This window comes from Jaculus jaculus, chromosome 2 (assembly GCF_020740685.1).
Source record: "Jaculus jaculus isolate mJacJac1 chromosome 2, mJacJac1.mat.Y.cur, whole genome shotgun sequence".
NCBI lineage: Eukaryota > Metazoa > Chordata > Mammalia > Rodentia > Dipodidae > Jaculus > Jaculus jaculus.
In genome coordinates this window covers 77012646-77156824 of record NC_059103.1, presented here as the reverse complement: position 1 = coordinate 77156824, position 144179 = coordinate 77012646, and the positions used below count along the sequence as shown (strand labels likewise).

General features: G+C 37.6%; 1 protein-coding gene across 1 annotated transcript; it reads right to left on the bottom strand.

Moving 5' to 3' along the window:
* Positions 1 to 61684: 61684 nt before the first annotated feature.
* Positions 61685 to 142528, bottom strand: Mmrn1 (multimerin 1). Its single transcript, XM_004665413.2, has 8 exons — positions 141957 to 142528; positions 121586 to 121705; positions 119245 to 119351; positions 80364 to 80471; positions 78278 to 78451; positions 73208 to 75181; positions 63401 to 63553; positions 61685 to 62194 (listed from the first exon to the last, which is right to left on the bottom strand). The coding sequence occupies exons 1-8, from the start codon at positions 142526 to 142528 to the stop codon at positions 61773 to 61775; spliced, it is 3630 nt and encodes a 1209-aa protein (XP_004665470.2). The 3' UTR covers positions 61685 to 61772.
* Between the last annotated feature and the right edge of the window lie 1651 nt (positions 142529 to 144179).

Genomic DNA, 144179 nt, shown 5'->3' with positions numbered 1-144179 from the left:
TATGTGAAAGTTCAGGTTCATCTCCTGGAACTGAACTGAGCTAACTCAGCTGTTGCCTCCCCATACTAAATCACTGGGCATAGCCAGGGTATTCTTGGGATAACTACAGATCACAAATAAGGCACAGAGATCATCTGAACTCACTCAGACCAGAACTGTGCAAGGAACATATAGGTCCATGAGAAATAATAAAAGTCTGAGGGTTTATATCACTAAATCTAAATTCTACATAATTTCTCATATATTCAAATTTAATTGATATTCCATTGTAATTCTAGTCCTTTGCAAGTTGCCTGGCATCCAAGATTACCAATGAATAGTTAGGGATGTCTGGATCTTTAATGGCCTTATAATATCATATGTTTGGATTAATATTTCAAAATTGTTGTATCATGCACACAAAAACCAAACCAAGTTGTGAAGAAATGTGAATATGTCTCAAAGGATGGCATCCTACCCAGACTTAAAAAGCTTCTCTAAGCTGGGCGTGGTGGTGCACGCCTTTAATCCCAGCACTCAGGAGGCAGAGGTAGGAGTATCTCCATGAGTTCAAGGCTACCCTGAGACTACAAAGTTAATTCCAGGTCAGCCTGGACCAGAGTGAGACCCTACCTCCTTGAAAAACCAAAAAAAAAAAAAAAAAAAAAAAAAAGCTTCTCTAATCAGCTGAGCCGTTATGCTGTGACTCATTGGAAGTTTCTCATCTTCTCTTTCTCTCCTCTACAGCATTGACGGTCTTCTTTTAGTTTTTCAAGCATGGGAGAAATGTTCACCTCAGGGCTTTTGTCTTTGCTAATCCTGATATGTATATACTTTTCTTGAATATATATATGACTGAATTCCTAGTTTCTCATTTTGATTGTTTCTATTTTCTTTAGTTCCTTATTCTACCTTCCCACCTTATGTATTTTACTTTCTTAATTTTTGTTTTTCTCATACAGTAGACCTTAAATAAAATTATGGTGTGGGTTTCTTTCTTTTGTTATTAAATTTCATTTTTATAAATGATTATATTCAATCCCTTATGCCCTGCCCCCATTCCACTGAGGGCCCTCCTCAGTGGGGTTATTAGTACTCATTGTGGGAACCTGAGGGCCTCTGTCAATCTCTATTTGGGGAACCATATCTCAGGCTAACCCTATCTACCCTGTGTCTCTTACAATCTTTCTGCCCCTTCTCCCTCAGTGTTCCCTGAGCCTTGGTGGGAATTTAGTGCTGAATTCTATGTAGGCTTTGGCTTTCTGTTCTGATGAGTATTGAGGGACCACAGTGTTTATAACCATTTCTCTGGATCTTGTGGTCAGGCTACCAGTGAGAACAGTGCTCATAACACTGCTTTCTCTCCAATGTCTCCCAGGCCCCTGTAGATGTGGTAGAGGTGACTGTTTTGTGGTAGACATTTGATTATCATTTCTTCTCATTCTGATGGATCTTGGATCTCCCCAGTATTCTCTACTGTCTATGAAATGAACATATTTTTTGAACCAAAGGCAAGAGCAACTTGGATTAAAAGGGATAAACATAAATATTTGAGAGAGATTTTAAAAATATTTTTTATGAGAGAGAAAGAGATAATGTGCATGCCAGGGCTTCCAGCCATTGCAAACGAACTCCAAACACATATTCCACCTTGTGCATCTGGCTTATGTGGGTTCTGGGGAATCAAACCAAGGTCTTTTGGCTTTACAAACACCTTAACCACTAAGCAATCTCTCCAGCCCTTGAGAAACTTTTTCATGCTGTATATCTACTTTTCTTAGCCAAAGAGAAGTGGAGGTTATATCTGGAATCTATGAGTTTCTAATCAATGGGCTTCTGTCTTGGCTCCCAGTACCAGGTATGAGTTCTTTCCCATGGAGTGAGGTCTCATGACCATTCTAACATTTAGTTACCCATGTAGGCTGAGTGGCACTATTGCATAGTTATGTACTTCTTATCTGGCTGGTTGATTTCATAGCTTGCAGGATCTCTTGCTTACTCATGTTGTTGGTGACCATTATTCCCCAAAAGCTCCTATAGCACTTTCCAGTGCTATTAAGGCTAGCTAGTAGGAGTTGGTTTTCCTCTCATTTAAGGACAATCACTTAATGTCCAGTGACTTCAGCATGTGGTGTCTTCAGCAATAGAGTCTTATTGTTTAGGTCTGACAGGTATTCAAGTTTTTTGGCAATGGCCTGTATTGTTTAGGGGATCTCATGAGTCTTTCTGACCAATATCTGGAAGTGATTTTTCATTTGTTTGGTTTACAACTCTATTTTCAATGCCAATTAGAGTTAATAACACTAGTATGTGTTTAATTGACAAATGCAATACAAAACAGATACAGGAATTCTCATTTCTAACTATCTTAGGGTTCCTGCAAACTAACTTGAAATTGTGTGGACCTTTGGTAAAAATATAGAGGTAACATTAGTTTATTTGGAAGAAGCCCATGACTTTTATCATATTCCAATGTATAACAGATACCAGACCCAAAATTCTACAAAGACTGATGTAAAGAATGTAAAATATTGTTTGAAATCGAGGGTTTGCAGTAGAATGACTGCGAGCATAATGTGGTACTGAAGATCCAGAAGGCAGCATGATGGATTCACAAAAGAAAGAGATTAAAGGCAAAGACACCAGACATAAAGTTATTGTAGTAAAAGAAGCAGTAACGAGGTCGTGAACTGAAAGGTGCTGGAAAATGAAAGAACTATGGCTGCTCATTATGTGCAAACGCTGTCAGCCTGGCAGCTTGCTGCAATGTGAAAACATGGCTGAAACGGAAATCACATATCAAATTAAGGAAGGCATGTTCCTATTTCAAACCAAACAAAACGGCATGTGGTGAGATATTGTGGGCTGAATTAAACTCACTATACTCCGAAGACAAGGTTTTCTTACCACCATGCCCCAATCACTGTCTTCATCCCAAAGCCATGTTTTCTCTCTCCCTACCACTGCTACCCATAGCACATCTGGGCATGAGCAGGACGGTAGGACAGTACCAGCTGAATAATTAAATATAGTGGAATAAAAGAAAAATGATACATTATTTATGTGTTCTTCTAACATGATTAATCAGGAATGTATTGGAATATTTTATTTTTCAGGTAACATGTTAAAAGAGTTTATTGCTTAGAAGAATGTCATATTTGAAAGGTTCACTGATATATTCCCCATAGAACAAAGGAGTATGGATTATTAAAACTGACCTTTTGCATTATACCAATCCTCACTGTCGGTTGCATGCACGTTCTCATCAATAATTTACCTGTGTGATTTATTTCCTTTTGTTATGTTCCTAGGACCTTGTATATGTCAGGCAAATGCTCAACACTAAGCTGTCTCCTCAGTGCAATTTTGACAAAAAAATAAAACTATTACTATTCATTAAAAGACTTCCAGTATTGATGCCTTCTTATAAAAAACAACAAGATTTTGCACAGTGAATTTTGGAGGAAATGGCCTTATGAAGAATGATTTCTATTTTCTTGGTATTCAAAAATAATCTCAACAAGAATAAATAATTGTAGTCATCATTTTCAAATTAAATAAGAGAAATGCTGGCTGCTATAATCTGAGAAGTTCTTGGCACAGCAATGCCACCATGCCCTTGGGAAAGAGGTGTACTTTGCTCTGATTTCTCTGTATAGGATACTGGGTTGATGCCTTCACCCTGCTGAGCTTCCACGGGCTCTACTAGGGAGCCCTTTCTCTTACCCAAAAATGTTTCACATTCCATTTTTTCTTGTTAAAATTGTTTTTTGTTTATTTTTATTTATTTATTTGAGAGTGACAGACAAAGAGAGAAAGAGGCAGAGAGAGAGAGAGAGAGAGAGAGAGAGAGAGAGAGAAAGAGAGAGAGGGAGAGGAGAGTGGGCGCTCCAGGGCTTCTAGCCACTGCAAACTAACTTCAGATGTGTGTGCCCCTTGTGCATCTGGCTAACGTGGGTCCTGGGGAATTGAGCCTTGAACCGGGGCCCTTAGGCTTCACAGGCAAGCGCTTAACCGCTAAGCCATCTCTCCAGCCTAACATTCTATTTTGACCCTTGAATTTACCTGTTCTGTTTCCAATCCATTTAATCTGTTTAAATTCAATTAACTATGACCTTTATTTTTCAACCAAATTATTATTATTTTTTTTTCCCTTTTTATCTAGCAAGTAGGATTGATCCTAACTGCTTTCTTAACTCTCCACATTCAAATCCAGTGTACTCATGCAGGTCCCTCCATACTCTGGTTTCTTTCTAACACTTCATACCCATGTTGTTTTTTTTTTTTTTAATCATTTCCCCAGAACAGCTGCTGTTTCCACTACCTGTTCACATTCATTCCCCAGGCCATCTTCAATGACAGTTTCTCTTCCTAGGCACTGCCGTCCGTGTCCATTTTTCAGGACTTCGCATGTTTTATTTTTATTTATTTATTTATTTTTTTAAATTCATCTTTATTTATTTATTTGAGAGTGACAGAGAGAAAGAGGCAGAGAGAGAGAGAGAGAGAGAGAGAGAGAGAGAGAGAGAGAGAGGGAGAGAATGGGCATGCCAGGGCTTTCAGCCACTGCAAACGAACTCCAGATGCATGTGCCTCCTTGTGCATCTGGCTAACGTGGGTCCTGGGGGATCAAGCCTCGAACCGGGGTCCTTAGGCTTCACAGGCAAGCACTTAACCACTAAGCCATCTCTCCAGCCCCCGCATGTTTTATTTTTAAACACTACCCTGTCACAGAAAAATGGTAGAGCACTTCCTTTGTCATCCTGTTTTACCTATAGTACCTGGCATCATAGCCAGCATGTAATTTGCTTTTGCAGAGATAAACACTCTCAAATAGTGCTTATGATAATGGAGACTCCAGGTTGCATGTGTGAGAAGGGAAAGAAAACAAATGACTTCTGTTGTGCAAGTGGCGCCATTTGATGTTTACAGCAGCCTCTCTGCCAGCTGTTCAATCACTGCCTCTGGCAAACCTCAATCAGCCCTTGGCTCATTGACTTTCTGGGTTCTGGTTTTCACAATGAGGCCATGTGCACCTCATCTAGAAATGAGAGAAAATAGAGCAAAGTTGTTCAGAATGAATCCAGGAAAGCACAACTTGGCTTCTATCACTTTATGCATAAAGCTGGCTTCTGGAACCACAGACAGCTGGGCAAGAAACACATTGGCTCTCAAAGGAGGAAGACACATGCCAATCCAATGATTTTCATCTTGGCATCCAGGTAAAATAGCAAAACAACACTAGCTGCAAAAGCCTGCAACAAAGGAGATCCATGGCTCCTCCACACCAAGAAAAAGCAGCAGCCAAGACACCTGACTTCATTCAGCCATTGCTGGTTAGACAATAAAGTTTGGCCATCCCAGGAACCATGCAGCCTGACAGGTCAGGCTCAGCGTGTTAGCTCTGCCCCACTAACCACCTCTAAGTGGAACCTTCCTTTAGGGATGACAGTCACACAGACTGGTATAACAGCCCTGCCCCGAACCTGGGTTCCTTATCTTAACTGTGGAAGGATTTGGTATGTGTGTGTCAGTGGGTCTTCACTACCAGGCATGTGCATCAGCAGGTCTTTATTAACAGATACTTGTATCAGGGACCTTCACTATTAGACACACAGTTTATATTGAATTTCTTCAGCTAAAGGGTCAAGTTCCATTAAAAATGAAAAAAAAAATTCTACCCTTAAAGTAACAGTTAATACAATAACATGTTTAAACATATTTCCTCTAGTTGTGAATCAAAGCAAACTTAAAAGTCTCATTCATAATACATTTCCAAATCAATTTTAACATGTTTATATTATTAATTTTTATTAATATTTTATTGATATTCCAGTGGCATGCCTATATGACCTATATTTCCATGCTTTATAGTAAAAATATTAATAGAGTCATTCCAATAAGAGTTATACTGTCCTCCTTTTTCTACAATCTCATGAGAATTGGGGTCATTGTGAAAATCTGTATGGACATGCAAGGATTCAGGACAGGCTGCTTGTGTTAAGTTGGTGGGCCCCCATGAGTCTCTCTCTCTCTCTCTCTCTCTCTCTCTCTCTCTCTCTCTCTCTCTCTCTATATATATATATATATATATATATATATATATATCGCATTTACATATGACCTATGAACATTCTCTTGAACACATGGAACCATCTTCAAACTACTTGTCAATCCCAATATAGTGTAAATATCAGGCAAACATTTGTGTTTAGTGATTAGTTAAAATCCAAAAGGTTTTGTGCATATACATCACATACATTGATTGTACCAGGTATTTTCCAAACAAACTTGTAAATAGTGGAATGTAGGACCTGTGGTAAGAAAGTCTGTCAATTTCAGTGATTTCCTTTCCTCTTTCATTTCCAGTGTTTCACTACTGATCATAGCTGCAATCTACTTCATATAAAATTCTATTAAAAAATAAGAGGAGCTAACATGATTAGTTATTGTAGATATAACTGTTATTTTACCTTGACATTTTGCCTCAAGTGTGTTTCATGGGCTGGAGCAGCATGCTGCTTGCGCTAAATCTGTGGATCCTCATGCTGTGTATATATATATATATATATCTGCCTCAAGGCATTTGAGAGTAAGAAAGAGAACAAGGGACCAGGATCCCAGTATTCCTGACTTAAAGATATGCTTCAAATGACTTCTCTTACCTCCCAAACCTGCACCTACTAAGGGTTGTGCTGCCCCAAATAGTGCCAAAAGCTATTGCAAAACAGACATTCAACATACGGCCTTTGGGTTATATTCAGGTCTAACTTATAACACAAAGTATAAATCCATTCTTCTCCTTCTTTTTTTAAACTATATTTTATTTATTTCTTTATTTGAGAGAGTGAAAGACGGAGAGAGAGAGACAGAGAAAGAGGGAGAGAGAGAGAGAGAGTGAGAATGTTCATGCCATGGCCTCCAGCCACTGCAAATGAATTCCAGATACATGTGACTCCTTGTGCATCTGGCTTACATGGGTCCTGGAGAGTCGAACTGTGATCCTTTGGCTTTGCAGGCAAATGTCTTAACTGTTAAGCCATCTCTCCATACCTGTTTTCTCGTTCTTTAAAGGTTTACATAATAGCTATACATTTATCAATGGAAAAACAAAACTTCTCTTTTGCCCAAGAGAAATTATTTCTTCTGATTAAAATTTAAGTTTTACTCTAAAGTGGTGAACTGGTAAGAAAATCTCACTTGTCCATTTCAACATTGGAGAGTTTTACAGTAACAAAGCAATTTCCTTTGAACTTCCCAGTGACTTCTATGAGAGTGGGTATAGGAAGCTTGGAACTAGCTCCTAGAGAACCTGGCCATATTTCAAAAGCATCTTATAATTGACACTCCTCCCAATAACCTTTTCAGAGTCATGGGGTTACGTGGAAATAGAGGCCAAGAGAAGCACTCAGAAGGTGATTCCTTGAACTCAGTTGATGCCTCTTTCCAACTATTTCTTTTTATTTTGTGATTGTTTTTCATAACCTAACCAGGAGCTTTGCCTAGAGTCTGTTAATCTAAAACTGTTCATTAATAGGAACATATATCACAGTGAATCCATGTGCTAAACATTTATTTCCTATGTTGTGTATAGTCTCTGAAATGACATGAAAAATATTGTCAGTCTGGACACAGAAATGCCAATTTGTCAAGTCTTTCATGGTCTACTACAGAATGGTAGAGGTGGGGGCTGAATGCAAAACTCTATAGGAACATGTTTTTCCAGTCCTGATAAAATACAAATGGTATGAAAACAATAAGGCTGACTAGGGACCATTCTGTTCCTCAGGACTTGGTAATTAGTGGACTATACCACACTAAATTATTGGTGGCATTTGGAGGGTCCCCTCTTCTTTCCTTAATATTAGAAGCACAGGGAGGGATGAATTGCTCCTGCTTCCAGGCCATTGTGTTTTGCCATCTGGATGGCTGCTAACTGCTGGAAATGGCCCCTTCTTCCTAGGGCAGGGGATGCTTCTAAGCATTTTTATGCCCATTTAAACATCAATTTCTGACTATGTACAGATGGTCCAGCCACCCCTCCCCCATTCCCTCCCTCCCTCCCAATAACCTGTCAAGGAGAAAGAAGTTTACATCTACTAGTTCCCCATTATGATCCCCAGTGTGGTGCCTTTAATAGTCTTCTTTCTGAGTGGGCCTAATTGGGCAATATGTGGTGCTTTTTGTTGATGCCTCACAGCCACCACAGAGTTCAATACACTTATATGGATGTAATTTATCACGTGGAGGTCACTTTCTTCACCCTTATTGTTCTGCTGTTTAAATTGTTATTCAATGTGAATTTCCATGTAATTAACTGGTTTGGTGGCAATTTCAAACACTTCAGAAAGACAAAGGGAAAATTGAACAGTGCCACACTAGTGAATTGGTTTACATTCAGAAGCGCTGCTTGTCATTCCCCTGGACTACCAGACGTTAGCCTAAATTGAAGAATAGTGAAGGAATTGTGCATCATAAAGCTTCTGTGGAGTGTGCCAGATGGAGTTTCACAGAGCACTGCAGGAAGGACCAGCCAGCAGTACTTACAATTCAGTGTTAGCAATAGCACCAGTGACACTGTGGCATTTTGGATTATGGGACTTAATTGTATCATACATCACTGATAGCTTAATTTATGAGGATTGATTTTGTTAATTCCAGCAGTTCAAAAGTCACTGTTAAAGCTTTAGTCCATTAATGGTGGCTGACTTGAGCTTTACCCAGGCTATGGGAAGACAAATGGCTGCACAGCAGTGATACATTCTTATTTTTTCTGCTGTTTGTCCATTTATTTCTACATATGTCATTTACTGTGATTTACATCTCAATGAGCACTATTAGATATGCGAACCAGATTTTTGTTTGGCTTTCAGCTGAGCTCAAGTAAATGCAAATGTTTAACTATGGTAAAAAATGTGTCACTTTGGATTTCATAACAATTGGAATTCAGCAACCATAAAATGTTTAGATTTTCCCCTAAAATGTTACCAACCTGTTTAAAACAAAAGATTGTAGATATCATTATTTTTCAAGACTAAAGGGCTGTGTATTGAAGAAATCTAACAGAAGATATCTGCAAGATTTTCATTAATGTATGCAGCATTAAACATGTAGGGAAATTCCATTAACACATCCATTAAGAGAAGCAGTCAGACATACAATTAGAATGATTTTACTTATCCCTGTCTTTTGAATTTATCATAGGGAGATGAATAATATATTAGTTCGAATAACAAAGGATTGAGTTAGAGAGAGAGAGAGAGAGAAGAGGGAAAGAATGTTTCCATTCAGTTGTTTGTTCAGGATTTAATCTTGTGCTAGCTAGCTTTCTTGACTGATTTAACAATGACACTTGATATTTCTACATATCTCTTTGGTTCCTCCTTGAATTTTTGGCCCTGACATTTATTTCAACTTCACCAGCTAAGTACTTATCTTTTTTTTTTTTAACCCGAAAACCAAATTCCCATTGGAGCCAATGCTAATGATAATAAAACCTCACATTTGCTTATCATTCTGAGACTAAAAGATCGTAAAATACTCTACAGACATGATTTGATTAACCTCTTAATAAAGTCTTTTTTGATATTGTGCATGTGAATTTCAAAGAGTTTGAAAGACTATGTCTGCACATGGCATCAGAATCAATCACAGTTCACATGCTAGTTTCACATCCTAACCTTAGTTTAAAATTAGATAAATAAGAAAGAGGAACAAAATAAAAACCATCCTTTATTCAGTTATTTGATCTTATGTAATAATAAGGTACTATAGTGACTTTGAAAAATGAAATCTGAAGCTCCAGATATGATTGTATCCTACACTGTCCTACTATTTATTGAATCTCAAATACCTGATTTTATTCCCATTTTTCCTTCTAAAATACTGCAATAACCTAGAAGCTTGTTAATCACTTGTTCAGAACACAGGGTTTGTATTAATTCAAATAAATAAATTGATGCTAATATGAAAAGTCAGACTAAACTTATTTTTGTTGAATATAACCCAAATTGAAATTAAGCAAAGGAAAAGTACATTTTATATCTGTGTTTTTAGAAATAGATATAAAAACCCAACAGAATATGTAATGTAAACTTATTATATCCATAGGTGTAGATATGATATAATGTGCCCGATTTTTACAGGTATAAAGATTAAATTTGAATATATACTTTCAGGAATATAAATAAAAGCATGTACCACACATGGAAGCTTTATTTTGTTTATTCTTTGCTGCCCCCTTCCAAAGGGGTTTATGAAGTATTTGGTTTCATCTGTCCCTGATTGTGATCTACACAGTCTCAAATTAAAAAGGAAAAAGAAGGGAAGGAAAGAAGGGAAAGAAGGAAGGAACATCTGACAACAAAAGCATCTCATTGTAGAAGCTACATTGAAGATAGAGGTATTGGGGTCACTCTGCATTCTAAGTAATTATTTAGCTCAAAGACAGCCTTGAGCATTTCCCCAAGGTCTGTTAACCTACATCTCTACACAGCCTCAAAGCAAATGAGTGTGTGGGTTATAAGAGCATTTCATACCCCATGCAGTCCAGAGGTCTCCCAGACTTGCCATTAGGGAAAGGTATGGTTTTCTCCAGATCAAGTTCATATCCACCAATGCCTTTTTGTCACCTTCCTTTTTCTGTCTATTCTTTCAGCCAGGCAAAATGCTTTTTTAACTGTCTTTCATCTCCCCTGCTCTCTGCTCCTTCCCATTACACATTTTTGAATATGCAACCTGCAGTTTTCTTTTTTATCTTTGCACATTCACAGACATTCCAAAAGCATCTGCCCTGCAAAGAGGACTCCATCTGAGTTACTCCTTCACAGATGTCAGGTGCAGGACCAATAGAGACGTGGAGTGGCTGGTATTTTATCAGAGCAACACGAGTGTGCTAGAAGTACCAGAAAAGAGGACTCTTCACTTCTTCCAGCAGGTGAAAACAGGGTGGGGCAAAAACCAGCAAAGCCACCTCAAACCACTTTAGGATGCCTTCATGAGATTATTTTGAAAACTTATTCGACATAGCAAAAGTACATATATGTAAAAATGTAAAGCATCTTAAGTGCTAACCTGATAATAGTTTTTGGAGGAAATGACAAATCTTAACCTTGAATTTAACTTTTTCTAGTTTAGCTAATAAACACTCTTTTAGAATGCATTCATTGGTGTAACCTGATCAGCATTTGATAAACCCTATGTTACCAGTAGTCTCTTGGTATTTGCAAGTTCTTATTCAAAGAACTAGAAAAAGTACACACAAAAAAGTAAAGCATCAGGAAATTTTATTAGAAAGGAGCTGTGTGGTTTAATTCAGGTGTCCCCCATAAACTTAGGTGTCCTGAATGCTAGGTTCCCAGCTGATGGAGATTTGGAAACTAAAAGCTCCTGAAGGTAGTGTATTGTTGGGGACAGGCTTATGAGTGTTACAGCCAGTTTCTTCTTGCCAGTGTTTGGCACACTCTCCTATTGCTGTGGTTCATCTGGTTTGGCCAGGAGGTTGATGTCCATCCTCTGCTCATGCCCATATAGTTGAACGGGCAGAAGTTTCAGCCCAAAAATTTCTTTCTGTGGCATATCCTTCTGCTCACATCAGTGTATTTCTACACAAAGCAACCCTGCACAAAATTTCAGGACATGGACATAATAGCAAGCCTTTCACACAAACTGCTTCTATCCTAGTCCAAGCAAAGCTCTTTTTCACCCTTATAAGCCAAACCTCACAGTTCATAGTTCTTACTGCATTTCAGGTCTCAGTTTGAACAGACTAGCCTATCAATGTGTCCTTATAACACTGCAAGGCATCTCTTAGCCCAAGGCTTCAAATCCTTCCACATTCCTCTTGAAAATCAACTCTAAAAGGCCAAAGCCACACAGTCATGTGTCTAGCAACAAATTATACCACTCCAACATTACTGTTGCAGTCAGGTTCACATTGCTGGCAGAAATTATCCAACCAAGGGTAACTTGTGGGGGAATAAAGGCTTATTTTGGCTTACAGACTTGAGGGGGGAAGCTCTATGATGGTAGGGGGAAATAGTGGTGTAAGCAGAGGGTGGACATCACCTCCTGGCCCACATAAGGTGGACAAGAGCAACAGGAGATTGTGCCCAACACTGACATAGGGAAACTGGCTATAACATCCTGAAGCCCACTGCTAACAACACACTGCCTCCAGGAGGCAGTTTCCAACTGCCATTAGCTGGGGAGACTAGCACTCAGAATACCTATGTTTATGAGGGACACCTGAATCAAACCACCACAGGGGGCCAGGGTTAGAATGTGGTAATTTGATTCAGGTGTCCCCCATAAACTTAGGTGTTCTGAATACTAGGTTCCCAGCTGATGGAGATTTGGGAAAGTTTTTCTTTCACCATCTATTATAAAGGATACTTTTGCTGGGTAGAGTAGTTTGGGTTGGGAGCTATAAGTTCTTAGACTTTTCAGTGTTCCATTCCAACTCCTTCTGGCTTTCAGGGTTTCCATTGTGAAGTCTGAAGTAATTCTTATGGGATTACCTTTATATGTAATGTGTTGTTTTTCCCTAGCTGCTTTTAGGACTTTCTGTTTGTTATTGATGTTTAGAGTTTACTGATAATATGTCTTGGAGCATTTCTCCTTTGGTCCAGTTTGTTTGGAGTTCTGTTAGGTTCTTGTAACTTGACAGGCATTTATTTTGAGAGAGTGGGAAAGTTTTTGAACTTACTGAAACTTTTTGATTCATAGACTTGTTTATGGCTGAGAGCCTCTATAGAGTTTTGGACTTATTCAATTTGGTTTTATTTTCTACTGCTTTTTTCTGTATAGTTTCCATTCCTCTGTCAAGTTCTCTTTTCACATCATGTTCTGGTTTTCTTAAATATTTTTATTTATTTATTTGAGGAATGGAAAGAGGAAGAGAGAGAGAGAGAGAGGGAGAGAGAGAATGAGAATGGGCATGCCAGGGCTTCCAGCTACCTTGTGCATCTGGCTTACGTGGGTCCTGGGGAATTGAACTGAGGTCCTTTAGCTTTGTAGGCAAGTGCCTTACTTGCTAAGCCATCTCTCCAGCCCCTGATTTTCTTAATGTTTCTTGGAATTCATCCTTGTATTTCTCTATGCCTTCATTAAGCTTAGCCAGCTGGTTATTGAGGTCCCCTTTTTTTTTTTTTTCCTCTCCTTCAGATCACTTAACTGTCTCTGGAACCCTTTATGGTTCTTTTCCATTATGTCTAATCTAGTGAGGACAGCATACATACATTTATTGGCCACTTGTTGATTTTCTGCAAGTTCTGCTATATCCTTGGTCAGGGTTGCATAGCTTGTATCTTCATTTTGGAGTTCTGATCTTATTATCTTCTATGCTTTGATTGGAGCCATCCATTCTGGGACTGGGCAATCTTGTTGGATTTACTTGCATTTTATTTTTCATGCTATTCCTTTTGCACTATGGTCTGCCCATCACAGTATAGGAATCTTATTTAATTTAGGAGGAAGCTGTAGTCTACCTTTGAAGTATCTTCAGTAATTATTCCCTGTTATGTTTGCTTCCACTAGGCTTCTGATATCAATAGAGCCTGCCTGCTCAGAGGGTAGGAACCTGTGAGTCTTTGGTGGGGGCCCAGGGACCTGATGTAGGGGCTTGTTGTTCTGTGGTTCAGGGTATGGGTCTGTGTGGTCAGGTGGCACAAGGGGACAGGGGGTAGGGCGGAATGGGACAAAGTAGACTTGTGTTGTGGCTGGGCTGCAGGGGGTTATGGGAATTCATGGTGGTTCCTGATGCTGATGGGTGAGGGGATGGGACCGTGGATCCATTGGAACCATGTAGCAGGGGGTGGTTGATCCTGGTGGGTCCTGTGACAAGGCAGGGTGGGGATATGGTTATATCATGGGAGGGCCCCAGTGGGAACACTAGCCTGCTGGCCTGGGCCCATGCACGGGGGGTGGGGGGGTGGATGGCAGTGATAACTGGGACAGCATTTAAGCCTGCTGTCATGGGTCCATTCACAGGGGTGGAGGGCAGTTGCCGCGGACTGACTCTCGGGGAGATCAGGACCGAGGGAGAACAAGGGCGAAGGCTCAAGGAGAACTTGGGATTCGGTGAGGAAATGACAGACAGACACACTCTAGGTTGAATATGCTGTTGCAATTTACTGAAGGTTTCATGAAGGTTTTATATAGATTGAACAAGGAAACTTAGCAAGCTAACAAGTGATCTCAGAAATCATTAATCTAAACAATCTTAAGTATTGTTTTATTGTAAGCATACATGTAATATTTATCAGGCAGGAACGTACCCATTTTTTAAGAAGGACGTCTTGCACCATTGACCACAGCTTTACATGAATAGAAGCTTGGGGTAAGGGATGTAAGGTGAACAATAGGTTATTTATTTTTTATAAACCGAGCAGAGAGCCATCTCTTTTTATTTATTAGATTATTTATATAATCCTCATATTCATTATAAAAGTGTTTCTATCCAAAAGACCACCAATATTTTAAGGCTGGTTTAATGTTTTCCAGGAATTCTTTTCTTTCTTATCTAGAGTATAAGCACCAAGGCTTATGTGTCCTTGCTAAGTATTTCATAAATGGAAGAGAATGCCATAGCCTTCTTTTTTCTTTATAATTTATTCATCTATTACCGAATTCATCATATCTTCCCTCATAGGGGAGTGGATCTAGGTAGTTCCCAGCTCTGGGAGTCTACTATCAGCCCTTGATCAAGTACTGAACATACCCCCCAGGAAGTTTCCTGGTGGGAAAGCCTAAGTTTTACAACTCCTTATCTGTAGAACTGTCATACTTCTAATGAACATTACTGATTAACATTTCTACTTTCACTTTCTCAGGATCAGTATTGTTCTAAAACATCATAAGCTGTTTCTACTCTACACCATCTAAAAACTGTTCTAGAGTTAATTTTTTATTCCTAGTAGAGTTATACATTTCCTCCATTGCCCTAATCATAGGAGGGGCACATTCAATACTCAAATTGTTTTTTGTACTCTGATTGCGTGCAAGATTAATAGTAAGTGTAGCGTAGAAACTAGCTGTTCTTTGACAAACAACTAGAAGGAAGCAGGAGAGAAACAGAGCACAGAAAACAGCTCATTGGCGCCAGCAATTAGGACGTCGTGACTTCATGGGCAGCAGGAACCTTTACAGTAACCAACTGCCAAGGGGTCACCGGGGGCATCCCTCCGAAGAGTGCTGGCCCTCTGTCCTCAGCTCTCATCCAGTACAGAAGCATCTCTGCTTGCTACACAGGCGAGGTCGCCATGGACGTAGCAGTTCCCCCTTTTTTGTTTTTAAAATGAAGCTCAAAGACTTCCTGTTTTACGGCAGCCACAGCGCTGAAAAGGCATTTAAGAAGAACAGGAAACAGAAAGACCACTAAAAGTATTAATAAAAGTAGTACACCAATCAAAACAAAGTATTGAATCCAATCTAGAGGATTAAGAGAACAAACTTGTTGTTCCAAATCCCTAGCTAGAGTTTTTAAGTCTCCCATTTGTAGATGAGACTGACTAATGGCAGAAATATCTTTTTGTAATTGATCTATATCATGAGTAACATCATTATCCTTCCATACTCCTTGCAAATGAGCCTTTACCTTATCCCATGTCTCTGATGAATTATATGGAAGAGGTGTAACACAAATTGACTGAAAACCAGCATGACACCTAGTAGATAATGTAGTTTTTAAATTAGCTAGGTCTTGTCCCAGAGCCAGAACCACCTCCTCAAGAATATTTATTTTTGTTTTTAATTTAGTATCTATGGTAGCCTGTTCCATCAGGGCGGAAGTAATGTTTTTATTTAAAGCATTAACATAATGAGCTGTATGAATTTCTTCTACTAATGCTGTAGTAGCAATAGCGAAAGTGGTGAGTATTGAAATTAAAGCTGTAATACCAAGAATCAAAGCAGCGACAAATCTCTTTGGCCGCAACAACGCATTAAAATTTTTTAGCACTTGAAGAGCAGAATTATCATACCAGGGGTCAGCACCTAATTCTACTGGCAACATTACATAAGGAGGTTGTCTAACAATGAGCACTACTTCTAATTTTTTTGTGTCACCTGAGGAAATACAATTGGTAAGCTTTAATCCCAATATTGATCCTTATCTCTATACTTCAATATACAGGATGGCAAAGGCAATTCTGTAACTTGCTGATATGTCTCATTATAACCAGGAAAACCTAAAGTCTGTAGTTGTAGAACCCACATCCATCTCTTACTGCTATCTGTTCTATCTGGAGCGTCCGTCAGGAATGTCCGATAGCTGGTGCTCAAACAGTCCACTGGTACCCCTCGTCCTTGAAGCACAAAGCAGATTGGCAAAGAATCTGCTTTACCCTCAAAATTAATAAAAGAGGAGGTACTCAGTCTGACTTCAGAATCCTGAGCTCCGCCTATGCGCACAGAATCATTGGTTAAAATCTTTATAGGCTCCTGATCCAACCAACCCACAGGCTGTAACAACGGGGGGGGGGGGGGGTTAGGAACATATGCCCAATAGGGAATTCCCTGAACTTTAGTCGGTGCGGAGAGCAGAGACAAAAATGTCACAAAATACATGCAAACAGTCAGGGGTTTTCCCTGGCTGATTATTAATTTTCTTGCTTCTCGAGTGAAAGTTCTTATCTTCGTCCACGTCAAATCATGTCCCTGTGTCGTTTTCAGTTTCAGTTTCTCTATCTGTCGGAGCAGCTGTTTGTTGTTCCTCTTTAGCCGTCTCCTGCGCCTGCGTAAAGTGTGGCCGGACGAGCCTGTCAGGGATCCAGATGGGAGAATCTGCATCCTGTGGGAAAACACAAGCATACCCTCGTCCCGAGGTTATTAAGACATCCGGTCCTTTCCAGGAACCGGTCAGCAAGTCTTTCCAAAGTACTTTTGGTAATGGAGCCGAAGGCTCTTGAGACCAATGTAACATTGCTGGAGTTTTCTTTTGCTCATTTGTATTTAAATGATTTATAACAAACAGGCTGTGGGAAAGAATATGATGAGGAGAAAAATATTTATTAGCAGCTTGCAGCCTTTCGATTTGTAATTTCAAAATTTGGTGAGCTCTCTCAATTATAGCTTGTCCTTGAGGATTATAAGGAATTCCTGTAGTATGAACAATTTTCCACTGCAAGCAAAAATCATTAAAAGCTTTTGATGTGTATGCTGGGCCATTGTCTGTTTTTATTTGTGAAGGAATTCCCATTACCTGAAAACATTGGGTTAAATGTTGTATTACATCCTTTACTGCTTCTCCTGTTCTTGCAGTAGCAAAAATAAAATGAGAGAAAGTATCTATAGTCACATGTACATAGCCCATTTTTCCGAAAGATTGTAAGTTCGTAACATCCATTTGGCATAAAACATTGGGCTTTAATCCCCTGGGATTAACTCCAAATTTTTGTGGGTGGTGGACAGGGGGACAATGTCCACATTATTTAACTATTTGCCTAGCTTGTTCCCTAGTAATATTAAACATTCTCTTTAAAGCTAAGGCATTCTGATGATGAATTCTATGACTTTCTTGTGCTTCTACCACTGTACAGATAGCTGGCCTAGTCAGCATATCTGCCATAGCATTCCCATAAGCCAGAGGTCCTGGCAAGTTTGAATGGCCCCTAATGTGGTCAATATAGAACTTTTCTTTTCTTGAATGGATTAAGTTCTGTAAGTCTTTTAACAAAGGTAAAATTGTGGAGTTCCCCGCTAAAAGGGCAGTCTCTACTGCTGGAAATAAATTCACTACGTACTTTGAATCTGAGTACAAATTAAAAGGTTGAGAGAAATTTTTAAATGTTAAAATTACTGCTCTAATTTCTGCCTGTTGAGCAGATGTCTGGCCTGTTTCCTCTACCAAAGGCTCACTTTCAGGTACATAAACCACGGCTCTCCCTGTTGAAAACCCATCTGTAAAAACAACCAAAGCCTGCTCAAGTGGCTCTAAAGAGCAAAAGCGAGGGAAGATAAATTCTACAGATTTTGTAAATTCTATAATAGGATGTTTTGGATAATGATACATAATTTGTCCTGTATAACCCTGTAAAGCCAAAATCCAATCTTCATTATTTTGCATTAACTGTTCTACCTGACTCTTATTATATGGGGTAATGAGAATTTGTGGCTCTTTTCCAAATAACTCTCTGGATCTTTGCCTGCCTTTAACAATTAACAAAGAACACATAAATGGGTAGTCTGCAAGCATTTTTGTTTGTGCATGTGGTAAATGCAACCATTCTAATACCCCCTGCTGCCATAAGCAAGCAGTGGGTGTATAAGGAGTAGCAAAAATGAGCAAATGCCAAACTAAATTATAAGATATTTGTTTCACCTTGACAGCAGTAAGAGCTTCCTCCACTAACTCCAATGCTTTTAATGCTTCTGGAGTTAGAGACCTTGGTGACTTTGGATCAGGATCCCCATGTGAAGTGTTAAAAAGAGGGCTTAAAGCTCTGGTGGTTATTTTCAAATGTGGATGAATCCAATTAATGTCTCCCAATAATTTTTGAAAATCATTTAAAGTTTTTAACTTATCTCTTCTGATGGTAACTTTCTGTGTTTGAATATAATCATTATGAATCCATTGTCCTAAATAAATTAATGGCTTATTTCTTTGTATTTTTTCAGGAGCTATAATTAAACCATGAGCAGTTAACTGTGCTATGGTATCTTCAAGTAAATTTTCTAATGTCTCCCTATTGGGGTGTGCTAACAAAATATCATCCATATAATGTATTATATAAGCTGTAGAATATTTTTTCTAACTAATTTCAATGCTTGATCCACAAATTTTTGGCATAAAGTGGGGGTATTCTTCATACCTTGAGGCAGTGTTTTCCACTGATATCTCTTATAAGGCCTCTGAAAATTTGGTGATGGCACACTAAATGCAAAACATGGGCTGTCTGCAGGATTTAGCTGTATAGTAAAGAAGCAATCTTATAAATCTATGATAATTATTTGCCAGCCATCTGGAATTGCTACCGGAGAAGGGAGGCCTGGCTGTAATGCCCCCTCTGCCATCTCTGCTTGCTACACAGGCGAGGTCGCCGTGGACGTAGCAGGCAGTGGAGAGTAGGATGGCATTTATGTGTGGAGATACCCTGGAGGAATGGTAGCCTGCTGGCCTGGGTCTACTTACAAAGAGGGGCGAGCTCTACAATGGTGGGAACGCCTACGGCTGGGGAGGAGGGGCATGCTAGCCTGCTGGCCTGGGTCTGTGCATGGGGGTGTGGGACGGCAGAAAGTGGGATGGCGGGTGTGCGTGGAGCTATGCTAGCCTGATGGTCTGGGCCCACTTAGCTTGTGGTTCATGCAGGAGGAACCTGGGGCTGGGACTGCAGCTAGGATTGCCGCTTGAGGGCATTGGGGGACTGGTGGGCTACCTGAAAACATCTTCAGATTCCCTACTTTTCTGCCATTGGCTAAATGCCTGCTGTGCTCTGGCCGTGTGCAAGTTGACTCTGAGGCTTTAACAACTCTGAGTGGTAGTAAATCACTTGCCTTTGAAGAAGCCAACAATCAGAGTTTTATGGCACTTGCATGAGGCCCAAAACTAAATCACAAACTATGGCTCTCTGTCCATGTTTGCTCAATTACAGAAAACTTTATCAGTGAAGATACAAGGAAATGATCACTTTAACAAATTCAATCAAAAATCTATGTAGCATATAAATGATCATAAAATATAGAAGGAGATGAAATGACAAAAGATACTTGCAGAGCCATTGGTCAAATGGGTACAGCTGTTGTTGGTATCTTTGAGGGTGTGGTGGTATGCATGTAATGACCCTCCCTCGCACCACTCCAGACTCATATGCCTGAAAGTATTGTCCCCAACAAAGTGACACTATCTGAGAAAGTTGTGGAACCTTTAGGAGGTGGAGCCTTGCTGGAAGAAATGTGTTACTGGAGGAGAGTTGAGGTATTACAGCCTCACCCTGCTTGCTGTTCTCACTCTCCTCACTTCCTCCCTGGGGAGTTGCTCCACTCCCCCATGATAAACTCTAACATCTGGAACAGGAGGAGAAACAAACTCTTGATTCCAACAAAGAGAAAGTAATGAATTTATTATAAATGACTTACTGTATTTACTGAATGAAAAATTGTTTATAGTGTTTCATTATTGTTAATAGTCTTTGTTGACCTTAAGAGAGATATCACTTCTTTAATAATATTTATAATCTACAAAATATACAGCATTTAGAACTTGAAAACTCAAAATTTAGTGTCTTACTAGATGATGTCTGGTTCCAGTGTTTCTGCCTATTGGCTCTACGTTAAATTTATACATGCCAAAAATCTTCTCTATGTCTTAGATTTGTAGATATTTTAAAGAAATACTATAAGTTATAATAAAATGTATATGAAAATCCAGTCTTGCTATATTTACAATACTCATATTTAAACTGACTTTTTGAAAACAAATGTATTTGTCATATAAACTTAAACTCACATTTAAAGGTTGTTTGGCATGCACAAGGCCCTGGGTTCAATCCTCAGTGCTTCAAATCACAAACAGAAAGCCACTTAAAGGGCTGGAGAGATAACTTAGTCATTAAGGCACTTGCCTGCAAAGCCAAAGGACCCAGGTTCCATTCCTTAGTACCAATGTAAAGCCAGATGCACAAAGTGGTACATGCATCTGGAGTCCATTTGCAGTGGCTAGAGGCCCTGGTGCATGCATTCTCTCCATCTGCCTCTCTCTCTCTCTCTCTCTCAAATAGATAATAAATGAAAAGGTTGTATCTTTAAAAAAAAATCCAAGTGATAAGGAATTAATAGTGGAGTTTCCACAATTAGAGGATGCACACTTTAAAAAAATTATTTATTTGCAAAGGAACTCCAGATGCATGTACCACCATCATCCCCCTCCTCCACTGTCTCCACTCCATTAAGAAACCCTCATAGTGGGATTGTTGATATTCACCATGGTGTTGTATGTTATGAGTTGTGAGAGCAGAAGTCATTCCTTGTGGGGTGGGGAACAATGCCTCTGGCTATTCCTTTCTACCCTGTGGCACTTAAATTCTTTCCACACCCACTTCCTTGAAATTCCCTGAGCCTTGGTGGGTGTGCGTTAAGTCTACTTTAGTGTTAAGTTCTCAGAAGTTCTGGATTTCTCCTTTGGTGAGTTTTGAATATCTTCAGTGTCTGTCTCCATCATCCTGGCTCAGGTTGTCAGGCTCCCCATAAAAGCAGTGCTTTTGTCACCTTGCCATTCCTTTGTGTTTTCACCTGGTTCACCCGCTGACATGCTGTCAGTGATCCTGTCCTGTTGAAAGATTTTGGTTGGACTTGGATTTTGCTGCTTTCTGAAAAAGAAAAGCAGATTCTTCAAGAGAAAGTGACTTCAAGATACATTAAGGGTTTAAGCATCGTTAATTTAGAGAGATTCTAATGGGTATAGCCTCACTTTTTGCCAAATACTAGTGAAAACCTCTCATTGGAGTCCATAATCTTGTTCTCCATAGGATTTTGGCTTAGTTCTCTATTCCAGCTATAGTTTCCTTTCCACTGTGTAGATCTCTTAGCCAATAAGAAATCCATTGGTTCACTTTACAGCTTCATTCAGTTTCACAGTTTCTCCCAGGGACTTTGACCCTGCATCTAATTTCTTAGTCTCAGTGACTCTCCAGAAATGTTCTGTGACCTCCCTCCATCTTGCATCTTTAATTCCTCTAAAATGAATACTGATATAGGATTTTAGGGTTCAGGAGGGGTGACCCAAAATATAAACCTCAATTTTTGGGTCATTGTCCTTTCTTTTAACAAAGAATTGATAAAAACAGTCTTGAGAAGGACAAATTATGAATTATTGAGTTTTTAGGGAGAAATCATAAATAATGAGATTTATTAGGAGAAATTAGTGTCTAAGAAAAAGAACTGGAGCTCATAGTATGGAAGACAGGACCTAGAATTCTCTTCAAATAAGACTATAAAGAATCAAGAAGTAGTTAAGGGCTCAGAGATTAAAAAAAAAAATGCATGCAATCAAAGTGAAAAAGAACTCAAAAGCATGACACAGATAGAAAGCAAGAAGAAAAACATTCAAGTTAAGTAATCTCCCCTTCCCAGCCACACTGGGAAGGACAGACAGACTTACTTGTGTGTTCAGGCAAGGTCTCAGGGCAAAAGGAAAAAGAGGGAGTGGCCCAACCTTTTAAAAATAGTTCAGACGTCCAATGAGAATGAGCCTTGTCACGTGACTCATGTGTATAAGCAGAGACATGCTTGGTTCATGGACTCAAAGGGTTGACCCAGAGAAGCTGAGCTGAGGACAAGCAGAAAGATTTTGCAGGACCTGTCGCTGAGAGCCACCTTGGATGAGATAGGCTCAAATGCAAGTTTCAGTTTTTCCAGAATGGACATAATGGTATCACCTTCTTCCCTCTTTGGGCTTCTGTCCCTAGCTGCTGCACACACACACACACACACACATATATATATATATTTATTTATTTATATTTATATATTATACATGGTACCTTATTACTGTTTCTCATTCAGTAATATTTAGGTGATATTGTCAAGTTCTGCTACCACCTTGGGATGAAGCTTGGTACCCAAGGAACAGAGCTATAGCCTTTGTATGTGGATCCTGAGGAATACTGACCTCCATCAGCATTTCCCCCTTATACTTTTTTCTTTCAAATAATTCCCACACTTAGTAGGTAGAGCCTTAACTAGGCTGGGTCTTGCCCTTAGGGTCTTTCTTATTGTTCCAGTGCAAAGCAGGAGGCTAGTCCTTTTTTTTTTTTTTTTTTTTACTGTGATATTTTTTCAACAGTGTGGATAATCTTCATGGTGGTAATGTAGCAATTAAAGCTAAATCAGTTAACATTTCTTTTTGTGCCTGAGAGTTTAAATTTGTTCACTTTTCTGTACCAAACTATATTTTTTCATTTATTTCAACTTTGCATTTTGCATTCTTTCAGTATAGTTGAAAATCAAGGCAGCCAGAACAAAAATCCATACCACATATTCATTATTATTTTGACTTCAAATTTCTTCCATCAATCACTATTTTTAAATTCAATTTTGGTTAAGTCCTCAGGACATGGGAAGAATATAGCCTTTTTATTTTATTTTATTTATTTTTTTGCCAAGGACATCACATGAATTACTTCTAGCCCAGTTCTCAGTCCTTTTCACGGGTCAAGACTTTATTGTCTGAAATTCTTTCTGTCTCCTGTCATTTAAAATTCCCACTAGAATGACCCATTAAGTTATTCTTACAGAAATGTAAGATTTTTCTAGTCCACAATTCCAAATCCTTTCACAGACAGAGAGAGACTAAGATACCACATGGTCAGGTTTATTGCAGCAACAGCTCACTAATCTTCCATTATTTATTTTTGAGAGAGACAGAAAGAAGGAGAGGGGGAGAAAGAAAGAGAGAGAGAGAAAAAATGGGCATGCCAGGGCCTTTCAGTCACTCTGAATGACTTGTTTTGCATTTTTGGTACTCAGCTAGTGGTGCTGTTTGATAAGCTTGTTGAAGTGGCTTCTTGCTGCAAGAAATGTGTCACTGGGGTCATTACCTGAGGTTTTACAGTCCAGCTACATGCATTCTGCTTCTTATTTCTCTGCTACCTCCCTGCTGGTATGACCATGACATGTATTTTTGGTGATCCTGCCATGCTTTCTCCACCTTAGCCCTCTGGAACTGTAAGCTCTTTCCTACTCCAAGTTGTTTTTGGTCAGATATTTTTTCACAACAATGAGAAACTAACTAATACACCAGGCTAGCTATCTGGGGGTGGCCTTGAACTCCTGATCCTCCTTCTTCTGCCTCCTTAGTGTACAATCATGCTCAGTTCTCTGATTAAACACAATTAATAGCTTCATAGTGCCATTATACAATGTTGTTTTGTACACTTATTCCCACCAACTTTTAAAAATTTTATTTATTTTTTTAATTATTATTAGTTATGTACACAGTATGTATGCAGACATGTTGGTACCATCACTAGTCTCCTCCATGTCTTTCCTCCTCTTCAAGGACTCTTCTTATTGGGGAATGTGGGTCATGCATTTTGGGGTTAGCCATCAATTATGGCAAAGAGGCAATGTCTCTGTGCCTAACGTCCCAACATGTTGCTCTAGCAATCTTTCCACCCTCTTTTCCACAAATTTTCCTGAGTCATGTTGTGTTGTTTTAGGTCTACATTAGTGATGAGGTGTTGGGAACCTCTGTGTCTCTGGATCTCCAATTTGGTAGGAGTTAAGTGTTCTCTGTGTCTATCTCCTTTACCCTTGTGCTGGTACCAGATTAACCAAGAAAGCAGCACTCTTGCTCATTTACCCAGTTCCTCTATGGTTTCAGCTGGGGCCCTGGTGAAATGCAATGGCCTGATTCTCTCCTCAGGGTCTGCCTCCATATGAAAAAGAGAAGCAAACTCTCCAATGGAGAGTGAGTCAGCACTAGGTAAATCGGATAACCATGATTATTTTAGAGAGAATTTTATAGGTGCAGACCCTTTGGTAGCTCAAGGTTGGTGGGAGGTTGGTGGGCTTGTTTTTTTTTTTTTTTTTTTTTTTTTTTTTTTTTTCTCAGTTCCAGCTATGGGTTCCTGTTCCACTGAGCAGATCTGTTAGCCAAATCAAGAGCATTTTGTTACCCACCATAGCTGTGTACCACTATGGCACTTGTGTATCACATCCAGTTGTTTGCTGCTGAGTAGTTTAGACCACAAGTTGCTTGGACAGATGTTGGTCATTTTCCCCTATTTGCTCATGTAGCACCTCTTGGCACTAGATGAGTTAACAGTCTGGGGACTGAATCTCTTCCATATTCCAGCAGGGTCACACCTTGCTCCATACCAACAGCATGTAGCGTATTCAGCAATAGGGTCTTACACTAACCTTTCATCCCACCAACTTCTAAAGAACTTTCCAAATTTCCATTTTTCTCTTGCACACATTTTCCTCATTATGGCCTTATTTACAATATTCCATGCTAAAATTCAAAAAATTAGGTCAATGACCTGACAATCTCAGGAAGATCTTGAAATCTGCAGGCTCACAAGACTCATCCCTGAGGTTATATACAGGGTAAACATCTTCTTGGGAAGGACTCTCTGACAATCCCAACTACCTGAAAGTTGTACAGTGAAATCCAGTGATGCAGGTTCTGTGAGTCATCAACTAGGCTGGGGTGGACTTTTTTTTTTTTTTTGTGAGGCAGCTGCCTTTGAGTTGTCCATGCTATGGAAACAACCAATGCTTTTTAAGTAACCTCAGGAAACACCCTGGTTCATAAAAATTGGTTTTGGCACAACATGCTTTGTGCTTTGGTCTGTTTTTGTTCCCTATTTTGAGTAAACAGAAGTGTGATTTTGTCTCCTTAGATAATAAATTTAATATAACAATAGGACTAAAATTCCAAGCCCTGTACTTGGGAAGTGTGTGGAGTAATATAAACTGATTATATATTTTAGCAATTCCTGCTCTGTGTGCATGCACATACATGGACATGCATGACATTTGCATCAGGTTTTAAGTCTTCTAGCCACTCAATTTAATTTGCAGTGTTTGTTATACACTGCCATCTTTCAAATATTTCTTTCTAATTCTGAGGGCCATCTGTATAATTGTTTTCCATCTTGTGTCCATTTTTTTTGTAAATAATTTTCAATACTCTTAATTTTTAAAGATTTTATCCTATTGAAGCAGGCTACAGTTAACAGGGCCCAAGAAAATTAACTACAGATGCCTGTAAGGAAATAAATGTCCTGGATCCTGTTACAGAGAATACTGTGAGTCCTTACAGCCTCCACCTGGATGAAGGACAAAAATGTTAGAAGAATGATTTACCCTTTTACTACCTCGTTATCCTTAAAGGAATACTCAGTTTCCTAGAAATCTGGCCAAGTGCTATACGAAGGCTAGACTGACCCACTCGTCTCCTGTCTTTTACATTTCTGTACAAGATTCCATTAAAAAATACCAGCAATGGTCTCTCATTTCTGGGATTCCCTTCTGCTTCAGAGCTGAGCTCTTTCTTTCCTTTGAATAAGCTCTTTCTAAGCTTCACTCTCTGTGGTCTTAGGTTTCATTCTTCAATTTCATGAGACAAGAACTCAGAGGCCACTGACTCAGTAGAAATCTACCTTAACTCCTGAGTTACAGCCTAAGCAAGACCTGTGAAAGACTCCAATACTTTCAAAGACACCCCCATACTCCATGTCACTATATTTGGTTACTTGTACCTTTAATTCCTGTTTTCAATTTTTATTTTCAGGTTCTAATCCTAGACTTTGATTCCATAGAGTTAGTGCTGGGAGCAGCTTGCCAAAATATTTACTAGGCAGTAAGTTATGATGCTTGATAGGTAGCAATGTGACTGATCTATGTTTGCATAGAAATGTATTAAACTGACACATCACATTATAATATCCTCGGTAGCCTATTCCAGAGGACAGCACAGCCATGGAATTGAAGCATGAGGCTATAAAGAGAACCAGGCAAAATTACATGAGCTCATGCAAAGCAATATTGTCATATATGTAGATGACTCTAAATAGCTACATTCCATTATTTTTGTATCTAAAGTTTTATGCCATAATTTGCTACATATGTGAAACAGAAGATGATATGTATTTAACTTCATATGAAATTGAAATTTTAAAGCAGACAAATGTGGAGCTGATTAATTTGAAGCTGCTTCTATTTTGACCTTCTGCAAGTGGCCTCTCACCTTGGCACACAGTTTGAAAACCACAGCATTAGGGATATCTACATATTTAATGACATGACTAGTTATGCCTGCCTATATTTTTGGTTAGGCTTACTACACAAGTTTACATTGCTAATTATCAGTGCTACTTGATTTCAGCGTGTCTTTCAGAATAGATTTAGCAAATTACTTCTCACAAAATAAAATTATGTTTGTGACTTGAAAGATATGAACTTAAGAAGGAAAGAAGAAAAGCTATGTCTCCTTCAATTCTTTTTGTTAGGTTCTGGGAAGTTATGTATAGTTTAGGCTTTTATTTTTTTTTTTGGTGGTTTTTTTTTTCTGAACTTTGATAAGATATTGAGTACGTCAAGTGAAAGTTACGCCTTTATTAGCACCCATGATCACATTGACATACTCAGATTATTTTTATTAATAAGATAGTGCTTACATTGTAATTACATGGCTTAAACCATTAAGAAATTACATGTCTTTTTTTGCCTTTTAACTATTTTATTCAAAAGTTTCTTATGTATCGATAATACATTTTGATCATAATCCCCTCCCATAACTTTCATTTGTCTCCGTTCCTTTATCTACCTTCCACTAAACATGTTTTTTCCAACTAGTCTCTCTTCTATTTTGATGTCAGTTTCTGTTTTTCCTTTGTCCATCACCCATATTTACAGGAAAAATATTATGCAGGTCTTGTGCAGGTAATGACAGTTGCTCTGAGGTCATGAATGCATCCACCATTTTGTATCTAGAAGACAGTTTTACATATCAGTTCTTCCCATCTTTCAGCCCATATACTCTCTTCACTACCTCTTCCACAATGGTCTCTGATCCTCGGAGGGTGTGATGTAGATGTCTCAGTGATGAACACTCAACTGTCATTTCTTCTCAGTGCATTGAACACACCAGGAACCACAATTTCTCTTGTCTGTCCCTCTTTTGTTTTAAAATATACAACTTTGGGAGCTTGTTGGAAGCTGCAGAGCTCTCCTGTAAAGGCTTGATTTGGGAAGGCATTCCTACCAGGTTTACTGCAGCAGGATGGGCCTCCTTCTATGTCGAACCTTGTAGTCCCAGAGTAGATAATGGCGCTGAGATACACGAATTTCAAAATTAGAGCAATAAAACACATTTCTTTCCCTCAGCTTGCAATTGCCTCTTAATTGGACCATGAATAGCAATTATGCCATAAAGTCTAGCAGGAATTTGTGGGTGATTAGAGCACATCTTGGGCAGTGGGTCTTGATGGAAGAACCCAGCTAATCATTGAGCAACTTTCACCATCCACCAAGTGATAAAAATCATCAGGAAAGGTAGGGTCACACTCTAGCTCAGGCTGACCTGGAATTCACTATGTAGTCTCAGTGTGGCCTGAAACTCACTGCAATCTTTCTACCTTTGCCTCCTAAATGCTGGGATTTAAGGCGTGCACCACCACACCTGGCTCAGTTTGGGCATTTTAAAGAAAATATTTATTTATTTATTTGTAAGAAGGAAAAGAGAGAATGTGTGTGCCAGAGCCTCTTGCCACTGCACTCCATATAAAATCCAGATCCATGCACCATTTTGTGTGTTTTTCTTTACATAGTTACTGGGAAATTGAACCACAGCCAGCAAGCTTTGCAAGCAAGTAGGTCGTTTGGACTTTTGGGTGTGATTTGGTTAATTCCCAACAGTGGTCACTTGCCCAATCCTCTCTATTTCTACAGCCTTCCTGTTAACCTCACATATCAACTACTTTTCTTGCATCCAAATACATGTGACTTCTAAATTTGTTTTGGAGAAATGACCAGACAACAGCCAGGTGATCACAACATCAGCAAAGACAGAGAGACTGCATTTGCTGAATATTAGGGGAATATTTTTTTTTTTTTTTTTTAGTTAGATTCACTTCTTTAGGGGCTGGAAAAAAACAAAAAATTGAAATATTCATGGCACTTTGATGATATATTAAGGTATCATGCCAATGCCATTATATACTGATAAGAAATGTACAACTAATGAATACTGGTTCTTTTCATCGAAATTTATCTTCTGTAATCCCCAGAGACTGCCATTCTTTCTAACACTTGGCAGAAGCCAGGAAATTACAAATGATATTAGCTATTGCCCATCTGTGCTGTGGTTTAGCCATAAATCAAATAATTCAATATAGGATGTGTAATTTGGGGAGCTCTAAGTCCCTGTACTGTCATTTTTTTTTCTCAGATCCTTACCAACAGCTTACTACAGTAACCAACCATTCTTGAAGATGTTGTGCACATGACAGCCCACAATGTCTCTTCTGTAGGCCACATTTTATTCTTGTCCACAGTCCTAATCACCTTATCTTATTACCTTTCTGTTGCAGCCATTTTGAAAAATGATACACATTGATCAATATAATCAGACTTTCTTTTTCTCAGACTTCCATACATTGTATTAAGATTTGTATCTTAAATGGTTTACAAAGACTCAGTTGTTACAAGGATTGGTTGCAAGACTGGGGTAGTATTGGGTGGTCATGCAGCCTTTAGGAGCTGGGAAGTTACTGCACGTGAGTTAAGTCATTGTGGCCCTTGAGAGGATATGGCTTCCATCCCTTTCTTGCTCTCTTGGCTTCCTGGCTGGCACATGGTGTGTAGCATCTCTGGTGGTAGTTTTCTACCAACATACACTATGCTGCCATAGGCCCGAAGCAAGCTAGCCAAGTGGCCATGCATTGAAACCTGGGAAACTCTGAGCAAAACAAAACTTTCCTCCTTTCAGCTGATTATCATGAATAATGAAAAGCTGATTGGTACTATAGCAAGCTTGTGGTATCCACTCAATAGAACAAATTTCCATTACTAGTCATTCTGTTTCATTTTATAAATATTGGCTAAGTCTCTGCTATGTAACAGAAAGTAACACTCATGATGTAGCTGCAATGTAAAACCAAGGGGAATTCTTTCTTATTGTGATGGTTCATACATTGTCAACAGGAATCACCCATGAGGGATTACTTAGTTGAGGATTGTGGATATACTTGTGATGGATTATTTCTAGTAGGTTAATTAAATTAGGAAGACCCACCTTAACTCTGCAGCAGCACCATCCCATGGCAGAGTGAGGTTGAACTCTATAAAAAGATTTCTGGCTGAGTAGCAGCATTCATTATTCTTTTCTTCTTCCTCATTGTTAGACTTAAGGTAACTAGCTGCATCAGGCTTCTTCCCTGCCATGATGAATGGTAACCTGAAACTGTAAGCTGAAATATAACTTTTCTTCCCTTAAACTGATTTTTATAAGGCATTTGGTCTCAGCAGTGTGAAGGTGATTGATACACTCATGATACATTTACATTTCAGAGGCATAACATAAAATGTGAGCCAATAAATTGTTTGGTTATTGTTCATTGAAATAAGCAAAGAAAAGAAGGCAAGGTGATGGAAACATACAGAGATATGGCTTAAGTCATAGTCAGGGAAGGACTTCCTGTTAGTAAATTGAGTAAACCTGCAAAGCAAATAACACAGGTCAGGCATCTTAAGAGCAAAGACTCAGCCGGGCGTAGTGGCGCACACCTTTAATCCCAGCACTCGGGAGGCAGAGGTAGGTGGATTGCCGTGAGTTCGAGGCCACCCTGAGACTCCATAGTGAATTCTAGGTCAGCCTGGGCTAGAGTGAGACCCTACCTCGAAAAACAAAACAAATAAAAAACCCACAAAAAAACAGCAGCAACAACAACAACAAAAAGAGCAAAGACTACAATGAAATAGGGCTTGAAAGACTAGAAATTGAAAGTGGCTGGCTTAGACAGGTGTATGTATGAGTTCAGTGGGTGTATCCATGTTACAGACCTGTGATTAATGAAATGAATCTTGAAAGGTTTGTACTAGGATGTTGCCTTGATAAAGAAAGAAGATACAGATAAAAAAATATGAATGGTACTGGATTTGAATCATTGTCTGTAAGTGCAAATTAAAATATATGCAAATAGATCAACATAGAAATACAGGTATAGACTTCTGATTAAGATGGCAGCATAGGAACCATGCCACATCAGCTTAGGGGAGAAAAAGCCAAAAACAACAACAACAAAAAACCCCAGCAAAATACACTCCTATTAAAAAGTGAGGTAAATAAGACATTACCAACTGCAGCAGAGAAGTAGAGACCCAGAGTGTCTAGAGCCCACATAGGCAGGCAGAAGCTGCTCTAGCAGCAGCAGCAGCACTAGGTCCATGTGTCTACAGCCATAAGGCTTAGCCTGAGCTGCAGGAAAGCCAGGTGAGGAGACTCTCCACCACACTGGAAGCTCCTCACAAACTCAAGAAGTGTGAAGGAAGAACATCAGGGAAGAACAGAGGAGCAGCTTGTGAGGAAGACAACTGCGAAGAGCAGTGGGAAAACATCAGCAACCATCCACAACCTCCCCTCCCCCACCACCAGCATAAGTGCTAGCAAGTGCCAGAGACCTGGTGAAGGGAGCTCACCAACACAGCACCCAACAGATGATCAGAGCAGTGATCAAGCAATCTAGCCAGCCTACCTGAATCCCAGCACAACAAAGAGGAACCCAAGCAGGAGTGCAACATAATTGAGACTGAAATCATCCCAAAAGGTAACTAGGATTACATCAGCGAAGGGTCTCACATGGTCACAAGCTGACTTGGAACCCTCAACACACCAGGAAACTTAGCCTCCTAGTTGACAGGATTAAGGGAGTTGGGCATCACATATCCTAAGGGACTGTGACTTTGAGTATCTTCTAGACAGAACACCTACTTTGACATAAATACTCTGTGCTGTTCTTCATTGAATGCATATATTGTTTAGATAAATTTTAGAATCTGCCTATATTTTGTTCTACTTAGCCTTCAATACTCTCATATCAGGCAAACCCAACATCCAGGGTCACTTTTGTAGTTACTCTTAGAGTATTAAGAGCTATACCTAGAACCTTAAACTCCTACCCTGAGGATATGTAACATCAGATTGATTGATACATCTAATAATAGTGCAACTAATTAGAAAATCCAAGCATTAAATTATTCCAAGATGCAAAAGTATGTACATTATAACACAAGAAACACAAAATATCAAGACAATATAAATCCACCAAAAAGTATTAATGCATCAGAAATGACCTCTAGTGAGACTGATTTAGAGGAAATGCCTGAGAAGGATTTCAAAAGAATGACTATAAATATTTTTAAAGAAATCAGGGAGGAAATCAAAGGAATGAAAGATGAAATCCAAGGAATCAAAGAAGACACAAGAAACAAATTTAATGAAATGAGGAGGTTAATACAAGACATAAATAAGGAAATGGAAATAATAAAGAAAAACCTATCAAAATCACTAGCAATGAAGAACACAGTCAATGAAATTAAAAGAAAACACAAGAAAACAACTCTGTAGAAAATCTCACCAGCAGAATGGATGAAGGAGGAAACAGAATATCTAAACTAGAAGATCAGATGACAGATATAATACAGTCCAACAAAGAGAAAGACAAACTGATAGGAAAGTATGAATGGGAACTTTAAAACATTGGAGACACTATGAAAAGATAAAACATAAGAATTCAGGGTATAGTAGAAGGAGACGAATTTTACTCCAAAGGCATAGTAGGTGTCAACAAAATCATAGAAGGAAACTTCCCCCAAATGGGGAAAGAGATGTCAATGCAGACACAAGAAGCCTTTAGGATACCAAAAAGACAAAACCTGGAAAGAACTTCTCCTCACCATATTGTAATTAAACGACCAAACATACAAACCAAAGAAAACATATTGAAAGCAGTTAGAGAGAAAAATCAAGTCACATACAAAAGCAAGCCCACACAAACTTTCAAAGTCAGAAGGGCTTGGGATGATATATTCCAAGTTCTAAAAGATAATAACTGTCAACCTGCAAAGCTATCTGTTCAGATAGATGGAGAAATTAGGACATTCCACAACAAAAGCAGACTAATGGAACATTTGAAGACAAAACCAGCTCTACAGAAAATACTTGAAAGGATCCTCCATGCTGAAGAGAAAGAAAAACACACATATAAGGAACCTGGAAAATACAAACAATACTCAAATATTAGTTAAGACAAGAAAGAAAAGATAAAACCAGAACTGCAAAACAAGAAAAATGGCAAAAATAAGTACATACCATTCAATAATAATATTTGATATCAAGTGCCTCAATGCCTTAACCAAAAGACATAGGTTTGCAGACTGGGTTAAACAGCAGGACCCTTCAATTTGTTGCCTCCAAGAAACTCACCTTTCTACAAAGGATGAACACTATCTTAGGGTGAAAGGCAGGAAAATGGTGTTTTAAGCAAATGGGCCTAGAAAACAGGCCGGTTTGCTATCCTAATATCTGATAAGGTAGACTTCAGTCCAACATTAGTTAGGAAAGATAAGTAAGGTCACTTTGTATTGATGAAAGGTACACTCCAACAGGAGGATATTACAATCCTAAATATATATGCACCAAACACGGGGGCTCCCAAATTCATTAAACAAATGCTATTAGAACTTAGGTCACAGATAACACAAAACAAAGTTGTAGTGGGTGACTTCAGCACCACACTCTCATCAACTGACACTTCATCCTGGCAAAAAATAAACAGAGAGGCATCTGGATTAAATGAGATCACAGAACAAATGGACCTAACACATATCTACAGGACATTTAATCCAAATGCTGCAGAATACACATTCTTTTCAGCAGCACGTGGAATATTCTCTAAAATAGAGCATATATTAAGACACAAAACAAACTCAACAAATACAGGAAAATTAAAATAATTCCTTGTACTCTATCTAAACACTATGGGATCAAACTACAAATCAATAGCAAGAAAAGCTATTGACCATACACAAAATCATGGAAACTAAACAATACATACTAAATGATCAATGGGTCAATGAAGAAATCCAGAAGGAAATCAAAAAAATTCATAGAAACAAATGATAATGAAAACACAACATACCAAAACCTTTGGGAGACAATGAAGGAAGTCCTAAGAGAGAAATTTATAGCTTTAAGTGCCTATATTAAGAAGTAGAAATGTCACAAGCAAATAACTTAATGTTTCACTTAAAGCTTGGGAAAAAGAAGAATAAGGCAAACTGAAAATTAGTAGAGAGGAAGAAATAAAAAAGATTAGGGCAGAAATTAATGAAATAGAAACCAAAAAAAAAAAAAAAAATCCAAAGAATTAATGAAACAAAGAGTTAGTTCTTTGAAAGGATAAACAAGATTGATAAAGCCTTAGCATATCTGACCAAAAGAAAGAGAGAAGAGACAGAAATTAATAAAATTAGAGATGAAAAAGGCAGCATCACAACAGATACTAGAGAAATTTAAAAAATTATAAGGACTTAGTAAAAGAACATATTTTCCACTAAGTTTGAAAATCTGAAAGAAATGGATGATTTCCTTGATTTAACGACTTAAAGAGACCTATAACAAGTATTGAGATACAAGTGGTTATCAAAACATCTCCCAACTAAAAAAGGTCCAGGCCCAGATGGGTTCACTGGTGAATTTTACCAGACCTTCAGGAAGAACTAACACCAATGTTTCTTAAACTTTACCATAAAATACAAAAAAAGAATCCTACCAAACTCCAAATACAAAGCCAGCATCACCCTGATACCCAAACCAAGCAAAGTTAGAATAAAAAATGAAAATTACAGACCAATCTCCCTCATGAACATAGATGCGAACATTCTCAACACAACATTGGCAAAAAGAATACAAGAATATATCAGAAAGATCACTCACCCCAACTAAGTAGGCTTTATCCCAGAGATGAGGGGATAGTTCAACATACACGAATCAATAAATGTAATACATCATATAAATGGACTGAAGGAGAAAAACCACATGATCATCTCATGAGATGTAAAAAAAGCATTTGACAAAATCCAACATCTCTTTATGATAAAAGTACTATAGAGACTGGGAATAGAAGGAACATATCTCAACATAATAAAGGCTATTTATGGCAAGCCTACAGCTAAAATAATACTAAATGGAGAAAAACTTGAAGCTTTTCCACTAAAACATCAGGAACAAGACAAGGGTGTCCACTGTCCCCACTTTTATTTAATATAGTACTGGAAGTCTTAGTCATAGCAATAAGGCAAGAGATGTACATAAAAGGGATACAAATTGGAAAGGAAGAGATGATGTTATCATTATTTGCAGATGACATGATTCTATACATAAAGGACCCACCCTAACGACTCTATCAGCAAACTGTTAGAGCTGATAAAAACCTATAGCCATGTAGCAGGATACAAAATATACACACAGAAATCAGTAGCCTTCCTATATGCTAACAACAAACACAGATAATGAAATCAGTGAACTCCCATTCACAATGGCATAAAAGAAAAAATAAAGTACTTTGGAATAAACTTAACCAAGGAAATGAAGGATCTCTACAATGAAAACTTTAGAACACTCAAGTGAGAAATTGCAGAAGACACTAAATACCCTCAACAGCTCATGGTGAAGAGCCTGTGTGATAATTGATCTTCTCTTCCTGTAGAACAGGGGAGAGATAGCATGATAGCACCTTATCTGGTTTATCCAAGAGGGACTCTTTTGTCTGTTCAGCTTCAAAATGACTGAACTAAAAGGGGTCATGACAGAGCCAAATATACAAAACTGATGTTTGATATCTGCTTTACAAACTCTACATAGATACCGAGCACATCTATTTGAAAGGTGTAAATGCTTGCAACCTGTTTCTGGAACTTTGGGGCCCTCTGTTAACCCTATAAATAAATAAATGAGTCCCTTTTTATATACAAGAACAATAATAGACTTCTTAATAGGCACTCTTATTGGCCACAGAAGATGAGTAACTTCCAAAACCTGGTGGCCCTTAGTTGAAGTCTTTGTTTAACTTAGTATTGCCAATCCAGGTTTAAATATACCTGTTCTTAATCTTATCTGCTTTTTTCATTGAGTTTTAATAACATTGGATAAAAATAAATACACATCCTGATACACAGTGAAAATTCAGAGCATTGTAAATGAAGAGAAATTTCCATAAGCTTCCAGGTAGAGGGAACAATAACTAACACATTAAAAGGGGCTTAAATGATTTTGAATTTCTCTATAACCACATTGGAAGCTCAGAGAATCATGAAATATGGTGTTGTGATTGCTGAATAAAATAATTTTAAGTGTAGAATTAGAAATAAATCCAACTTAATCAAAGAAAATAATAAAGATATCTTAGCAATGTGTCAGCAAAGAATTACTGTAACCTCACTAAGATGAGTAACTAAAAGAAGAGGGAACATAGAATGGGTTCATTCTGGAAGGACATGCAAAGATCCTCATCATAAAAGCAAATCATTACTGACCAACAGAGTGTACCAGATCCCCAAAAGCAATGGACCAAGAATGGAGGAATATATAGCTGAGGAGATATTTTCCAAAAACTGAAATCAATAGATGATTCATAATCTGATTAGGTGATTTAGACAATTTGCAAAGGGCTTGGGATCAAATTAATGCTGAGGGCAAAGAAATTTTTTAAAAAAGCAAATAAAAAAGAGGATTATGGGGCTAGAGAGATGGCTTAGCGGTTAAGCGCTTGCCTGTGAAACCTAAGGACCCCGGTTCGAGGCTCAATTCCTCAGGACCCACGTTAGCCAGATGCACAAGGGGGCGCATGCATCTGGAGTTTGTTTGCAGTGGCTGAAAGCCCTGGCACACCCATTCTCCTCTCTCTCTCTCTGCCTCTTTCTCTCTGTAACTCTCAAATAAATAAATAAAAAATTAAAAAAAGAGGATTAAGAATCCAGAGGAAATTAATCTGTGATTAGCATTTGCATAATCATCATAATGTGTAAATATAAAATATCAGCCTTGGGCTGGGGAGATTGCTCAGTGGTTAAATCTAAAGTTTATATACACATATATCAGGGAGTCACATATATGCACAGATGTCAATGCTGCTGGTGAATAAAGTTGAGAAAACAGAAATGTGGGACTGGAGAGATGGTTTATTAATTAAGGTGTTTGCCTGCAAAGCAAAAGGATCCAGATTCAACTCCCCAGGACTCATGCAAGCCAGACGTACAAGGTGGCACATGTGTCTAGAATTTGTTTGCAGTCGCTGCAGGCCCTGATGTGCCCCTTGTCTTGCTATCTGCCCCTTTCTCTTTCCCCTTCTTTCTCTCAAGTAAATAAATAAAAAATAAAGTATTTAAAAAGAGCAACCAAAAATGTGTCCCTTGCATTTAATAGTATTGAGGACATTAGTGACCTTAAAAAAAAGAGTTTCATTTGAATGTTAGTGGCAAGAACTACAGCTGAGCATATTGAGGAGTTAGAGAAAGCAAAAGAATTAAAGACAATCATGAAACATTTGCTCAGTGACTTGAATATCCAAACAACCTACTATCAGTCAAGTGAGAGAATGTTCACCAGGGCAAAACTAAGCAGAAAAGAATGACCATGGCTAGGAAGGCCCATATCATAGGGGTTTCTAGTCAAAGCCTCATAAATTAAATGTTATATCTGTTATACACTAGTAACAGGTGACTACTTTTGAGCAAAAAAATTCATTCACATGCACGGTGGTACATGTCTGTAAGCTCAGCACTCATGAAGGATCATGAGTTTGAAAGCAACATGTTACGAAGTGAAATCCTGTGTCAACAAATAAGGAAGAGGAAAAGAAGGAAGAGGAGGAGGAAGAGGAAACTGAGAAGAAAGCATTCATATCACAGCCAGTCTCCCACCAATCAGTTACCGACATAAAGTAGTACAATGGGGCTGGAGAGATGGCTTAGCGGTTAAGCGCTTGCCTGTGAAGCATAAGGACGCCGGTTCGAGGCTCGGTTCCCCAGGTCCCACGTTAGCCAGATGCACAAGAGGGCGCACGCGTCTGGAGTTCGTTTGCAGAGGCTGGAAGCCCTGGCGCGCCCATTCTCTCTCTCTCTCCCTCTATCTGTCTTTCTCTCTGTGTCTGTCACTCTCAAATAAATAAATAAAAATTAAAAAAAAAAATAAAGTACAATGAGCTGGGTATAGTGGTGTGTGTCTTTAATCCCAGCACTAGGGGGAGGCAGAGGTAGGAGGATCACTGTGAGTTCAAGGCCACTCTAATACTTCATAGTGAATTCCAGGTCAGCGTGAAACCCTACCTTGAAAAACTGAAAAAAAAAAAAAGTACAATGACCTTAGCATAGTTACTTGTTTTTTTTTTTTTTCAGGGTAGAGTCTCACTCTTGGCCAGGCTGACCTGGAATTTACTATGTAGTCTCAGGGTGGCCTCGAACTCACAGTGATCCTCCTACCTCTGCCTCCCGAGTGCTAGGCGTGTGCCACCATGCCTGGCATAGTTACCTTTTGTAACTTTAATTAGTAATACTAAATTCTTCCAAAATCTGTCAATTTGTTTTCCCACCTATACTATTCTATATCTAGAAGAATCCTGCCTCAGTTTCTGTGGCCGTGTCATAAATTACTATAAATAGTGACTCAAACAAGAGAACTTTAGCCTTTCACAGTTCTTAAAGTGAGAAGTACAATATGAGCATCGCTGGGACACAACAAAGCTATTATAGCCCCTTTGGAGGCTCTAGGGAAGCATCTGTTCCTTGCTTCTTCCGGATTCTGGTGTCTTCTGGTATTCCTTAGCTAGTGGCAGCATTACTCCATGGTCACACTGTTTTCCGTTCTGTATGTTATATTTAGAATCAACTCTCATGTGACCAAGATTCTCCCTGTTAAGAGACCAGGGAATATCTACAGGGTTTACTTTCTTTTGGAATCATTTTTATAATAGATTCATTACATACTTTTGCCATTTTGTTTAAACTCAATACATAAATATTGCTAAGACAAAGGATGAAAAACTTAGAAACACTGTCTTTGGTGATCAAATCCAACACACTAGAACCTGACAGGGTGAAACTGCTGTTGTCAGATATTACTTCAAACATTTCTGCCACATCAGCCTTCCGTGAAAAATCAAACAATTACAAAAAAATACATTTGAACGCAAACTGATTATTCTATAGTCACTGGAATCTATGACAGAGGAGGATGAAGGGATAATATTAATACATCATGAAAATAATTGGGGAACACTTAATATTGTTTTGGACTCTCACATGAGAAACCCGTGAAAGAATGTCTCCAAATATTGCTTAATTCAGCCCTCTGCACCTTGTTTGATAGATAGACTTTAGCATATGCTATATTCTGACTCTGATTTCTACACTAAGCAATATTCTTAGCTCTATTATTCTATATCCTTATAATACTTGCTACTTTCAATCATTTTGTCTTTAATAATTCTGTGGTGTGTGCATATGTGTCCTTGTGCTTCTTGTACACATTGGCCAAGGCTGCGCCCCTCTTCTGTCCATTTGGACATCCGGCTGCTGAGTCTCTGTGTGAGTCTACATAATTATTTCAAAATATCTAGCTGATTGAATAAAATCAGTCTTCAAGTAATGAATCAGAACACACTCACAATTCTTTGAGAATTTATCAGTATAATAGTAAGAAAGAGTGGATACTGGCAGCAGACATGCTTTATATTCTTTTGAAACATAGTTATAATTACTGAATAATATAATTCATGACTTTTAAGTAAATTCTTCTGGAAAGTGGATGTCATATTGCCTCCTTGTTAGGCTCTTAATGCAATATTGTTTGTTAAATGATAATATAACATTATTGTCAGTTTATTTTTGTATTTAAAAATACATAAAGTACTAAATCATTTTATGTTAAATTCTAGTCAATTTTCCTACTACCTCTAAATAAATGATTCAAACATCCCTACACCTATGGCATGAATACAACACGTGAAGGCAAGATCACCAATACTTTCAGATGATGGAAGGATGCTCAGGATTTTACTTTATAAGTGATACCCAGGTACTCAATCAACTCTTAAATTTCTCTTGAGAGATGATAAATGAGGTCCTGCATCATTAAATAACAAAGTCAACTGAAAAAATACTTTAGAATGCACAGCTTGATGGACACATAGCTTAGTTTCAAAAATTCCAAAGCTGCCTCTATTCAGGAGCTCAATCTTATGTATTATAATGGCAAGTGGGAAAATATTTTGTAATGTTAATGATAAAGCTATAAATATTTCTCAACAGAGAGAGAGAGAGAGAGAGAGAGAGAGAGAGAGAGAGAGGGAGAGAGAGAGAGAGAGAGAGGGAGTTAGCAAAGCAAAGAACAGGCCCTATTTAAGGCAATCACATGATCATGTGTGCTATTTAAAAATACAAAGCTAAGTGCAATAGCAGCTCAACGTTACACATGCTGGCAGCACACTGTGACCATCACACATGATGTAGTGACTGGCCTGACCTCTGAAAAAATCAGCCATTAGGCTGTGGGGAGATGAAACAGATAAGAATCTTCTTATTAAGATGGTTAGGATGAAGACAATTGTGTAAATGTGTCGTGAGCATTCTTTTAAGATGCTCTTAACTCCAAAAGGCAAACTGATAGGAAAGTGGTATTGCTACATCCTCCACAAACTATCCATGAGTAATCATGTCTGTATTCTATTATTTAATTCATATGTAACATTTTCCAGCATAACTTTTGAAATGTTCATGCTGGCATATATGTCTTTCAGGGGAGTTCATAGTGTTGGGAAGGTATATTAAAATGAGCCAAATGTTAAATGTTAAATTTATATATATATATATATATATATGTGTGTGTGTGTATATACATATATATATATGGACTTCCATACCAAATGACATAGAGTAGATACCTTAAACAACAGAAGTTTATATTTTCACAATTTTGGACAAAATCCAAGATCACATTGTCAGTGCGTCTAGATTTTTCTGAGGTCTTTCTCTCCTAGGCACTAGGCTTGCAGATGTTCCCTTTCTCTCTGTACTGCCACCTTACATTTCATGCCCTTCTTATCCCAAGAAGAGAAGACAGACTTCAGGGTCTATCATAAACATTTGATTTTATCTTATTCAAATGTGGAGTTTTACTGAGATACTACTGGTTTACAAGTTTGGCATCTAGTTGATGGAAGTCACATGATATAGTCCATTACAAAATATTATTTATTTATTATTTACTATTACATATAATTTTCTGAATTCATGCATTCATTCTGAAAGCAAATTAGAATTTTAAATTTAAGTTTTTAACTTGGCACACAAAGAGATAGGTTTCATTAGGCATTGTGGTGGTTGGATTCAGATGTCCCCCCATAAACTTAGATGCTCTGAATGTGAAGTTTCCAACTGATGGAAATTTGGGAATTGACACCTCCAGGATGCAGTATATTATTAGGGGTGGGCTTACGGGTGTTATAGCTAGCTCATCCTTGCTAGTGTTTGACATACTCTCCTGTTGCTATGGTCCACCTTATGTTGGCCAGGAGGTGATGTTAACCCTTTTATCATGTCTTTGTTTTCCCTGCCATCATGGAGCTTCCCCTCAACCCTATAAACCAAAATAAAACCTCTTTTTTCCCACCAGCTGCTCTTGGTTGGGTGATTTCTACCAGCAATGAGAACCTGACTGCAACAGTAAAGTGGTACCAGGAATGGGATTGTGCCTAGGCACCTGACTGTGTGTCTTTGGCCTTTTCCAGCTGATTTTCAAGAGGAATGTGGAAGGATTTGAAACCTTGGCCTAAGAGATGCCTTGCAGTGCTCTGTATACAGCTTGATGGACTATTCTGGCCAGAGTTGAAAGACCTGAGTGCAATAAGAATTATGGACTGTGACATTTGGCTTATAAGGATAAGAAAGAGCTTTGCTTGGACTGGGCTAGAAGCAGTTTGAGAGCCTTGCTGTTTTGGCTATGTCCTGAGAAGTTGTGCAGGGTTGCATTACATAGAAATGGGCTGGTGTGGGCAGAAGGATATAGCACAGGAAAAATGAAATCTTTGGAACTATACTGCTTCCCATTCACCTGCAAATTGTTTGACAGATTACAACCATTGAGATTGGGCCATCTGGCCTACACTGGTGCAACAGAAAGAATGCAGACTCTTTTGAAGGGGCTAAGTGCTCAAGGAAAGTACTGTTCTTCAAAGTCTACTTTATTGCCCCCTGTATTAACAAAATGGAATCCTACCTGGTATTGTGAAGTATAAGAAGTGCAGGAAAGAGAGGGTCATTGAGTTTGCAACATGGTCTTGTGTTCTGGAAATGGCCATGGGCAATGTGAAATAGGTATGCTGGATACCTGCATGGAGACCCAATGGAGCCTTGAGGATGGATCATGGGTAGCAGTAGACAGCCAGTGGAGATATCAGGACCACAAAATTGCTGCCAAGGAGAGATACCAGGCCCAGATGAAGTTTTCCAGGACTGTGAGTAGCCTAGCTAGAGGGGTGGAATTGAAACTCTAGAGACGTGTTGCTGGTTAGAATTATCAGGCTTGGAGACTTGTCACTGGCTAGAGTTGTTGAACTTGAAGCTATAGAGTTTGGTATTTGCCCTGTTTAAATCATGTATTGCTTTAGTATTTTTTTTGTTATTCTCAATGCCATATTTTGGAGTATGAATGATTATTCTGTGCCATTATGGGTTTTTTGACCTTATTTTTTGGTATTATGGCTCAGTTAAAATATCTTGGACTATGGAGACTTTTAAAGTTGGATGAATGCATTGCATTTTACATCATGTGTGGTTATCACTTTATGGGGGCCAGGGGCAGAATGTGGTGGTTTGATTCAGATGTCCCTCATAAACTTAGGTTTCTGAATGTTAGGTTTCCAGCTGATGGAGATTTGGGAATTAACACCTCCAGGAGGCAATGTCTTGTTGGGGGCAGGCTTATGGGTGTTATAGCCAGCTCCCCCTTGCTAGGGTTTGGCACACTTTCCTGTTGCTATGGTGTAATTTATGTTGGCCAGCAGATGTCCATCCCCCTGCTCATGTCAACATTTTCCCTGCCATCATGGAACTTCCCCGTCAAGCCTGTAAGCCAAAATAAGCCTCTTTTTTTCTCACAACCTGCTCTTGGTTGGGTGATTTCTACCAGTAATGTGAACCTGACTGCATTTTCATACATTTATGTCATTTCCTTATTTATCCTATTTTACACTGCTATAATCCCATGCTTCCTGGGCTCTCTTGCTGAAATTCTTCCTCCCCACAAATAATTCTCCCTTCTACTATTTTGTCATGTGAATTTTATTACTCTCTTTTCCACCACTCCCTTAATATACCTTCCTCCCAGCTCATACTCCACTTTCTACTTTCATGACTTACATACAGAAGGAGAGAGAAAGAGAGAGAGAGAATTAGAGATTAAATCTAGAATTCCATAAATACAAGAAATCCTGTGCTATTTGTCTTTCTGATTCTTTCTTGATGTTAGCTATTCTGACTTGGGGAGATGCAATATCAAAGCAGTCTTAATTTGCATTTTCCTGATGGCTAAAATTGTTAAAAATATTTACAGTCAATTTACATTTCTTTTTTTAAAGATTGTCTACCCTATTTACTACTTCATTTGTAAAATGGATGAATTATTTTTCTGGTATTTAAATTTTTGCATCTTTATATATTATAGATGCTATTTTTCTGTTAATACAAAGAGTCTTTTTATCCTGCTAAATGCTATCTCTTCATTTTGGTGATTGTTTCCTTTACTGAGGAGTTTAATAAAATTTATCAATTCCTGGTATTATTTTCTGTGCTGTTGGAATCTTTCTTCAGTGAGTTTGCTCCTTCCCCTATATCTTGAAGTGTTTTGTTTATGTTTTCCTACAACACTCTCCAAGTTTCAAATCATATAAGAAAATCTTTGATCCTTTTTACATTTAAAATATCATTTTGTGTTTGTACTCATGAGTGTGAGTGCAGGCATGTACATGGCATAGCACTGTGTAGAAGACACAGGAAAAATGTCAGGTTAGTCCCTGAATTCCGCCTCTCTTGAGGCATGAGTTATTGTCTTTGCCTCTCCGTTCATGAGCTTCTGGAACATTCTCCAGTTTTACTTCTGGTCTCACCATAAGTGTAGTGGGATTATAGAAGCAGCAACGTCTGGCTTTTATATCAAGTGTGGGGATCTGAACTCAGATATTCAGAGTTACCTGGCAAGCACTTTGACCCTATGCCATGTCTCCAACCCCAATTTTAATTTTTGTATAGGGTGAAAGATATGGATCTCATTTAATTATCCTACAAATGGATATTCAATTTTCCAGCACCCTTTGTTGACTAGGCTGCCTTTTCTCCAAAGTAAAATTTTAACATTTTTGTCAAAATTAGATAGATATAGCTATTTGGATTTGGTTTTGATTGATTTGATTCTGTTTGATTGGTCTATACTTCACGGAGCTGCCCACCACATGGTATGTTTCTCTTACTCCACTGTTTTTTCTTTTTTCTTTTTGTTTTTTCAAGGTAGGGTCTCACTGTAGCTCAGGCTGACCTGGAATTTACTATGTAGTCTCAGACTGGCCTCAAATTCATGGTGATCCACCTACCTCTCTCTTCATGTGCTGGAATTAAAGGCATGCACTATGACACCTGACTCTCTTACTTCATTATTGATCTGATCAGATTGACAATAGAAATTAATTATCACAGTTATACTTTATTCATATATTTACATTTCAAGTCATGCATTCAGCAAAAATAATTCTTCCTCTATGTTGACTGTGTAAATAACATGAACAATATAAAATTCCAACATTAAGTGCCTGTGATGCACATGTAATAAAAACAACCAGAAAAATATTATGAACTTATCGAGTAACAGATTATGTAAGTCTTTATATTAGTAGGTATAGCCAAATGGGAATATTAAATGCTAGTATTTCTTCATACAGAAAACAATATATAGGAGTTCAGAAATCTTTTTAACTTTTAGTCATTTTAAATGTAGGTTGGTTATTTAGAGGTCTATAAATTGTCTTTCATTCAAATGTCTATAATTTTAATCATGTCATTATAATTGCAATAGGTTGTAAATTTGTAGTAAAATAACAAAACGGGAAGCTGTAACAGATGTTCTGTCATCATGTTGATTTCACCAGAGACACTCTAGCATTCATCGTGCTTAATCTTCATCAACTGAAATGGACTGTTTCACAATAACATGAGCTTTGTGCATTCAAAAGGCTTCTAATTCTTAGTAAGGGAATTTTTTTTGAACAAGACATTTTTTTTTTTTACAGTGAGTAATTTACTCCATGAATTTCTTTAGTCTTGGTTATGACTTTAGTTAGCTGTGTTATTTTAAATTATGTGATTGTAAGTGTGACTTTCTTTTAAATAGATAATAATGTCTTTTCTCCTTTTGGTTATTTGTGTTTCTTTGCAGATGAAGAAATATTTACCTAAATAAGTAAGATGTCATCTGTGAAGGAGCTGAGATTTATTAAAGAAACCACATGTGTAAGTAATGGTGTGTCATTTCTTTAAAAATATGCTACTTGGGTGGTAGTTTAATACACTTATTTAGATAGCTATAGAATCCTATGGTAAAAGTACCCTCATTTTTAAAAGTAAAATATAATTTAGTCATATTTTTACAATATGTACACTGAAACCAATTTTACCATTACTATAGTATTTTCTAGCAAATACAGAGCAAAAATAAGAGAAAAATTACTGGCAGGATTGTATAATCTGTCCATTTCTTTTATGAAAATGTGTGCAAGGGAAAGAGAGTGGGAAGGAGGAAAAATGATAAGGGAACAGCAAAAGACAATGTGGATGAGCAATGCAGACATGAGAAAGAACCGACAGTGAGAGAGCCCAATACAGGAAAGTGAGGAGGAAGATGAGAAGGACAAAGAGGGAGAAGAGGGGAGAAAAAAGGGGAAGGGGGGCAATGCTGAGGAACATACAGGGGAAGAACCAAGCCCTTCCTTTCTACCTCCAGAAGGACTTGATTGCCTGCTGGTACTTGCAGGGCCACTGGAGGATCAAGGTGCTGGGTGAGAGAATTGGGTATCATAGCAACCCTCATTTGGAGTTGCTTTTATAGAAAAGAAGCCAGTGTGCAAAGGAGATGAATAAAAGTCACCATCAGAGAGATCTGAGCACAAGCAACCAGGTCTTTCCCAGTTCTCAGCACTGTATGCCAGTTGCTAGGTAAGCAACAGCTGTAGAGGCTCCAAGGAAATGCCAGGATTACACAGAAAGCAAAGTGGGCATGTGGTTGCCATGTTAAGATATAACACGCATGCACGCACGCATGCACACATGCACACACACGACAACAGGAATCAAGTTTCCCTTATTATTATTATTTTTTTTATCTTTTCCCATGAAAGGATTGGAAAATGGCTTTGGAATGTTTCCACTCTCCAAACACTACTAGTGTTTCCCAGTTAGGCTGACAGGAAATGTTTTGGAAAGGGGGATCAGGAGGATGTGCTTCAGCTGTCTGCCCTGAGGTTTCATACCCACCCTCCTTTTCTGGACCCCTACCCCATGACTTTGCTCATGTAGCCATTCTCATGAGCATTCTCGCCATTTTCCAGAGCAAACAGTCTGACATCAGTGAACCTTTTCTGTAGGTAGACATTTATTCTCTGTTATCTTTTCAGAGCATTTTTCTGGAAGACAGAAGCATACATTATTACAGATTATTTTCTGATCAGTTCTGATTTTATAAACCATACTTTGTATTAAAGGTAAACCAAACTCAATGAAGCTGAGAATTCTTTAAACCTGTCCCCACTGAAATCATTTTCTCACAGGTTATGTGTCCACTGGTGTGAAGAAGTTATATTGTGTGGAAAACACTGTATCAGAATATTAAGGATCCAGCTAACATGTAGAAGTCATTAGAACCCAAAATAAAAACATATCAAAACAATTTGATGCCTCTTTATAATAGGCCTAATATCTCTATTCAATGATGATGACATTAATCAAAGATAGATAACATATTTACCTCTGCAGATTAGAAAAAAGTCAGTATATGTTAAGATTAGTGATCACAAATTCTATCAGAGTAAGTGAATAGAATGATTTTTTACTAGGAAAACTGATAAGTTTTATAAACTTCCAAACATTTTCTTACAAATTTCTACAGTTTTTTGTGAATTTATGATATTTAATTCACTTCTCAGCATTTTCTGTGTGATAATTCATGCCAGTATTTTTCTCTTAGATATAGGACCAGAAATTTATCAGTGACCTCATGCAACTCCATACTGTTCTATGTATAAGTTGGTTACTTATTTTTCAACTTTAATTGTTTAATCAGTGTTCAGAGAGCAGTACTGCCCTATAGACACCCGAAGCATGTTTCCTTTTTAAATTTTTATTTATTTATTTGAGAGAGAGAATGGGCATGCTAGGGCCTCTTATCCACTGCAAATGAACTCCAGACACATGTGCCACCTTGTGCATTTGGCTTACATGAGTACTGGGGAATCAAACCTGGGTTCTTTGACTTTGCAAACAAGCACCTTAATAACTAAGCAATCCTTCTAACCTTGTGTTTCTTAAATCTAATAGGATAGGTTGTTGGTGCTGCCCCAAAATATCTTTAGTACACAATAGGAGTATTGTTCATGATGTTTTTACTTCTTGAACAGATGTTCTGCATTGAGTGTATCCCATGGGAAGAAAAAAAAGCCGCAGTTACACAGAAATGAAGTAATTACCTTTGTTTAGCACTTGTTTTTATTTCATGTAATAGAGTTTTTTGTTTGCTCTGTGATAGGGTAAAAGTCAACAATAATTCATCCTGTGCTGACTCTTTAAAGGAGTTAGAATTAGTGCTTATGAAACAGCATCATGATTTAAAGCATTTAATAGCAAGATTCAGAAGAGTCAATGAAAGTCACATGAATGAGACATGAAATCTCTAGGGAGTTTTTCAGTTTCTGCAGAATAATTTCCATACTCAACAGTAGGAATAAAGACTTGTAAACATGTTTGTTAAATAGCAAATCTATAGAGAGGTGGAAATAGAGGACAGTTTGGAAGTGAAGGATGTGGAAGGAATCTTTGTAACACATTTTATTGTAACAGAAAGATTACTCTTTCAAATCATGAAAGTTTAGGCATATGAATATACTTAAGAAATCAGGATATGAAAAGCACATGTGTTAAGTATAATTTAGCTACCTTAAATAATTTTTAGATATGTCTAGGTAGTAGAAATAAATATATTGCTTTACATATGTTTTCTGAAAAATATTTATCACCCTTAATCCACAAATATGTAGAGAAAAAAACATATATAAGCAATCCTCTTTATACACATTATATGCAATTAAATGTATTGATCCTGATGATGGTAACTGCAGAGATAAATGAAAAATAAATTACAAAAAAAGAAAACTGTGAATTATTTGTACTGACCTGTATTTTATATAGATAAACTTTTTGCTTAGTAGCTAAAGTAAACAAAGTGTGAGAGTGTCTATGACACCTGCCCCAGAGTTGTATAATGTGGTATTTTCTCTGTAGACCTTCTATAAATTTCAGATTAGGTAAATCTAAGATGGGAAGTCAAAGTAACAACATCTAAGTAATACATGGAAGCAATAACCAAGTCCTAGATTATTTTGCACAGGATTTTCAGTATTCTCTTGGGTAGATCTGATATATGAATTTAAATAAACCCAAGTACTAGGAAACCATGTTACAAATAGAGTGTAATGTAGACTAATATCTTAAAACTTTAAAGTTTAAAATTCTACATGTACTACATTCAATCCTTAGTCTTAAGGATGAGATGTCTGTGACCCCTCAGAACATTTTTGCTAAAGCTCTAACTCCTGATGTGATTAGGAGATAAAGACTTGTGGATAAACTTAGGTTTAAAATGAGACCATAAATATGGGATCCAAATGATGTAGAGTATCCTTTTATGGGGAGGTGAAACAGGATCTCACTATGTAGTTTTGGTTGTCCTGGCACACCCTGTGCAGCCCAGACTGACTACAGTCTTCCAAGTATTCAAATTACATGTATGCACGATCATAATTGTCTGGGATGAATGCCCTTCTAAAAGGAAACTTCTACAGTTCTTCACTCCTCCACTTTCTCCACTTGAAGATAACCTAAAGGTTTCTACAAGCTAAAGAACCAAGAACCAAGTCACCTGACACTTTATTCTTGAACTTTAAGGCTCCAGGAGTAGGAAGAGTGTCTGTGGTTTAAGCCACCTAGACAATGGTCTTTCACTGTGGCAGTCTATACTAAGACACTTGGTATCTAGAAAATATTTTAAATATTTTATTAAAATCCAGGCTTTACGGCTGGGTGCAGTGTCACATGCCTATAATCCTAGGGCATGGGAGGCTATAGTATGAAGACAGAAAATTTGAGACCAGTATGATATAGTGAGACCCAGCCACAATCAAACAACGCATTCAAAAAGCCAAAACAAGCACTTGGTTTTTACAACTTGTGAGGCAATCCATGTGTAAGTATTGAAAACTCTAATATTTGGACTTTCCCCAGAGTTTTGGAGCAGTCAATTAGGATGCCAGCCCTAGTAAATGAATGCTACTTTACTGTTTTTGTAAACAGAAACATAGTAGAGCTCATTGAGAATTCACACTGAACTGTGGTAAAGCACTCAACAGCAGGTGCTTAATAGCTTGTGCAGCTTACTGGCGAGAGCTAGATACAAAGCCACAGGACAGCAAATGCCACTGCCTTGCATGTCAAGAGACACCCAACTAAAACTGTGTATTCTGGCAAAGATGGATCTGAGTTTCATCTCAATGTGTCCTATAAGCACCCTGCAACAATATTTTATAGGTGAACACTTTCCATTAGTGGTGATGACTTTGGTACATTTGAAACTACCTTCGATTAAAACAAAGAATATGAAGCTATTTTTTCATATGTCAAAAATCTTAAAACTAAATTTTTTTTTAAAGGGACCAAATTGTCTACACATTTTCTTCAAACTTAGATGTCAAGTGTATGATAAATCTTAGTATTTTCTTTTCATAGAGATCCTTAACATGTTAGTCCTTTCTTATTTTTTTATTAATTAGTTTTGTATTCAGCAAACACAGTCAGTTTGTACCATTATTAGGCTCATCTATGACCTACCCCCTCCCCATTGACCCCTCCTTGTTGAGATATATGGGCCGTGCACTGTGGAGTTAGCCCACATTATGGGTAAGATAAATGTCTCCGCATATAATGACCCAACATGTGGCTCTGACATTCTTTCTGCCCCCTCTTCTGCAAAATTTCCCTGAGCCATGTTGGGTTCATTTTTGGTCTGCTTCAGTGATGAGGTGTTGGGGGCCTCTGAGGGTCTGGATGTCTGATTTGGTAGGAGTTGATTTTTCTCTGTGTTGATCCCCTTCCCCCTTGTGCTGGTATCTGGTTCATCAGGAAAACAGCACCCTTGCTTTCTTAGTTTCAGCTGGGGCCCTTTTGAGGTATGATGGGGTGGCTCTCTCCTTAGGATCTGCATCTATCTGAAAAAGAAAAGCAGATTCTCCAACAGAGAGTAAATTAGCACCAGGACAAATGAGATAACCCTTTCTTTTATTTTTTTATAGAGAACTTAATAGGTGTAGGCCCTCTTGTAGCCCATGACTGATGCTTGATATTGGAGAGTGGGCTTATGTTTGGATATGGTTCTGACTTGTTTCCCAGCTCCAGCTATGGGTACCATACCACTGAGGTGATCAGTTAGCCAAATCAAGATCAATTGGTTTCCCACCATGGCTGTGTGCCACTATTGCACTTGTGTGAGCATCACGACAGGTTATTTGCTGCTAAGAAGGTTAGACTATGAGTTGCTTGGACAGATATTGGTCACTTTCCCCCAGGCAACCATGTAGCACCTTCTGGCACTAGAAGCGCTGACTGTCTGGGGACTGATTCTCTTCTAGCTGTCAGCCATGTCATTCCATTTTACGTGTCAACTGCATATGGTCTCTTCAGCAGTAGGGTCTTACCACTAACATTTGGTGGGACATCAAGTACTCTGACAGAAATCTGTCTGTCTTTTAGGAAACCCTGTAGGTCTCCCTGATCAAAGCTCATTGTGGATGATAGACCCATGCTGGTTCTGGGAGTTACAGGTCAGTGCCCACTAAAAAAATTGAGGAAAAAGATAACTAATATACAAGAGTTAGAAATAAGAGAGAGAGAGAGACAGAGGGAGAGGGAGAGGGATGGAGGGAAAATGTAGAAGATTTAGGTTAGCCTTGATCCTACCTTCTCCAGTATCTTGTGGTTCAGGTGTTCCCTATAAAAGCATGATGAAGGTTCAGCTATTTGGTCTGCCTTTTAGGAAGTAGAATATTATGGTTCCATTGCTGTTTGGGTCTAGATTTGTGATTCATATCCCTTGGATGCCCTGCCCTCCCACCCCATCCATCCTAGTGTCTAGTCCACGAGATGCTTGCTGGGTATTTAAGGTATCTTGGATAGATTCAGGTTAGGTGCTGTAGATGAGTGAGACTATGTGGCGATTTTTTTTTTTTTTTCTGTGATTGGGTAAGTTCACTGAGAATTATCTGTTCCAGGTTCAACCATTTTTCCTCAAATTTCATTGTGTCATTTTTTTTCTTATTGCTGTATAGAATTCCATTGTATAGATATACCACATCTTAGTTATCCATTCTTCTAGTGATAGACATGTGGGTTGATTCCAGCTCTTAGCTATTATGAATTGAGCCACTACAAACATGGTTGGGCAAATCTCTCTGGCCTGTGGTTTGAAGGTTTTAGTGTAGATGTGTAGTAAGGGAATAACTGGGTCTGTTGGTATCTTTATGGTCAGCTTTTTCAGGAGTCTCCATATTGCTTTCCTAAGTGGTTGTACCATCCTACATTCCCACCAACAGTGGATGAGTATTCCTACTTCTCCACGTCTTCACCAGCATTTATTTTCATTTGATTTTTTGATGTTTTATATCCTTATGGTGGTAAGGTAGAATCTCATAGTTGTCTTAATTTGCATTTCTCTGATGATTAGGGATAATGAAATTTTCTTAAGTGTGTGTTTGACATTTGTATTTCTTCATCTGTGAACTGCCTGTTCAGCTCTTTGCCCCATTTTGTGACTGGGGTGTTTGACTTCTTACTGTTTAGATGTTTGAGTTCTTTGTAGATTCTAGAGATTAGTCCTCTATCAGTTGGATATTCTGCAAATATTTTCTCCCATTCTGTGGGTAATCTATCGGTTTTGCTTATTGCATGCTTGTCTGTAAAGAAACTCTTCAGCTTCATGTGATCCCATTGGTTGAGTGACTGTTTAAGATTGTGAGCTACTGGGGTTTTGTTCAGGAAGTCTTTTTCCATTCCTATATCATGGAAAGTACTTCCTAAATTTTCTTCCTGTAGTATTAGAGTTTCTGGTCTTATATTGAGGTCTTTGATCCATTTGTATTTGAGTGTAGTGCATGGTGAAATGTGTGGATCAAGTTTCAGTTTCTTTTTTTTTTTTTTTGGTTTTTCGAGGTAGGGTCTCACTCTGGTCCAGGCTGACCTGGAATTAACTCTGTAGTCTCAGGGTGGCCTTGAACTCTCGGCGATCCTCCTACCTCTGCCTCCCGAGTGCTGGGATTAAAGGCGTGCGCCACCACGCCCGGCAAGTTTCAGTTTCTTGCATGTGGTTATCCAGTTTGTCCAGCACCATTTGTTGAAGATGCTATCTTTTTTCCAGCCTATATTGTTAGGGCCTTTGTCGAATATCAAGTAGCTATAGTTGCTTTACCCAAAGTGTGGGTCCTCAAGTCTATTCCATTGGTCTATACTCCTGTTTTCATGCTAGTACCATGCTGTTTTCATTACTATGACTTTGTAATGTAGCTTTAGATCAGGTATGGTGATGCCTTCAGAGGTATTTCTTTTCTGAGGATATGTTTGGATATGTGAGGCCTTCTGCCTTTCCATATGAAATTTGAGATCATTTTTTCTATCTCTGTGAAGAACACTGTAGGTATTTTAATTGGAATTGCATTAAATCTGTATATTGCCTTTGGTAGGATTGTCATCTTCACAATGTTAATTCTGCCCATCCAGGAGCATGGGAGGTCTTTCAATTTTCTCAAGTCCTCCTCAATTTCTTTTTAAGTGTGTTTATGTTTTCATTGTATAGATCTTTCACTTCTGTGGTTACCGTTATTCCAAGGTATTTTTTTGTTGTTGCTATTGAAAATGGGACTATATCCCTTATTTCTTTCTCTCTATCTTTGTCATTTGCATATAGAAAGTCTACTGATTTTTGTGCATTGATTTTGTATCCTGCTACTTTGCTATAGGAGTTAATCACCTTCAGGAGTTTTGGGATGGAGTCTCTCAGGTCTCTTACCTATATAATCATGTCATCAGTGAATAGAGCTAACTTGACTTCTTCCTTTTATTATATACCTTTTATTTCCTTCTCCTGTCTTATTGCTTGAGCTAGGACTTCCAGTACTATATTAAAAAGCAGAGGTGAAAGTGGATAACCCTTTCTTGTTCCTGATCTCAGTGGGAATTCCTCCCGTCTCTTTCCATTAAGTATTATTTGGGCCTTCAGAGTTTTATATATTGCCTTTATTAGGTTATGATATGAGCCAGCCATGCCAATTCTCTCCAGTTTTTTGATCATGAAGTGATGTTGTATCTTGTCAAAGGCCTTTTCTTCATCTATCAAAATGATCATGTGGTTTGTATGTTTAACCTTGTTTATGTTGTGTATTACATTGACAGATTTCCGTATGTTGAACCACCCCTTAAGTATTTTTGTTGTTATTGTTGTTTTTTGAGGCAAGGTCTTATTCTAGACCATGCTGACCTTGGGTTCACTCTGTATTCTCAGTGTGGCCTCAAACTCATGGTGTTCCTCTGACCTTTCAAGTGCTGGGATTAAAGAAATGCATTACCACATCTCTTTCCTCTCTTAAACTCCATCAGAATAGTCCTATAAATTCTGTTTACAGCAAAGCTTCTCTATTCCAAATTTGTAAATCCTTTGATATTTCTCCCTCAATCTAGTTCCAAAAGACTAATCACCACATGGGCAGGCTTATCACAGTAATGACTTGACTTGTAATACTAATTTTCTATTGCAGTTACCTTCTAGTTGCTGGAACAAAAACCTCACCAGCAGCACCATATGGAAGGAAATGGTTTATTTTTGCTTAACACCTGAGCCTGGGCATTATATCTACTATAGCAGATGGGCAGTAGCAGCAAGAGTGAGCGAGCTCTGGCAAGAGGGGCTTGGGCCATAACACCTCACCAACATCTCCAAGTGACATACCTCCTTCAGCAGGGCTTACCTCCCACATTTCCACCAGCTGTGGATTGAGGATTAATTACAAACACATGAGGCTGTGGGGGACATTTTATACTTAAACTTCCACAGCATGCTTCTTTCTATATTGCTCCCACAGATCCATGAAGATGTTGCAGTAAACCCTTATGAATGAACACTTAGGCTACCTGGCATTTTTAAATTATATTGTGGCAGTGGACATCCTTAAAAATACATTCCACTCATATTTGACAAAGAATTTCATAAAAATAGATTCTTATGAGTAGTAGTAATAATAATAATAAAAAATCTTGGAATATCCAACATTTTTCATGAATTAATTTATTTAAGTCACTATAACCTATAAATTATGTATCAACCTGTGAAATACATGTTATATATTATCATGCTATTTTTGCCCTTGACACCTAATAACAAATAAATATTGAGTATTTTTTAAAATATAGCTAATAATAGAGAATATCTGTAACAAAAGGTAAGTGTATTTTTATTTTAATAAGTTATATATAGGTGCCTTAAAAGTATTTCTACCTATCTATAGTCCCATTAGTAGAAAAGGAACATTGCTTCTGACTGTCACATTTGTATCAAAACTAATAAATTTTCAGGAAGTTCCCAATCTTTTAAGTGAAAACTATATTCATGTAGCATAAAATTGAAATAAAAATCAAATATAAGTTAAAATCTAAAATCCCTACAAATAATTTTACCTAAATGTTCATAGTAACACTATTTCAAAGCTGGAAGTCACCTAAATGTTCAACACCCATAAACAGCAATGCAAACTTTCATTCATACATGGAGTACAATACCAACCAACAAAAGGGATGAACACATTTCAACAAATTTCAAATGTCAGAACTATGTACAAGAGCATTTTAAGTGACAACCAATTCCACAAGTGAAGTTTGACTATTTGGAGAGACATATGTGGACATGATGTTTCAGGGCCTTGGCCTTACAAGTACACAGGCCTGCAGAGAAAAGGGCAGACTTGGGAAAAACTCACTAAAGGGGAAAATGTGGGCTACATGTACATAAAATAAAAAAGAGTGTATTCTAGAAGTAAGCACTGTAAGCAAGTAGGTGGGCTGTACTTGAACACTGAAGGGAGAGTGTAGGCCGCACTCAAACGTTCCAGAGGTGAGTAGGAGTAAACTTTACGATGGCTGGGGAGTATAGATAAAGGGAAGTGGTAAGCTAAGAGTAAATACTACATAACACAGTGTGGGTTAGGAGAAAGATTTGACTATTTCGACTCATGTAAATGAATTGTTAAGAACATTTGGGTTTAAAAAATAATGATTCATTTATATGTTGGCAAGTTTATATAAGTACAAAATGTATTTTGATCGTATTTGCCTCCTATTACCCTCACGTATCCCCCTTCACCTCCCACTGAAGCCGACCTACTTCTGAATTCCCCTTCTGCTTTCATGTTTTTTGTTTGTGTGTTGGTTTGGCACCCCACTGAATCTAATGATGGTTACTTGCATAAGCATGGACTCATGTCTATTTATTTGAACAAAATGACCACTTTGCTATTTAGTTCTCTTAGGATTTTTTCAATTATTGGTTTTAAAATATAAACATTCTATACAAGTTTTAGATACTCAGTTAAATTATATCAACATATACTTTATGTTTTATGTACTGCATTGTATATAAAGTAAAATTTTATATATTATATGGGCTAATTTTAGTTACATTCTATATTATATATTATTCATATATATAACTATATAAATTATATAAATTTATATTTATATTGTTAAATTATATATATGGACATATACATATAAAACAAGATCTGCTAGTTGAAAGCAGTGTTCTGTCCATGTCCTGAGAACTTGAGAAAAGTTGAAATTAAAAGTTATGCACAGTGTTCAGACAGATAATTTAAACTTACTGCTGAGTAGAATTACATTAAAGATGTGTACTATATCTTCAACAACCATTCATTTTTTGATGGGTGTGGTGGTTTGAATCAGGTGTCCCCCATAAACTTAGGTGTTCTGAATGCTAGGTTCCCAGCTGATGGATATTTGGGAATTAATGCCTCCTGGAGGGAGTGTATTGCTGGGGGCAGGCTTATGGGTATTAAAGCCAGTTTCCCTTGCCAGTGTTTGGCACACCCTCCTGTTGCTGTGTTCCACCTTATGTTGGCCAGGGGGTGATGTCCACCCTCTGCTCATGCCATCGTTTTCCCCTGCCATCGTGGAGCTTCCCCTCGAGCCTATAAGCCAAATAAACCTCTTTTTCCCAGAAGCTGCTCTTGGTTGGGTGATTTCTACCAGCAATGCAAACCGGACTGCAACAGTAAAGTGGTACCGAGGAGTGGGATTGCTGCTAGACACCTGACTGTGGCTTCAGCCTTTTGTAGCTGATTTTCAAGAGGAATGTGGAAGGAGTTGAAACCTTGGCCTAAGAGATGCCTTGCAGTGCTGTACGTACATCTTGATGGTCTATCCTGGTCAGAGCTGAAAGACCTGAAGGCAGTAAGAACTATGGACTGTGAGGTTTGGCTTATGAGGGTGAGAAAGAGCTTTGCCTGGACTGGGCTAGCAGTTTGTGTGAGAAGCTTGCTCTTGTGCCCATGTCTTGAGAAGTTGTGCAGGGTTGCTTTGCGTAGAAATGAACTGGTGTGTGCAGAGGGATATGGCACAGAAAGAAAAATCTTTGAGTGAACTGTTGCCCGTTCAGCTGCAACTGAGAGATTACAACCTTTGAGACTGGGCTAGCTGACCTGCGCTGGGGCAACAAGAAGAATGTCAACTCTTTTGAAGGGGTCTGAGTGCTCAAGGAGTGTCCTGTTCTTCAAAGTCTGCTTTAATCCCCCCTGGATTAACAAATTGGCACCCTACCTGGTATTGTGGAGTATAAGAAATGCTGGAAAGAGGGTCATTGAGTTTGCAACACGGTCTTGTGGTTTGGAAATGGCCAAGGGCAGTGTGAAGCAGGTTTGCTGGTTGCCTGCATAGAGACCCCATGGGGCCATGAAGATGAACCGTGGCTTGCAGTGGAGACCCAGTGGAGATGCCGGGACCATGAGATGGCTGCCGAGGAGCTGCCGGCCCCGGTGGTTTTCCAGGACTGTGAGTAGCCTAGCTGGAGGGGTGGAATTGGAATGCCAGAGACTTGTTGCTGGTTAGAATTATTGGACTTGAAGATTTGTCACTGGTTTGAGTTGCTGTACTTGAAGCTACAGAGTTTGATGTTTGCCCTGGTTGTTTTAAATCTTGCGTTGACTGAATGATTCTTTGCTATGCCCAATGCCACCTTCTGCAGTGTGAATGTTTATTCTGTGCCATTATGGGTTTTTTGAGGTTAATTTTTGGTATTATGGCTCAGTTAAAAGATCTTGGACTATGGAGATGTATGAACATCATTTGAATTGATAAAAACTATGGGGATTTTTAAAGTCAGACTGAAAGCATTCTATTTTACATCATGTATGGATATCAGTTTATGGGGGCCAGGGGCGGAATGTGGTGGTTTGAATCAGGTGTCCCCCATAAACTTAGGTGTTCTGAATGCTAGGTTCCCAGCTGATGGATATTTGGGAATTAATGCCTCCTGGAGGGAGTGTATTGCTGGGGGCAGGCTTATGGGTATTAAAGCCAGTTTCCCTTGCCAGTGTTTGGCACACCCTCCTGTTGCTGTGTTCCACCTTATGTTGGCCAGGGGGTGATGTCCACCCTCTGCTCATGCCATCGTTTTCCCCTGCCATCGTGGAGCTTCCCCTCGAGCCTGTAAGCCAAATAAACCTCTTTTTCCCAGAAGCTGCTCTTGGTTGGGTGATTTCTACCAGCAATGCAAACCGGACTGCAACAATGGGCTTCTGGGTAATTCTAGTTCCTGGCTATTGAGAACATAGCAGTGATTAAAAAAGGGTTGAGCACATGTCTTTGTAGTAAATAATAAAATAGTTAGTGTATATGCCAGAAAGGGTATAGCTGGATTTGATGATAATTCTGTATTCATCACATTGAGGAATTTCCATACTCATTTCCATAGTGGCTCTACAAGTTTGCAAGCCCACCAGCAGTGGATGAAGCTTTTTCCCCTGACATACCTGCCAACATGTGCTTTTGATTTTTTTTTTTTTTTTTTTTTTTTTTTTTGTCATTCGAGTTTTGATGGTTGCCAGTATTAATGGGGAAGTCATTGCAGTGGAGGTGGTGACACAAACACTGTTTTCATCACAGCCTGAAAACCAGTTCCAGTGAGATGGTGACAGAGACAGATACTGTGTTCACTCAGAGTTCTGGAGAGGGTGGGATGGAGCTTAACACTAATACAATTGGTTCTGGTTTATAGCTCCCAGGACCAGAAATCAGTTACAACCCACAGTGAGCTGTTGATTGATGAGACCTATGAGGTTCCCAAAACAAGACAGGCTTCTGTCAAAGCACTTGGTTACCTGGCTGAGGCAGAAGGTAAAACCCTATTTCTGAACACACCATTTGCTGCCAACACAGAACATCGAGGAATCTGGTTGGAATCTGTAAAGAAAGCAGCACTCAAATGGTTAGCCCATATAGTGCTGGAAAGTGCTATGGGAGATGCTCAGGGAAAACAGGCAACAATATTATGAGCAAGCAGAGGACAGTGCTATATGGAAACAACCAGCTTGACAAGATGTATACACATGTGCAATAGTGGAACCTCACTTGGGTGGGTAGCCAATGTCTCTTTGATTGGATAAGTGATCCACTCAATGGATCCATAGCTAGAACTGTAAACCAAGTCAAAATCCTATGGAGACCAGGATTATGGACTCCAACAAGAAGCTCCCATTAGATTTTGGCCAAAATAGAGGCTACACTCATCAAACTCTCTCTAAATTAGCAAAGCTTATTCTCTTTAACCTATCATGATGTCACTCTCTATTGGTGAATCTGTTTTTCTTTTTCAGAAGGCAGTGATAACTAATGGCAACCAAAATCTATTAACAAGACAAAAAAAAAAAAAAGATAGCAGAGTACTGGTAGGAGATGAACTACCCCTCACACATCAGCTAGGGCCCAGTTGAAACCATAGCGGATTTGGAGAGATGAGTAAGTGTGCTGCTTCTGCAGTGAGCCTGACAGCCTGCACCAGAATAATGACAATTGACACCAAGGATACTCAAAGTATGCCTAAGCAGGAATCCAGAAGCTGCTGAGAGTGCAACACTAAAGTAGTCTTAAATCACACCCACTCAGGCTCAAGGAATTTTGTGGAAAAGGAGGTGGAAAGAGTGTAAGAGCCACAGGGTGTAAGGGAGTATCCAGAAGCATTGCTCCTTCCACACAATGACTGACTGCTATTCTCACAACTCATAACCCACAATCCCATGGTGAATACTAGTATTTCCACTGAAGAGGGCCATCAGTGGAATGGGGGCGGGGAGGAAGGAAAGTGATGGGAAGAGGTGACAGAAAAATTGCAAGAGCCTCAGGGTTGGTGGGAGGAGCCTGAGGCACCAAGTGTATCCTCACCTCCAAACATCCATAGACTAACTGACTGATGCTGCATGGTCCCTACAATGAATACCAACACCCCGCTGAGGAATAACCTCCTCACAATTGTGGCAGAAGAGGGGATATGAGTATAGCCTGTTTATAACACATCAATAGATTTAAAAAAAATGGACTGGACTGTTTCACAGAAGAAGATAGAGCAGAAAGATATGGAAAATATAATGTTTGTCACAGCAAGAAATCAAAGATCTGGGCCAGAGACTTCCACCCACCTGTGTTAGCTTCAGTTGTTCAAGAGATTAGTACCATTGACATTGGTCCCACTATTCTGCATTGAGACAGCTGGAGCAGTGCTCATATTCTTGAAAAGGCAGGGACATAAAGAAAGAATGCTTAAGGAGTTTCCTTCTAAAGTTGGCTTTATTTCCCCCTGGATTAATTAGCTTGGTAGTCCACATGATACTGGTTTTGGAAGTATGATACATGCAAGAAATATAGGGTCACTGAGTACAACGGCAGTTCCATGACAGTGTGAAGCACGATTGAGGTCCCTAAAAGGAGGCCTCATGAGACCATTGTATGTAGCTATGAAGAGGAATTATGGGTTGCAGTGTAGACTTCAGGATTTTGAAAATTCCAGAATTATGGGAATGCCACCCAAAGAAAGCTGGTGGCTCTGGCTCAGGGTTGATCTACCTACAAAGCAAAAATCCAAAGCTGAACAAGTATAGTCTGAAGCCCAGAGGACTTGATCACAGGGCCTCAGATGACAGACATGGAGCAGTAGGGTTAGATGTTTGCCCTGCTGATTTTTGATCTTGCATGATCAAATCTTTCATTGCTATGCTTACTTCCTTCTTTTTTGAATGACAATGTCTACTCTGTGCTATTATGTGTTGGAAATATGCAATTTGTGTTTTGACTTTACAGGCTCACCTTTGGATTCTCTTGAATGAGTCTTGGACATTTGAACAGTGTAATTGGTAAAGACTATGGAGACTTTTAAAGTTGGACATAGTGCATTTTTCATCAAGAGGATGGGAATCCGTATAATATGTTAGTTTGAGTATAAATTATCCCACATAGTCTCATCCATTTTGGATTAAGGCTAATCTTCAATCCTCAGATGGCAGAACCTATGAGACATGGAATGATGAGGGAGGTCCTTAAGGCTTATTAACTCAGCTGCAAGCTCAGTATTTTCACTACTTCCACCAAGGTATGTGACAAGATGTGATCTCAGCCTCTGATCTTCCATGCTTTCCATGCCATGAGGGGGTGAAGCTTCCTGTTTAATCTGTAAGCCTGAAATAAAAGCTCTTCTCTGATAAGACGCTCTGGTTTGGTCCTGTGTTCTTGCCATGAGGAGGTAAGGTCCTGGGGATGGCATGGGCTGACCCCAAATCCCACCTCGGTCCTCATGGTTTGTAACATTTGTCCATTCCAAACACTTCTATGTCTTTGTTTTTGTTTATATCTTAAATCATAAGGTGATCCCCACCTTATGAGAGTTATTGTGAGAAACCAATAAGATATTGCCTGCAATTTTTTGGAAATGTATGTACTAAGTATCCCATAATTCAGTGTTATATAAATTTTTATTTACTGTTTTAGCAATAGGGGTAGATCTATAATTACTAGAGTTAATTAAAGAATATTTATTAAAAGGTTTTAATTTTTTCCATATAGATACGTAATGGGAGGCTTATAAAATTTATTTTTGGAATTATATGTAAATGTTCAAACATGTGTCAATTATGCTTTTATCCTCTAATTGTAAGAATAGAATCATATTTAGTTATAGGTTGGGTTTCTTCCTCACTTCCCTGTTTTGAAGAAAAATAAAAATTTTAGTATATAAAATTAATCATCTTTACAGACTAGAGAGATGGCTAATGGTTAAAGGCACTTGCTTGCAAAGCCTGATTGCCTGAGTTCAATTCCCCAGTACCCATGTAAAACCAGATGCTCAAAGTGTTTGCAAATAAATAATTAGAAAACATTTTTTAAAAATTCACCAACTTTAAATTTACAAATGTGTTTTTTTGTATTTGAATTATTTATTTGAGTTTATTGGTCTAGAAAATTGTTGTTTTATATTTATATACACAGAGTATAACAAAATCTCCGTATTTCATTAGAAAGCTACTGTGATTAGCAAAATTGTAGGATTCATATTTCACTTTACATGAAATGACTTACAGTGAGGGAATATCAGTTAGGAATAGTTATGCTAATATATGTTTTTCCTCTAAACTTCCTTAAAAGAAAGAACATATACATACATTTACAGGCTATCCAAATAACTTTATGAAGTAAACATGTAAATTTACTCAAACTTTTAAAACTGATATTTTCATTAGTCTAGATAAACGAAAGCAGAGTGATGTGCATGCAGGATAAGTAATCCATTGTATATTTTTCATCAAAGGCAATAGGCTATCTTTCCTTCTAACTTATGTACGATATAACAAGTAACCACTAAAGGTAGAAACGGGGGGATATTTGACTGGGATTTTTCCTTTTACAAGACGCAACCACACTTCCTGCCCGTAATTTAATTCTAATAAGGCATCCCCAGTCAAAACTCTATCACAGTGTATTTCATTGTTAATATTTTCAGACTCGAAGGTGAGCTTGTCTCTTCCATCAACCACTAAAAACCCAGAGACATGAGCACTGAATGACTCAATGGTATATTTGAATATATACACTCCAAGATACGGAACTCTGAATTTTCCAGTTCTTGGGTTATATGAAGCTCCATAGTTAACATCTAGATTGTTAAACAGGATGGGGCCAGGTGCAGTCATTCCATATGTATGAGATGCAAAAAATGCCACCATTGGAGCATATCTGTAAGATCCTTGAGAAAAATCTGTTAAAGAAAAAAAAAAAACACAAATTACTTTCATGTTTATATTTTGTGTTTCCTCACATAGTTCTGCTAAGTTTAACTCATAAAGCTCAGCGAAAGCAAAAACAGTCTTATCAAATTTAACTATGTCTGGGGTGCTGCCTGTGCTATGGGGCTGCATATCCTCAATGACTGAATTTCTGGAGCCTTGATTGTTTCTCTCCCCTCCCCATTAGGTCAGGATAGAATGGAAACAACATTCATTTGATACCTCCCCCACAGATTATTTGCATGCTGCTTTGATCTCCGCAGAGATAAAGGCTTTCAATGTGTTTCCTGACTGTTATGGTATGCCAGTCTCTTAAAGCTTCTTGCAGGAATTGAAGCTGGTGAGATGTAGAAATGATGGTCCCAGCACTTCATCCAACAGCTTCTAAAGGCTAAGATGGAAAACAGATGGAGCCATGGGCACTGGAGAAGCAGCCACAGGCAACTTCTTGTGTAATTAATGCCAATGTACTTGAAAAGCTGAGGTTTAAAAATGGACTAGAATTTATTGAACATTTTTGTTGTGTCAGTTCGAAATAGTGTTTTGCACTCACTAAAGATAAACTATTTTAAAGCTTGCACACATATTTCTTATATAAAAACCAGCCTCTTAAACACACAGCATCAAAAAGCCTGAAATTAAGTGAAGAAAAATGGCTTTGTTTTGTTAGCTCTCATGAAAGAGACATCTTGCTAAATATGAATAGCTTCCCTTAAAAGATCATATCTGACACGAATTAAAGCTTTTATCCTTAACACTTTTTTTTAAATGGAAAGGTATGTATCAGTTAGATACTCACAGCTGTATTTTTCTAAAAAGCTTAAAAAGTGAGCATGCATCTCAATACAAAACAGGAGTGATGGATCTGACATCCTGTTCTGCTCCAGCCACCACAGTTGAGCCTTCTCACAGCTAGGGCATGGAGCTGCAACATGCATATACCACACCCGCTGCACACACATAGTAAAACAAACGAACAAACAGTTCATTTTTTCAACATACAAACACTAATTTTCCTTGTAGGATTATGGTCCCACTTGTAAATGAGGTACACTATTTAAAATGCCACAAGGAATTAGGGAATTAGACCTAGGAGGCCTACGAGCACCTCCACACATATTCTCCTAACTTGTTATTGTGTATGACACTAAGAGATGCAGGAATGGTGGAGTCTTCACCTGGGCCTGAAGCATGTTCTTCCAGCAGCCTGATAGTGCAGTTGTCACCAGTGAAAGGGTGCCGGCAAGCGCACGTGTAGCGCGAGCTCCCAGTGATGCACGTACCCCCGTTTTCGCAGGGGGACATACTGCAGCCTGAATGTTCTTGGGTTACTGAAAAGAAGATAAGGTGATCATTTTTTTTTTAACTCAAACTATGAGACCTCTTGTAAATCCTTTAGTAGTTGTGACTTCATTTGTGAAATGGGGACAATTTGTAGCCATTCTATGAATTTCTGTGACTATGTTAAAGTTTTGGTTAGCCTTGAAACACAGTATGATTAGATACAGAACTATGTGCATTTGGAACTGATATATGGTAAAGAAAATCTTCAAAATCATTGGAAAACATTTCCTCCTTAAAGTTAAAAATATAATTCTTAGCCAGGCGTGGTGGTGCATGCCTTTAATCCCAGCACTCGGGAGGCAGAGGTAGGAGGATCGCCAAGAGTTCGAGGCCACCCTGAGAATACATAGTGAATTCCAGGTCAGCCTGGGCTAGAGTGAGACCCTACCTTAGAAAACCAAATATGTATGTGTAAATATATATATATGAAATATATATATATTTCTTAGGATTTATTATCTAAGAATAAAATCTAATTTTATCAGTTCAATGGTAAGTGACAAATTAGAGGAAACATTTTAATAAGCAAATCAAACATATTTGTAATTTGGGGCAGTTTGTAATGAATTCAGATGCATAAATGTCTCTTAAAATGGACACCAGCAAATAATATTTGAGCAGTCATTCGCTGAACCAGAGCCACAATAACTCAACTACAAGTTGTATACATTTTCAACATTGCTATAGATTAAGTACTGCTGTTAACGGTAAATTTGGCCACAATAACATCACTTTTATGTCATGTTGCAACATTTAAAACCAAAAAATATTCAGGAACAGAGTGATCTAAAGGAAAAGATAAAGGATCTTACATAACAATGGCTGGAGATTAGGCAGACCCTTTAATAGGACAACTCTGCCAGATTTGTTAGATGTAAAAGAATTATTTTACTGTGCTCTGACTCATAAATTTCTCCTAGGAGAATATGGATACTCTGAAGACCCTTGTCCATGTGCACAATGGTACTCTGTAAAAATGTTCTTTATACTATTATTTTTAGAGAGCGAGTAAGACAGACAAACAGACAGACAGACGGGGTGGGGGGATATGAATAAATGGGCACTCCAGGGCCTCCCACCACTGTAAATAAGCTCTAGATACATGCACCACTCTGTGCATCTGGCTTTATATGGGTACTGCTGGGGAATCAAACCTGAGCAATCAGGCCTTGTTAGCCAGTTCCTTAAACTGACAAGCCATCTCTCCAACCCTCATTAAATTTATAGTGTATACATATAAAACATTTTCTTTATATATCTAGACGAATTCCAAATCTTGGATATTATGAATAATTGCAATAAGCATGGATGTGTAAGTGTCTTTTGGTATTCTGTTTCATTCAGTTTCACACATACCCACACATATATGAAAAAAAATACATATTGTGCTGTGGAAATGGCTCAATGGTTAAATCCACTTGCTTACAAAGCCTGCTGGCCCAGATCTGGCCCAGGGTCAAATCCTCAATGCCCATTATATCCAGATGCACAAAGTGGAACATGCATCTGGAGTGTGTTTGCACTATCAAGAGGATGGTAGTAATCTCTCTCTCTCTCTCTCTCTCTCTCTTTCTCTTGAAAATAAGTGATTTTTTAAAAAATATGTATTACATAAACAAATACTTACAAATATACATGCTCAAACACACACACACATATATGTAGAGGGGTGATGTTTTTATTATTTTTTATTTATTTATTTGAGAGTGACAGACAGAGGGAGAAAGAAAAAGGCAGATAGAGAGAGAAAATGTGAACGCCAGGGCTTCCAGCCACTGCAAAGGAACTCCAGGCGTATGCACCCGCTTGTGCATCTGGCTAATGTGGGTCCAGGGTAATCGAGCCTCACACTGGGGTCCTTAGGCTTCACAGGCAAGCACTTAACTGCTAAGCCATCTCTCCAGCCCCTAGAGGGGTGATTTTTAAAGGTATTCATTACTCATTCATACCAAAAGTTTCCAGAAGAAATGAAGCATGAACAAGGGCAACCAATACAAAGCCTTCATAAAAGATGCATACCAAAAAGTAGTATCCTTGGATCATATAGGAGTTCTAGTTTTAATATTTGGAGAATTTTAAAAGTCAGTGCTGTTTTACTTGATGTTTGTTTCATGTAAACATTATATACACTTTCATATTTGAAGCTCATATAAAATGTGAAAAAAGCTATATATCTGTATCATTAAAGTTTTTGCAAAGAAGATAAAATAATATGGTACTTGGTAACTTTAAGTTAATTTAAATTTTCTTTATTTTTCTCAAATTTTTATTAACATTTTCCATGATTATAAAAAATATCCCATGGTAATACCCTCCCTCTCCCCTCCCCACTTTCCCCTTTGAAATTCTATTCTCCATCATATCCCCTTCCTATCTCAATCATTCTACTTACATATACACAATACCAACCTATTAAGTACCCTCCTCCCTTCTTGATACATTTTTCCATCCAAGTACTAACCATGTGTGACCTTGCAAAGACCAAGATCTGACTTATTTAATTGGATATGTTCAATATGGTATAACCCTAGAATCTTCATGTCTTCTGTGTAGTTTATTCTGTAACTAAGAAAAATATTAAAATTGAACAAGTAATATGTTTTATTTATATGAACATATCATATATACTATATATAACATATATAATCAAATGTTGCAAACTGGCCCATATTTCTTGAGCACCATTTATTTCATATATATGACTAAGTTAAATATCCCTTTCACTTGCAATAATTATTTACATGAAAACACTGGCATCATATATCTCACATTTCCTGAACCAAGCACCATGGTTGACTCATAGGAGACTGCTCATTAATGTGTTTCACTAGGAATAAATTGTGAAATTGAGTTAGATGGAGGCACTGAATTACTTTTGTTTTATCAGCTCTTTAATTTTAATTTTCTCACATGAGAAAAACATTTTTACTTGTATACTCAATCTTTCCATGAATCAGAAAACAAACCTATTCTATAAAGAAAAAAAATTAAGAAATTACAGAAATAATGGATTTTTCTCCACTACTACTAATTCTGTTATGATTCAAGACATAGGCCTTTTCCTTGTATTAAATGTCCAGGATGAGCAATTTCTCTCCTGCTTATGTTCCATACCTCCTGGAATGGGGTCTTGCCTTGCTCTTGAGCTCTTGAAATTTGGAAAAGGTTATCTTATCCTTCATTCTGATCTTTATCTGGGGCCAATCATCATGCAGAGGTGCCCATTTTAGTGTAATTGAGAACTAGAGAATTTTCCCACTGCTGTGGTAGCCTAAACTTCATGTGACCACACTTTACCTGTAAGGACATCGCACCTGACATTTGCTGTGCAGGCTGCCTGCATCCTTGTCTGCATCTTCTTCCACTAATTCAAATATCCATTGTGTTCTTTATATCTTTTTTACTATTTGAAGGTATCTCTAGTAACCCACTCTTTGTGAAAACAACTCACATTTTAGACATGTAGTGTTCATGACACACAGTGCTGACATGCTTCTACTCACTGAGCCTAAGCAGTGCAGACTGCAGTAACTACTGCCACTTATTTCTGCTGATGTGGTTTTGTATCTTTCTATGAAAATCCAGTGTTAGGTGTTATAATCCAGTTATATTTTATCATAACAGATCATCTACATTCTCATGTTACTGAAGTGCTCTGAAATTCCATTATATCCCTTCATTTAAGCATATACTTATGAACATTGATGATAACTAAATGTATCTTATTGTATTTGAATTGCCATCTCTGTCCACAGAAATCATACTTTGTTTTATTTGTATAAAATGTTAACCACCCTTCACAGCATCAAAGCATTTTTTGAGTTTGTGTTTCATCTGTCCATCCAAGTCAGTGATGAAAATACTTTAAGGACCACTGTCAAATACAGAGCTTTATAGACATATATGCTTGGTTGATACCAATTTACTAGTCTATTATGCGGTCTGTTACAAGTCTTCTTTTATATATCTTCTTTCTCATATTTTCTACTTTATTACTATAGCACTTTCAAATGCATAGGTGCTTATTAAGCTTTTTATTCCTGACCTGACAACAAAAATCAAACTCAAAAAACCCATTGTTTTTGACAACCTTCTTCATTGCTTCTGGAGTTAACTATGCTAATTCTTTCAGTTATTGCATATGCTGTAGATACATTCTCTCACTGAGCTCATTATCATATTTAGCTGCAGCTGCTCATGTGTCCTTTTTGACTTTAACTGGAACGTCAACTTTTGTGAGGTCAGAGCTCAGTTTTTTAAAGGTTGAATACTCCTGATTCTCATACTGCATGATATATAAAAGGTACTAAGTCTTTTAAAAGACTAATAACAAATTAATGAAAGATTAGATAACCACATTCTTATTGAACCGTATCTTTGCAGTTTAACAAAAAATCTCATAAATTTTATGTGACATCATTGACTTGTTTCAGTAGAGACACGGAATCATTTCAAGCAAAAATTTCACACATTCTCTCCTGCTTTGAGTTTCAATAACCCAATAAACCCTTTACAGTCCATTTATTTTCTTTGATGGAGATGAGTACAATTAGCTGAGCAGTTCTACCAACTCAACTTTCTCCTGTTTTGTGCAAGTAGCATGACTAATCTTTTGGTGTTAATTCCCCTGGTTTGAACATGACTAAAATTCTTTTTCTGTTGTTTTGCATTATTTCATAAATCTCATCTGTTCTGGCCTTTGCTTCTACACTCTATTATATACTCAAGTAACTCTTTTCTTTTAATCTTACTATCAATTTCACAAATGATCAAGTTAAATTTGGACTTAGTAAAAGAGCTCTTGCCTTTACTAACACTTGCCAGTCTTTATTATAATCACTTTCTTTATGTATGAGCTGCATGAGGAGAGGGACTATGCTAATTTACACTCTATATACTTAACCTTTCTCTCTGCTTAATCAAAAGTTAATGGGAATTTCATGAATGAAAGAAAATATTGTGTGGGTCTTCCACTTTATTCTTAGTTGTATTTATTTTATACATAATATTTATGTAGTATATTAATAATACTATATTAGCTTATGTATTTATTTTACATTAGTATATTGGGGATATATATTTTCATTTTGCTTTATTTATTTGTTAACATTAAGATGTTTTTTCTTTGTTTCTTCATTTAACAGTACGTGGTAAAGGGCAGATAACTCTAACCCCTGCTTAGGACACAATATAGTTTGTTTGTTTGTTTGTTTATTTATTTATTTATTTATTTATTTATTTATTTTTATTTGAGAGAGAGAGAAAGAGATAAATAGATGATGGGTGCACCAGGGCTTCTAGCCACTGAAAATGAACTCCAGATGCATGAACCAATTTGTGCATGTAGAGTTCAGTCAGAGTCCTTAGGCTTCACAGGCAAATGCCTTAACAACTAAGCCATCTCTCCAGCTCCACAATAGAGTTTTGAACAGATTAGTTAGGGTTCTTTTATATTGTCACTGGACAGTTTCTCAATACTCAGACAGAAACATTCTGCAGCTCACTACATAATCTTATCTTCAGTCATATATACACACAACACTTTCACTGTTTTATATTTCATCCTGATTCCAATGTTCTCTAAAATATTTCCATTCTTACATTTATGGATACATTCATAATTTTCAGTAACATTCTGTGTCTCCATATTTCAGACTGGATCCTCAGAACACGCTCCAAGCCAGACACAGTAGCACAAGAATCTATAATTCCTACCTATGATTTCAAAGATCACTGGAGACTAACCTAGACTCTTTATCATGTTTCCAATATTGTGTTTCTGTGTTGGGATGTCCATTTCATTCTCATTAACTTTTATGAGTGACAGTCTTCATATTTCCTCTGTAGATGATAATCCTGTATGTGTGTGTATGTGTGTGTGTGTGTGTGTGTGTGTGTGTACCTGTGCATGCACATGCTTGAGTATGTCAGTGTAAGAACATACATGGCTTGAAACTTATGGAGGTCACAGACAACCTCAAGTAGTGGTTCTCTCCTTCTACTGTGTTTGAAACAGTTTCTTGCTCACCACCGAGTGCACCCACAGCTGCTGAGGATTCTTCTGTCTCTATCCCCCATCTTTTCTTAGAAGCACTAGGATTATATATTCTTGTGCTACTGTGTCTGGCTTGGAGTGTGTTCTGAGGATCCAGTCTGAAGTATTCACACTTGAATGGCAAGTACAACATCCATGGAGCCGTCTTCCTAGCAAGGCTATAGTACTTTTTTTTTTTTAATTTTAGAGAAACTTTATTAGATTAAGAGAAAGAAAAAGGAGGAGAGAGTATAAAGATGTCCTTTCCATGAAAAAGCAAGATGGCCTAAAGCTCCAAAACGGCAATACTTTTAAAATGACTATGCCTTCCTCATACAACCTTGTTTATGCAGTGGAAACACATCTACCAATAAGGACACCATTGTCTATTAGAATCTTACATTATAAAATTTAAAAACTTCAGGGCTGAAGAGATGGCATAGCAGCTAAGGTGCTTGCCTGCAAAGACTGAGGACCCAGGTTGGATTTTCTAGGTCTCATGTAAGCCAGATGCATATGGTGGTGCATGCATCTGGAGTTTAGAGCAGTGGTTAGAGGCCCTGGCACATTCACTCTCTCTCCCTCACTTTGTCTCAAAAATAAATAAATAAATAAAAATAAATCTTAAAAAAATTACAAATTTCAGGGCTGGAGAAATGGCTTAGTGGTTAAGCGCTTGCCTATGAAGCCTAATGAACCCAGTTGGAGGCTCGATTCCCCAGGAACCAAGTTAGCTAGATGCACAAGCATGCATCTGGAGTTCGTTTGCAGTGGCCAGAGTGCCCCAAAAGTTCATATTGTGGGTATTATTCTAAGGAAGTAAAAGTGGAGATGTGCACAAAAATTCTCCATTCATGTAGAATTATCTAAAATAGAAAAAAATAAAAATGACTTAAAAGCTAAAAATATATGTTAAATAAATGTTAGTATTTTTAATGTAATGAAGTCACTATAGCATTTGGAATATGAAGCAAAGTAGACTTCATGAGTTTGAATCCTTGTTCCAATACTCACCTATGAGAAAAACTGCCTAAATAATTATATCATATTATGCACTATCATGAGACAATTCAAAAAATATTCTGTACCTTTATTCTATTGTAACTTAGAAGGTACTTTATAAAATAAAATAAGGCAAATCTGCACTTTGGCATTTTCAAGGATTGTTTTGAAAATAAATAAATTCATTTTTTCCAAGCAATATTCTTGTTATAAATAAATAAACAAACAAAATACACATGGCTTTTATAAGCCATTATTTCCTAGTTGACAACAAATTCACCAAGGTTATGGTAGTTTTTATGGTCTCTCAGTATTATTCAGATTATTTCTCAATGCTATTTGTGAATATGCTTGTGAATATTTTTTATCAGTTCCATTTTATTTTTGCAGGTCTGGAAAGTGTAATAAAATGTTAACATCCATACAAGGTGTGCCCAATTCCATATTTGTTTCTTCTCAGCATTTGTTTCTGCCTTGTGATTCTTGATTCTGATCCTGTCTTCTACCCCTTGCTCACTTGCATTTACATACGGCTTATTATACCACACCCAGAGTTATGAAACAAGATCTTTATGCTATGGCCCCTCAAATCTAAACCTTGATAGAAGTTCAAATTTAATACTCAATGTTATAAAGAATAGAAAGTTCTGGGGCTGGAGATATGGCTCAGTGCTTAAAGGAGCTTACTTGAAAAGCCTATGGCCCAGGTTCAATTCTCCAGTATCCACATACAGGCAAGAAACACAAAGTGAATGTTTCTGGAGTTCATTCCCAGAGACAGGAGGCTCTGGCATTCTTGTACTCATTTTCTCTCTCTCTTTCTCTCCTTTTCAAATAACTAAGTGAAATATTAAAAGCAAAAAAAAAAAAAAAAAATGGGGCTGGAGGGATGGCTTAGAGGATAAGGCATTAGCATGCAAAGTCAAAGGACCCTGGTTTGATTCCCCAGGACCCATGCCAGATGCACAAGGGGGTGCACACGTTTGGAATTCCTTTGCAGTGGCTAAGTCTTGGTGCACCCATTCTCTCTCTCTCTCTTTCTCTGTTAAATAAATAAATAAATAATTAAATAAATAAAATATTTAACAAATTGTTACAGGAGTGTTGACTAACCACAAAATGATTTGATAATCAATGCAACACAAACCAATACTATTGTGCATGATTTTAAATTAATAATGTAATTAGTAATCAGTAGAAAAATTAGTTCATTGTATTTAGTTTATAGCAGTTAGTAACCAACTTTAGTTTTAAGTCTTTAGTGTCAACGTAAGCTTACTGGCAGGAAAGAACCCCTGTGTTTTTTTGTTTTTTGTTTTTTTCTTGAGAAATACCGCCAAGATTGGGTGGCAACTATGCAACTATATCCTAATGTTCTATCTAATTTGGGCTGGAGAGATGGTTTAGTGGTTAAGCACTTGCCTGTGAAGCCTAAGGACCCCGGTTTGAGGGTCGATTCCCCAGGACCCACGTTAGCCAGATGCACAAGGGGGCGCACACATCTGGAGTTTGTTTGCAGTGGCTGGAAGCCCTGGCGTGCCCATTCTCTCTCTTGCTCTCTGCCTCTTTCTCTCTCTCTGTCGCTCTCAAATAAATAAAAATTAAGAAAAAACAAGCAAAAAAAAAAAATTTTTCAACATCAGATCAAATGTTAGAAACTTTGATTTAGAAAAGGCCATTATATACATGGATTTCTATATGCGTCAGATATCCTGGTAAGACAATGAAATGTAGGACGAGGTGCAAAAAAGGCTGTCATATCTACTGGCCTTTCCTCTTCATCTTTCACTGGATTTCCACAGGAAGGGGGAGTGATACATAAGGTGAGGGCATCTTTATTTTTCCCAAGAAGATATTTAATATTCTTTTCAACATTTTTATAGCTTATTGACACTAATTTTGGAAGCTTTTCCCAGTAGACATGCCTCTAACTAATCCTTACACAAAGAATAATTTTGATTGCTGTATGCATTACTAAATATTAGGCCTGAGACTGCTATCTTTAGAAAGGTTTACTTGCATGATTTTGCCTTTGGTTAGCTCATGAGGACATGACTTCCCTCCATTCCTAACTGACAAGCAGCTTTCACTTCTGCATTGCACAAATATTGCTTCTGTTGAAGGTCTCCTTATAAAATTAGATATCGGTGCTTCAGTTTCACTTTCATGGTCTTCTGGGACTTACCTATCTATTCACTTAAGCCAGTATTCAATAGATATTTATTAAGTACTTATTTCATATTCCATATTACGCATGGTAAAGCCAAAATGAATTTCTGATCTTATTTATCAAGAAACTCATTGTGTAATAAAGTAACTTAGTGGAGAGATACTGTATAAGAAAAAATTGGAATTCAGCACTATATTAAGCACAAGTTAAAATATGTTCACAAATGTGTCTACTGGAAGTACTTATTTTGTATTAATACTCAGTTTACATGGGATCAGATTCATATGATGGTTCATTGACCTTTGCATTAATTGTAATCTACTCATGTACAAGTAAGTTCTTTATATACTTATGGCTTTGCTAAATGGCACAGTTATACTAAATATCACTTAAACAAAAAGAGAGGTTCAAAATTATTTTTCAGTACTAGCTTACCAGGATATAAAATGTTTTCTGTGTTTCTTTGAGACCGGCCTATCAGGATGGTAGTAAGATTCACTGCTGGTTTTTTAAGGGTATTAGATTTCTTGTATAATTTTACTTGCTTCTGAGACTTGACATTTTCTGGCCTTTCAGACAATAGTTGCTCAATATATGAAGTTAAATTAGACAGGGCAGCTTGAGTTTGTATTTTAATTATTGATTCCATAGGTGCTCTCAGACTTTTCTGAAAAACCTGGATGTCTGGAAGGGAAGCTTTGATCCACATAGGTATAGTAGCATTCTGTCCAGATGTATTTGTAAAGGTCTGATATGTTGTTAAAAGCTTGTGGACAGTTTTGTTAAGCAAAGAGAAACTCACTGAAAGATGAATGGATTTTGCCTCCAGTGCCTTGAATCTGGAAGTTAGGACTTGCAACTGAAGAGCTGTGTCTCTCTCACTTGTCATCACACTGCCCTTCCTGGGTGAAATATAATAAGGTATGAGTGTTTTGGTCACTTTAGATTCAAGACCTTGCAACTGAGTTTCAAGGTTTTTGGAAATCTTGGTGGTAGAGAGTATATTTGCTTCCAAATGGCTCATGTTTTGCAGACAATTTTTCACTTGAGAAGTGGTCTCATTGAACATGTGATAAATCTTTTGAAAATTGAACTGATTTGTTTTTTCATCTTTAGGAATATCTGCAAGGGCCTTGGCAACTTGTAAAACAAAATTATATTTCTGATTGTCATTGAATAAAGTCTGAATAGAGTCATTTAGACGTTGGAATTGAGGAATAAATGCCAAAATTGTTTCCATATTTTGGTTGCAGTTATGATGAACTTTGGGATTATACTCGGTGTTTAGAGTCTCCTTTAGCATGTAGTTATCTTGAACAAAGTCAATGGCATTATTTATGATAATCATTGTCTTATTTAGGCCATCTTCCATTCCCAAGACACAGTCACTGATGCGTCTTTCAAAGGCCTCACCACGACTTTGCACTTCATTTCTAAGTAAGTTGTGTCTTTTGTTAAGTTCTTTAATAAGAAAATTTAAACTGTTGACAGCACTAGTTAGATTTTCCACTTTTTTTCTTGTGTCTGCAGCTTCCTTTGGCTGCTCCTGTGTAGTTGTTTGTCTGAGTGATGATCCCTGCTCAAGCAAGGGCTGAAGGATCTCCATGTCGTACATCAGATCGTTCAGCTGTTCATTCATTTTGTCCACCTTATCGTCCATGGGAAAGATAACCTCAGCCAATGTTTGGTTTAATACATGCACATTCTCTTGTGCATCCTTAAGTTGAAATGTAAAATCATTTCTGCACTTAGATAGCATTTCTTCCCATTCAGCCCTGACTGATTCTTTCTCCATTGCCAAGCTGATGGTGAGATTGTTAATCTTGTTATCTTGGATATGCAGATCATCAAACATTTTCAACAGCATCAAACCTTGCTTATTTACCTTCTCATGTAGAATAGACATGTGCTTAGTGACATTACTGCTAAGTAATTCAGTAGCTGTAACATTCTTCTGGTCAGATACTTCTGCTGACAAAAGCTGTTCATGTATTTCCTTCATTTTTGAAAGCGTTTGATTGAGGGATTTGTAATACAGAATGCCCCGTGAGCGTTCCTGTTCAAGGGCACTTTCTAAAAGAGCCTGCTTAGTTTCTAGTTCCTTAATAGGTTTTTCACATGTAAAAGTCATTTCTTGTCTGACATTCATGATGTGATTCCTTAGGTTTTCCATGTCAGTTAAAGTGGGCTTAATTTGTTGAACTGAAATAGGCTTTGGCTGGACTGTCACTGAAGCTACTGATTGGTTCACTTGTTGAATCACTTGTCTGGTGTCTTCTAGCTCCTCAGAAAGATGTGACACAGTCTTGAAGAGCTGTGCAACAGTCTCTTGCATGTCATTTTGAAAGACCTTAAGTTGCTTTCTTACTGTGTCCTGTATGAACTCAGTAATGCCTTTGGTTTTTAGACCTAAAGAAAATGAAATAATAAATTTAAAACACATGCTATTATTTAGAAGAGCTGAAACTAAACAGTAATAACATGTATTAATGAAAATAATTCTCCCTGATTTGTATTTGTGACACTGTGAAAATTACTATAATCCTAAACAGACAATGATATTCTTACTTGATAAATATTCAAGAAAAATCAGCATGGGGAGCACACTGTAACTACGTGTTCTATGGACAACAGACATGAAGAGACTTTTATTTTATTTTATTTTTAAATAGGAATTCTAGATCAGCCTTGAATGAAAATGAAAGTTGGATTTTTGATTTAGTAAAGACTATCTACTGTCAGCAGGTTTCTGGCAATTAGGTTCAAAGCTCACATTTTTAACTCATAAAAGCTAATAAACCATGTGGAAGAACTGTAGTGAGTTGAAGAAAAATATGTATATTCTTAAGACTTAGCAATATCAAGTAATGAAATTAAAAATTTGAATATCAAAAAGTGGATGAAGCAAAAATGAATGTGTTTCTGAGAAAAGGATTCAAGATCTGCTTATAATAGGGCATTAAGTTATAATAGAAAGAAAAGAGGCATCCTGCTTCTACTGAACATATAAGAGTGTCCAGTACAATGGACACAAACTGATCACCACCCAAGATTGCAGTAGGCTTGAAAAGTGGTTCAAAAAAGAAAGGAAGGAAGGAAAGTAAAAAGAAAAAATATTTATTTGATTCATTAGATATATTATATCAGAAATAATTGTATGTCCTTTATGTGGTTTTAGAGCCTTTTCATGACATTCAGATAGTTTGTGTGAAGTCAATACATTTAATTTTTAATAATTCCCAGGAATATTGAAAGACTAAGTAGTGTTTTTCACCTTGACAGTGAAGTAAAGGAGAAAATCCCTGGATTTTCTAGGCAAGTGTAGTACTTGGGGGCTGGGATGAGTTTTATTTCTTGAAAGAATAAGTTGTCATCTACAAAACCCCCTAGTTCCCGTAATTAATGATCATGCTCAGGACACAGTTCTCCTTCCTACCAAGTAAGAATTTCATTACTGCTGCTGTATATGCCTTTCCTATGCCAGTGCCCAAATATATCAGTTGGTCACAAAAAATACTCAGAAGCTTCGTTCTCTCAGGTCTTAACCAAAGTTACTAAATAAATCCCACTCAGACGGTTATAGTCAATAACAAATACTGTTTGCATTGATCATTTTTATGTTATCACTTAAGGGGGAAAATGTTTTGTTTTCATTATTGGCATTATTAATATTGGTCATATAGATATGTCAGGCAGATCCTTTCATTTATCAGCTGAGTAGTACCAATTGGGTATGGAAATATCATAATGAAATCCATGATTTTGTATAATGAATATAAACTAATAAAAATCATGGTGTATATTGAAAAGTTCAAGCATTGTACTGGGACACAATATGTCTAATCTTTAGCTATTTATTATTTTAGCTATGAAGCACAATAAAGAAAAACATGAATTGATAGAAATGGGCATATATAAAACATTTTTGTGAATAAAGAAAAATCCATATGACCAATAAATCTGAGATTTGAAAATGTACAAAGGACTCCAGCGAAAGGGGAAAATCTTAGTAACCAGACTCATGGGTAGACTATCCAAGCCCTACCTGCAGCCCCTTTGTCTTGTTAGCTCCTGATCATTCAATAGCTGGCCTGTTTTCTCTTTGTAGAAGCTTTCCCTGTTATTTGAGTTTGCTACAAATCTCAGTGGTCTCATTGTAGCTTGTATATAACACTGTTATAGCAATTACTTGCTCTAAATCATCTTGATGGTAGGCAGAATTATGTGCATATCTCAATTCCCAGTACCAGATTGTTCCATTGCATCATTAAGCTCAAGCATGTTGCGACGAGACTGCTATCCAAGTAGGCCTAGTAGAATGATATGCATGTTTAAAAGTGGAAATGGGAGGCAGAAGAGTGACTAAGGGGAATTAAATACACCAGAGGAAAAATGTAGAGTCCAGAGATGCCTTGACATCTAGAATGTGGCAGTAATGCTATACTTACTGGCTTCAAGTGTGGTGGTTTATACTGATTATCAATTTGACAGGACCTAGATCCTCCTATGAGGGATTATCTTGATTTTATTAGCCTTTGGGCATGCCTGTGAGGGGTTATCTTGACTATGCTAACAGAGGTGAGAACAGCCCACCTTAACTGTGGGCAGGACCATTCCCTATGCAGGTGTCCTGGACTGTATAAAAGGAGAGAGCTGGCTGAGCACCAGCATTCATTGCTCCCTGCTTCTAGAACCTGAAGATGGGTGACCCAGGCTTCCCATTCAGGCCTGTCATGCTTTCCCTGCCTTGATGAAACTTGCCCTCTAAACTGAAAGCTGCAGTAGATCCTTTTCCTTTCTTAAGTTGTGTTTGGTTGAGTATTTTGTCTTAGCAATGAGAAAGCAAGTGATATACTAGGAAAAACAGGACCCTCAGTCTTGCAACTGTAAGAAAATAAATTCTGCCAAAGTTAGAGCACTAAATAGAGCATAATTGTTGAATGGAGTATCCAAAGGAAGCACAGCCTGTTGATAAGTTGCTGTGCGAAGAGCACACAATAGGCAAAGCTTGATCCAATTTATCACGAAATTATTATTTCTGTGAGCTGGGATGTGAGAGGATGTATTTTAATGATGACATGCCATCCAATCAGTATAATTCCTGAAAACAGCCCCCAGATTTATCTTCAGTATCCTTGGTATCTTAACAATACTAAGAAATACAGTTGCCTGAAAATATTCCCTTCACCACAATCTTTATCCTGGAATTGGCTATGACCATGATGGATTTGTGGCTCATCATAGCAATAAATAAATAGAAGTTATGCCATAGCTAGGAACATCATTCCAATCAAACAGGCAAATAGTAAAAGTATGTCAATATGTTGTTGCAAATTGTTTCTAGAGTTGAGTGATATAAAATATTTTCTTCAAAAAGAAGTCCACTATTTCCATGCTACCCAATTTAAAGCAAGCACTTCAAAATAATGGGGAAAAGGTAAATGAGAAAGTTTCTTTGGTCTTAACTGAATGATTTCTTTTTCTTTTTTTCTTTTTCTTTTTTACCTTTCAGAGCAGATTGAAACTCCCTGCTTTTATCTTCACTGATTTTTCCTTCTAGGGAGGAGAACATGGTCTTTATGCCCTCCATGGCCAGAGAGGCATTGTGGAGCTGCTTCTGCAGAAGTTCCAGCCTCGTGGCCTGCTGGCTGACCTGCTCGGTCAGTTTGTGAGTCACAGCTGCATGTAAAAGAGAGAAAGCAGAGTAGTTTAAGTGTATGAGGTATTTGAGGGGAATTCAATCAAACCATAATTAATCACAAGTGTACTAAAGAGTCACTATCAGCAGAAGTATTACAGTACTTTGGATTTCTAACTTTTATTTACTTTTCCTATCATTTATACCTTATTTTAATCTCATAGACAGATATATCATATTCTAAATGAATGAAACTACTGAGGATGGAAAAATAAAATAACTTGCTTAAGAATCTAGAAGCAAAGGTTTCTTTACTGATACAACATCCAGTGGCCACCATTCAAATATATATGACTATACTTTATATGTATATGTAGTTATCTTTTGAGAATTAAATTTTTTATGTGTACATGTGCACATTTTGTGTAGGTGGTGGTGGAGGTGGTTTTTTATGGCCCTGTAGACTCAGGTGTTTTTGACTGAGCCTGGAACTTCAGTCTCCAGTACGCTGAGCCTTGCTAGAGAAGGGGTTTGTAACTGGGGGCAAATCTTGCAGTCCAGCCTGACTAGGTTAATACAGAGAAATTTGAGCCCTAGCTATTCATATTTGCTGGTTGTTGCTGCTTGCTGCTGTTGACATCTGTTTCTCTCTGCTGAGGTTGCTGAAGTGAGCCATCTTCTCTGTCATTGATGGTGTTCCCCTGGATTCTGTAAACCTGAGATAAATCCTTTTGCCCATAAGCTACTTCTGGTCACATGTTTGTCCAGCAATAAGAAGGTAACTGCAACAGGGGCATATATGTTTATGAGATAATTTGTATATATGTGTGTATCAATAGATACCAAAGACAACCTTTTGTGTAGTTCTTCAGTAATGCTGCCCACCTCCCTTGAGAAAAGATCTCTTGGCCACAAACTCACCAGTTGGATTAGACGGGCTGGCCTGGGATCTCTAGGGATACTCTTGTCACAGCCTGCATCTGAAGTGCTAGGATTACAATTACCCACTACTGCCCTTGGTAATTTTACCTAGATACTAGAGATCAAACTGAAGTCTTCACCTTACCATTTGTGCTGTTTCCCCAGCCCTCTTCTGAGAATTTTAATGCTTACTGAGCTACTCCTTAATGACAGATCCCCAATTAAATTAGATTGTTTTATATAGGGATGATACTTTTTAACCTTTTAGAGTGTACCTTAATGACTCAAGGATTTGCCAATATTCTAAAATGTATCAAATCATAATCCCTTAAAGAAATTGGAGGAAAATTCTCCAATGACTACATTGGGAGGCAGGAATCTATTTTCCTTTTGGAAATCTGTTTGGTCTCTTAGAACCTGGACAGCATTTTAATGCCATTGTATTTGCCCACAGAACTTCAGTAAATTTTGGGGTCCTTTCTCTCAACATCCAGCAAAACAGAGGACTAAGAGGTACATTAAGAAACCACCATTCTCCAGGTGTGATGGCACACACCTTTAATCCCAGCACTTGGGAGGCAGAGGTAGGAGGATCACCATGAGTTCAAACCCCCCTGAGACTACACAGTGAATTCCAGGTCAGCCTGAGCTAGTGTGAAACCCTACCTTATTAAAAAAAAAAAAAAAAAAAGGTACCACCCTCACACATTTGATACTCATGTGACTGCTTGTTTGGAGGTCTAAAAAACAATCTTGGGTTGGAGAGATGGCTTAGCGATTAAGGTGCTTGCCTGAGAAGCCTTAGAACTCATGTTCAAATCTCCAGGTCCTTCGTAACATGGTGCACAGTGATATAAACCCCACAATGTTGCACATGTGCACAAGGGAGCACACACATCTGTAGTTTGCTTGCAGCAAGATGAAGGTCCTGGTGGGCCCATTCTCTCCTCTTTCTTTCTCTCTCTCTCTCAGAAAAAAAAAAAAATGTTGACAATTGGATGGTTAGAGATAATAGCGATTACAGTCTATGACCTGGATCACCACAGTCTTGCTGCTGCTGTGACTCCTCTGCTGTTCCTCTGTCTGAAGCTGGGTGACTTTCCACCTGGTTACTGTGCATTAATTGCTGCTGCTCTTGAGCTAAAATGAGGCAAAAGCAAAGAAAAAGTGTTACGCATTAAAGGGCCTGATGTTTTTCCGTCCCCAGAAATGATGTGGCTGACATTCATTTTCCTGTGTACTGAAGCGTGCTGGCCTGGTGTGACAGCAGAATAAGCTGCCCCGCCACCACCCCTGCATACTAGCACCACACGGAGTTTGGAGTGCAGGCTTCTGATTCTACCCAGGAAAAATAAAATTATTAAAATTCCTGTAGGTGAAAATGGATGGAAGTCTTTATTTGGAGGGAGCTGTGTAATGTAGCAGATGTAAACTGCATATAATTAGATGGACTTTAAAGCTCATTGTGTTGAAAGCTACAGCAGCCTTATAATGGACATCCACCAAGTCTAATTGTTTAATGATGTGATTTCCAACTGATGACTAGTGGAATTATTGGGTCCTTCACAAAAACAGTATTTAATTAATAGTTCCATTTACATGGTTTCTTCCCAGAATTTTTAAAAATGCATGGCTTTTAATAGACTAAAACTAAAAGAAGAGTATTAGAGTCATATCTGAAAGGAATCAATCCATAATAAAGGCAGTGACATTTCAGAAAAAATCTTATACCTACTCTTAAGGTAAGTCAAAGATATTTTATATGATAATATGACAGTATAATGTTTCACTGGCAAAAGGAATTTAAAAGAAAAAATATTTAAAATCACAAATAATATATATGTAACTTGTACATTTAATAAAAAATACTTACTAATGTCTGCATGTCAGATGTGCACACATTCATGAATGGTGTCTCTCTAGACTTCTTTCAAACTGTTCCAATGAAACTACATGGATGGACTGGGTTAACCACCCTCCCTAAGGCAGGAGGGGGCTCTGACAATTGCACTGATCTCTCCAACTCCATGGACTATATAGTATTATAGGTTCCGGTTCATCTGCAGAGTGAGTATGAATTCTGCAGTGTCCTTCAATTTATGTATACTGTTTGGAAATGCCCTCCCCTGCAGTATATTAATTCTCATGTACTTATTTAATTACTTAGAGAAAGAAAACAATATACAGCCTGAAGAGAATCACAGTTATTAGATAGCTAGGTTAGGTAGGCAGGGGAATTGTTAATTTGCCAAGTGTTTCCAATAAGGTTATTATAGCCCAAATTCAAATTAATTCATAAACACATCTCTATTAAATGATTACATATTTTTCTATCATTGATCCATTTTGGTATTTTTATTTTATATTGTTGGTAGATTAGATCTCAGTCTATCCAAGAGTGTAAGTTAGGGATGAAACTATGGTTCTCAAATTGACATCTCAAGACTAGCCATACCAACATCCTGGGGAAATTTCAGAACTGCAGCTTCCAGACTCCATCCTAGACCTGCTACTTAAAACACTTTGGGTAGGACAGCTATCTCCTTTACAAGCCCTGTGAGTGAATCTGATGCATGCTGCCATTTGAGAACCACTAGAGTAAAGCAAGTAGGTAACTTCCCCTTAGCAACTCCCATTTCCCCATTTCTCTGAGCAGTAAAGAATGTTCAGCCCACAACTGGAGACGAATTGATAACAGGAAACACGAGTGGGTTTAACAGGATGACAGTGGTCTTTCCAAAGCCGTACTACTTGGTTCTGGAGCTAGATCATAACAACAGAGCTGGTACACTTAAAGGCAGTCGCCTAACTTATTCGGCAGAGCACAGATAGTGTAAGGAGGCACAGCACATTGTAATGACAACAAGGGCTATGCTGGTTTGTGATAGACAATCTACGTTTTGTAAAAATGTATAGCAATTAGACATTTCTTCTACTATGAACTTTTTATACACAGTGTGATTCTTTGTTGATATTGTTTTAACCATTGTGTATGTGGTGTGCATGTATGTATGTGTTCTTATATGTGTGGCACACATACTTGTCATATTGAACATGCACATGTGTTCCCATGCATGTGGAGGCCAGAGGCTGACATGAGATGCTTTCCTCAGTTACTTTATGCCTTCGTATTTTTATTTTATATTGTTGTTTATAATTTTTGTGGCCTATTTTAAAATTTTATTTTCTTTTATTTTTATTTTCTTTGACACTTTCATACATGCATTTTGATCATATTCACTTCCATTACCTCTCATCCCCATACCCACTAACCCATTCTTGTTCCCAACTAACCTTCCTCTTTCCATGTCCCTTGAGTGACCTACTAAGTTAAGCTAGGGCTGCTTACATAAGCATGGGCAGAGGGATAATTTGTTGGCATATAAGCAAGTTATCAGTGACAACGCTACTGAACAATATTATTCCCTCTGCAATAGGAGTCACATATGTCACTAAGCTCTCTATCAATAGTACAATTTCATGAACCCTACTCCACCCACAATGGAATGTTGGCAGGGAGATTTTATGCAGGAAACCATAGCTTCTGTGAGTTCATAAGTGCAATGGCCATAATCTGACAGAAGACAGCATTCCACAGCACTCCTCCCATCCTCCAGCTCCAGCTCTTTCTTTCTGACCCCTCTTCCACCATGTTCCATGAGCTTAGGGGTGATATAGATGTCATTTTTAGTGCTGAACCCACAATAATCACTTATTCTTCGTACTTTAAAAACATTTTATTTGTTATTCATTTGCAAGGAGAGAGGGGGAGAGAAAGAAGGAGAATATGGGTGTGTCAGGACCCCTTGCCACTGCAAGTGAACACCAGATGCATGTACTATTTTGTGCATCTGGATTTATGGGGATAATGGAGACTCAAATCCAGGTCCTGGGGCTTTGCAGGCAGCACCGTTAACTGTTGAGCCATCTTTTCAGCCTCTTCTAAGTACATTTTTTAGAAAATGGTATTTAGGTCTGGAGAGATTGCTTAGTGGTTAAGGCACTTTCTGGGAAGCCTAGGGACCCATGTTTGACTCTCCAGGACCCACATAAGCCAGACACAGATGGTGGTGCAAGCATGCAAAGTTGCACATGTGCACAAGGTGGCACATATGTCTGGAATTCAATTACAGTGGCTTGAGGCCCTGGCATGCCAATTCTATCTCTTGCTCTCTTGCATAAAAAATGGCCACACTGTTGGGCTTCCCTCAAAAATGGTATTTATTATTTATTTACAACACAGACTGGGAGAGGAGAAGCAGTGTGTATTGGCACACCAGGGCCTCTTGCCACTGCAAATGAGCTCCAGATGCATGTGCTAGTTTTTGCATCTATCTTTATGTGGGTACTGGATTTTGAACCTGGAACATTGGGCTTTGCAAGCAAGTGCCTTTAGCCACTAGGTCATCTCTCCAGCTTCTTCTCATTACTTTTGAAAGCTATGTGACTGCATTAACCTTAGGCCACTGCAAAAATAGATGCATTCAGGCTGAAAGCAGCACTAATCTATGGGTACAAACATAAATACTCAAATTGCAGTTTGACAACCTGTTCATTTAGCATAACAACAGTAGGAGGTTCTCCCATAGAGCCATGATTTCCCTAGTCCTACCCTTGTGACCAAGTTGGCAGTAGACATTCAACCCTATGGAGTGAGGAAAGTACAGAGGGAAATGATTAAAAAAAACTAAGAATCTATTAAAAAGTTCTTAAATTAAAAATGTATTAAAATATATTATGTATTTTAACAATACATTTCAAATATTTTACTAAAAATTTATTTAAAAATTATTTTGTAAACTGATTAAAATATAATTTAGAAGCCGGGCGTGGTGGTGCATGCCTTTAATCCAAGCACTGGGGTGGCAGAAGTAGGAGGACAGACCACTGTGAGTTTGAGGCCAGTCTGGAATGACAAAGTGTGTTTCAGGTCGTCCTAGACTATAGAGTGAGACCCTACCTCAAGCCCCCCCCCCAAAAAAAAAAAAAACAAAAAACAGAAAACCTTTAAAAAAATTTTGGATGAAGTTATACTGCATGAGTGGATAAAGCTGCTTCCTTAAGCTGTAAGTTATCAAAAGAAAAGCCTAGTGCCAGGGGATAGAACCCCATGAGTTGTTGGTCAAGGATAAACAGAAGACATAAAAACAAAATAGATTATTGCTATTGCTCTTGATTGCCCATCGCCTGTTGCTACAGATCATATTCTTTGGTTGCAGAACAAAGAAAACTAGAACTGATCTACAAGCCACTTCCCTGCTGATTTCATAGTGACAGAAGGTGTTAAGTAGGCTGCTGGATAAGAAAAGTCATCAACAGTATTACTCAGCAGTGGGCATTGTGTGCTCTACAACAGACCTGCCAGCTAAGAAATGCCCACTGGTTCACTGTTGGCATGGCTATTATGGATGCAACCATCGTAATGTCCCAGGAAGCCTTCTTGTACCACATCCCCTTACTGGCATTCCAGGAACATGCCATCATGCTTTGTGTTCATGCGGGTGCTGGAAACTGAACTCAGGTCCCCACACTTGCACACCAAGCATTTTACAGACTGAGTCATCTCCCTACTCCTATTTTGAATGCTCTTTATAGTGTATACTTTTAGCCACAGGTACAAATAGTGTTCTTATTCTGTCATTTTCCCACTGGAGATTGTGATTCAGAAGCACTAGTCTGATGTATATAGTTATGAAATTTTAATTCTGCAGGTGATTTTGATGTGTAACATTGGTTAAGAATCACCCAGATAGAAAAAAAAATGAAAAAATTTCCAATTCTAACAAGAAAGTTCATCACTCTATGTCCTAAAATACTTGTTATTTTCAAACTAAAATTGCAAGCTAGAAGTCAGTCTTCATAGGTTTTAAACATTTATGCCCATTGATAGCTAGGGCAGACTTTTAAAATGACATGACTTATATATAGTCTAATAAATAAAAAACCTTGTGTCCCCTATCATTCACTAAAGCAGTGGGCTGTTATGAAAAGTGGCATCTATAGAGATGAAGGTGCTGGTCATAGCTTCTCAATTCTCTATGGCACATAGCCCTTAGTCAAGACGTATCAGTGTCATCAACACAAGTGTTAAAATATTGAAATACAAACCATGTCTTCGACAAATACATGTTATACAAAACAATAGGTAATAAAATTGAATTTTTAAATTGTGGCAGTAATATATTCCAAGTTACTGTGGATACATGATAAACATATGTTTTTCTGGATATATGATGAATGGAATTCCTGCTGTATCACCATCTTAGAGCTATTTCTCAGAATGAACGTTTTGTTGGGATTATAACATACTTCGTAGATTCTGTGATATGGTGAGTGTTTCAGTGGAATAGGTTAGTGCTTATACCAACTTACTGGATCGTGTGTCTTTGCTGTTCTGTTTTCACAGTTGTTTCAAATTATAACTCAGGAATTTAAAATATTAAATTGAGACAAGTTAAATATTAATCAAGACAAGTGCTTAAATTGTTAGAGTATGTCTTTCAGATGTAACAAATGTTTTGAAAAAAATAACTATAAAAATTTAATCACTTATGTTATCCCTGTATCATCTCTTGATCCTGTGCAACAGTCACCTTTCAGTATGCACAATATCAAAATAAAAAATATTAAATCAATATAAAAATTGATATAATAGAGGCTGGAGAGTTGCCTCAACAGTTAAAGTGCTGCCTGCAAAGCCTAACAACCTTAATTTGATTCACCATTACCCACATAAAGCTTGATGCACAATATGGTCCATATGTCTGGAGTTCATTTGCAGTGGCTTGAGGTCCTGGAATGCCCTTGATCACCCCCCCACACCATTTGCAAATAAATAAATAAAATATTTTAAAATTGATATAGTAGCAAAAATGCAAAACAAATAAGTTGTATGTCTGCAACAAAAATCTAATTAATTTTCAGTTAAAAATAGATTATCTACTTGTCAAATAGGTGTTGGATTCAAATGTTCCAAATCTAAGTCATTTAAAGTAAAAAATATGTTGCATTTATATTATATAAATGCTTATTTGTAAGCATTAATATGAAGAAATATGGTTATAAAATTTGTTTCATGAAATGCTATTTTAAAATATTTTTAAACTTTAATTTATTTATTATAATTTGAGAAACAGAGAGGCAGATAGAGAAAGAAAAAGAGAATGGGCACACCAGGGCCTCTAGCCACTGCAAACTCCAGACACATGTGCCACCTTGTGCATCTGAATTACATAAATACTAGAGAATCAAACCTGGGTCCTTTGGCTTTGCAGGCAAGCACTTTAACCACAGCCATCTCTCCAGCCCTGGAAACTATTTTTTTAAATAACACAGTATGTCAGTATAAGTATTTTGAAATAATACAAATTTTAAAAATGTTTTATGAAAAAGATATTTTATAAATTTGTCAACGTATTGAAACTTTGAAAAAGTAAATAAATTCTCATGGTAGTGCACACCTGTGGTCCCAGGTCTGGGGAGACTGAGGCAGTAGGATTTGTGAGTTTGAGGTGAGCCTGGATTATAAGGAAGTATCTGTGAAAGAAAAAAAGGAAGGAAGGAGGTAAGGAGGTAAGGAGGAAAAGAGGAAAAGAGGGATGGAAGAAGGAAAGATAGCAAAAGACATAAAATCAGAATTTTAAACATTTCTCAGGTATTTCAAATAATGAAGTATTTCAGAAAAGAAAAATATAGCACATAATATAAAGCTCCTGAAATAGGACTATCACTTAAAATAAGTTTTATGATTTTTTTATAAAATATATTTAAAACCAAGAAAAAATTATTAGAAAACTAAAAGTCAACTAAATAACTGTTTATAATATGAATGAAATAAACTCATTTATACTTTAGTGCATCCATAATTTAGCTAAAATGTAAATTGAAGAACTTGAGGGCATTTATAGTTTTAGCTAAGGAAACTGGTAGATAAACATTTTTAGTACTCCATTACAAATACAGTCCTACATGTGAAAATGTTTCTATGAAAATTGTGAATGTGAAAATGTAGCTGTCATGGTGGTTATACGCCCATAATCCTAGCATGTGGAACAATGAGGTAGGAGGATTACCATGAATTCAAAGTCAGTTTGGGCCACAGTGTGAGACCTGTATCTCAACAGAGAACAAAATAAAAAATACTATTTAAAAAAAAATAGTGCCAAGAGAATTATAGTGTTAAGGCAAATTAGGAGTTACAGGCCAAGTTTTAGAAAAACTTCTAGAGTTTTACAATTCAGGTGCTTTAAGTTACTAAACTCAGATATCTCTGAGTAAGGCAATGATAAACGTGCCGTCAATGAAATTCTTGAGTCTTCTCTAGATGAATGTTATGTTTGCTATCACGTATCAGATAAATAACAGAATATATATAGAGGACAGACAGAAAGAGCTTATGTGAGAGATTAAAACAATAACCACTAGAAAAATGTTAGATCTTCAAATTTGTAATAACAGGGCAAAGAACACTGTAAATTTAACCTTTTTAAACTCCCTTTGGTAAAACTTCATGTATTTACTATGAATATATCTATATTTGAAACATGTATATGATATTTGAAGCAAATATGTTACCTAAGGTATCTCATGAATTATTTGAAGTGACATATAATGTTACATGAAAAAGGAATAGATTTTTCTAACAAATCACATGAAAACCAAATTTATATGACAAAACATAGAAGATAACAATAAATGTTTATTGACTGATGTGGTTTGGCCAAATTATATTTATGAGGCTCTTAGCTTTAGCAAAATATAATTTCTATAAGAGTTTTTATAGTCTAATTCCCAGGAAAGACAATTAGCCTTAAAAAAGCCCAACATTTTTAGATTGGATAAAATAACCATTTTTATTGAAGAGTCTATTGGATAATTAAACAGAATTTCAGTGTCACTTATGTTAACAGAACTTACCATTTTATAGAGACTTCATGTCACCAAATGGCTCTAAATCAAACAGGTAAACTTTTAAAGGGAGTTAAAGTTCTTTCCTACATTAAATCTTTACTCTGCAAGGGACATTATCTACCCAGTGGCATCCACACCAAAAGAAAAAGCATATAATAATTATAAGCTATCCAGGAATTCTTTTAAAATTATTAGAATATGAGAATTTATGTTATATTTTATATAACCTGGCATTTATATAACCTGGTTTTATATTTATAATGGAATCCTATGAAATCAATTTAAGATGTATGTTATTCTTTGATTTATCTATTAATTCATATGCTGAATCAGTGGATACATACTTAAATATAACCCTTGTCCGTTCCCATGGTTATTGTTTTCATGGGTTCAAAATATTTTGTTAAAAGTGTTGTTTAGAAAGTCAAACTGTATTTCACATTTCACCATTGCATTTTAATTAAATCAAGTATCTTCATCAAAGTATTGCATCTTATATTGCAGTTAACAAACTTCTAAGACTGGAGAAACCTTGTGCTAACCCTTCCCGCATAAAACATTTAAACATACATTTCTGAAGGGGAGGAGGCAGTATTTTAAGTCTTTTCCAGCCATTCCCAAGATTTAACTGGGACACTTCATCAGGTAATCATAATTCTCTCCATGCTAACCAGTTTACACAGAAACCTAAATATTCAGAAAGTGAGAACAAGCCCAATGAAGAAAACTGAGAATAGAAACGCATCAAAAAGTGAGCATCCAAGGGTAATTTTCTATTTACCTTTGAGTAAAAACAAATTCATATAAATATCATTCAAGAGATATGAAAAATGATACCATTGCAAATTGGTGCTATATTCTAAACAAAAGGATAGAAAGTTACATGCTAGAGAAAATTAGTAGTATAGAAATAAGGAATTAAAACATAAGAAAAAAACTGGTGCGTTAATGATCAGTGGTGGGTGGGGGGAAGAAAGAATAAAGTTGCCTGAAGAAACATAAGGAAAACTAAAGAGATAAAACAAAACATGGAAGTATGTGAAAGTCTGCAATTATACACAGGCTAATTTTTGAATATAAATTCTTCATTATGTAGAATATGTACTATAGAAAATCAAACATTTTCCATATTATAAATAGGATAAGTTGAAAAAAATTAATTGAAAATTTTCTAAAGTATTGAGTGATAAATATCTAACGCAATTGTACATGTCTGCACCTGAGTGCACTAGAACAGAAAATAGCTCTCTGAATAAAATATCTAATCAACATCACATAAAGATGTTAGAGATTCCATATGAACCTGATTGCTCTGGTCTTTACTTGATGGGGTCTTTGACAAGGCTGTTAAAAATCTTTACATGCCTCTTTTTCAAATTCATTTGTTCAAGTTATCTTTTCCTGGCTGTGTTTGTCAATTGGAGTTCAACCTTCCTTCATTCCAATTTATTGCCCAGAATTTAACCAGTGCTGCAGCTAGCTGAGAGCATCTCTGGCAGCAGTCACTTACTCTCCTGTGATATACAGCCCCCTTGATCGATGTCCTTTTACTGTTTTTCATTGAGCAATCTATCACCACAGATGGATTTTCTACCACAAGAGCTGCCACCCATTCTAGGTTATTCAGCCATCTATTTCTTCGTGTACTTCAGAAGACCTTTGCTAAGTTCTGTAGAGTGTATATTTCTTTTTATTCTTCTTAAGTACAGGTGCAGGAATAGAAAAACATTTATCTAAATCAACTAATTTTAGAGATCTTTGTACATTTTATAATTTTGGGAGGTAATACAGGTTTTAAATTGGACTGATTTTTCTTGCCTGCCATCATATCTGTTTTCCCTGCAAACACTGACCTTAAATCAAGGATTTAAGGAAGCAAATGCAACAGCTTTCTTATGAGGTATTCTTTTTTCTTCTTAATTGCACAGGTTTTATTTGCAAGGTGTTTTTATTTTCTTCCAGGTCTCTGAGCCATATGGAGGAAGATTAACCACAACTGAGTAATGAGAAGGCTTGCTTTCTTCCAAACCTCCCTGTGTGGTTTGACAGGAAGATGCTTGGTTGATCCTCATTGTCAGGTGAGCCTTGTGTAGGAGATGCTCAGGATATCTGTAACATGGACCAGGCAAGTTGAAGCAGGGAGCTAGGTGCAACAAAGACTTTAAGGAACAGTGTCTATTAACTAAGTGTATTATGTTATTGAGAAAGAGGCATACAAAAGATAAAGTTCTTCCTTAAAAAAAAAAAAAAAAAAGAAAAGAAGAAGAAAACACTCCGCAACTCTGGGAAGAACTAAATATGTAAAAATATTAGAAACATGGATACTTTCCTCTTCTACACTTGATGTTACTCAAAAGGTCTTGAAGCAATTATTTCCCTCTTCTAAATAGTGTAAGTTTAATTCATATAATTTTGATCATTTAAAAATAAGTTTATTGTAACAGGGCCTACATACACAAAGCCAGGTACATAGGCCTTCACTAGAAGTGCTATCTCACCTTCCATGTCAGGGCAGGTTATGTGCTAGATTTGATTGTTGTATTCTTGGTTGGCTTTATCATTCTAAAATAAGGTGGATTTTGGTGTTGACTATTGTTGCTTTTGGTGTTTCCTGAATTATTGGGCCTTTGTCTTTTTCTTCTGTCATCATTGGGGTAAGGGTCACACTTGGCCTCAGGCTGACCTGGAACAAACTTCAGTTCAGAAATTTGAGCCTCTCAGTTTATAGAATTAAGAATGTGGAGCAACACATACCCTTAGGGACTTTGGCTTTATTATATTAACTGTTTGTGTTAATTCCTACCCTTGGATAAATACTCTGTGCTGGTTTTTATTGAATGTGTATATTACTCAGTTGAGTTTGGGAATTTGTCAGTAATTTGCTCCACCAAGCCTACTAGAATATTTGCAAAGCAGTCAGATTTACATGTCTAAGAATACTGCTGATAAATAGAAACTCCAAGCATCAAATTAATTCAAAATGCAAAAATCTGTACATTACAAGAAACACAAAATTTCAGACAATATAATTCTACTAAAATTGTAAATACATCAGAAATGCCCTCCAGAAAGACCGATTTAGATGATATGCCTGAGAAAGATTTAAAATAAATGATTATATCTATGTTCAAAGAAATCAAATGAATCAAGAAAGAAAGCAAACTTCTGAAGGAATCCTAAGAGAACACAGGAAACTAACTTAAGGAAATAAAAGAGGTCAATACAAGACATGAGTAAGGAAATAGAAATAATGAAAAAATAACAATCAGAAATACTAGAAAGGCAAAACAGATTAAGTCAAATATCAAACTGTGTAGAAAGTCTCACCTATAGAATGGATCAAGGAGAGAACAGAATATCTAAACTAGAAGACCAGGTGGCAGATGGAATAAAGTCTAACAAAAAGAAAGAGGGTATGATGAAGACTGACCTTAATCTTCTACAGCTTCTCTCTCTCTCTCTTCTCTCTAACTCTCTTATATTAGTTATCTTTTTCTTCCTTTTCTTAGTGGGCATGAAAGGCCCAAGAAACCAGAAGCCCAGAAATACTATCACACTCCAAAAGGAGCTTTAGTGGGCCCCTGCATACCTTAAATTCCAGGCCCTATTCTCTGCTAGGAAGTAAGTAAAAAGTCACTCTTCTCATTGTGTCAGAGCCCACTCCCAATATAAAAGTAGGTAAAAGGGTGTGAAACAGGCCCTCGAGGATGGGAAGTGAGTAATGGAGTAAACTGCTTATTTGGTTTCTGTAAACTGCCCGCACCATAAGCCTTAGTAGCCTGCCTTAAATCACACTTTGTCACCCCCCACCCAAGGGCCCATGCAAATGCTGACCACTGAGGTTATAGGAAACTGATTGGTCCACGGAGCAGGGGCTTGAGTAATTTAAAATAATTGGCTTAGAAACTATGGAGTGGCATAAACTGACTGGCTCCCACTGCACAGGCTCCTGATGCTAAGAAATGATTGATTTTAATGCACAGGCTTTGTTAGAAATCCTATAAAAGCTGCATTCAGGACTCTGCAGTCCTCTACCCCTGTGTGGTGTACAACTGTGGGCCCCAGCACACTTGGAATAAAAATCCTCTTGCTGTTTGCATCAAGACCATTTCTCATGAGTGATTTAGGGTGTTGCCATATCCGGGCAGAGCATGGGGTCCCCATTTTGGGGGTCTTACAAGCACTGACCTATAACTCCCAATACCAGCATGTGGCTATCAACCACAATGAGCTTTTGATCAGAGAGATCTACAAGGTTTCCTTAAAAAAAGACAGATTTCTGTCAGAGTACTTGATAACCCACCAAAGGTTAGTGGTAAGATCCTACTGCTGAAGACACCTTATGCAGTTGACCCGTAAAATGGGATGGCATGGCTGGAAGCTGGAATAGAGTCAGTCCCCAGACAGTCAGCCTGTCTAGTATGAGAAGGTGCTACATGGGCGACTGGGGGAAAATGACCAATATCTGTCCAAGCAACTCATGGTCTAACCTACTTAGCAACAAATAACCTGTTGTGATGCTCACATAAGTGCAATAGTGGCACACAGCCATGGTGGGAAACCAACTGCTCTTGATTTGACTAATTGATCACCTCAGTGGTATGGGACCCATAGCTGGATCTGGGAAACAAGTCAGAACCATATCCAAACATAAGCCCACTCTCCATTATCAAGCTACCACCAAATGTGGGCTACAAGAGGGCCTACACTTATTAAATTCACTATAAAAAAGTAAGGGTTTTCTCATTTGTCTGGTGATAACTTACTCTCCATTGGAGGATCTGCTACTCTTTTTCAGATAGATGCAGATCCTAAGGAAAGAATCACCCCATCATACCTCAAAAGGGCCCCAGCTGAAACTAAGAACAATTGGCGAAACAAGCAAGGGTACTGTTTTCTTCATGAACTGGGTACCAGTACAAGGGTGAAGGAGATCGACAGAGAAAAATCAACTCCTACCAAATCAGATATCCAGAGACCCAGAAGCCCCCAATACCTCATCACTGAACCCAATATGGCTCAGGGAAATTTTGTGGAAGAGGGGGCAGAAAGAATGTCAGAGTCACATGTTGGGTCATTATAGGCAGAGACATTTGCCCTACCCATAACTGTGGGCTAACTCCAAAATACATGACCCATATACGTCAATAAAGAGGGGTCAGGGGGAGGTGGTAGGACATGGATGAGCCTAACAGTGATACCAATTTGACTGTATTCACTGAGTACAAAACTAATTAATTTAAAAAAAGAGAAAGATAAAACTAATAGGAAAACATGAATGGGAATTTCAAGACATTTGGGACACTATGAGGACATCAAACAAAGAATTCAGGATATGGTAGAAGGAAAATAATTTAACTCCAAAGGCATAATAGGTATTTTCAATAAAATCTTAGAAGAAAATTTCTCCCAAATATGGAAAGTGACACAAATATAAATACAGGAATTATTTATAACCCCAAACAGACAAAATCAGGAAATAACCTCTCACTTCCCTGTTACACTTGATCTTAGCCAAAAGAAGAACAAATCAAACAAAAAATCATTACATTGGAATAAATAATAGCAATTAGGGCAGAAATTAATGAAATAGGAACAAAAAATAAAACAGAACAAAGAATCAATAAAACAAAGAGTTGGTTCTTTGAAATTCTAAACAAGAATGATAAACCCTAAGCAAATCAGACCAAAAGAAGAAAAGAGACTCAAATCAATAGAATTATTAGACATGAAAATGATACCATTATAATAGACACCAATGAAATTCAAAAAATCATGAGGACATATTTCAAGAACATGCACTCCACTAAGTTCATAAATCTGCAAGAAATAAATGACTTCCTTGATTTATATGACCTACCAAAATTAAAGCAAGATAAGATAAATCCATGCAGATCAAAATATTTACATAAAAAAATCTCCCAGGTAAAAAATGTCCAGGCCTAGATAGATTCACAAGTGAATTTTACCAGGCCTTCATAGAAGAACTAACACAAATGGTTATTAAAATTTTCCATAAGATAGAAAAGTGAGGAATACTACCAAACTCCTTCTACAAAGCCAGCATTACCTTGACACCAAAATCAGACAAAGACAGAATTAAAAAAAAGTAGAACATTACAGGCCAATTTCCCTCATGAACATAGATGCAAAGTTTCTCAACAAAATATTAGCAAACAGAATGAAAGAATATACCAAAAATATAATTCACCCCAATAAGTAGGCTTTACTCTAGAGATTCAGGGGTGTTTCAACATATGGAAATTGTAAGTGTAATACAGCATATAAATGGACTGAAAGAAAAAAGTCACTTGAGCATTTTGATAGATGCAGAAAAGGCATTTGACAAAATCCAACATCCTTTCATGGTGAAAGTCCTAAAGAAACTAGAAACAAAAAGAACATAGTGCTAGGTCAGGACGGGCTCCCAAAATGAAGTCACAAAGGACAGCAGGATGGCAAATAAAAGCTTTCATTTTTGCCTCAGAATGATTTGCATAGTCTTGGTTACTCTTGAACCTTACATCTGGTGCCCTGACTTAGATAGGAGGCTTCTGTTTGCCCTTTTGGGCAGCCAGACCTCCTCTCCCCTGACCAGACCACTGAGCTGCCATTGACCCTCTAAAGGCTTTCAACAATCTCTGCCTGTTACTGGCTTTCACACCCACCACAATTAGGCCTCACTCTTCTTTCCTTCCTCGTCTTCTTCCTCCTTCTCTGTAAGTGTCCCTCTCACCTTGGCCTGCTTTCAGATTTAATCCCTCCTCATGGAAACCTTACTGGCATGCCAGGATACACCTCAGCCACTTTTGGGCTCCAACCCAGGTTTTGAGAAAGAAGGAAAGCACTCTCGACACCTCAGGTCTCTTGCTCTCTTGTCTACTGTACCCTTAGGGGCACCTTTTGGTTTGGTTGCACCAACTCTCTTCCCCTCTCTCCTCTCCTCCTTTTTCTTGAGGTCTCAACTTCCTCTGCCAGCCACTTTTGCCATTGGGAGCAGTCGCCTGCCTTGCCCACTAATAGGCTAAAAGGCCGGTACTTGCAACCTGTACAAGCCCAGCCCAAGTGAGAGATGCAGGCCCCATTCACCCTAATGGACTAGGAAGTCATATCGGTGTTCTGTGTAGACCCAAGTTAAGCCCTGGTTCCTTCCTCTCACCTTTTTTTTTTTTTTTAAATCTCCTGAGGTCTCATCTTTCACTGCCACCACTTTTGCCATCGGGAGCAGCACAGGCTCCCGCCTTGCCTGCTAACAGGAATGCTGACAGTTGTGACCTGTACAGCCTCTGCCCATGAGGGAGGTGCAGGCCTCATTCATCCTAATGGGCCAGGGGGTCATACTGGTGTCCTGTATAAACCCAGCTTAAGTCCTGGTTTCTTTCTTCCACCCTTGTTATTTTTCTGTCTCCTCTCACTAGCATCTTTACTATACTCTCACATGGTCATGGGCAATAAAACCTCCAAACCAATTTCTACTATGCCCCTGGCCTAGTTCCTTAGGAACTTAAAGCCTGTACTACTCTTGGATGACAATAAATCTCATCATCTGATCTTTCTCTGCAACTCTACCTGGCCATAATATAAGCTGGACAATGGGTCCAAATGGCAAAAACAGCCAGTATGGAGGCAAGAGGTCTGGAATATCCTACATTCAAACATTTTTCACTCTGCATACACAGCCTTCTCTGTGCTCTATCTGCTCTTCTCACCAGATCCTTCTAGCCAAGGTCCCAGGAATGTACTCTAATTCAACCCCACCCCCATACTCATCCTCATACTCTGCTTTTGAGCTGGATGCCATCAATGATTGGGCACCACCCGCATCTATGGCTCCTCCAGCTCCCTCAGCCTCTCCTGACCCCCTGCCTGGTGCCCATACCCCTCTCTTTCCCTTCATCTGTCTCCTGTTCCATCTCCATACCACCCACCACCACCATCTCCTGTCTCCTTTCCTCCTCTATCACCTCCTGCCAGCATACTCGTTCTTGTGGGCCAGAATGTACCCTTTATGTGAGGTCATAGGAATCATTCACGTTCATATTCATTTTTCCATGACTGATTTATCCCAGATTTAAAAATGTTTAGGGTCATTGCCTACTCATCCAACTCGCTATACCAAAGGATTTTGCTACCTCACCCAGCCTATGGCCTAACCTTCCATGATCTCGTTGTAGTTCTTTCCTCCACTCTCACTCCTAATGAACAAGAATGTGTCTGGGTGGCCTCTCAGGCCCATTCTGATGAGGCTCACATAACTGATAACACTTTCCCAGTGTGGATGCTTGCTGTCCCCAGAGAGGACCCTAACTGGGAATACCATGCTCCAACTAAGTCCTCTAGAAGGGTGGCCTATAATAGAATGATTCTTTGCCTCCTGGCTGGCCTCCAAAAGGCTTCCCATAAGTTTGTCAATTTTTAAAAACTCCAGATGCTTACCCAGAGGTCTAATGAAAATTCTGCTGAGTTTATGGGGTGCCTAACTGAGGCATTCACCCAATATGCTTGCCTCAACCTGCTTCTCAAAAGAGAATGATAGTTCTCAATACCCATTTCCTGTCCTAATCAGCCCCTGACATCAGAGAAAAACTTCAATGCTTAGAACAGGGCCCTCAAACACCTCAGGGAGATCTACTTGATCTGGCATTTAAATTTTTTTATAATAGAGAGGACCAGGAATGGACTCAGAGAGTTACGAGAGAAGACAGAAGTTCCAACTCATGGCTGTGGCCCTAAGGTCTCCTCCAAAGAAAACAATGAGGCCACAATACTTATCACCAAAACCCTACTTCAAGTGACTACAATGGTCACTGGGCAAAATTCTGCCACAGCCCACACCTGCTTCCAGGACCCTGTTCTCACTGTGGACTTGCTGGACATTGGAAGGTCGACTGTTATTCTTTGCCTCAACAAGGCCAGCCCTTTCCTCTAGTTCCCCACAAGAACCAATTGCTGATCTTTTGGACTTGGCAACTGAAGATTGATGGTGCCTTGGGACCTTGGCCCCCACCAACCGTCTCTATATCACAATAGAAAAGACCAGGGTCACAGTCCAGCTGGCAGGAAGGCCTGTCTCATTTCTAATCAATATGAGGGCCAGTTGGTCAGTCCTTCCATCCTACTCCAGTAAGACTTTTCCTTCACAGATATCTCTGTTGGATATTGATGGCCTATCCCACTCCCCAGGCATTACTCCCCATTTACCCTGTGTTGTCTGGGATACTCCCCTCTCCCATTCATTTCTCACAATACCCTCTTGTACTGTTCCTCTCCTGGGTCTATATGTTATGCAAAAACTCTCTCAGTCTCTGACTTACCACTCACACCCTGTCTTCCTCCTCATGCCAACCCCCTCCCTCACAAAGGATCCAGGTTCCCCCCTCCCTGTCTCCGAAGTTAGTCCTAGGGTATAGGACACTTCCTCACAGGCACTAGTCTGTCATCACATGCCTGTCATCATCAGACTCAAAGACCCCATGTCCTTTCCCTGCCACCCTCAATACCCAATCTCAGTTAAATATCACCAAGGTCTCAAACCTATTATTTCTCACTTGTTCCAAGCTGGCCTCCTGCACCCCACTCATTTCCCTTTCAATACTCTGATCTTGCCTTTTATCAAACTTGATGGGACCTACCACTTAGTCAATACTGCCATTATGCCCATTCATTCAGTAGTCCCCAACCCCGATACTCTCACATCCCCTCCTCTACTACTTATTTTTCAGTTCTTGACCTCAAAGATGCCTTCTTCTCCATCTCCCTCCTACAATCTCTTCACTTCCACCTGGGAAGACCCTTATACTCATACTGCCTCTCAACTCACCTGGACTGTCTGTCCTCAGGGTTTTAGAGACAGGCCTCATCTATTTGGTTAAGCAATCTCCATTGACCTTTTGTCCCTGGATCTGTTGCTAAGCACATCTTTACAATATGTAGATGATCTTTTGCTCTGCTCACCCTATCTTTCTTTATGTAAACTACATACCAACACACTTCTTAACTTTCTCAGATCTAAGGGATATCTAGAGTCCCTCCCCACAAAGCTCAACTTTCTTTAACTCAAGTGAGGTGTCTGGGCTTTCTCCTTACCCCCACCTCACAGCAACTCACCCCAGACCACAAACAACATCTTCACTCTCTCTCCCTGCCTACCTCTAGAGAAGAAATTCTCTCTTTTCTTGGCTTTGCTGGGTTCCTTAGAATGTGGATCCCAAACTTTGCCCTCATGAACCCCTAGACTCTACGTCAGAAACAGATGCCTTCCCTCACCTGCACAATGCCCTTTTGGCAGCTCCAGCCCTTGCACTACCAGACCTTCAGCAGCTTTTCTTCTTTATGCCACAGACAAAGGAGGCATGGCAGTGAGAGTTCTATGTCAAATGAAGGGCCCATACGTTGCCCCTGTAGCCTATTTTTCTAAACAACTAGAAACCTCTGTTTGGGGCTGGCAGTGATGCCTATACACTCTTGCTGCAGCTGCTCTTCTAGCCCAAGAGGCACAGAAATTCACTTTTGAACAACACACTGTCCTCTACCCCCATACTCTTAAAGATTCACTCTCCAACTCTTGCCTGTCTACTATGACTCCATCTAAAATTCAACTCTTTTATATCATTTTTTTGATAACCCTGACATCACACTTGACTCTTGTCCTCCACTTAACCTCACTACCTTCCTCCTTTTACCAAAACAACTTACACACTCATGCTTAGAACCCTAGAGGAACTCACCTCTCATAATACTAGAATCTCTATATCTCCTATCCCCAACACTGACCACACCTGGTATATAGATGGCAGCTCTTCAACTAACTCACAGGGCTCTTGGATAGCAGGGCATGCTATTGTCTCAGATAATTAGATAACAGAGGCTGGCCCATTGCATAAGGGGAGTACATCCCCAAAGGCTGAGCTGGTAGCTCTCACTAGAGTCCTAACATTGGCACAAGGCAAGACGGTTAACATCTATACTGACCCTAATATGTTTTCCATATTCTGTACTGCTATGTTGCTATCTGGAAGGACAAAGGCTTCCTCTCAGCTAAAGGAGCCTCCATTTCTAACTGGCCTCTTATCCTTCAGCTGCTACATGCCTCCTATATTCCTACAAAGGTGCTCTCATTCACTGTTGGGGACACCAGGCTCTCATTTCACCTATAGCCAAGGGAAACTCTTTCACAGACAGAGTTTCCAGGGAATCCATCCTCCACAGCATGTATTCAGCTTCAGCCTTTTTCCTTGCCCTTTACCTCCTGTACTCCTTCATACACCCCAGGACAGTACAAAACTCTAACAAAACTTGGTGCTATCCTGTGACCACAAGGCTGGCTGCTCTTGGGGGTTCTTTACTGGTGGGCTGGTCTCCAAGCTACTACCATCCTGATTCACCTACAAAATCTCTTTCATGGAAGCCTCACCTCTATAAAGATTCTTGACCCCACTCCTTTTCCATCCTTGCCTCTTCTCTCTAATCTCCTGTGCACAGGTTTGCTCACTGTGTGCTAAGCAGGAGTCCATCCCCCCTCTTTCAAACCCCACCAACACATGGGATCACTTCCCTGGGGTGGACTGGTAGATAGAGTTTACTCACATGCCTCCTCACAAAAAAACTAAACATTTGCTTATCATGGCAGATTCTTTTTTGAGGTGGGTTGAAGATTTTCCTATGACAGGGGAAACTTCAAATATAGTCGCCTCTTATATTCTTGAGTCTATTCTGCCCCTCATTGGCCTTCCTTGAAGATCTGTGTGATCGAACCTTCTTCATCACCCCCTAGATGACCAGGTTTAATTCTTCTCTTTCCTTCCTCAATCAACTCAATCTTACCAATTACACTACCTGCTTCCTGTGCTCTTCCCTTGAGAGGCCTCTCATTTCTGCAGTCCCCCTCTTCTGCTTCAGACAATCCCTGCTTCTGGCGTCCTCTCTCCAAGCTCCCCATGCTCTCAATGCTCATTGGGAACTTTTAGGAATAACTCTATTGTTAAAAACCATACCATACCTAAAGGAATTTACTTTTTGTGTGATTCCATATGTATATTTGCATCTCTACAAGAACACACTTAGGCCCTTGCACCCCAGTCACTTTGGTACCTAGCTTCACCATGTATACACAGGGAGAGCTGGCAGTCCTTCATCCTAAGCAAGCTCATCATTACAAAAGAGCCATCCACTTGCCCATGATGATAGAGGTAAGCCAGGCAGCCCCTGTAGCTGCCACAGGACTGGCTACAGGAGACCTGAGCCATATCCTAATCTCCTATGAAAGGCTTTCTACAGAACTAAACATTGCAGTCCAGGGGTCCACTGAGGCTCTGTGACTGCTAAAAGAACAACTTACTTCTCTGGCCTCGTTGTGGTACAGAACCACTGAGCCCTAGACCTCTTGACAGCCAATAAAGGAGGGACTTGCCTTTTTCTGAATGAGTAATGCTGTTACTATGTCAATGGATCAGGTAAGGTAAAAGTCAAAATCAAAAAACATAAGAAACCTTGCTGACCAGCTTCAAGTATGAACATCAATTCCCTGTGGGTCATGGAACATATTTGGGATGGTCTATTTCTGGATTTTGCCACTCTTAGGGCCTATATCTAGACTATTCTTGTTACTTATCCTGGCCCCCTGCCTTCTGAGATGCATTTAAAAACCAGGTGGACCAATTCACCCATCAAATATTCAACCAACTTTTACTGACCTGTCCCTCCTCTACCTCCTACCAGCCTTTATCCACCAAGGAACCTTCTCCACATCACCAGCCCTGGAGGGAGACACATTGTTGGGCCTTGAGAGGACTGGGCGTGAGGCCTAGTGGAACTTCCTGAGCCTAGCTAAAGTTTGGTGATCTGCCTCGGGCCAGCTATGCTTAATGGCTTCTTGTCTGCTACTTCCGCGTAGGAGTTAGAATTCCCGCGTGTGCACGCTTGGGACCAATCATCTCAAAGTTCATGGTTTACTATTGGCCCTTACCTCTGCCCCCCATCCTAAAATCCCCACCTTTATTCTCAACATTATATAGGCAACCGCCTGTAACAATAAAGTGAGTTCGTGCTTGGACAAGACTCCCGCTTCAGTGTGGTTTTTCTCCAGTGACTATGAGAGGTTCTGAGTCGTCCAACATTCACCATCTTCCTCCTCAACCCATTGGGAGGAACAAGTGGGCCTGGTCCTTCCTCACCACTACCTGCTGGGGAGGAGCCTGGCATCTGGCGCCTAACGTGGGGCTCTGGGAACCCGGCAGACTAGTGCCCCATGTGAAGCATTCTCATGGAGGAGGTCAATTGGTGTACATGTGCGGGTGAGCATACCCTCATAAATTATGAGGCAGTCTTCATATTTAATGTGCTAAACTTTGCTTCTATAACCTGTACTTGTTTGTCAACATCGTTTTGTTCTCTTTCCTTTCACTTTTGGTTCACCAGCAAGCTGTATCTGTGGCTTTTGTATTTCTGAACAGGTCATATGTCCCTAGTGGACACATTGTGTGGCTTTTGACCTTTAGGCTTGTGCCTGCCTCCCTCTCCCTCTCTCTCTCTCTCTCTCTCTCTCTCTCTGTCTCTGCTTGGGCCTATGAAAGTAGGCCAGCTTTTTCTGCTATTACAGAACTTCCCCTGGATCTGTGAGCTTCAATAAATATCCCTTCCTCCATAACTGTACCTGGTCTGGAAGTTTATCTCAGCGAACCTGAAGTGGTCTGATACAGAACTTGGTACTGAGAAGTGGACTGAGATGAACCTGATCATGTGGATGTTGATCTTTTGGAACCTTTGTTTTGGAGGAATAGGCATGGATTTGGTGATTGCAACTGAAGGTGTCTTTTGGAGTGGTAAGCCAAATTTTATGGACTATTCTAATGAAAGTCTTAAAATACTAAGTGCAGACAGCATTGAACTTCAATGCTTGGCTTATGAGCTTTATAAGGGGAAGGAAAGACTACAGAGGACTTAGTTGAAAATGGGCTACTGGCATAAGGGCTGGCTGCATCTTGCTGCCCAGGCCCAAAGAGTTTAAATAAATCCCTATAAAACCCACCATCTGGAAACTCAGGTTGGCTGTGCTCTGCATTTGAGAGTCAGTCCTGGCAGCTTGTGCTTTTCCCAAATAAAAACTTTCATCTTAGTCTCAGAGTTGTCTGTGTGGTATTGGTCAGAATAATAAGAACTATTTATGACAAACCTACAACCAACATAATACTAAATGGTGAAAAATGTGAAAGTTTTTCACTAAAATCAGGAACAAGATAAGGGTGTCCACTATCCCCACTTTTATTTAATATAGCAGTAAGGCAAGAGACATGCACAAAAGGGATAGAGATTGGAAAGAAAGAGATCAAATTATCATTATTTCCAAATGATATGATTCTATATATAAAGGACCCTAAAGACTCTACCAGCAAACTGTTAGACCTCATAAACCCTCTTAACAATGTAGCAGTATACAAAATAAACACACAGAAAAAAATAAAGTACTTTTTAACAAACCTAAGCAAGGAAGTGAAGAATCTCTACAGTGAAAACAGTGAAACACTCAAGAGAGAAATTGCAGAACACACTAGAAAATGGAAAGAATCTCATGTTCTTGGATTGAAAGAATCAATATTGCCGAAATGTCAATCGTACCACAAGCAATCTACACATTTAATGCAATCCCCATTAAAATTCCAGTGACATTCTTCATAGAAATAGAAAAAACAATCATAAAATTCATTTGGAAACACTAAAAAACCTTGAATAGCCAAACAATTTTGAGCAATGTAAATGAGGGTGGTGGTATTGCCATCTCTGATTTTGAGCTATTTTATAGAGCTATAGATGAGAGAGAGAGAGAGAGAGAGAGAGAGAGAGAGGGAATGAGCATGAGCAAGCATGGTACTGGCACACACACACAAATAGAGTCCAACAACTCAGTGGAACAAAATAGAGGATCCAGATATAAGTTGGGGAATCTACAGCCATCTGATTTTTGACAAAATTATTCACTGGAGAAAATACAGCCTCTTTAACAAATGGCGCTCAGAAAACTGGAAGAATGAAATAGATGTAGAAGAATAAAAATAGAACCTCATCTCTCTCCATGCACAAGAACCAGGTCCTAATGGATCAAAAGACCTTAATATCAGTCCTGAAGTGAAACTGCCAGAAAAAATATAGGGGAAATCCTTCAGCATATTGGCATAGGTAAAAACTTACTAGGTATCATCCAAGTTGCTCAGGATATAAAACCTCTAATTGACTACTGGGACCTCATGAAATTGAAAAGCTTTTTTTTTTTTTTTTTCCTGACTTGTTTCCCAGCTCCAGCTATGGGTCCTGACCATTGAGGGGATCAGTTAGCCAAATCAAGAGCAGATGGTTTCCCATCATGGCTGTGTGCCACTATTGCACTTGTGTGAGCATCACAACAGGTTATTTTCTGCTAGGTAGGTTAGACCATGAGTTGCTTGGACAGATATTGGTCATGTTCACCCAATCGCCCATGTAGCACCTTCAGGCCCTAGACATGCTCACTGTCTGGGGAATGACTCTCTTCCATCCATGCCATTACATTTTAGGAGTCAATCGCATATGGTGTCTTCAGCAGTAGAATCTTATCACTAATCTTTGATGGGTCATCAAGTACTCTGACATAAATCTGTCTTTCTTTTAGGAAACCTTGTAGGTCTCTGTGATCAAAAGTTCATTGTGGATGGTAGCCACATGCTGGTATTGGGATTTACAGGTCAGTGCCCACTCAGAAAAGGAAGAAAGAGATAACTAATATAAAAGAGTTAGGAAGAAGAAGGAGGAGGAGGAGGAGGAGGAGGAGAAGGAGAAGAAGCAGCAGCAGCAGCAGAAGCAGCAGCAGCAGAAGAAGAAGATGAAGAGGAGGAGGAGGAAGAGAGAGAGAGAGAGCAGCTGTAGAAGATTAAAGTCAGCATTCATCATACCCTCTCCAGTGTATTGTGGTATTCCTTCTAAGGTCTTTGTGAAGGTTCAACCATTTGTTGTACCTTTTAGGATATAGAATTTTATGGTACGATTGCTGTTTGGCTCTAGATTTGTGTCGTCAACCTCCCTTGCCCTCTCCTCCCTCCCCACCCATCTTATTGTCTAGTCCTTGAGATGCTTGCTGGGTATGTTGGCATCTTGGGTAGATTCAGGTTAGGTGCTGTAGATGAGTGAGACTATGTGGTGATTTCCTTTCTGTGATTGGGTAAGTTCATGGAGAATGATCTGTTCCAGGTTCAAACATTTTCCCTCAAATTTCATTGTGTCACTTTTTCTTACTGCTGTGTAGAATACCATTTTGTAGTTTTATCACATCTTAGTTATCCATTCTTCTATGATGGACATCTGGGTTGATTCCAGCTCTTAGCTATTATGAATTGAGCTGCTATACACATGGTTGAGCAAATCTCTCTGGACTGTGGTTTAAAGGTTTTAGGGTAGATGCCCAGTAAGGAAATAACTGGGTCTGTTGGTATCTCTATAGTTATCTTTTTCAGGAGTCTCCATATTGCTTTCCAAAGTGGTTGTACCATCTTACATTCCTACCAACAGTGGATGAGTGTTCCTACTTGTCCACATCCTATCCAGCATTAATTTTCATTTGATTTTTTGATGTTCACTATCCTTATTAGGGTAAGGTGGTATCTCATAGTTGTTTTAATTTGCATTTCCCTGATGATTAGGGTTGATGAACATTTTCTTAAGAGTGCGCTTACCATTTGTATTTCTTCTCTGTGAACGGCCTGTTCAGCTCTTTGTTCCATTTTGTGAGTGGGTTGTTTGACTTTTTATTATTTAGGTTTTTGTGTTCTTTGTAGATTGTAGAGATTAGGCCTCTGTCAGGTGGATAATCAGCAAATATTTTCTCCCATTCTGTGGGTAGTCTATTGGCTTTTCTTATTGTATGCTTGTCTGTGAAAAAACTCTTCAGTTTCATGTGATCCCATTGGTTGAGTGACTGTTTAAGATCGTGAGCTACTGGGCTTTTGTTCAGGAAGAATTTTTCCATTCCTATATCATGGAAAGTTCTTCCTATATTTTCTTCCAGTAGTAGCCAAGTTTCTCATCTTACATTAAGGTCTTTGATCCATCTGGACTTGAGTGTAGTGCATGGTGAAATGTGTGAATCAAGTTTCAATTTCTTGCATATGGTTATCCAGTTTGTCCAACACCATTTGTTGAAGATGCTGTCTTTTTTCCAGCATATATTGTTAGGGAATTTGTCAAATATCAAGTAGCTGTAGTTGCTTGACCCAAAATTTTTAACACAGTTAAAAATGGGGCTATGGGGGCTGGAGAGATGGCTTAGCGGTTAAGCACTTGCCTGTGAAGCCTAAGGACCCCGGTTCAAGGCTCGGTTCCCCAGGTCCCATGTTAGCCAGATGCACAAGGGGGCGCACGCGTCTGGAATTCGTTTGCAGTGGCTGGAAGCCCTGGCGTGCCCATTATTTCTCTCTCTCTCTCTCTGTCTCTCTCTCCTCCTCCTCTCTGTCACTCTCAAATAAATAAATAAACAAAAAAATTTAAAAAAAATGAGGCTATGGAACTAAATATAGTTCTTAAAGGAAGAAATATGGAAGCCTATAAACATCTACAAAAATATCCTTAGCCTTTAGGGAAGTGCAAATTAAAACTACTTTGACATTCTCTCTCCCTAATGACAATAAATGCTAGCTAGAATGCAGAAAAAAAGGGTAAGCCTTATATACTATGGGAATGTAAACTGGTGCAGCCATTGTGGACATCAGTGTTAAGGTTCTAGAGATAACTAAAAATAGATTTACCATATAACCCAGCTATACCCCTCCTAAGCATAAATCCTAAGGACTTGTCTCACTTCCTTAGAGAGACTTGCACACCCATATTTATTGCCACTCTATTTACAATAGCTAGGAAATGGAACCAGCCTAGATGTCCTTTAACTGCTGAGTGGATAAAGAAGATGTGGTACATTTATACAATGGGGTTTTATTCAGTAGTAAATTAAAGTGAAATTATGAAATTTGAAATTTGCAGGAAAATGAATGGATCTGGAAGGGATTATACTAAGTGAGGTAACCCAGGCCCAGAAAGCCAAACATGCATGTTCTCTCTCATATGTGGATACTAGCTAGAAATGATCAGATTTGTATGTGAATTGGGGTAAAAATCAGTAGCAGAGTCCAGGAAGGTAGAAAGGGGCTATAAGGGAAGGATGAGAGGGGAGGACATAAGGGGATGCATTACATATATTTAAATAAATGAACAGATTACTGAAGGTGGAATGGCCTAATTGAAGTCAGGGGATGAGATTGAGTAAAGGAAGTTTGGGGCAAAAGTTAATCCAAATTTAACAGGGTATGAATAAACCATATGGAAACCTACTTTTTGGACAATAATACACAAAGAAACCATAGGTTATTAGTAGAAAAAATTCAGTGCCAGGGATTGGATACCTTCCAGTGAGTTGTAGGTCATGGAGGTCCCTGATGCACCCCCAAACACTACAGACCATTGCTAAGGTTCTTGGTTTTCCATCAGGAATATATGGTAAGATCCTATTGCTGAAGACTCCCCATTCTTGTGCTTCAAGAGCACTGAGAAATCAAGCTGGAGCTGAGCTGAAAATCTCCTCCCTATAGACCAGCTGACAAAATCTAAAGAAACCTATGCTGCATGCAGCCTTATGGGAGAGAGAAGTCATCAGTGGAGATAAACAGTGGACACTGCAAGCCATAAGTTTGGCTAGACAGTCCAAATGAGCCAATAGGTGCAATAGTGGCATGTCTATTATGGGGGAAACCAAGCACTCACTAATTAGACTGGAGGCCCACTCCATGGGAGGTAACGCATGCCTGGTACTGAAAATCTACAATGGCAGAGGTCATGAACTCTAGGAATGTAACACTGGCTGGTGTTTGGCTAAATGCATATGTTATGCTCACTAAATTACACAATAATCACTTCTCTTAATGTTCATGCTCAATATTAATGCTATTCTCACCTTTGGATTAGAGAAGCTTCTCTTTTCAGATGATGGTGACCTCTGGAATTTCTCAAAATGCATCATATCGATGAGAAGAAGTGACAGAGAAGTGTGCATCACTGAAATACCCCTATTACACCCTGGAACATTTAGGGTCCATTGCAGAAGTGGCAGAAAGAATTTAAGAGCCAAAGGAAGGGTAGCACTGCCTAAAATGCAATCTTTCAGGCATAGAATGACCTGGATATACATGATCTGGCAATGTCTGCTACTACCTACACAGGACCCTCATAATAGGAGGAAAAGATGATGATATCAAAGTAAAAGAGGGACTAATTGAGCGGGTGAGGAAACATGATGGTGAGTGGATTTGTGAAAGGAAAAATAGGAGAGGGGAGACTATTTTCATGGTTTATTGTGTATAGTTGTGGAAGTTTTCCATACAAAGATAAAAATTTAATTTTACTGCAGAAACTGTGTTTAAAAATGTGAGTTTCAGGCTAGAGTGATGGCTTAGCAGTTAAGACACTTGCCTACAAAGCGTAAGGATCAGGTTCAATTTCCCAGTACCCACATAAGTCAGATGCACAAGGTGGCATATGCACCTGTAATTCATTTGCAGTGACTAGAATCCCTGGTATGCCCATGCCCATTCTCTCTCTCTGACTCTTTCTCTCTCTCTCTCTCTCTCTCTCAAGTAAATAATTTAAAAATGTGAATTTCATAAGTGGCTAAATAACCCATGCTGGTAAAAGAAAATATTTGTCACATATCTATAACATATGATGGGTTTGGTTTATTTCAATACCTTCACATGCTCAACTACCTTCCAGTATTCATAATATCTGTGTTAGACTTTATATAGACCTTAATTTTATATAATTCTTCTGTATAGAAAATCTGAGTATAGCAGACCATAAGGTTTAAGAGATTTGCAAAAATTTTTCTTTGTCCTCTCTAATAGAACACAATTTCAACTTAAATTTAGTTCCTTTATGACATTATAACAAACCATAATTTCCTTATTCCACTTCAGAATATTCTAGAGACATCTACTGGAAAGGTACAAAATTGCAAATTTTGTCACATAGACATACTTAATATGTTACTACTAACAATTAAAGAACAACTTCAATCATATGACTTAAAAAAAAGATCTTCACTGAAGGTGAAGCTCTGTGAACCCCTCCCTAAAAGGTATAACAAATATAACATATATCATAATTATTACTTGAGTTTGACCTTAATATTTCTTTAAAAATATTCTATTCAAGGAAACTTACAAAACTTGGTTGCCTTCTGATAATATTACTAATATTTTAGTAGGTAATCTACCACATACAATACCACTATATATATATTTGACAACTTCTATACTTACAAACAATAAACCATGGTATTCCTCTTCCTCCCCCTCCCCTACTTTCCTTTCCTCTTCATAAGTCTGCTTCCTATCATATCCCCACCCTCTCTCCATTAGTCTCTCTTTTAATTTGATGTTATCATCCTTTCCTCCTATTATGAGGGTCTTGTGTGGGTATTGCTAGGCACTGTGAGGTCTTGGATATTGAGGCCAAATTCTGTCTGAAAGTTGTATGTAAGGAATGGTGCCCTTCCTTTGGCTCTTACATTCTTTCTGCCACCTCTTCCAAAATGGACCCTAAGCCTTGGTGTGGTATGAAATGTTTCAGTGCTGAACACTCCTCTGTCACTTCTTCTCAGCACTATGTTGCCTTTTGGGCCATCCCAGTGGTCATTGCCACATGAAAAGAGAAGCTTCTCTAGCCAGAAGTGAGAGTAGCAATAATATATGAGTATGAACATTAATTGTAATCCTTTTAGGGCAATTTGTTGAGAATAATATATGCATTTATCCAGACAAGAGCAGGCTTTATACCCCTAAGGCTCATGACTTCCCCTGCCATAGGCTTTTGATTAGGTTTTCAGAACCATGCACGTATTCTCTCCCATAGAGTGGGTCTTCAGTCCAATTAGACAGCAGTTGGTTTCCATGAGAGCAGACATGACACTATTGCACCTATTCAGCAATTTGGCCTGTCTGGCCAAATATGAGGTTTCCAGTGTCCATTGTTTTCACTGCTGATGATTTCTGTCTCCCATAAAACTGTATACAGTACAGCTTTTTTCCAGCTTTCAGTTGGCTGGCATACAAGGAGAAGGGTCTCTGCTCAGCACTAGCTTGATTTCTCAGTGACTTTGCTGCTCAGCCATGGGAAGTCTTCAGCAATAGGGTCTTACCATCTCTTTATCACAGGAAACCAAAGGCCTTGGCAATAGCCTATAATGTTTTGCAGGTCGCAAGGACCTCCCTGGCCAAAACTCACTGGAAGGTATCCCATCCCTGGCACTGAAAATTTTCTAGTAACAATCTATGGCTTCTGGATATGCCATTATTTCAGAAAATAGATTTTAATATGTCTTACCTTTCTTTTATACAATCTCTTACCCTGAACTTGCTTAGGCCTTTCTGTAATATGTTCTTCTTCTTACATATATGCAATACCATTTCCTTAAAACCTTCTGTCTCCTCCCTTACTTACAGCCTTTTTATAGCTTATGGGCTTCTGCTACTGATTTTTGGTTCCAGATCTCACACAAGTCTATAGATTTGTAGCTAGGATCCATACATGAGAACATATAACATTTGCCATTCTGGGCCTGGGTTACCTCACTTAGTATAATCCTTTCCAGATCCATCCATTTCTCTGAAAATTTCATAGTTTCCTTTTTCTTTACTTATGAATAGAACTCCATTGTGTAGATGTACCACATCCTTATTATCCATTCATCTATGGATGGACATATAGGCTGGTTCCATTTCTTAGCTACTTTGAATGAATAGAGCAGCAATAAACATGGTTGTGCAAGTATCTCTAAGGTAGTGAGAAGAGTCATTAGGATATATGACTAGGAGTGCTATAGCTGGATCATGTGGCAAATCTATTTTTAGCTATCTCAAGAACCTCCACACTGATTTCCACAATGGCTGTACCAGATTACATTTCCACAAACAGTGTAGAAGGGCTCCCCTTTTACCACATCCTCACCAACATTTGTCATTTGTTTTCTTGATGGTAGTCATTCTGATGGGAGAGAGAGGAAATCTCAAGGTAGGTTAATATGCAATTCCTCATTTGCTAAGGAAGTAGAATACTTTTTAAGATGTTTATATGCCATCTGTATTTATTCTAGTGAGAACTCTCTATTTAGTTCTATAGCTCATTTTTTGATTGAGTAGTTTGATTTTTTTATTGTTCTGTTTTTTGAGTTCTTTATATATTATGGATATTAATCCTCTGTCAGATGTGTAGCTGGAAAAGATTTTCTCCCATTCTGTAGGTTGCTTCTTTGCTCTACTCACAGTGTCCTTTTCCATATAAAAGCTTTGTAATTTCATGAGATCCCAGTAGTTGACTAATGGTTTTATTTTCTGAGCATTTTAGGTTATATTCAGAAATTCATTACCTATGCCAATATGTTGAAGAGTTTCCCATATCTTTTCCTCTAGCAATTTCAGAGTTTTAGGTCTGATATTCTGGTCCACTTGGATTTGATTCTTGTGCATGGAGAAAGACAAGGATCTATTTTCATTGTTCTACATATAGATATCCAGTTTTGCCAGCACCACTTGTTGAAGAAGTTGTCTTTTCTCCAATGAATGTTTTTGGTATTTTTGTCAAAAAGCAGATGACTGTGCTGCCTGGATTTACATTTGGGTCCTCTGTTCTGTTCCATTGATATATATGTCTGTTTTTGTTCCAATACCATGCTGTTTTTGTTACTATTGCTTTTTCATATAGCTTAAAATCAGGTATGGTGATTCCAGCAACCTTATTTTTGTTGCTCAAAATTGTTTTGGCTTTTGGAGTTTTTTTATGCTTCCAGATGAAATCAGATGAATTTTAGGATTTTTTTCTATTCCTGTGAAGAATGCCATTGGAATTTTGATGGGGATAGCATTAAATGTGTAGATTGCTTTTGGTAAGACTGACATTTTCACAATTTTGATTCTTCCAATCTAAGAACATAGGATGTCTTTATATTTTCTTGTGTCTTCTGCAATTTTTTGCTTCAGTGCTTTAAAGTTCTCATTGTAGAGATCCTTCACGTTCTTAGTTAAGTTTATTCCAATGTACTTTTTTTTTTTTTGAGGCAATTATGAATGGGAGAGATTCCTTGATTTCTCCACATGCTTGCTAGAAATTTTTGCAGGAAAGCTACTGATTTCTCTGTATTTATTTTGTATCCTGGTACATTGCTAAAATTGTTTATCAGCTCTAACAGTTTGCTGGCAGAGTTTTTAGGGTCTTTTCTGTATAGAATCATATCATCTGCAAATAGTGATAATTTGATCTCTTCCTTTCCAATTTGTATCCCTTTTAGGAGTGTCTTTTGCCTTATTGCTATAGCTAATACTTCCAATACTATCTAAAATAAAAGTGGGAACAGTGGATACCCTTGTTTTATTCCTGAATTTAGTGGAAAAGCCTTGAGTTTTTCACCATTTAGTATTATGTTGGCTGAAGATTTTTCATGAATAGCGTTTATTATGCTGAGATATGTTCCTTCTATTCCCAGTTTCTGTAATTCTTTTACAATGAAAGGATGTTGGATTTTTTTGAATGCCTCTTCTGCATTTATTGAGATGATCATGCGATTTTTGTCCTTCAGGCCATTTATATTATCTATTACATTTATTGATGTTCATGTTTTGAACTATCCCTGCATCCCTGGAATAAAACCAACTTTGTTGGAGTGAATAATCTTTTTGATATATTCTTGTATTCTGTTTTCCAATATTTTGTTCAGAATTTTTTCATCTATGTTCAAGAGGGAGATTGGTCTGTAATTTTTGTTTTGTTGTTCTGTCTTTGTTTGGCTTTGGTATCAGGGTGATGCTGGCTTCATAGAAAGAGTTTGGTAGAATTTCTTCCTTTTACATTTTATGAAAAAGTAGGAGAATCATTGGTATTAGTTCTTCAATGAAGGTCTGGTAAAATTCACCAGATTCACTGGGCCTGGGCTATTTTTAGTTGGGAGAGATTTTATTACTGCTTGGATCTCTGTATTTGTTATAGGTCTATTTAAATGGTTTATCTCATCTTGATTTAATTTTGGTGGGTCATATGAATCAAGGAAGTCATCCATTTCTTTCAGATTTTCAAACTTAGAGGCATATATATTCTTAAAGTATGTTCTTATAATTGTCTGAATTTCTTTGGCATCTGTTGTAATTGTGTCTTTTTCATTTCTAATTTTATTAATTTTTGTCTCTTCTCTCTTTCTTCTGGTCAAATTTGCTAAGGGTTTATCAATCTTGTTAATCCTTTCAAAGAACCAAGTTTTTGTTTCATTGATTCTTTCAATTATTTTTATTATTATTGGTTTCTATTTCATTAATTTCTGCCCCAATCTTCATGATTCTCATCTACTGATGTTTGTTTTGCCTTGTTCTTCTTTTTCGAAGGTTAAGGTGAATCATTAAATTGTTTATTTCTGAACTCTCTAATTTCTCAATATAGGCACTTAGAGCTGTAAATTTCCTTCTTAGGCATGCCTTAATTGTGTATCAAAGCTTTTGGTATGTTGTATTATCATCATCATTTGATCCTATGAACTTATTGATTTCCTTTTTGATTTCTTCAATGACCCATTTATCATTCAATAGTATACTGTTTAGTCTCCATGAAATTCTATATGCTCTGTAGCTTTTCTTGTTGATTTGCAGTTTAATCCCATTGTGGTCAGATAGAATATAAGGGATTATTTCAGTTTTCTTGTGTTTATAAGTATTTTGCTTTGTGTCTTAATATATGGTCTATTTTAGAGAATGTTCCACGTGCTGCTGAGAAAATTGCATATTCTGCAGCATTTGCATGGAATTATCCATGACATCATTTAATTCAGATGTCTCTCTATTTATTTTTTGCCTGGATGACCTGTAAATTGATGAAAGTGGGGTATTGAAGTCTCCCACTACAATTGTGTTTGATGTTACCTGTGGCCTTAAGTCTAATAGTGTTTGTTTGATGAGACTTGGAGCCTGCATGTTAGGTGCATATATGTTTAGAATTGTAAATGTCCTCCTGCTGGAGTGTTCCTTTAATCAGTAAAAAATGACTTTCTTTATCTTTCCTCACTAATGTTGGACTGAAGTCTACCTTGTCAGATATTAAGATAGCAACTCCTGCTTGCTTCCTAGGCCCATTTACTTGAAATGCCATTTTCCATCTTTCCACGCTAAAGTGGTATCTATGTTTTATTGAGAGATGAGTTTCCTAGAGGCAACAAATGGTAGGATCCTGCCTTTTAATCCAGTTCACAAGCCTGTGTCTTTTGGATGTTGCATTGAGGGCACTGATATTAAGAGTTATTATTGAAAGGTATGCATTTAGCCTTACCATTCTTCTTATTTTGTAGTGTTTCCTGTTTTCTCTTTGCTTGTTATTTTTTTTTTAACTGTTATTTGAGTGTGGTTTATTTTTTCCTATTTCCTCCTGTGTGTGTTTTGCTTTCTCTTCAGCATTAAGAATTCCTTCAAGTATTTTCTGTAGAGGTGGTTTAGTTGTGATAAATTCCTTTAGCTTGTTTTTATTGTATAATGTTTTTATTTCTCCATTAATTTGAATGAATAGCTTTGCAGGATACAGTAATCTTGGTTGACAGTTGTTATCTTTCAAATAACATTCTAAGCCCTTCTGGCTTTTAAAGTTTGTATTGAGTAATCTGCAGTTATTCTGATGGGCTTGCTTTTGTAGGTGACTTGCTTTTCCTTTCTAACTGCTTTCAATATATATTCTTGGGTTTGTGTGTTTACTAGTTTAATTGTAACATGGCAAGGAGAGGTTCTTTCCATGTTTTGTTTGTTTTGTGTTCTAAAAACTTCTTGTATCTGTGTTGGCATTTCTTTTCCAAATTGGGGAATATTTTCTTCTATGATTTTGTTGAAAACACCTACTAAGCCTCTGGATTGAAATTCTTCTCCTTCTGTTATACCCTAAATTCTTATGTTGATCTTTCCATAGTGTCTCACATATCTTGAAATTCCCATTCATACCTTGCTGTTAGCTTGTCTTTATCTTTGTTGGACTGTATTACATCTGCCACCTGGTCTTCTAATTTATACATTCTGTTCTTTCCTTCGGGTGAGACTTTCCCCAGAGTTTTTATTTATTTATTTATTTAATTGACTGTATTCTACACAGTTAGGATTTCAGCCCGGTTTTTCTTCAGTATTTCTATTTCCTTATTCATATCTTATAGTGACCTCTTTATTTCATTAATCTGGTTTCCTGTGTTCTCTTTCAGAAGTTAGTTATATTCTTTAATTCCTTTCTTTTCTTCTTTGATTCCCTTTATTTCTTCTCTGATTTCTTTTAGCATAGATACTATCATTTTCTTGAAATCTTTGTCAGGTATTTCATCTAAAACAGTCTTATTGGTGAACATTTTGATTGTTTCTGATGGGACTTTTTTTGGTTTTGGTGGGACTGTTGTCTTTATTCTTTGAGTTTCTTGTTTTATATTGTAGTGACTTTTGCATCCGGAATCAATTTGATGCTTGGGTTTTCTATTTATCTGCAGTATTTCCAGATGTGGCAATCCACCTCTGTATACACTCATGGTATGAGTTCAAGTTGCCAGGTGTAGCTCTTGTACCCCAATCAAGCCACAGAAGTAATCCTAGGTGTTGAGTTTGTTTGCTAAGCAAGTAATCTAGTGGACTGAGTGGAATAATTTACCAGCAAATTCTAAAATTCAACCAAGTAACATATACAATCAATAAAACCAGCACTAAATATGCAATTGTGGGGATCAAAACAAACAGATAGCCATATAAAGCCAAAATTCCTAAGGGTGTGTGTTGTTCTACATCCTAAATCTTGTCAGGTAGGAGGTAGAGATTTCTGTTCTGAATTGGGTTCCAGGTCAGCCTGGATCTGGATCAGACCCTGCCCCCAATAATGACATAAGCAAAAAAACAAATGCACTATATAATATCAACTCATCAAAGGTAACAATACTCAACCCCCAAATACAGGTTATTTAAAAATGGTAAAGCCAACCAAGAATATATACTCCATAACCTGACCTGACAAGGAAAAAGAGATTAGCTCTTGCAGTGTAGGCCCGTGTACTTTTTTTTTTTTTTTTTTGTCCGCCTCTTTACCTTTTAGGGTGGCTTCCAATCTCACCTATGCTGAGTGTCCACCTCGATCCCTCCGTGTTGTGCTAGGCAGCTGTACCTCTGATCAGCTCTAGTGGCTGTGCTGCACTGGGGGCTGAATGCTGGAGGTTCCATGGTTCTGACGATGGGGGATGGGAGAGTTCAGACTTTTGGAGTTGCTCATATTTTCAGTAGCTCTTTAGTCGACAGCTGCTGTCTTTCGTTCAGATTTCTTAGCTTTGCAAGATGGCTGATGGAGTTGAAAAGTCTGTTGTTTGGTCTCTGCTACTGCTGCTGCCTGGTGCGCATCAGGGGTGCAGCTGGGTGGGTGTGGACCCTGAGTGCCTCAGTTGGACTCTAGTCATTTTCCTCCTTTCTTGTCGGGAGCCATAGAGCAAAAGCCTCTCCATTTTGCCTGGGCCTGCTCATAAACTGACTCATTACTCAGAATGCTGGTCCATCCAGCTTTCTGTTAGGTACTTCTGGAACTGGTCAGCAGACTGCTTATAGAATCTTATCTTTTGCAAAAGGCCAGTTTATGGTCAGGATGTGAGGCCTGGTGCAGTCAGGATGTTAAGCCAGTGAGGCAAGATTAGATGAACACCTAATTACATCCCCTCTGGGTTTCCTGACAACTCCTTGCCCTGGCCACGTCCCCTTCCCCCTACAACTCCTTGCCCTGACCATGTCCTCTTCCTCCTACAACCCTATATAAAACTACATGTAAGAATAAACGCTTAATGCCGTGACAAACATCTAGCATGGTCTCCTTCTTGTGTCTATTTGCCTTCTCTCATTCAGGTTATTTTCCCCTCGCTTCTTTGTTAGACTCCCCGCTGACCGGGGCACTTTCTGGTGGATCTTGGTCTCTGAGTCTTCTCCGCTGTGTCTAAGAATAACCTACCTTCCTTCACTTTCCAGAAGAATAGTGTAGTTCGCTGGGGTTTTGCTTAAATCCTTTCCTAGGCTGATTTGCCATGGCTCTTATGCTTCCATCTTACCCAGAAGTCCCCAACTACCAATATTTTGATTATCTGCAGCTAAAATGCATTTATGTCAGCATATTGTGGAATAAGATACCCATGGAAGTACTCCATGAATTCTCATTTTAATAACACATTGAGGTCATTCCTTTAAAAAGAGAAGAAAAAGGAAAGAGGTAGATTAATGCAGGGAAAGAGGAGAGAGTTCAGTTGATTTCATCCCCATTTTCTTCCTAATCATTTTTTTAATCTCATATAGTTAAAAGATTTCTCTTTTGAAATATAAATTTAAGAAAATTCTTGGGTTAAAGAAATGGCTTATTGGTTAAGGTGATTTCCTGAAAAGTGAAAGGTTTCATGTTTGATTCCCCAGGACCCATGTAAGCCACGTGTACAAGGTGGTACATGCATTTGGAGATCATTTGTAGCAGCTGGTTGTCTTGGCACACTCACTCACTCTTTCTCTGTCTTCATTGCTGTCTGTGTCTTTCTCTCTCTCCTTCCCTCTGCCTCTTTCTCTTTCTCAAGTAAATAAATAAAACTAAAATACATTAAAAAAATAAAATTCTTATATTTACATTATAAAATTATTTTTGTCTATGGAGTCAAAACTCTTTGGAAACAGGGTCTATGTAGTATTTTATACATTTTCTATGAATTAAATAAGCTTCTGACATTTTGAGGTACCAGCCCTAAACATAGTCTCCCAAACCCTCCAGGCACAAAAGAATATCAAAGAATAATCAACCAAAATGATTTTATTTGCAGTCTTTAAGGTGCCTATTATGAGACAGCAGGGCATTTCCATCTACCTGAAGCTCCTCACTCCTGCAGGAACAACTTGCTCGACTACATGAAGATGAAAACCAGGTAGCACATTTCTAAAGTGGTAGGAGGAGTAAGGTGAGAGCTGGAGATGTAATTTGGTATGCATTAGTGGAGGCAAGTGTGAAAAAAAAAAAAAAAACAGGATTGAACTTTGAAGTTTGTCAAAGACAATGTGACATAGTTATTCTTGACATAACTTGATCATCAACTGCACAAATAAGAAATACAGTTATTTTTGTACACTGCATTAAAAGCAAGAGATGAATGTCCAGGGATTAAAGTTATATTTGGCATGGCTATGGCAACAAGATATAATGGGCAGACCTTACATGAGAGCATTTACTGACACAAAGGTCCATAAACAGCTTCATCAACCAACATCTCTATTTTGAGTAGTTTTATTTATATGACCATGACAACTTTTCTGACAAGTTTTTGTCAATGTGAATTAAAAAAAACAGTCTGTAACCTAATATTAAAGATAGTTATAGCTTGATCAATTTGCATCTAAGGTGTCATGAACAATAGAAAATAATAGAACAACAGAAAATAATGCACACAAATGTTAATACTTGATAATACTCTTAAAGGATTGATAGCATATAGTTGATATTCAAAATGGTCTCTGTTTCATGTGTGGGTACTTATGATACTGCACTCTATGCTTCTTTTTCCTCCTACATGTATTCAGTCTCCACAAAAGAAAGATTAAAGCCCAATTAACAAGTATAAAGGGCTGATGCATGAAGGCAACACAGTGTTCAGCAGCTGAATCCTAGGACTAACTGACATCTGCTTTTGCTCCCTGCCAGTTGTGCATATTCAGCCCTCTGTGAGTACTGAGTGCAATGATTTCCTGCATTTCTAAAAGGCATTTTGTAGGTATTTGGAAATCATCAGGGGATTAATAGTCCCAAACTATGCTTCTTAGTATAAGAAGAGAAATATAGTCCTTAGTAACCTAATTCCAAACATTGTTTAGTATTTTATATCATTTATAAAATTTGAATAAGAAAAAAACATGTCTTAACACTGTGATTATATTGGTATACCTCATGAAAATTAATCTTTTGAAAGTTAAAATGTAGATCTTTTTAGAATAGGGTCTACCATTTAATTTCTGAATATATTTAGTGTAAATCATGTTTTCACTAAAAGTTTATTTTACTTCATGATAAGGTAAAATATTCATGGTACAGATGAAATGCATTTTTTTTTAATAACATCTCAGGAGATTTTGCCTGCAGATTCTTGCTGAGTGTCTGGTAAAACTATGTATAATATTCCTAAGTAAGCTGCAAGATTCCTAGTGTGCTGGCTTATGATTTTTCTTTCTATTAATGTGAACCATAAATGGTTTCTGCACAGTCACATTAATTTTTAATCACAATCTCCTCCACTGCTGATTTAATTCCCCATCAATGCCATGGGTCTTTCTGGTAATATTCATTAATGTAAGATATGTATAGTGTTGTAATATCTTATTTTTCAAAGAAACCTGTTTAAAGCTATAAGAAAACTAATACTCACATTAATATTAGGTTACAGTGAGTTACCATGTGTTCGATCAGCATTGCTATGAGAAAATCCTTTAAATTACAGTAGAAAATATTGCCTCTGTTACAATGGAAAAAAAGGAATATTCCTGGAATATTTGGTATACTGTTTCACATGAATTTTTACTTATATGTATTTTGTTTCAAATAGTTGAAGTGTAACACACTAAAAGTCTGTCTATTTTTCATGGTGACTTCTCATAGTAGTTCAATATAAAAATTTAGAACTCATGATTTTCAATAAGACTTGTTCAGTGGTTTTTACGTAATAGCAAGTGTGATAGTAAAATCTTCTTTACTCATTAGTTACAACCAATATAAAAATAAGGAGAGAAGTTAAAGTATAACTGATGAAACTAGGATGTTATCAAGTTAGGAGGCTTACAAAAGCCAAAGTTGTAAGACTTGAAAACACATTAATAAATTGTTTTTAAATTGTTTCAATGTATCAATTTATTTTTGTGCTTCTTATTGTTGGTATAAAATTATTACTGGAGTTTACCATTTAGATGACACTGTGGCCCACTATATCCAGGACAGCATCTCCATTCTAATGAGGTAACAATTTTATGTTGCATCCTATAAATGGCATTAGATATCTTCTGAGATCTGAAAAGGAAAAGAATTAGAAAATTGATTATTTTCTTCACAATAAGTAAAAAGATGGAATTATATATGTAAGATATTTTTATTAATGATTAAAATATCAGGAGCCTTTAAAAAGTATTAATATTCTCATAATCATAATAGTATACAATATTTTATTTAAAATGGCTAAACTTGGATTTCTTCAATACTCTACGAAGACCTTTAATGACTTTATTCTTTGGTATTCTAAATTAATACCCATCATTATATTTTCTAAAGATATACTTTTCACTTACATAATTTAATTCTTAGCTAACCTTGATAGAACTGTAATTTTAGCACAGCTGGTGTGAGTTAGCCCCAAGCCCTGATATTTATCACATACAACTTCTGAGTCTCAAATGAACTACCTCCAGTGTGTATGGAATAAATGCATTATAGCAAACCGGGTTTTAGGAGACTCAAGGTTCAATTTCTTATGTAACATAACAGGTAACTCAATATGTTCGTGGTTATTCCTCAATACTACAATATGTGTAAGATTATTTCTATTGATAAAAGCATGCTATATCATTCAGTTACACTTATTTTAAAAAATTTTATTCAATATATAACTTTTGAATAAGATACCATTTCTAGCACAATTGCTAAACTTGGCAAAAAATAAAGAATAAAATGAGTTTGTGGGGTAATCTCCCAACACTTAGGTAGATTATTGAATGTAGTTCAGATGTAATAAAAAAGGGACAAGTATTGTATAAATATTGAAGTAGCAAATGAACAGAGATTTATTCAAAAGTATAAAAAGATGAGTAAAGATAAACTGGTTGGCTTAAAGCAAAGAAAAAGGAATGCAGCAAATATTAAGAAATTTTCACCTTGTACACAGAAAGATAATACATAGGGGTTACTGTGGTAATATTTTTATTAGAAAAGAATTAACAATGTATTCTTTCTATCTTGGTTGGTAAGGGAGTTGTCACAAAGGGAATAAAGCCTAAAAGTAGAGCTGGAATTCAGCTCTCCCAAATCCCTCAGATATACTCAGTTCTCTGGACCATGAATATTAGCCAGTCCTGGAGGGATTATGAAACACCTTGATTTTATGTATTGTTACTGTGCATTGTTCCAGATTGCTGAAGTGTTAAGTTCATTTTCAGAGTTACTGGTATGATAATTTGCATGACATTAATATCATTGCTTGAATAGCAATGTTAGTTTTTACTGCAGCCTCATCAGGAACATATTCATGAGCTACTGAGACTAAGGGAATTCAGAGAATCAATGAAGAACCCAGTCCTATATATTAAGATGATGGAAAAGATTTTTAAATAAAAATGAACTAACATGATCTTCAAAATAGGCACACAATAAAAAAGTCCTGTTTAACTGCTTTACCATGAGTGATCACAGTTAATGACTCTCCAAATTATACAATATAAGTCAACTTATATGTGTATGCTTTTCTTAACCTACGATGGAGAGAAAAATATCAATACATCTTCAAAATTGTTTGTGTTTTTCATCTAAGGTATATAATATTTGATCCTAAGAAAGAATATAATAATGACTATAAATACATGAGAGTGAAATTTTTCTGAACATCCACAACACACCAGAACTTAGACAAAATATGTGACTGTGTTACATTACATAATTCTCAAAACAACCATGCCATGTAGAAAATGTAGATATGTAATCTCTATATTTTAACTTTTTTTTTTTTGGTTTATCGAGGTAGGGTCTCACTCTAGCCCAGGTTGACCTGGAATTCACTATGGAGTCTCAGGGTGGCCTTGAACTTACAGTGATCCTCCTACCTCTGCCTCCCGAGTGCTGGGATTAAAAGCATGCGCCACCACGCCCGGCTATATTTTAACTTTTAAAAAACATTTTTAGAGAGAGGTAATTGTCATGCCAGGGCCTTAGCCACTGCCATCAAACTCTATATGCTTTTTCTACCTAGTGTGCACATAAAATCTTGCACTTGTGTCATTTTTGTGCCTCAGACTCAGGTGAGATCTGGAAAGAGATTGCACAGGGGTCCTTAGGCTTCACAGGCAAGTGCCTTAACCACTAAGTCATCTCGCCAGCCCTCTACCTTTTAACTTAATAAGAACCCTACATCTAATCTATATAAAGACCCTCCCCTAACCATACTATTCATATGTACCTGAGCTGACTAACTCTGTATATTTCCAGCCATAAATGTTTATAATATAAACAGTGATGGATTTTCAGGAAGTGTTACATACCTCTGAGGACAAGATCCACTGCTCCAACCACAGGATCCTCTTCCATTTGGTACATAAGAAACCTGACTGTCCAATATCACAGTTGGCGAAAGCCTGGTATGCACATAAGCACACCAGTTCCTAAGAAAGTAATCATTGTTGTCACATACACAAAAAATCATTGTTAGTATTTTTTCACAAAATATGTCAACAAAATACTTTCAAAACAGATATCAACTAGATCATACTCTCCATAGACAAAAGAAAACTAATATTTGTTCATTGCTGCACTTAAGCACAGTTAAATCAGCACTTCAAGATCAAAATAAAAATAAAAATTAATCAACCTAAACAGAATCTGTAATATTTATCTATATGTCAAGATTCAAGATTACCCTTAAATAGAAATGTAATGTTAGTCCTGACATCAGAGAGTCATATCTGGCACTATTGCTGTGGTTGATCATGTATAATTAGTCATCAGTAAGTAAACTGAAGCATGTCTGAAAAGACAAACGTAAATAACAGTGGAAAGATCAAAAAAGAAGTTTAAATTATTATCTGTAGATGACGATGTGGCTTTAAATAAAGAAAAAAATATTCTAGATTAAAATTATTTTAAGAATCAGCAATAGGGCTGGAGAGAGAAGGTTTAGCAGTTCTGGTGCCTGCCTGCAAGGACCCAGGTTCAATTCCCCAGGACTCATGTAAGCCAGATGCCCAAGGTGGCACATATGTCTGGAGTTCATTTACCATGGTTGCAGGCCCTGACACACCCATTCTCTCTCTCTTTCTTCCTCTTTCCCTCTCTCTTTCTCTCAAATAATTAAATACCAAATAAAAAAGAATCCAGCATTTTAACTAAGTTCAATGTGCAGTTTTTATAAGTGATAAGTTAAATTAATTTTGCAGCAAAGTTATGTTTCTATATATTAAAAACAGATTTTAAAGGATACTATTTTAAATAGGAAGAATAAAGTATTTTAAAATATATAACTAGTCACATAAGATTTATTTATACAGATTTTAGGCAGAGAGTTCAACACCAATTATCTCCAAGAATGTATTCTGAGTAGAACAAGACAGAGCAAAAACAGATTAACTCAGAAAAGTAATGAGCAGTGTTTCAAACACTCCCTTGACACAGATGCTCCAGAAAGACCTGAAAAAGGTACTATGTATAGATGTGTAACTCTCAACACAGAATGGTTGGCATGAAAAACCAAGTCAGCATATATGCCTCAAGAAATACCCATGCCATTGCAAAAGATACTCAAAAGAGCTACTTACAGGAAAGTCCAGAAAAAGAGGTCAAATGAATGATCATAAGTTTATATTTAAAAAAAAGCTCAAGGAAGAACCACATGAACATATGAATGAAATCCTGGAGAAATTCAAAGATAATACAAATAAAGGCCTACATGAATACCAAGAGAACAGAATAAAACAGCTGGATGAAATGAAGTCAAGCCAGAATATGAAAATAGAACTCAATAAAGTGATCCTAATGAAAACCAAAACTAATATGTAGCTAGAAATGAGAACTTCAATAAGTCAAACAAAACCCTCCATAGAAAACTTTACCAACAGACTGAACATACTATAAAACAGATGACCAAGCCTGGAAGACATGGTAGAAGCATTGAATCAATTAGTCAAACCAGTGAAAAGCCTAAAAGAAATATGAAAGGAACATGAGAGATACGGAAAAGTCCAAATGTTTAAATAATGGGTGTAAAGAGAAGAAATTTGAACCAATGGTACAGAAAATATTTTTTATAAAATTATAGAAGAAAAATCCCCAAATTTAAGTGAACAGAAATACATACAGGTATAATATGCACACAGAACACTAAGTGGTTAGCACGAGAAAAGAGATTCCTCATGTCATATTAAAGTCTAAACATTAAATTCATAGAACAAAGAAAAGGTACTAAAAGCTACAAGATAAAAACAAATCACATATAAAGGCAGTCAGTTTTTCAGTGGAAACGTTAAATGCCAAAAAGTCTTGAAATTATATATTCCACATAGTGGCAGAACACAGAGATAAATTAAAACTACTATACTAGCAAACATATCTCTCACAGTAGGAGAAAAATCACTTGCCATGATAAAGGCAGAGAATACTATGCCAAATATTTTGCATCCAGGAGAATGACAAACACATTCAAGAGGCCCCCAGAGGGAAAAATAACAAAACCTCAAAGAGTTATTTAAACAAATGAAGGCTAAGAAAATATCAAATATCATGAAAGTATAAACATGTCAGGGATTAGCACACATATTTCAACAACAATTATGAATATTAGTTGTTTCAATGCCCTGATCAAAAGACAAACTAACAGAGTATGTATCAGAAAGCAGAATCTAGGGGTTGGAGAGATGGCTCAGCAGTTAAGGTGCTTGTCTACAATGCCTAAAAACCCAGTTTGAGTCCCCAGTACCCACATAAATCCAGATGCACAAAGTGGTACATGAATCTGAAGTCCATTTATAGTGATCAGAGACCCTGGCACATCCATATTCATTCTCTTTCTCTGGTCCCCCATCTTTCTTCTCTCTCTCCTTGCAGATAAATAAATTAAATAAAGAAAACTAATCTATCTTTTGCTGTCTTCAAGAAACTCACCTCAATATCAAAGACAGACCAATACTAACATAGGATGAAAGGATAGAAATAGATACTCTAAGCAAGTGGAAGCAAGAAACAAGCAGCTGTTCATATTCTAATATCTGACAAAATAGAGTTCAAACCAAAATTGTCAGAAGAGATAAAGAAGGCCACGTCATACTAAGGGAATATCCACCAAAAGGACACTGCAATTCTAAATATATGCACAGCAAAACCAGATGTACCTAATTTTATAAAACAAATCCTATTAGATATAAGTCCCAGCACAGTAAAAATGTACAATTCCAACACATTGCTCTTATAAATAGAGAAGTCATCTGGACACAAATAAGTACAGAAACATTAGAGTTAAATGGCACTATAGATCAAATGACCCTAAAAGACATTTACAAAACATTCCAATCAAACATTATACTATACATATCTAAAAAAGAGATCACCTTATAGAACACATTGCAAGTCTCAGAGAATTTATGAAATAACTCTTTGTATTTTATCTGACCACTATGCAATGAAATTAGAAATCAAAAGAAAAATATAGAAAATTCACAAATTCCTGGAAATTAAACAATACACTACTGAATAATGAATGTATCATCAAGAAATTAAGAATAAGATCAAAATGCTTTTAGAACCAAATTAAAATGACAACAAACCATAACAAACTTATAGGACACAATAGAAGCAGTTCTAAGAGGAAAATTCATAGTTCTTAGTGCCTATATTACAAAAGAGCAGGGAGATCTCAAAAACAAAACAAAACAAAACAAAAAAAACCTTAATGGCACACTTGAAGGCCTTAGAAAACAAGAGCAAACCAATCCCTAAATTATTAAATGAAGGGAAGTAATTAAGATTAAAGAAGACATCTAAGACAAGAAAAAATTAATGAACCTAAGAATTAATTCTTAAAAAATCATATTCAACAACCTCAGCAAAATTAAGCAAACAAAAATATGATTAGGGATGAAATAGAGATATTACAATGTATATTAATGAAATTAATAGAATCACAAGGACCTACTTTATAAATATATATTCTAACAAATTGGAAAATCTAAAATAAAATGATTTTATAGATGCATACCACCTACCAAAGTTAGACCAAATTGAGATTGATAATTTAAATAACCCTATAATCAGTAATAAGATTGAAGTGGCAATAAAAAATTCTGACAGTCCAAAAGTCCAGATCTAGACAGTTTCACTGAAGAATTCTATCTATCTGGAAGTACATAAACCACAGCTTCTCAACATATTCCACAAAATATGAAAGCACAGACTGCTCCCTAACTCCTTCTATGAAGCCAGAATTTCACTAATACCAAAAAAACAACAAAGTAGTATAAAACAATATTCGTAGTGAACATAAACACAAAAGTTCTCAGTAAAATATTTGCAAAACAAATTCAAAAACATATCAAAAAAGGTCATTCACCTCGACCAAGTCAGCTTTATGTCAGAGATGCAGGGATAGTTTACAAACAAAATTTAATTCATCACATAAATAGACTCAATGACAGGAATTACACAATCATCTTAATTTTGTCATGGTTGAAAAAGTTCAACACTCCTTGATAAAAACACTGGAGAAACAGGGAAGTGGTGGAGAATATCTCAACATAATAGAGGTTATATAAAACCATCCTATAGCTAACATGCTAAATGAAGAAAACTCAAAACATCCCCACTAAGATCTGGAACAAAAAAAAAATAAAGGTCCACTTTCTCCACTGCTGTTTAACATAGTTCTTAAAATCTTAGCTAGTATATTAAGATAAGACAAAAATGTTTACAAATTAGAGAAGTCAAACTATATTTGCAGATAATGACAGAAGAGACCCTAAAGATTCCACCCCCCCCATACCAAAAAATAAACCTCTGTAGCTGGTAAACCTTTTTAGTAAAGTGGAAGAACACAAACTTGACACACAAAAAAACAATAGCCTGCTTATTTACTAAGGAGATATATACTGAAAAGAAATAAAGAAATTATCGCTCTCTCTCACACACATCCATACATACAAATAAAGTCAGAATCTCTCTCACTAAGGAAGTGAAAGACCTCTACAATGAAAAGTTTATAATAATAAAGCATCTGGAAGACATCCGAATATGGAAAGATCACCCATGCTTTTGGATTGCAAGCATTAATTTTGTAAAAATGGCCCCTCTAGCAAAAGCAGTATATAGATTTAATGCAATTTCAATTAACATTCCATGACCATTTCTTCACAGAAATAGAAAAAAAAAATCTTAAAATTCACAGGAAGGCATAAAAGACCCCTAGGTAGCCAAAACCATCATCAGAAAAGGAAAAAAAGAAAAAAACATACCATTACTGGAGGTATCACATACTTGATCTGACTCTATAATACGGAGCCATAATAATAAAAGGAAAAATAATAGCGTGGTACTGGCACTAAAACAGACTTATAGATCGATGGAATGAAATAGATGATCTAGGTATAAATGCATGTAACTATAGCCATAAAATTATTTTTGACAAAGATGCCAGAAACACACACTGGAGAAAAAAATTTCAACAAATGGTGATAGAAAACTGGACATCTACATATAGGATGAATCTAGAACTTTATCTCCTATTCTGCACAACATTCAATTCCAAATGGATCAAGGGCCTTAATAATAGACCTGAAACTTAAATGGCTAGAGAAAAAATTAAGGATAACACTTTAAGACCTAGTTGTTTGAAGGGACTTTCTGAATAGAACCTCGATTGCCCAGGACATGAGGCAAACATTTAACTAATGGGGCCTCATGAAACTAAGAAGCTAACATGCAGCTAAGAAAACTGTCAACTGAGACAAGAGATACCTTCATAATAAGAGAATATCTTTTCTATCTATACATCTGAAAGTGGATTCATATCTAGAATATATAAAAAACTCAAAACACTAAAGAAAGCAAAAATCAAATGACCCCATAAAAATTGGCTATAGAACTAAAACAGTTTTAAGAAAGAAGAAATACAATGGCTAATAAACAACTTTTTTAAGTGTTCAAAGTCTTTACCAATAAAGGGAATGAAAATTAAAACTACTTTGAGATTCTATTTAACTCTAGTCAGAATGAATATTATTAAAATAGTAAATGGCAAATACTGATGAGGGTATGGGGGAAAAGAAACCTCAACTACTGTTAGGTGGAGTACAAACTGGTGTAGTCACAATAGGAATCAGTGTGGAGATTCACACCTTCCTGGTACTGAAAACCTATGGCAGGACTGGGGCGATGGCTTAATGCTTAAGATGCTTGCCTTTGAAGCCTAAGTATCCATGTTCAGTTGTCCAGGGCCCATGTAAGACAGATGCACAAGGTGGCACATGTGTCTGGAGTTCATTTGCAGTGGCTGGAGGCCCTGGCAAACCCATTCTCTTTCTCCTCTCTCCTCTCTCTTTCTCTCTCTCTCTCTCAAATAAGTAAATAAAATATTTGGAAAAGAAAGCCTATGGCAGAAGAGGTCTTGAGCTCTAGGGGTGTAGCAGCAGGCATTACACATATTATGCTCACCAAACTGTCCTGTAAGCACCTTTCTTAAAGTTCGTATTCATGCATTATTGCTACTCTCACTTTTGGTTAGAGAAGCTTCTCTTTTCAGATGGTAATGACCATTTGGATGACACAAAAGGCACCGTAGTGCAGAGAAGAACTGAGAGAGGAGTGTTCATCACTGAAACATCTCTATTAATCCTTCCAAAGCTCAGGATCCATATAGAAGAGATGACAGAAAGAATGTAAGAGCCAAAGGAAGGGTAGAACTGCTGACAACGCAATTTTCCAGACAAAAATTGGCCTTGATATTCATGACATCGCAGTGCCTTGTACTACCTACACCAGTCCCTCATAATAGGAGGGAAAGATGATAACATCAAAACAAAAGACAGACTAATTGAGAGGGGGAGGGGCTATGATGGAAAGTGGAGTTGTGAAAGTGGGGGATCATTGTTTATTTTCTGTAGTTATGGAAGTGGTCAATAAAACATTATAAAGCTAAAAATAGATTTACCAGACAGTCCAGAATTACCTCTCCTATGCATATACCCTAATGACTCCACCACTTTACTATAGAGATACTTTATCTTGCATGTTTATTGCTGCTCTATTCACAATAGCTAGGGAATGGAATCAGCCCAGATGCCCATAAACTGATGAATGGATAACGATGATGTGGTACATATATGCACAATGGAGTTTTATTCATCTATAAATAAAATTGGAATCGTAAAATTCACAGAAGATGAATGGATTGGGAAAATATTATACTGTGAGGTAACAGGATCAGAAAGACAAATGCCACAAGTTTTCTTTCACAAGGGGCTCCTAACTTCAAATTTTTAGATTTTTAGTTAGGTTGGAATAAGAGTCAGTAGCGAATAGAAAGCTAGAAAGGAACTATGAGGGGTATTATAGGGTAGGACTTAAGCTGAGGAGACAGTATATATGTCAGCAGAAGAGCAAAATACATGGGGTGGAAAGTTAATTATTTATTTGAGGGAGAGAAACAGAAAGGGACAGACAGGGAGAGTGTGAGTGTGGGTGTGAGTGTGGATACCCCAGGGCTTCCCACCGCTCTAAATGAACTCTAGATGCAAGAACCACTTTGTGTATGTGACTTTATATAGGTACTGGGGAATTGAACCCAGGCTATCAGACTTTACAAGCAAGCAACTTTAACTGCTGAGCCATGTCTCCAGGCCCCACGGTGAAAAGTTAAAATGAATTCAGTTGAGGGGAGTAGAAGTTGAGGGAGGATTAATCAAAACCTAAGATGCTATGGAAAAGCCATAGCACTTAATCACTACTTTGTTTACTAATTCAAAATATTATTGTGGGGGCTGGAGAGATGGCTTAGTGGTTAAGCGTTTGCCTGTGAAGCTTAAGGACCCTGGTTTGAGGCTTAATTCCCCAGAACCCATGTTAGCCAGATGTACAAGGGGTCACACATGTCTGGAGTTCGTTTGCAGTGTCTGGAGGCCCTGGCCCTCCCATTCTCTCTCTTTCTCTCTCTCTCTTCCTCTTTCTCTCTCTAATAAATAAATTTGTAAAAAACCTTAAAAATATTATTATGAAAACGAAGTGCATCCTTTTAATGCTAGAATGTAGAAAACAGAGGCAGGAGGATTGCTGTGAGTTTGAGGCCACCCTTACACAATGTAGTAAATTCCATGTCAGCCTGGGTTAGAAAGGTCCTACTTTGAAATATCCAGAAAAGAAAGAAAGAGAAAGAAAGAAAGAAAAAAGAAAGAAAGAAAGGAGGAAGGAAGGAAGGAAAGAGGAAAGAGGAAGAGAGAGAAAGATTAACTTATTTAGGTCAGAAATTTCCTATGAGGGTATATAATACTGCTCACAGAAGCCATAGGTTGTTATAGGGAACCCCAGTGCCAGGGTGGTATACCTCTTAGTAGCTGTTGATTATAGAGGCCTCTGAGACCCTTAGAACAAAGCTCCTGGATGCCCAGTGCTATGCAAGCTGCTGGAGGAGAAAAATCAACAGGCTTACCCAACTGGTAAACACCCTTACCTGCTATGTAACTGACCAGCCTGACTGCTTTAGGGACTAACAACAGTTCGCTGACTGGATCTATGAGAAATAATGCATGTCTGGTATTGAAAACCTGTCCGCAAATCTGTGGTTGTGACAGAGACTTTAGAATGCAAGCCAATCCCATTTGTTAAATTGATAGGCTGTGCCCATCAAATTGCCCTCTATTTCCATCATGTTTATAACAATAGATAAGTGTTGATCTCATCTTTTGTCAGAGAAGCTTCTTCTTTGCTGATAGTGGTAACTACTAAGGAGACACAAAACTGACCAAAGTGTTGTGACTAAGTGAAAGCAGAGTGCTTAGTGCTAAATGGGGCATCTATAATATCCCTTTCAAGGCTCAGAAAACATTGTTCAAGAGTATGTGGCAAGAATGAAAGAGCTAGGGAGTGGGAAGGAGCATTTTGGGACACTATCTTTTGAGAACAAAGTGACTGCTACATTATGACCTCTTGGCGGCTGTCTCTACCTCCACAGGACCACTATGAAATTGAGCTTATCAACATTTCTTCAGGAAGAGGGTGAAAAAAGAAGTCATCAAAATACAAGAGGGTCTTGTTGGATAGAAGGATTTCAATGAAAAGGATGAATCAGATTGGGGACAAAACTAGCATTGGTCAAACTAAGATTACATTATCTTCCCATATGAAAATTATACATGTAAGAAATCAAGCACCTCAAAAAATAGGAAAATTAGTATTTTATATAATAGTAATATTACATAAAACAAATTATTGGGCTGGAGAGATGGCTTAGCGGTTAAGCGCTTGCCTGTGAAGCCTAAGGACCCTGGTTCAAGGCTTGGTTCCCCAGGTCCCACGTTAGCCAGATGCACAAGGGGGCGCACGCGTCTGGAGTTCGTTTGCAGAGGCTGGAAGCCCTGGCACGCCCATTCTCTCTCTCTCTCCCTCTATCTGTCTTTCTCTCTGTGTCTGTCGCTCTCAAATAAATAAAAATTTTAAAAAAGAATATTTTAAAACAAATTATTTAAGGAGACTTTCTATTTAATGACCTTATATGTCTGATTTCATATTGCTTTTATACCTTCAATGAATCTGCAGAATAATAGAGATTTACATTTTTAATTAAACAGCAAAATAATAGGTATACTAATTAGTTTGATTTTATTTCCCTTGTCTTGCATGTGAATCATTCATCTAAAGCAGATATATTAAGTACTATAAAAGTCAATGTGTGATGTTCTTTAATAAGTGAATTAATATTTGAGCCCTTTAAAGAGATGAAAAAACATTCACAAATTTTGCAAAGACATGGTAAAACTGAGGCAAAAAATAACTCAAAAATAAAACAAAGAATGGATAAATCAAAATTAATAAAAGTGTGGAAGAGTTAATTAAAATTAAGAAGACCAAATTAAAGTTATCTTTGAAACAACTAAGTAGATTTCTTATGGAAACCCAGTGATAATCAAACCACTTAAAAGAGTCAACTTCTAAAAAGCCAATGAGATTGTCACGGGAACATTTGTCACATGACTATAGAGGGTACAGCAAGGTTTAGAAAACCCATTGCCACCATCTCTACACTTGCAGGTTTCAAAAGAAAACAGTTTTTCTCTGTGATATGAAACAAGTGTGACCTGGAGAGACTTTTCAACATTCTCAGTCGCATATCAATACCACGACCACGGTAGTAGAAGGGGATCATCTCGTGCCTGACAAGCAGTCTTAATCCTGTGTTCGCTGAGAACCATGCACAGAAGAGCCCCTTGTGGAACTCATTCTCAGGCTTAGGCTCCTGATGAAATAACTTCGTTGAGGTGTATTGAAAATGTGACTATAATCTTAAAGCCAATTTTCCAAAAAATAGAGGTTTAAAAATGCAAAATAAAGCAAGGGAAAATTTTGACAGGGAGATTAAATGTAAATGTGATAATTATAGGCTTGTTCTTTGCACAAAAACAGAAAGTCTTTGTACCTGTAGGTGATTATGGTGCTGGAAAATAGTGTCTTTGAAGTGTGAGCTTTCCATGGAGTTATCACACTCCACCTGGGGGATGACTGAGAATTCTCTGTGAAGGTAATGGCCTTGTTGCCTGGCTCAGCAACATGTCCTGAAAATACTTGTACTGATTCTGCGATTTTTCCAGGCAATAGGAAAAAGGTTTTATCTATGGGAAAACAGACATCTTTGGTTATGAATAAAAAGCCTAGCTTTTTAAATACATGAAATGAAAGATGGACTACTCTGGTTTCTCACCAGATCATATAAATCTTTCACCTTTTAAAAATGGAAAAAGGTTTATTATGACTTAAAAACTCAGAGGCTTATGTATAATGAACTGAGAAACAGTATTATAAATAATATACCATGATTTTAATTTGACATCTTTAGAAATTCAATCTTTGAAGGATTTTGTAAAAAGTTTAAATTAAGAAAAACTTCAATAAGTGAGTAAACTATGCCCCAACCCCACATGCTTTTATTCTGATCTGCGCGAGAATGGACAGATAAAGCAAGGATGCCTCTAAACAGGGATTACACAGGAATATTTTCTTTCAGAAAGAACAACGATCTAATAATTAACATGGTACAAATACTTAGAACCTTCATGACAAGTTCTTGCCATGCCATTCCTTGGAGGCAAATTGTTAAACTGTTGTGTTCATGACCTATGGCCTGGGTTGACAAGCTAGTAGGAAAGGGTGTGGTTCTGAGGTGGTTATTAGTAATCAGGGTAAAACAGAAAATTCTCTACTAGAAACTAAGCCAATAGCATATAGTTTTACTCAGATGTTGGAAATTTCTATCTGCAGGGAGACTTCCTGGATTGAATAACTCTTCATTCCTATCATAACATCAACTCAACTATATGCACATGCATACACATTACACACATTTACATAAGTCATCAAATAACATGAATTATACTTTAGTAGGCTCTTTTCCAAAATCAGAGGGAACTGATTTTTTTTCAAAAAAAGAAAAAAACAGAATAAATAAGCATAAAAATCATGAAAAACTGAAGCATATAGCAAGCTACAAAGAAGCTATGAAGATGGCAAGGGGAGGGACGAAATACAAGATTTCTCTTGGAAATATAGTTATCACAAATATGTGCTTTTTCTCCCTCTGTGATCAGAGCTCAAAGGTCATTTCTGATGATGGACTACTTTCTGGGCAAGACTCACTTTTATTTCCCATACTCCACATGTGGAGGTAGATAAAGAAGGGTGGGGCTGGAGAGATGGCTTAGCGGTTAAGCGCTTGCCTGTGAAGCCTAAGGACCCCAGTTCGAGGCTCGGTTCCCCAGGTCCCACGTTAGACAGATGCACAAGGGGGCGCACGCATGTGGAGTTCGTTTGCAGAGGCTGGAAGCCCTGGAGCGCCCATTCTCTCTCTCCCTCTATCTGTCTTTCTCTCTGTGTCTGTCGCTCTCAAATAAATAAATAAATAATTTTTAAAAAAAGAAGGGTGTTCAGTCCTGTAGCAAGTTTGTTTTACTATTGTACTTTTAATAATAAGGAAATACATGGGGGAGACACATGTAAAAGGAAATAAAACAATAAAGAAAAATCTGCCTTGAGTAGAGTGATGTAGTCCAGTATTGATGTGTGACAGAGCATGATGGAGCAGACCTGGATGCTGGAGTTAGGCTATTGCTTTTAAGCTTTGATTTTAAATACTTTTACTCATCATCTTGTCCATTAAATGCAGCTTTCTTAATGTTTTAGTGACTATAGTGATATTATCTACCTCACAATATAGTTGTGAAAGTAAATTATTTCATATATATAAAACTTTGCTGATTATATATACATATACCTATATATGTATGTATATATATATATATATATATATATATATATATATAGAGAGAGAGAGAGAGAGAGAGAGAGAGAGAGTGTTCTTCAAAAATCTCACAAAATCATTTAATATATACATATGTATGTATATGTATATTCAGTTTTTGCCTAATAAAGACACAACTCCTTTCTAATGACTTACTAGATTGCTGTTAACTGTAATTGCTTAAATGTTTCCAGAAAACCAATGTAGATGACTATCATCATCATTTCTGTTCAATTCAAATAATGTAGCTTAACTCTTGGGAAAAATGTAGTATTCAAAATGTCTTTATGCTAAAAATATAGTATTCAAGATTTCATAAGAATACATGGAAACAAATATTTCTAATGTGTTATGAAACCTTTTATAGTGGGATTTTAGTTTACTTCAATAGAACTAAATTTATGAATTTTAAAGACTAAATTTCCGTGTTGTTTACTAGTCATGAATGAAAAGAGCCAAGGGAAATATATGCAATATAAATGGAGACATCATAGAAATGAGAAGCAAGAATTTATACTTACAATAAAAGCTTCTTTGGAAGGGTTTTGCATGTGTATGTGTATATATGCATACTGGTATAAGTGGTGCACTTATGTGAGTGCATATGTGTGCACGTGTGTGTGGTGGTAAGAGGTTGATGTCAGGTGTATTCCTCAGTCATGTCCCTCCTTATTTATTAAGACAAGATCACTCATTTAAGCAGAGAGCTCACTGATTCAGGTATCTAACCAGCCAGCTTGAGCTGGACATGTGCTGTCTATGCTTCCTGAGTGCTAGGATTACACTGGAACCACCATTCCTGCTTGTCACTTATGTGGGTGCTGGGAATCTGACCTCCAGTCTAATCAAGTGCTTTGTCATCTCCCTGCCCTGAAAAGATTTTATCTGTAAAGCACACTTACATAAAACACTACACTGTTTTTATTGCATTTCCCTAATAGTCCAAAAAACTCTAGTTTTATTTAAATACAGATTTTATTATGCAAACACTTTCTTTCCAGATAATAATAATTTTGGTTCAGGTTTCAATTTCCTTTATATAGTTTATATAACATGATTTGATATTTTACAAAATGTTGATAGTTTTTGCTGGGCATGGTGGTACATGCCTTTAATCCCAGCACTCAGATTGGATTGCCACGAGTTCAAGGCCTCCCTGAGACTACATACTGAATTCCAGGTCAGCCTGGGCTAGAGTGAAACCCTACCTTGAAACAGAACAAAACAAACAAATAGAATGTTGACAGTTTGTAATCTAAAATCCAGTAGACTTTTTAAAAATATATATATATATTTAAAACATTCTTTTTTTAAATTTTTTTTTCTTTATTTTATTTGAGAGCAAGAGACACAGAGAGAAAGACAGATAGAGGGAGAGAGAGAGAATGGGCATGTCAGGGCTTCCAGCCTCTGCAAATGAACTCCAGACTCGTGCGCCCCCTTGTGCATCTGGCTAACGTGGGACCTGGGGAACCGAGCCTTGAACCGGGTCCTTAGGCTTCACAGGCAAGCGCTTAACCGCTAAGCCATCTCTCCAGCCCTTTAAAAATATTTTTGTTTGTTTATTTTTTATTTATTTGAGAATGACAGACAGAGAAGGTGACAGAGAGAGAGAATGGGTGCACCAGGGCTTCGAGCCATTGTGAATGAACTCCAGATGTGTATGCCTCCTTGTGCATCTGGCTAACATGGGTCCTGGGGAATTGAGCCTTGAACCAGGGACCTTAGGCTCCATAGGCAAGCACTTTAACCATTAAGCCATCTCTCCAGCCTCCTGTAGACTTTTTTTTTAAAAAAAATCTTATTTATTTATTTGAGAGAGAAAAGGAGTGAGACAGAATGAGGCAGATAGAATGGTTGCTCCACGACTTCCAGCCACTACAAACAAACTCCAGATGCATGTATTATAGGTACTAGGGAATCGAACCTTCATCCTTAGGTTTTGCAGGCAAGCACGTTAACCACTAAGCCATCTCTCTGGCCCTCAAATTTTACATATGGCGGGGGGCTCAGAGAGAAAGAAAATGAATATGGGCATGCCAAGGCTGTTGCCACTGCAAATGAAATCCAGCTACGCATGCCATTGGGTATGTCTGGCTTTACGTGGGTACTGGGGAGATAAACCTGGGCTCTCAATCTTTGCAAGCAAGGATCTCTAACTGTGGGGCAATGTCCACAGCCCTATGGAAAATTATTGACACGTTAGTTTTGCAGTCAATTAAGAAGGAATGCCATTTATATAGCAAATTTTGGCAATTATTATTATGTTTTTTAGGAATGAACAATTTTCTTTGAGGAGTGGGTAAAGTGTGGTGACTATAATTGAGTTTTCAAAAATAGCACACTACCTGCAGTGTACAAACTATTGTCTAGTTACAAAATTATCAGTATGGCATTAGAAACTGAGTTAGATGTGTTCCCGTCTAATGATGTACCTGGAGGTTGTTATTTGGATCTAACTTATTTCCTGGTTTTTGAATCAATGATAGCACTGTTAAAATGGTACACTGAATTAAAGACTTATGACATATACATCTTTTGTAAATGAGGATTCTTAAAGTCAAACTTTAACATAAGATTTTCCCTGAAGTCAACTAACTTCATTTTATTCTTTTCTTTTTTTTTTTTTTTTTTCATTTTCCTCAGTCTGTGTCTTCAATTGAACCAGAATCTCATAGACCAGTTCTGATCCAGCAGATGTCAGGCTTTCCTAGTCTGCAGAGCACAAGTGTTTTACACTAATCCACTGGTTCCTAAACATTGGCTCATTTAGCACTGGTCCTTAAATAAAAAAATTTAATGTAGTTTTATAATTAGAAAAATGGAAGCTATGAAACTACAGAAAATCCTCACTAATACCTGATACGTAAAAATACTTGTCAAATTCTAGTACTTCAATTACCATGTGTACTAACAGTCACAAAAAAATGGCAAACTAATGAAATAAAGTCAACAATTAATAAGAAAAATTGAGAGGTGGCATATAGTTTTCATTAGAAGTAACATAAAGAAGTATTTATTTGCCCAAGAGATAAAAAATACTCTTCACTATGATAATATGTTTCTCCTTGGAATTTTGTAGCATGTAAGAATATTTCCCTTTGGATGTCATTAGACTTAATAGAAGGAACTTCCCAAGCAACACTTGAATTTGACTTCTCAGATTCCTTATATCAACTCAATTCACACAAGATTAGTGGGAAAATGTGTATTATCATAGCAGAACTAATTTAATGGCTTGATTTCTTAAATGTGAAACAATTTAAATAATGTGTTTAAAATTTAAATTTATAAGTAGCCTAATATAAGGTATGCAGAATTTATACTTTAAGACAGTGATTTAGAAGTAAAAAATCAATTAGGCTTAATACATCCTACTGGGACATAAAGAAAGTTATCCAACTTATTACAAAAGAATGAAACAAAGGAAATTTTGAAAATAATGGTCATTACCAGAAATTCATTATGTTTTCTTACATAAGTCAAGTTTTACTTTATTTTGGCCCCCTTTTGTGAGCATTTTAACATACTTATAAACCCTTTGTATATAAAATAAAAACAAAAAAATTGTAGAATTTAAGGGTATCCTTCATTTCTAATCTCTTTCTCCCTTTCACTAAAAGCAAAACAAAACAAAAGCTCCTTACCACAGAGTTGCCCATAACCACTGTCTATTTTTAGCACCTTCCTTCACATCCTAGACCACTCAGGCCAGTGCACAGAGCTCAATAAAACTACTTACTTTGTCTCTAAACCATAGATGTCTTCGGTCCTTCTACTATCTTTTTCAATGTATTTCTCAGTTTATCAGTACCTCCTTCCAGAAATATGTTTCCCTTTTCTCCGTGAGGCCTCATATTTATAGTTTTCTTCCTATGGCCATCCTATGGAGGGGCTAGTGCAGGTATCTGCCATAATTAGTTCATTAAATATTTAAAAATCTCCTATGGACACTGCTGATGCACACCTGCAAACCCAGTTCTGAGGAGGTGGAAACAGAAAGATGAATTCCAAAGACTCACTGGCCAGCCAGTTTAGCCTACTTGGCAAGTTTCAGGACACTAAGAGACAGAGACCCTGTATCAGAAAAGGTGAATGGTGCCTAAGGAACAATATCTGTTCTCTGACTTCTAAGTGTACATGCACACAGACACACACACACACACACATACACACACACACACACAGAAAGAGAGAGAGAGAGTTGTATGCAAAAAATCATTCCTTGTTCTAAATGTTGAAAGCAAGGGAAAACGGGTATTCTAGAGATAATATTAACAAAGACTAGTGTTCCTTAGGGAAGCAAGGTAGAGTAAGTATAGGATGTCATACCAAACCACTCAGTTATTTTTCATTTTTTTTTTTATTTGAGAGAGAGGGAGAGAGAGAATGAGTACACCAGGGCCTTCAGCCACTGAAAATGAACTTCAGATGCTTGTACCACCTTGTGCATCTGCCTTACATGGGTCCTAGGGAATCAAATCTGGGTCCTTTGGCTTTGCAGACAAATGCCTTAACCGCTAAGTCATCCCTCCAGCCCCCACTCAGATTTTGAGATATGTGTTTTTGTTTTTTTGTTTTTGTTTTTTTTGTGAGTGTATTTTGATATCACAGGTATTTTCCAGCATTATTCATCTAACAATGACTATTGTCATTACCTTACAAATATTTAAATTAGTTTTACTCATATTTTTATTTTAATTTTACAAGAGTGGAATATAAACAAAATCTCAAATTCTAAAAGAACAATTCAAAAACTCTAAGAAAGTATAATGTAAATTACCTAAAATAATGATTTTAAATATTGCAAAAAATCAAGTATTCCATGCAATGAGATGCATTAACCTGATCGCTTATATGTATGGAGCATGAGAAGTGGGAATGGAAGGAAGGAAAAGTGGACAATGGTGATAGCAGGGTGAGAGCAGGGAAGAGAAGCTGAGTGACTAACAGCCAGGAAGATTTGTTGATGAATTAAAGTGTTAGGGAGAGGATAATGCCAAGAATATAGCCAAGGTTTCCAGTTATGGAACTGGTCATTCCCTACAATGGAAGTGATTAATATGCCTATGTGAAGGGCTTGGGCAGTATGGCAAGTTAAACAGACAGTTGGATTTTATCCATAATTCATTTAACCTATTATCTTCACAGCAAAGACTACCGATCCCATCAGAATGAGCAAGCCACTCACACCAATATAACACTCTCATTATCTTCAACCCAAATGTTTGTCACTATTCTTTAGTATAAGTATTTGTGATTTACTAATTTTTTTCTCTTCACTCCTGTTCCATTGAGCAATGCCTCATGAGAATAGAACAAGTAGAAATTTTACTTACTAATTACTCTCCCATACAACCACGTGCTTATCGACATACCTGGTTTCAGAAAATATTTATTCAACACATATTCTATTTATGTTTATATTTAAATATTTATGCTTATAAATATTTATTCAACATTAATTCTAATTCTTTTTTGTCTGCCTATACTAAAGTGCTTGGCCATTTATGAGTACATATTCTGCCAGACAGGAAACCACATCTCTGCTGAAGCTCAGAGTTCTTCCAGTACTAAAATGGTAAACAAGGGTCGGATGGATAGCTTAGTGGTTAAGGCATTTGCCTGCAAAGCCAAAAGATGCTTGTTTGATTCCCCATGATCCACGTAAAGTAAGCCAGAATCACAAGGTGGCACATGTGGCTGGAGTTCGTTTGCAGTTGCCCTGGCCGTACCCATTCTCTCTGTCTCTCTCTCCCTCTCCCCCCCCCCCTCTCTCTTTCTCTCTCTCTCTCTCTCTCTCTCTCTCTCTCTCCCTGTTTGACTCTCAAATAAAAAAAAACTTAAAAAAAGAAAATGGTAAACAATACAAGATGAGACAGAAACACTCCAGAATAATCTTGGAAAAAGAAATAGTCATTTAGACACAAGCATATTCCTTTTGTAATTATTATACAATTCTAAAATGATAGGGGAAAGCATCAAGATGAGTTTACTACTAGTCAATCAGTTATTTTTTCTGAGAAATATTTCTTTGGGATAGATTCTTCTTTATATTAACATGCATGTTACATTTGTTTGTCACTCCTTTCATACAATAGGTCACTCAGACCAGAAAAGTTTGATATTATTATATACCTAACTTGAGCCAGAAATTTGACTACCATTAAAAATGGGACTTTATGTCCAACAAGATCATATGCTCGCTTTAAGTAGAGCACCTTGTGATGAGTGCAGTGAGGAGTCATGGGCAGTTTCCCAGGCACCCTACCTTAGCTGGAGACGGCAGCATTAGGTATAAAGGGCTCAGGTAATGGCAAATGAACATGCTCAGAAAGATACACAGGATAGAATGGTAAGTCATGTTGTGGACAAGAGAACCACACACTTGAACAGTCAGAAAGTAGCAAAGGATGAATGTGGGCAAAATGGCAGGAACAAGGTCAAAGATGGCAGCACACAACTGCCTGGGCAAGGAATCTGAGATGTGTTCTGGAGGCAGCCCACAGCTTTATGACGGTTCCCAAGGAGAAAACTGAACAACACACTCAGTTGTCCCTGTCCCTGAACCCACCCAGGGTACATGGATGGAGCACAAAGACTTGCGGTTGAACCTTTGTCCTGAGATAACATAACTCAACTACTGTAAGTCAGTTGCCTAACCTCTCCATGAAGAAACTGAACAATCATCTTTTATGGAATTATGGAAATGATTCAAGGAGATAAATAATCTAAGGAGAACAGTGGGGTTTTAGGAACAGAAATGCCATAGAAGCATTGGCTGTTTTTATTATTACCAAATAAATAAATGGAATAAATTCATTAGACCCTCAGAGTCTGCTTTATATCAGCACTCTGCCCTTAAGAGAAAGACTGGGATTTTCTCTTCTAATGTTATTTGCATGACCTAATGGGTATGGAATCTTGGACTTCATGGATAAAACTATTAAAGAAAGACCTCATGTTCTCCAGGCCTTCAAACAGTATAATCTTTAAGATAATTAAAAGAATCAAAGCTGCTTCTCATTTGAAAGTTCATAGGATACAGTGCATTTCAGCTAATTATACACAATTTTATGTTTTTTACAAAACACAAATTAATTTTTTGGAAATTCAATAGCTATACTAATATTCACTTTTAACAAGAAGCATTCCTTAGAGGTAGGACTTACACATTCTATGTATCTCCAGACTCTATCATAATACCAGGCATGTGATACACAACTTGTAAATAAACATCAAATAAGTGTGTTTTCAAGTGCTGTCAGTAAGGAAAAGCTTTAGATGAAATACTAACATTTCCTTAAAGTCTATTGTTAATTCTTCTGTCAAATATTATTTAATATTTAATTTATATTAATTACAAATTTTAATTATGATAAAATATGCAATTCCTAGTATGTTATATGAAATTTAAGTGGTATTTTGGTTTGAATTATTTTTTGTTTACTGTTTGAATATCTTCTGAAAACAAATCTCCTGACTACTTCATCTGTGAAGCTCACAATCAATTCCTTTGAATGTCCCAGAAAACTGAATTGCAGACATGATGAAAGATGCATATTTTAAATAATAGATGTAATAATTTAGAAAAGATTCCCAATGAATGTCATTTGTCATTATTCAATAGGTAGCCTCCTGCTAAGTAGAATGTCTGTTAAGTTTGAAGTTCCAAACAGGCTTTGTATTCCACACTCTTGCCAACATCCATGACTAATGCAATGATAAAGCATGACTGCTGAGAACCTGCTCTGTGAACAGCATGTATGCATGGGTCCTTCTTGAACTTGAACCTTCATGGTAACTCTACAAAGTAACATTCTCATCTGCATTCCCTGTGTGGTGTTCTATTTCACATATGCAGAAACTGACTAGCTCAGAGCTATGTATTTAGACAGTCTCAGAGTCAGGACTCCAACCCAAAGTCACTTATACAGAGTTGTTGTGCTTAGTAATTCAGTTGGTTTCATCTGATCTTTATTCTTTCCACAACACTTCCAACTCCAATGTTCAAATTCATTTTTATCTCAACTTTTTGATTTTATTTCCCTTTAGCATTGTGAGTATGGTTTTGAGCACAACTGAAAATGCCTTGACTTGAATGAAATTAACTAGCAGACACCTTACGGACATAAACCAGCTCACTGTAGGCTTCTTTGTTCCTGATCCTAAGAGCCCTTATGTGTGGACAAGTGATTCTTAACACTTGTTCACCTAGTAAGCAAGGCACTTCTTGGAATGGTGAAATCACAGCTACAATCTGAGGGTATCTTCAACCTTAAGTTATTTTCTGAGAATGGAGTATGTTAGACTAGTAACTTTCAACTCCAAAGAGATCATAGTAATACACAAAATAAGAAAAGAATATTGCTTACTTTCCTCTGGCTGCTTCAAAACGTTGACTTCCATCAGTCTTTCCCCTACTGAGATAGGTTTGCCGTGGAGATCGATTTCCCGTACCTCCAGCTAACTTCTGAAAGGTTGCTTGCTGATTTGACTTGTTGGCAAAGCTCTGAAGGAATCTCAGTGTAGCATTGGACAGGACCACTGCCTCTGCTCCAGAGCTGCTGCGCTTGATGGTAGATTGGGTTGGGAGGGCAGGTGTCTGGAACTGTACCCCTCCTTCTTCTGTCTTCCCCTCGAGTTTGAGGGTTTGGCTTCTCACAGCCACAGGAGGGGTGTTTGTTTCTAAAGGAGACAGTGTGGACTGTAGAAGGTTTTCTTCAGAAAGTTTCTCCTCAGAAGCTGGGGTGACAGAAACTGATGTTTTCTGAGTAGTCAACAGCCTTTGGAGACTTCGCGGGTCAGTTGGAAGAACAGAAGCAGAAGTTATATTCTTGTGGGAGTTTTCATTCTTAGGTATGGTCCAAGAATGCTTTGTGCTGTTAAGCCCAATGCCTACACTCCAAAAACTAGAAAGAAGGACAAATAAGTTTACTCCCCTCATATCAGTGTTTGAAGCAAAAAACTTCATGCAAAATCGGGAGTCAGGGTCCTTTCAGCCCTGAAGATTACTTCTACACTGAATGTGCTTAGGGATTTGCCAATTTGAGATGTGTGGAGGAAACAGGTTTCTGTGTTTTGTAGTGTACTCAGGAAGTTATGTTTCCTGTTTCTGTAGTTCTATTTTGTCATCTGTGAACTCTCTTAGGACGGACCCATGGATGTGTTGAAGGGCCTCGGGTGAACCTAAGGGGAACACAGGAAATTATTATCAGGGGAAACTATGAGAAAGTGTGAAGTAACTTTGCTTTCCCAAGGTGTATTCAGGGCCTATGTTTCACTTCTTGTGAAGAGAAATTTTCCATTGACAACGGCGAATGGTACTTATGGAAGAAAGTAGGCTAAATGGATGCCTTTAATATTTTGTTATATTGTATAAGGAAACCAATAAAAATTTTGTTACACTTATTTTCCACTGTGCCACATCTAGAGAGTTCACACACATATCCGTATGCACAGATGTAAACAGAACCTCGTCTGTATTGTTAATGTCCTTTAGTCATCACAGGATCAATGAGGAGTTTTATAAACACACTACAGTTTTATCATTAGTTAAAAGTGTATCTTAATGGTCATAAATAATAACAAAAGAATAATAATTGAATTATAAAGAAAAATAAGAAGCTTGCTTCAATTTTTTTTTAAATTTTTTTTTGTTCATTTTTTATTTATTTATTTGAGAGCGACAGACACAGAGAGAAAGACAGATAGAGGGAGAGAGAGAGAATGGGCACGCCAGGGCTTCCAGCCTCTGCAAACGAACTCCAGATGCGTGCGCCCCTTGTGCATCTGGCTAATGTGGGACCTGGGGAACCGAGCCTCGAACCGGGGTCCTTAGGCTTCACAGGCAAGCGCTTAACCGCTAAGCCATCTCTCCAGCCCTTGCTTCAATTTTTGCTCTTAGTATTTCTATCAGTGATAGTAGTAATAAAATGAAAAGTCATGATGGAGAATGGAATTTCAAACGGGAAAGTGTGGGGGTGGGGAGGGAGGGAATTACCATGGGATATATTTTATAATCATGGAAAATGTTAATAAAAATTAAAAAAAAATAAATAAAAAAAAATAAAATGAAAAGTCAGAATTTTATTTTCTCTGTTTTTTAATTCTGATCTTTATAGTGTTGAGTTTAATTGAAACTTTGGCATTTGAAAATAGGTGATAAGCCGGGTGTGGTGGCACACGCCTTTAATCCCAGCACTCGGGAGGCAGAGGTAGGAGGATTGCCTTGAGTTCAAGGGCACCCTGAGACTCCATAGTGAATTCCAGGTCAGCCTGGGCTACAGTGAGACCCTACCTTGAAAAACCAAAAAAAAAAAGAAAAAAAAAGAAAAAAAAGAAAATAGGTGACAAAACAATGAATTCATATGAAAATGCATTAAAATTGGACTTTATATAGTATTTTGTACTTTGTTACATAGTATTTATACTTTTATATACCTGATGAACAAAAGGCCAACAGTTCTGTATCCCATATTAATCACCTGGACTATCTTGTGCTATAGCTCCCCTAAGAATGCCTAGCTGATTTGATAACTTTAGATATGTGGAGCAGTTCTTAATAGGATACAAAAATATTTGTTTTGCAGAAACAA

Coding starts and splice junctions, on each gene's coding strand:
- Mmrn1 (XM_004665413.2), bottom strand. CDS start 142,528: ATGAGGGGAGTAAACTTATTTGTCCTTCTTTCTAGTTTTTGGAGTGTA. Junction 78,452..80,363: donor GCAAGACTGTGGTGATCCAG/GTCATAGACTGT, acceptor TTTTACATGCAG/CTGTGACTCACAAACTGACC. Junction 63,554..73,207: donor AGAAAACATTTTATATCCTG/GTAAGCTAGTAC, acceptor TCTTCTTTTCAG/TAACCCAAGAACATTCAGGC.